This window comes from Crassostrea angulata, unplaced genomic scaffold, assembly GCF_025612915.1.
Source record: "Crassostrea angulata isolate pt1a10 unplaced genomic scaffold, ASM2561291v2 HiC_scaffold_127, whole genome shotgun sequence".
NCBI classification, from domain to species: domain Eukaryota; kingdom Metazoa; phylum Mollusca; class Bivalvia; order Ostreida; family Ostreidae; genus Magallana; species Magallana angulata.
Genome location: NW_026441682.1, coordinates 66,673 through 187,168, shown reverse-complemented (window position 1 = coordinate 187,168; position 120,496 = coordinate 66,673). Strand labels below are relative to the sequence as shown.

General features: G+C 31.7%; 5 protein-coding genes and 1 pseudogene across 5 annotated transcripts; 3 read left to right on the top strand and 3 right to left on the bottom strand.

The window, feature by feature from the left end:
• Positions 1-4,031: 4,031 nt before the first annotated feature.
• LOC128169426 (uncharacterized) lies at positions 4,032-10,150 on the bottom strand. The gene is made up of 6 exons (XM_052835575.1): positions 10,084-10,150; positions 8,890-9,123; positions 8,028-8,279; positions 6,875-7,012; positions 6,503-6,626; positions 4,032-4,931 (listed from the first exon to the last, which is right to left on the bottom strand). Exons 1-6 carry the CDS (start codon positions 10,148-10,150, stop codon positions 4,757-4,759), a joined length of 990 nt encoding a protein of 329 aa, XP_052691535.1. The 3' UTR covers positions 4,032-4,756.
• A 9,627-nt stretch (positions 10,151-19,777) lies between these two features.
• LOC128169410 (uncharacterized) lies at positions 19,778-25,545 on the bottom strand. Its single transcript, XM_052835565.1, has 6 exons — positions 25,452-25,545; positions 23,903-24,136; positions 23,107-23,358; positions 22,558-22,734; positions 22,256-22,373; positions 19,778-19,956 (listed from the first exon to the last, which is right to left on the bottom strand). The coding sequence occupies exons 1-6, from the start codon at positions 25,510-25,512 to the stop codon at positions 19,785-19,787; spliced, it is 1,014 nt and encodes a 337-aa protein (XP_052691525.1). The 5' UTR covers positions 25,513-25,545; the 3' UTR covers positions 19,778-19,784.
• Positions 25,546-36,335: 10,790 nt separating this feature from the next.
• Positions 36,336-40,435, top strand: LOC128169411 (kappaPI-actitoxin-Avd3e-like). Its single transcript, XM_052835566.1, has 5 exons — positions 36,336-36,436; positions 36,831-36,879; positions 38,663-38,830; positions 39,866-39,941; positions 40,284-40,435. Exons 1-5 carry the CDS (start codon positions 36,392-36,394, stop codon positions 40,348-40,350), a joined length of 405 nt encoding a protein of 134 aa, XP_052691526.1. The 5' UTR covers positions 36,336-36,391; the 3' UTR covers positions 40,351-40,435.
• A 1,907-nt stretch (positions 40,436-42,342) lies between these two features.
• LOC128169417 (uncharacterized) lies at positions 42,343-51,451 on the top strand. The gene is made up of 8 exons (XM_052835568.1): positions 42,343-42,703; positions 46,310-46,433; positions 47,196-47,612; positions 47,759-48,032; positions 49,365-49,563; positions 49,695-49,756; positions 50,607-50,682; positions 50,776-51,451. The coding sequence occupies exons 1-8, from the start codon at positions 42,670-42,672 to the stop codon at positions 51,051-51,053; spliced, it is 1,464 nt and encodes a 487-aa protein (XP_052691528.1). The 5' UTR covers positions 42,343-42,669; the 3' UTR covers positions 51,054-51,451.
• Positions 51,452-65,190: 13,739 nt separating this feature from the next.
• On the top strand, positions 65,191-84,033 carry LOC128169405 (plancitoxin-1-like). The gene is made up of 8 exons (XM_052835555.1): positions 65,191-65,336; positions 73,352-73,523; positions 73,773-73,859; positions 75,066-75,225; positions 79,043-79,198; positions 82,502-82,587; positions 82,759-82,806; positions 83,056-84,033. The coding sequence occupies exons 1-8, from the start codon at positions 65,239-65,241 to the stop codon at positions 83,215-83,217; spliced, it is 969 nt and encodes a 322-aa protein (XP_052691515.1). The 5' UTR covers positions 65,191-65,238; the 3' UTR covers positions 83,218-84,033.
• A 3,072-nt stretch (positions 84,034-87,105) lies between these two features.
• Positions 87,106-105,912, bottom strand: LOC128169416 (mitofusin-1-like; annotated as a pseudogene).
• Positions 105,913-120,496: the final 14,584 nt, after the last annotated feature.

Genomic DNA, 120,496 nt, shown 5'->3' with positions numbered 1-120,496 from the left:
TTTACAAACATCATACATTGTACGTGTTCAATATTATACAATATTTCGTTAAATTATATTTAAAGAAACGCAAATTACACAATTACCAGTTTAAGATAGTCTTAATTTAATTATCTCACACAGCATCATTAATTTGTTTCTGAATTTTATAGGGAAAATCGGGGATATATAGGAAAATAGTTACAGAAGTATGTAATAAAAAGTTGGATATTTGAGTATTTGAACCACTTTAAATTTAAGAAATCCTATTAAAATTATGTTCTACAGGTATCGTAGTATACGTTACATTGAATTAATTTTAGATAAACGTGGTCTTTTTACTGAAAATTGGATGAATATTTCCATTAGTGTCTTTTCTAATACATACATGTATATAACCACATACATTAATATTGACAATACTTTGAAGAAGTGTGTTGTATGCGTGGTAACGCGTAGGTCATTTTGATTTTGTTAACTTAAAGCGTAAGTTAGAATAAAAAGTTTAAACTATATGTATTTCATCTGCTGAATCTTTTTCGCAAAGCTTGCTTAATTCTAAGTATGCGCACAATCAATATAAACAGCTCTAATAACACAATATACTCTATTTACACTTACATTCAGTGCATTATTCTGAACGGTTATCACGGTTCAAAATATTAACTGACTTTATACCCAGAGCTCTATATATTCATTTCGCGATGCAGGTTTCCTGAATTTATGAAAAATCAGTTTTTTTTAGTGACAGGTACTTTCCGTTCAAACATGGGTGTTGCCAAAATTCTAGTGCATGGATAAAGGCGCTATACTTCTTCATTTTTACTGAAGGATTTGATATACATGTTTTCTTTGTACTTTGACTGGTAAAATGTAACTTTCAAAACTCAATCAGAGATGTGTACGAGTTGGGGAGAAATAATCCCATCTTACAATCTTGAAAACTCACACGTGCACGAAACACAACGCTTTAAATATATATAGGAAACAGGCGATGTTCCCCAGTTTTAGATAATTTTCCTTGATAAATTATTTCTTGTTTATTTGCATTTAAACCTGTTGATGCCCAAAAAATCAGGATACATTACCAGACTATCTTTGAAATTAGGATAATTTGAATTTTTCTCTTAATATACAGTGTAGCATGCAAAATACAATTGAATGGTTATTGATAGTCATAGCATATATTTTCAAATTGAAACTATCAAAACGTATCCAAATCGAAACAATATCATATTGTAGAATGCTACTATGTAGCAGGTTTTCCGGGGAGAAAAGCTACCATGGGGGTGGGGGGGGGGGGGATTGCTATACAATACCGATACGCATGTATGAATGTTAGTATAATTACTTTGACACGCATTTTTCATTTAACTAGGACAATACAAATGACAACGAGTGTGTTTGTGCGGGATATACTAGTATTCTTTGTTTGCAGTTATTCATAGCTAGGTATTCCTTACGGAATCTTTGGAAACAGTCGGCAAATGATCATCAAATATTCATTTTCATAATTGTAAGTAAAAGAAATTTTTGTGTAAGTGAACTTGTATAAGCGTTTCGTTTTTATTTTAGGTCACCTTAACTAAAATGATTATTTATCATCAGCAATAAAAATACATGTATGTGAGCCTTCATCAATGGATTTGCCATTTGTTTCTATGATGGATAATATATCTTCACAATAGCGCCCATTGGCACGCCAAATGTAATAGGTGGTGAAAAGTAAAGTCTCGACCGGAACTTGAACCAAGGGCCTCTGGTGTACCGTACCAGCGCTTTATCCACTGATCTATTAAGATCCATCTTCGCTAGCCAAGGGTTTTCGGTTCACTTTGCTCCCCGTTTATTGGGAGCAAAGTGGACCGAAAACCCTTGGCTAGCGAAGGTGATTAAGATCTCATACACATATATGTATGTAATGTTCATCCACCGTACATTATCACTATTGTTGTTAAATGTACTTTTATATCTTTGTTAACGTTCTACTCTACAAAAATGTATTTTGTGCTACATTTGTGTCATTTTACCCAAATTTTATTTATATCTTTTATTTATTTTCAACTTTGGGTAAAAACAATTGTTTACTTATTTACCTGTATTAACTGTATAAAACAGAACTGCGCCAAATTTTTGTCGAGAAAGTTGCCACAGAATTGGTCTTCTTCCTTCATTTCATGGAAAAAGGATATCCAAAACTGAGCGTGGTGGCTTCTAAGGTATGACCACCAAGCCTCTATCCTCTGATTATGGTTACTGGAGCCATAAAGAAAACATCTTTGTGCAAATTCATCAACGTCTTCGTATCTTAAAAATTTGTGCATATTTTCTACGTGACCATTTTCTGTCCCCATATCAGCTCTGATTCTCTTAGGACACCCCACTCTAGATTCAACGGCAGACATGAAATAGCTTGCTATTACCGCTGGATCACTATTTGTCGAATATGCCTCTAGCCAAATGATATGCCTAGAAAACCCATCGATACAGCCATTGATACAGATACCATAAGGTTTAAGTTTGTCATAAGAATCAATGTGCCACATGAAGTCCGGACCAGGATTAGAATATATCCGCCGTCTTAATCTACCTCGACGCCGTAGTTGCACCCCCTGTGGATCGATAATCTGGAGCAGAAGTCTAACAGTTTCTTGGGTCACAGTGTAACCAGACTGTATACATTGAAGACGCATTAACTTGTACCCGTGAAGCTTGTCTGCTGTTTCAAGTTTTCCTTCGAGGAATAAAGCCACTTCTAACAAATCGCTGTAGTGTTTTCTTCTGTACAAATGGGCGGAAGAAAGAACTCTTTTAAGTGTCCTTTTGCTTATAACAACATTATTAAGCTCTGATAAGTATTGTAGAATTTCATCTTGATTAAATCCAAGAGAATGGTAAAATTGCACCTTCTCATGCAGAGCCATCTTTTTGAGTTTTCAAAAGAAAAGAGTTCTAATTTTATATTTGTCCGAACAAATAACACCCACATAAAGCCAATTCGTCCGAACAAATAACTAATTCGTCCGAACAAATCCTAATTCGTCCGAACAAATAACTAATTCGTCCGAACAAATCCTAATTCGTCCGAACAAATCCTAATTCGTCCGAACAAATCCTAATTCGTCCGAACAAATAACTTATTTGTCCGAACAAATAGCTATTTCGTCCGAACAAATAACTTATTTGTCCGAACAAATAGCTGAACAAATCCTAATTCGTCCGAACAAATCCTAGTTCGTCCGAACAAATACCTTATTTGTCCGAACAAATCCTAGTTCGTCCGAACAAATCCTAAACCGTCCGAACAAATCCTAATTCGTCCGAACAAATAGCTAATTCGTCCGAACAAATAAATCATTCGTCCGAACAAATCTCAATTCGTCCGAACAAATAACTTATTTGTCCGAACAAATCCTAGTTCGTCCGAACAAATCCTAAACCGTCCGAACAAATCCTAATTCGTCCGAACAAATAGCTAATTCGTCCGAACAAATAACTCATTCGTCCGAACAAATCCTAATTCGTCCGAACAAATAGCTTATTTGTCCAAACAAATCCTAATTCGTCCGAACAAATAACTTATTTGTCCGAACAAATCCTAGTTCGTCCGAACAAATCCTAAACCGTCCGAACAAATCCTAATTCGTCCGAACAAATAGCTAATTCGTCCGAACAAATAGCTTATTTGTCCGAACAAATCCTAATTCGTCCGAACAAATAGCTAATTCGTCCGAACAAATAACTAATTCGTCCGAACAAATCCGAATTCGTCCGAACAAATAACTTATTTGTCCAAACAAATCCTACTTCGTCCGAACAAATAGCTTATTTGTCCGAACGAAAAAGATTAATTTTTTTTTTCATCTGGCCCTTCCACGCCGCCGTAATAAACAAATTTGAAATAATAACAATTCAGAACATTTATTTTGTCCAATATCTATTTTCTAAATACAGGATGTGCAAATTAAAAAAAAACCAATTGTTTCAGCTCAAATTGTAAAGAGTATAGGTATATATTCAAAATTAATCGACACATTTTTTCAAGTCGCATTAAAAAAAGCATAGCAAGCAAACAATTTTCCCTCAAGTAAAGAAAAAGCCATAAAATTGTTAAATGCTGAATGAAACAAAAGGCCCGTGTAAAATAACCACTATTAGTTGCTTTTAAAAAAAAGTAGGAGGCCAAAAGTAGTGTCTACAACATACAATAAAACATCTGTTTGGTTAAGAAATTATATTTAGGATTATCACCAACTTACCAATTTAGAATGCATCATCTGGTATGCATATTTTCATAATTGTTGCCACATTGCTATATTTTCAAATGAACCTAATTTTAATGCATGGAAAACCATAGGACAAGTTCAAATTAGTATGCAATGTGCTGTAATATTTCTTTAAATGTTTTAAATTCTATTATTTTTTTGGTTAGGGGGTGTTTAAGTGCAATAAAAGTGTGAGTTGCAATATGTCATTCTTTCAAAAAAAAAAACAAAACAAGAAGCACATATTAATCTTGCGCAGCGCAGCACTTAATACTATCAATACTTTGATTCATCATAAGTATGGAATTTGCAAAGCTTCCGGGTTGCGTAATAAATTTGTTTATATGATATAAACGTTCAGCGGATACACTATATCCGCTGTAAAAATTGCAAAAAAAAAAAAAAAGAACAATACGTTATGTCACAGTCCAATACTACAACATGCTGTGTTATTGTCACTAAGCATAACATTTCAACATAAATTTATCCACTTCCTCAACATCTAACTAGAGTTATAACTTGATCTCATCATAGATGGAATTGTCGGTATTTTTCACTTCTGTGAGCTCCTGGTATTCTGTATTTGCATCCACGTTTTCATGAATATCAATGTCGGGAGTCACGCGTTGTTGATTCCTTGCCTTTGATTTGTTCTGGTTCTTTAAACGTAGTTTGTTTCTGCATTCTCTGGCAGCAAACATAAGTCAATACATAATTGCATATTGTAAATGCTGATATTTTAACATGAGAGCTTTAATCCAAATGTTATTAAATGCATATTTTTGTCAATATTTTTATTGCAAAAACATTTTTTAACATTTTTTTAATTTTTTTTATGGCAAAAACATTCCTGTATAAAGCATGCATGTCCTTCAAAAAACGTATTGCAAACATAAAGTTAGTTTGCACAGCAACGTGTAACATCTACATTGTATGTATTTTTAAATAGAACATTTTCATATCATGAATTTTCTGACATTGTCTGACGAAATTGTCATTAAAACACCACGATACATGTAATTTGTACGGCGAAAATGCTTTTTGTACATTTAATAACCATTTGGATTGAAGAAACACTACCGTTGATCCGGGGAAAAAACTTGATTGTAAAAATGAAAAAAAAAAGTGATAGATTGATATGTGACCTTTGGTCAATAATGGAACTTATTGCATCACAGATAAACTGGTCAGGATAGTGAAGATATTATAGGAAACATTTCAATATGCAGTACTTGGATATGGTGAATAACTGATTGGTTCCAGGTAACAACAGGAGTAAAAGAGCACTGCAATATCTCTGAATTTTTTTTTTTGTTAAAAATTTCATAATGACCAGAACCACAAAAACAGAACCAACAGGGATAAGATGGAATATCACTACAAAACTTGAAGATTGCAAACGACCTCCTATACTTTCATCAGAAATTCATGACATAGAACAAAATACAAACAAACCTAACTGAAAGACAAGCAGGCCTTGGAAGTACTAAAAAGAAAACTAAAGTATTGAGACTCAATACAGATGTAAAAAAGCAGTCAAGACCAGGGGGACATGAAAAAAAACAAAAGGAAAAGCTGATGAGGATATTAACAACAGTCTTGGAAAGCCAAATCAAATTAAAATTTGAGCTTGTCAAAGTTTTCCATTCACACTAAAACAAAATTAGTTAACAGTCTTATCTAGTATCTAGTATCTCACTTGGCTGTGGAAAGTGGAAAGCAACATAGAGGGACAAGTAAACAGATTAGAACCTTGCAGTATAGATCTTAAAGAAAAATCCTAATTGTAAGATATCCAGATCAAATTCTAAAGAAAAACGGCTATATGGGAACAAAAAACAACACAAGTAACCTATTTATACTTATTAGGAAATGGAAATTGCTTGGCCATGACATAGGAATGCAAAACGCAAGAGTTTGTACAACTGCATTGACATGGCACCCAGATTTTGTATATTACGAACAAATAACACACGGACGAAGTTTTAAAAAAGAATAAACATATTTTTGGCTTTTCTTAACAAGAAATCAAAATATCAAGCGAAATTTATCAAATGGTTTTTCTTACGCATGTTTGGTATAACAGAATAAACAACAGTTTATTTGACCAACCTATGAGTATTGTAAATGTACGAATATTTTTGAAAAAATAGCCCATAAAAACCAAACAAACAAACAAAACAAAAACAGTAAAACACAAGGATGAGTATGTTGACTATAACTTCACAAAACAAATGGGACAACTGTTATTCACTTACCTGATTGTGAAGATAATGTTGATTACAAAGGAAATGGCAAATAAAGTAGCAAATAAAGGAGCAAAACTGTGCAATATCGATGAAAGGTCATCTGGATCACCAAGCGGTATATCCAACAGGTGCGCTGCAAGTCATTATATTTTTGTGTAATGATAATGATAATAATAATAATATATATATATATATATATATAGAGAGAGAGAGAGAGAGAGAGAGAGAGAGAGAAAGAGAAAGAGAGAGTGTTTATTGAAAGCGATAGAGTTTCATAGGTAGATAAATATATGTGTATGTATCAACACACAGAATATTCATGCTGTCTCCATTATACTTCACTATTAGAAAGTTTATGCCACTTAAAGTTCGCTTTATTACTTTTATTGCATTGTTGACCTTCAAATCCATCAACATTACTTAGGCGTGTTCCAGATTCGATATCACTGAGACCAGGTTGACTATGGTCATAACATGGCATGGAACAGTTTTCTCCATAATAACCAAATTTTGAGCAACCTTAAAAAAGCAAAATCTCCTAATTAACTATATTTTAAGTGTTATCGTTGAATTCATTCATAAATTTATACGTGTACTGCATTACATGTATTGTATATACATGAAGTATAACCTGAAATGTAAGTTTATGCAAAAAATACATTCATTGAACTATTAGTATATTTTGTTCAACATTCATATTAACCACCAACAATCAAGTTATAACATCCAGGGTATATTCCCTAAATTTTAAACCATAGATGCGTCGGGGTTTGAGTAATCGAAAAATTACCACTCCTAATCAATGTGACGTCATAAATAAAACACAGTCAGTACGTATATACACCTGTTGAATGTCTGTTATGATAGTTAAGAAAAGGTTTGCGGCTTACATTTTTTGGAACTGTACAAAAGTTACATATCCTTTTGTTCACTAAGTCATTTTTTTCTCTCATCAAATTCAACTGATTTTATCGAAACCATTTTATAGCTACGAAAACCCCAAATCTATTAATTTATTATCAAAACCGCTTTGGTGTACTTTTCTGATAGCGTCAAAAGCAATTCTGTCAGCCACGTAACTTCGTTGTGGACTGCGGAAATTGATAAAAACGTTTGTTTCCTGTTTTTTTTTTTTCAAGGTAAACATCAAAAACACCTCGAAATAAAAAGAATGACATTAATTATTACGTCATATAAAGTTTAACGTCATATCTAAAATCAATTAGAGTTTGAATTGCGTCACATTGAAAATTTATGAGTAATCTCCCTTTAACCGCAAACCTTTCCTTAATTATTGTAAATAAAATGAACAAGAAAGAAAGTAATTATTTCCCGTTAATCTTGGTGTATTAACATAGATCTAGGCAGCATATCAAGTGATTTTTTTTTCAAATAAAGAGTAAATGCGGATCTGACATTTAAGTATTACCTAAAGTGAGAAAAAGACGGAGATTATTTTTTGGCGGGAGGGGGAAGGGTTGAGTTAAGGTAACAGTAAAGAATGATTAGTTTTCTTTTTCTCTAAAAATCTTACCAAAAACTTCCAGTTCACATAGTTCGTTGTATGCGTATTTCGAATACCCTGCAGGGAATGGGCGATTAGTCCTATTGTTGTAGAAGATGACGTATCGAGCAAAAATAGGACACGTTATGTTAATAGAGTTAGGTATTGTCTCTAAGGTGAAGTTCTTGTCCTTAAAACACAATACTCCATCATTTTTTTCAGTTGTGTTCGATACGATAACCGAAAATCCAAGAAACCTTGATGCATGGTCGTTTTTAGCACCTACGAATAAGAGTAAAAATATTCAATCATTATTTGTTCACTCAATCCTGTGATTTATGCTGTGGAATTTATCGCTTGATTTGCTGACAAATAGATTCTTTGAAAAATATTAATGAGCATCATGTTTAACAAAGATGTTGATTAATTAATTGATTGTATTCTTCAAATTATAATTCCAAAAGGTTCATATTATCAATATTCCAAAAGAAAAAAACAAAAAACAAAACAACATAAAAAACAGATGCCATTTACACAAAGAAATACCCATTGAAGTGTCTGTAGATTATATAAATAGCAGCGACAATGTCATCTAAACGTATAATTATATAATCGCGTTATAAAAAAGCCACAGAAAGAAAGACGCGAGATCTATAGTTCTGTAATTTTATCGGTGTTACTCATAATTCGATTTACCTGTATTTTGTTGTTAGGTAAATCGAAGATTTACAACGTTCAGTGCTTTAAATAAGTCACTGACCACAATTATTTATCTATAGATCTGTGATTTTTAATAAACCCTAGAAATCAATTACTACTAAAAGATTAATGAAACCAAATACATGTCTTGAATAAATGTTTCAATGCTTCAGTAGTCCATATGACAACCTACCCCAGGGAAGTTCATCCGTTCTGTGCTGGATAAATATTCGATTTATGTTCAGTATTTCTCCAAGGTCAACTCTCCATTCTGCTGTTGCTTTATAGTTGGCTGATATTGTACACTCTCCACCATTGGCAGAGAGGTTAGATTTTCGGCCATCCACGGCCCTTTGCGCTCCCACGTTGCGCATTTTATTTGGCCAGGGATACCTCTCCCATGCTTGTTTATTCAAAGCAATGTTTTCTGTCGCAGATGAAAAAAACAAATAATAAAACTTACAACCAAATAGAATAGTGGTATATGTACTTTAAAACAACATAAATTAGATGACAGATTATTGGCTCGTTTATGTTGTATACAGGAAGTAGTTTTATCAAGGTCATAACATTTAACTATGGTAATTTATAGTAAATTATTGTATTTTTGCCTTTTTTAAATTTGTGTTTAATATTGAGAATTAAGATAAATTAATTAAAATATAATACAAAAATTGCCTTAAGCCAGATCAAAAGATAAATATTGAGAATTAAGATAAATCAATTAAAACATAATACAACATAGAATATTCGTGTTTAAGAGATTATAAGTCGGTGCATGATGAGTGTTTTAATCCAAATTGATTCTAAAACTAAAAGAAAACGTAGAATTTCTTAGACTTTTTGAATACTTCCATTCGATTGTTTTATTTTGTTTTACTATGAGTAGAGAACAAAAATTATTTTCGTTTCAAATATCATTCTATATATATATATATATATATATATATATATATATATATATATATATATATATATATATATCTATATATATATATATATATATATATATATATATATATATATATATATATATATATAGTCTATGATTTTCTCTCTCTCTCTCTCTCTCTCTCTCTCTCTCTCTCTCTCTCTCTCTCTCTCTCTCTGGGAGTAATGTTTCCAAAAAACTGTCTTGTTAAGAGTATGACTTAATACATACAGTTAGTACCTGGACAAAAGTTAATAAATTACGTTCACTCTCTCTCTCTCTCTCTCTCTCTCTCTCTCTCTCTCTCTCTCTCTCTCTCTCTCAGTAATGTTTCAACGTTTTTCCTAACAATACTGTCTTGTTAAGAGTGGAACTGCTTTATTATAATATGTTTGCAGAAATATACAGTTAGTGCCAGGAAAAAGTTGATCATGATTGTAATCTAAAAATACGTACCATAAGCTATTGCCAGATGTAGGAACATCTGAAGAAATAAAGCTTTCCAAGTAATTCCCATTAGCATAATCGTTGATGCAATAAAGAAAACTACAAGGAGGAGAACAAAATGGGTTATATAAACAAGAAAGGTTAACGCATGTTTCTTGACTGCTACAAATACATGCCTTAACGGGGACAATGGGTCATTCACTCTTCCTTACCACACGTCCTGTTTCAATTATTTGCACCACTTCAAAGACTTTGACAAATTGGTTTATTCAAGAAAAGTATGAATACAATACGGCAGTTATTTCTGAACACTAGACACTTGATAAAAAAACGTGTGTGTTACTGAATTACATAACTCTGCTATTTTAGTTATACATGTATTTAGGTTGATTTCTTTTAATTGACTAAGTCATCTTTAAGAAATAATACAGTTCATTGAAAATCCAGATCAAATGTTCATTTTGCGTTTAAAAAACAGTTAGCTTACAGAAAAAAAGAATTAACGCTGTGTAGTCGAATTGTTTTATATTTTATGTCATTTTCCCTCCACCGAAACATTGTCTACTTAGACAGACATTTAAATGGGCACCTCGCAGTTTCCTGCATGGATTCTTACAGAGAGCTAAAATTCGACATAAAATACATATAATGATTGTGTGAATCGGTCAACGTTATATAATATTGCAAATGTCTATATGGATAATTTCAGAAATATTAATTTAATATTTCAGTGAATGTTCAATCTCTATGCAAATCATCTTTAACACGCGGTGGGTACACACATGCAATGATGGATCTGTACACTAAGCTCGGTCATATGCAAATACAGTGTACATTGTAGTTTCATAGAATGTGTACACGCAATTTACGGACTTATTTATTCATTTCTTAACTCGGTTCGAAGAATTTTTTTTTACACAGAATCCACTTTAAAAAAAATCCACTGCAACGGCCTGTAATTACACGTGTAAGCGCGATAGGTTGAATGTGATCTCTTTTAAAATGTAAATCAAGCCAAATCCATGTTAATATCAAGTAAAATCTTTTTAAAAAATCAAAACATATATAATATAGTGATTCTATTGTATGTGACATAAGGTTCTTTTGTATTACATTGCCGCAGTTCGCTTGCTGATTCATGCTCAATGACCGCATTATCTCCGCTTCATGCATGTGATGGGTTACGTAATCACATACACAGAAGTTACGGAAAAGGGTGGATTTAGAATGCTATCGCAGTTAAAATCATGTGCTAATTAGTTTTCCCTAAATTATTTTGCTTAATTTTTGAAAGGATGAGAACAAAAAGATTAAACTTATTTTCATTTCTTGCTTTTCAAGGTATGTTTTTATATAAAGCAGCTAGATGAAAATCACTAGCATCCATGAAGTAGTTTATTAAAAAAGACACATTAAAAGCTGTATTCGGGTGACTGCTACCCACAAATAACACGAAAATTGAGCCCTCGTGAATACTTATAATTCTACAGAATAAACCGGAAGTATTTAAGAAATGTTTATGTGTCTGATAAAGCAAAGGTCCACCACACATGTAGTACATACATGTGACATACTTATGAGATAAATGTCCATACTTAAATAACATGATAAATGTATATTAGTATCTTCAGTACCTTATATATTGTTCAAAATATAGCTGCGATGTATTTAACCCCCTACCAATCTTAAATTCCCTTTGGAGAGGGGGTTCAAAATATCATTGCTGCAATATTTTGACCCCTCCCTTCTAATTTTTAGTGCTGTTTGAGAAAAAGGTTAAAATATCATGGCTGCAATATATTGAAACCTCCTCGTATTTCCAATTCCCATTGGAGAAGGGGTTCAAAATATTATTGCCGCTATATTTTGAACCCTCCTCCTACATCCCTGCTATTGGAGAGGGGGTTTAAAATAGTATGACCGCGATATATTGAACCACATTCGTATTTCTTATTCCCTTTGGAGAGGGTGTTCAAAATAATATGACCGCTATATGTTGAACCTTATATTTTCTAACACAAATAACTGAGCGTAATTATCATTATTCGAGCGATTCGTTCGGCGATAAATGTAAACACGATCTGGAAATAAATAATTCCTTTAGGAAGTTCTTATCGTTTATAGTTAAACTCGGAGTTACTTTTAAAGTATAAATCCTTAAGCATGTATAGCTAGCTAACATTTATTAATTCAATATGTTCAGGTTAATATCGGACAGAAATATGCGTCCCTGTTATTGCGCATCGAAAAATTATATGAAGCGTGAAACAATGTCTGTTTCTTGTATACATGTTTATCTTTTAAAATGCCGAATTTGTCGTTTATAAATTCAAGCTTTTATTACTTTGCAGACTTTAAATGAAGTAAATACAGAAATCTATTTCTGACGTTGTGAAATGTTGCATTGAATTCTCGCAGTTACTCCGCACTTGCGTCGGAATTGACAAAGATGTAGCGCCAGCATTTTAGTGCGCATCAATGTTATGCACTGCGTTCTTGATATACTTATTATTCTTAAATGGTTTAACTTGTAAAACGTATCAAATGGACATTAAAAATACATTTTTTTTTGCTTTAAATGAGCTTTTGTATACGTGGCAGGAGGTATCGCATCCGTTGCATACGTTTAATGGCTCGCATAAAGTCTCCTCAAAATAGTGGACGTGCATAATATTCAGACGCGACCGAATGCGGTCCAAATCATTGCATGTCAACGCACGATTAATAGTACGAACGTTTTACAACGTTGTGTGTACTCGCAAGACTGATGCACAATTTTTAAAGGTCGTAAAATTATTTGCTGCTGTTTTTGCGTGTGTTTTGCGACCATGAGACTGCTGCTCAACATGTCTCATGTATGCAGCAATGTTAAGGTTGAATATGCTTATATTACTTAGAAATATGTCATAAAAAACGACCTACAAATGTGATGGTCGTATAAATTAAAACTCACATACAATTTTCCCAAAATTTTATTATCTTAACTCTAGTGTTACATGTGTTACGACACACATGTGCATTTAGTGTCATCACATGCCTATCACGTGGCATCGATATTTATAAACATTTTACTATGTCACACATATTTTTCAATATCGCAAAGGCATACCCCCGTTGGACAGTTATTTGTTTTGCATGTATAATTTAAGTGTGATCTTCTTCACCCAAAAATACTGCTGCTTTATTGGAATCGAGTTAATTATAACGTTATATCCAAAAATACACTCGACAATCCATCATTTACTGGGGTATCACGTCATTTTTCATCAACGAATAAGACAAATCCGGAGAATAAAAAAAAGCGGTAGCATTTTTTCAGTTACCTCAAAACCTTCTTTATCACTGTGTAAAATATCAAAAGTATCCATGCAGGTAATGCCCTTGCGAAAGTGCGTTGAAGATGATATACATGTATTTTCCTTAACTTAACCCCCTTTTCAAACGCAATGCCGATCTAGATTTAGGCTTAGGGAAATAGATCTGTAGATATAGTGTTGCGGGAAATTTGAATTACATTACGAGCATTTTGCGACATTTTCCCTGGGTTGTATTGCTGGAAGCAAAATTGTAACCTAAGTATAACTAAATATCATACATTTATAAATTTCAAGTGCCAGCGTGGGTCAGTAATTCATGAACAGAAAAAAAAAACATGAGAGATAACTACGACATGCAATATCTCTTTTTATTCCATGGGCGGATCCAGAAAGTTTTTCGGGGGGGGGGGGGGGAGGGGGGGGGGGGGGGGCGACAGTTATTTGAGTTTGCCATGAAGGGTAGTCTAAGGTGTAATTTTGGTAAATTTGTAATGTAAATTAAATAAATTTGAATTTTGCTAGGGGAGGGGGGTATGGACGCCCCTAGCTGACCCCACCCCGCCCCTCCTAGATCCGTGCATGTATTAAGCGACAATCAACAAGCCATGCATCGTTTCATTTTATTTTTTACCATCTTTGACAATTAAATAAATAACTAGTGAATGAAATATATTTTAAATCACACTCTTCCTCAAAATCGCTGTTTATTTTTTTGAAAGCATTCCTCAACATTGCTGTTTATTTTTTAAGAAAGTACAAGCACAAAACTCCCTCCCCCTTTCTAATAAACAAATACTCAAACAACAATACATGAACAATGTAAATTCCTAGATTTTAAGTGATGATCACAACAACAAATACATAGATTTTCAAACATTTATTATTTATGTTTCAAGGGAATATTGAAGAAATAACTCATAGTCAGGAATTTTTTAACAAATAAATCATGGTTTAAATAAATTATATTTGCATATTAAGATAAATGTTGACTGTTTAAGTTTTAAATATCATTGTTAATAATAAAAAAAACAAGAGCTGCAAAAAGATTCAACATATAAATACTAAGATTAGGTTCGTATACTTATAACTAACATATATAATCATGTAAATATTTCTGTTTGGAGGTTATAAATGCACATAATTGTTTTCCTCATACAAAATCATGCCGGTGGTCTCCACATAGGAAAACCTGGCTAACAGGCAGGAACATAGGAAGGTAGAACCAGCCAATTCACCAATTGAACCTACAAAGTTTAACATAACATTATATATTTGAGCACTTGCACTTTAGAACAGTATAAACTAAACAATGTCAAATGAGGAAAAATGAACGTTCACCCTGGGAAATCTGTTTTGATAAAAGACAACCCTATAAGCAAAGAATTAGCCTCGGATGTTTATTCAAAGTTCTTGTAAACAATAGTGAACTCAAAAGATGCCGCACAGTTACATAGAAGAATAATTGGAAATGCCACTTGGGCATTTACATGTACATGTATGTTATGTTCTTTCTTCCTGAATTGTGATTTCTTTTTATAGATATAAATATATTACAGATTTCCTTGAAACAATTAACAAATGTTCCCAATATACTGAAGAAAATCAAGAGTTAACTTAATACTTCAAGATGACGTGGGTATAAATGTTTACAAAAGCAGAAAGAACCCCCCCCCCCCCCAATAAAAATATCAAGGGATAATGCTAAGCAATCAATGTTTGTGATATAGTGTATACTCTCAGGGCAAGTTTAATTACATTTCAGGCACAATGAAAACACACAAATACATGCAGGGTAGTCTCCACCCACAGAATATATATGTAAGGCACTGTATCTTTTAATTTTACCAAAAAACATGTTAAATGCATTTGGATTAATTCAACTTAGGGGCTGAAGCAGTTGATTGTAATGAGACACTGGAGCATACAGAATATGAAATCAAATACCATGACACGGGTACCCTGCACCTTTCATCTCTTCTACATAACACAAGTAGTAGAGGAGTCTACAAATGAAGTACATGTATAAGCTATGGAGTAAATGAAATCATCAAATTTCCAGTTAATTAGACTTGAACTTAACTTTTATGCACTGATACAAGTAATAGTTGACCAGTATGCAGTCTTTGAGGCTGGCGATCAGCTAATAAAGGTGTGAAAGACAAAAATAGCACCTCCTATTTTGAAACCTCAAAGCTATCACCCTTTTTCTTTCTAGATTATCAAAATTTTACAGTGCACTACATAAAAGCTTTGAATCGGCATAGCCGCGTTAACTTCAGATAAGTTTCAACGAAATGTTTTGACTGACCCCTGTCATTGAAAGCAAAGTGTATGGTAATAGCATGATGCTGTTGAATGAAGGTGATGACAATCTAGATGTAGCTATTAACAATGTAATGCTACCTAAGAAGGATAATTGTATTGCTTTTAAAAATGTTTTAATTGTCTGCAAGGACAGTCAACGCGCCTGGCATGTTGATAGTTAAGACAGGTCAGCAAAACAGTACAATATTAGAGACTCAGAGATAATAATTCTCACAGCAATTAACCTATTGTATCTTTTTTTTTTAATTCTAGACCATAATTTTACATATACTGGTAATATAATTATGACAAACTGTTATATTGAAATTAATTAATTCTAAATAAATATTAAGACTATTCAATTTCAACGTCAACACGCTGAGCAATGACATTTTTATTTAAAGCCACATGTATCAGTAGTCAGAAGTGATACTTTAGAACAATTTGTCAGAGTAAAAATGATTTCTTTTAAAGCTGCTTGGTCCGATTTTATATAAAATTTTATGCACGCTTTTAAACGATGGCTATGCTTAGTATATGTATAATAATAGACATTGCAGTAGTTTTACCCGTCCAATACATATGGGATAAAAGTGTGAAAATACGTACAAAATTTGCTAACAAAACAAACGACATTAAAAGGTACCGCGTTATTTCGCCTCGTGTTAAATTTCACCCCTGACGACGAGACGGATATGGTTGTATTACGACTTTGACATCGCTTTAAATAAAGGTCGAAATGATCAGACAAATTACAAATAAACATGTGTACGTTTTGTTCGTTAATATTTCCAAAGTCTGCTATCTTTACCATCGATGCATAGCATGCGGGTTGAATAACCCCAATCATTCGGGGGACGAAACCAAGCGGTTTCCTTTTGTAAACATTCCCGTGATGCATTTTGGTTTGTTTTTTCGTTTGCCCAAAGAGAAATTATTTTTATTTACTTTGAATATTTCTAACTTTGAAAGGAGACTGATTTTGCTGGTGTAAATAGGAGAAAGCCCATAACTTTCTAAGATAAATGATTTGTATGGAAAAAATTTTGATAATGTAATTACAGAAAAATCGGACCAAGCAGCTTTAATTAATTGGTACACATGCAAAAAAAAATATATATATATATATTGATCATATACAAGTCCATGTAAGTATACCAACGCAGTCTAACACAGTGGTACTACTTATCATCTACATTGATATATGTATGGTGTCGCTGATAAATAATCAATGTGGATCTGGAAAGTTGCGCATTCAGGTAAAATCTAATGTCTGATGGGGAGAAGCTGATAAATCGTCATCGACATTTTTTTTGTCCAAGACGTTTTCAACAAGTGGGATTTAAATACTCTTAAAATATTCTTTAAAATAATTAGTTATATGCAATTAAAGTATTGATTTATAATCTTTTGTGTAACAAAATGATATGCTAGTTCGTTGATAAGTAATAAAACTTCATATTTTTATTAGAACAAGTGGTCACAGGGGCTCGTCACGAATTATACACCCTTGTGTATTTTATTGTATAGAGGTGGTAGATATAAAAGGTTGAACAAACTTCATGACGAGCCCCTGTGATGTGGTCGTAGGAAAACACTTCTCGATCCGTTACATCACTTTGTTGTTTCAGCACACACTAAGTACTGCGTTTAAATTCTTTATCATACTGTTTGCGTTAGTTTATGGAATGATTTGTCAAACACTTACCATATCCCCTGCATAGTTCGACATCTACACGCAAAGTATCAATCCACAACATCTCGGCGCACATGTTTCAGCCATGCCTGCTATTTTGCTAGCAGCTAAAAATAGTCGACGCGTCACGGATCGATACAAGCGTCGGAAGGGGGCGGATCGGAACCAAACGACAATTAATGTTTTCATTGAAAATAAGTAAATAATGATCATTATTGCACAATGAGGGATTTGATATTTAATTTAACTCTAAGACTTTTAGAAATTAAATCCAAAAACTAATCAACTACCATTAATAGATGTTATTTACGTTAAATTACACATCTAATGAATATTCATGAGTTCAAAGTTGATCAAAATAAGCCCCGCCTCCAAATTTACGTAATCTTGCAACGTTTTATTACCATTGCAAGACTTAAATACCCTGTATTATCATCTCTGTTTCAGACCACAATTGAAATATACATTTATTGCATGATGGTGAGGGAAATATGAAGATTTATTACTCCAAGAAAAATCATATACACCGGGGGTTTCTCCGTATAAACATTAATGCAATAAACGTTTTCTTATATCGAACAACATATGATTTAACAAAAATAGTTGATTCCTAAAAATTACCTGACTTTTCAATAGCAATAACGTCGTGATTGTTTGATTTCCTATGTTGCTGTCTCACTTTTCTTTCATAATTTCGAATCATAGATAGTTAAGTTGGTTTTGTGATATAAGAGAATCATAAATATTTTTGATTTTATCGTGTTTTTCTGCATTGTATGCTCATATCGGCATTTTATTCTTATGAAATCGCTCTGTCTCGTGACTTTCTAGAACAATCAGATAAAATAAAATATTGAGGTATAATAATAAATGCTGCTGCATCCCTGTTTTTTCTTTGACGGCATTTTCTCTCGCCTTCAACTATGTCTACTAAAATGCGTCGGAAATGGGCGGTATATACCCCCTCTGATTCGCACGAGCATTCGTACCATGGAACGCATGATTGCACGTCCAACCGTATTGTTGAACGTTCAATCGCCCGATCATCTGGGTTCTCGCGTGATCCTATTGCATTATCTCTCAACAGTCGCCTTTATTGTACTGCTGTCGCATATGGACGCAAAATATATCGCAAGATTTAATGCATTTACATCGCACAACGCTCGCTTAGATCGTGCGAAAGGGGCTTAAGTACCGTTCTTCCGTACGATCGCAAAACTTTATGTGTTCCAAAATAAAAAAAAATTCCAAAGGAAAAAATATAAAACAGGTGCAAAGCAAACAGGGACATCCACCGTGCATGTTTAAGGAAAGCTTACGTATCTTAAATATTATAGGATAGGTAGCGTGTCTCGCGAGATTCTCATTTAAATCTGCCCGTAGACAACCTGTAGAATTTAGATCGACATGTTTTTTTGTTTTTTTTTCTAAAAAGAGTATCTTGATTATTTTGTTACACAAACTATTAAGCACAGTTATCTGAGTAAGAAACAAAATAAAAGAAAAAAAAATTCACAGCAATTAATGGAATAATATAAAGAAAATATTAACATTTTTGTGTAATACGAGTCAACACTTTCATTTTTTACATCAATTTGTTTTACTTTTACTCCATAAACAAATTTAAAATAATAACAATTCAAAACATTTATTTAGTCCAATATCTACTAAATACATGATGTGCAAATTAAAAAAAAACCAATTGTTTGAGCTCAAATTGTATAGCGTATAGGTATATATTCAAAATCAATCGACACATTGCATCATCTGGTATGCATATTTTCATAACAGAATCAATGTTGCCACATTGCTATATGTTCACATGAACCTAATTTTAATGCATTGAAAACGACAGGGCACGTTCAAATTGTTACGCAATGTACTGCAATATTTCTTTTCTTTAAATATTTTTAATTCTATTATTTTTTTTGGGAGGGGGTGTTTAAGTGTTGCAAATCCAGCAAATTAGTTAATTGTTGTCTTTAGATATGTCTTTCATTGCTAAGCTTTCGATAAAAACTCAGTAAAATGTTTGCCTCTTTAAAAAATACAATTGCTATATTAGTTCAAATAGATATAATATGTCATTCTTTAAAAAAAAGAAAAAAAGTAGCACATATTAATCTTGCGCAGCGCAGCACTTAATACTCTCAATTCTTTGATTCATCATAAGTAAGGAATTTGCGAAGCTTCCGGGTTGCGTAATAGATTTTGTTATATGATATAAACGTTTAGCACTATATCCGCTGTAAAAATTGCAAGAAAAAAAAAGAACAAGACGTTCTGTCACAGTCCAATACTACAGCATGCTGTGTTATTGTCACTAAGCATAACATTTCTGCATATATATTTCCACCACCCCCCCCCCCCCCCCCCCAATATCTAACTAGAGTTCACCTGATCTTATCATAGATATAATTTTCAGTAGTTTTCACTTCTGTGAGTTCTTGGTATTCTGTATTTTCATAAATATTTTCATGAATATCAGTGTCGGCAGTCATGCGTTGTTGATTCTTCGCCTTTGATTTCTTCTGGTCCTTAAAACGTACTTTATTTCTGCATTCTCTGGTAGCAAACATAAGTCAATACATTATTGCATATTGTAAATGCTAATGTTTTAGCATGAGAGCTTTAATCGAAATGTATTTAAATGCACATTTTTTTTCTTAACGCAAAAAAGAAGAATTGTTCATTTTTCTATGGCAAAAACATTCTTGTTTAAAGCATGCATGCCCTTCAAAAAGCATTTTAAACATAAAGTTATTTTACACAGCAACGTTGTATGTATTTTAAAATAAAACCTTTTCATATCATGAATTTGTCTGACTCTGTCTGACAATATTGTCATTGAAATAGCATGATACATGTAGTTTGAACAGCGGAAAATGGGTTTTGTACATTAAATAACCATCTGGATTGAAGAAACACTGCCGTCAATCAGGGAAAAAAAACTTGATTGTAAAGATGAAAAAGAATAGTGATAGATAGATATGTGACCTTTGGTCAATAATGAATTTTTTTGCATCACAGATAAACTTGTCAGGATAGTGAAGATGCTGTAGGAAACATTTCAATATGCAGTACTTGAATATGGTGAATAAACTGATTCGTTCCAGGTAACATCAGGAGTGAAAGAGGACTGCATGATCTCTGAATTTCTTTTTTTTTTGGTTGGTTAAATATTTCATTATTACCAGAACCACAAAAACAGAACCAACAGGAATAAGATTGAATTCTACTACAAAACTTGAAGTAATAAAGATAAAGCTAAAGTATTGAGACTCAACACAGATGTAAGAAAGCAGTCAAGAGCGACGGGAAAGACACAGAAGATGTTGAATCCTTTACCTCTGGTACCGATTAGACCCAACCTAACAGAAAAAAAAAACCCCAACTAAACCCTGAGTTTAATTTCTGGGTTTACTCTAGGTTTAATTTAGGTTTACTAGCGTGGACCAAGAGTAAACCAAGAGTAACCCCAAAAGTAAACCCAGAGTGGACACAGAGAGTAAACCCAGTTAGAAGTATACCCCTGAAAGCAGACGCTAACTGTGTATTCGGAATATAGAAAGGGTAGGAATTACAGGCAGTAGGATGGTAAAATACAATACTAGTCTGCTTCACACTCCAGTGCATTCAGTTGACCTCAAAAGCAATTTCAAAGTAAACCCAAAGTAAATCCCGAGTAAACCCAAAGTAAACCCCGAGTCGACCCAGAATTTTCAAAAAGTAAACCCACAGTAAACCCCAAGTAAACCCAGAAAGTAAACCAAGGATTTAGTTGGGGTTTACTCTGATGTTAGGGTTAGGTCTGATCGGTACTTTACAAAGGGGGCATGCAAAAAACAAAAGGAGAAGCTGATAAGGATATTAACAATAGTCTTGGAAAGCCAAATCAAATTAAAATTTGAGCTTGTCAATGTTGTCCTTATCAAACTAAAACAAGTTTATTTAACAGTCTTATCCAGTCAGTCTTACATTATCTGGCAGTGAAAAGTTGAAAGCAACAGAGAGGGACAGGAAAAAAGATTAACACGTAAAGAAAAATCCTAATGGTAATATAGCCAGATCAAATTCCAAAGAAACAACGCTCCGTGGGAACAAAAACAACAAAAGTAACCTATTTATAATGGTTGGGAAATGAAATTGATTGGACATGACATAAGAATGCAAAACGCAAGAATTTGTACAACCGCATTGACATGGCATCGTGAAGGAAGAAGGAAAAAAAGGCCGGCCTAAAATAACATAATAGGAATACAGATAAAATAGATTACAGCTTCGGTAGAATAGCTGAGCGTCAGCGAGGGCAGCAGCCAAAGTCAGGTACAGGTGAAGGCAGTGTATCAGGGCCTTATGCGCCTGCAGGCACAAAAAGATTAGGTGAGAGGTAAGGTGACATTTAATTGTCTTATTTTTTTGCGATGTATTTATTTGCAAATACAGGATATCATTATCATTCATAATTTTTAACTTTAAAAGTTGCATTGATCAATATTTTTTAAGTTATTTGAATAACACTAGTTTCACTTGCCTGAATTATTGTTTTGAATTGTTTTGTATATTACGAACAAATAACACACTGACAAAGTTTAAGTAAAGAATTAACATATATTTGATTTTTACACGTCAATTTAATTACACGAAATTAAAACGTCATGCGATATTTTTTAATCGATTTTTCTTACACATGGTTGAAGGTATAACAGAATGAACAACAGTTTGAGTATCATAAATGTACGATTATTAAAAAAAATAGCCAAGAAAACCAACCAAATAAACACAATTAAAAGCAGTAAAACACAAGGATGAGTAAGCTGACTATAACTTAACAAAACAAATGGGACAAATGTTATTCACTTACCTGATTGTGAAGATAATGTTGAATACAATGGAGATGACAAATAAAGTAGCAAATAAAGGAGCAAAACTGTAGAACACTGATGAAAGGCCATCTGGATCACCGAGTCGTATCAAGTGTGCTGCAATTTAAATTATTTATTACCCTAATAAAAACAATTTATATATATAGAGAGAGAGGGAGAGAGAATGAGAGAGAGAAAGAGAGAGAGAGAGAGAGAGATTTTCATAGGTAGATACATAAATGAAAACGTAGGTGTATGTATCTAAATACAAAAGATTCATTCTGTCTACATCATGACTCACTATTAGGAATTTTATTCCACGTCAAGTTCGCTTTCTGACTTTTATTGCTTTGTTGACCATCATATTCCTCAACATTACGTAGTCGTGGTCCAGATTCGATATCACAGAGACAAGGTTGACAGTTTTCATACCATGGGATTGAGCAGTTCTCTCCATAATGACCAAATTTTGAGCAGCCTTGAAAAATGCACAATTTCCTTATTAATGATATTATTGTAACCGTTGAATTCATTAATAAATTTATATCTGCGCTGCATTACATTTACTTTACATAAATGCATTTTAACCTGAAATGTAAGTTTGAGCGATATATATATATATATATATATATATATATATATATATATATATATATATATATATATATATATATATATATATATATATATATATATATATATATATATATTAATTATTCAACATTCATATTTACAAGCAACAATCAATTTATAGCATCTAATGGTTTTTTCCTAAATTCGAAATTATAGATTCGTCGACAGTTAAGTAATCGAATCAAATTACCACTCCTAAACAATGTTAAAATCTTACCAAAAACTTCCACTTCACAGAGCTCGTTGTACGCGTAGTCTGAATACCCTGCAGGGAATGGACGATTGGTCCTATTGTTGTAGAAGATGACGTATCGAGCAAAATTTGGACACGTTATGTTAATTGGATTAGGTATTGTCTCTAAGGTGAAGTTTCTGTCCTTAAAACACAACACCCCATCGTTCTTTTTAGTTGTGTTTGATACGATAACCGAAAATCCCAAAAACCTAGGTGCATGTTTGTTTTTAGCACCTACAAAGAAGAGTAAAAATACACAATCAAAATTTGTCCACTCAATCGTGTGATTTATACTTGGTAGGGATTAGTTTCGTTTGATATGTTCAAGTAGATTCTTTCAAAAATATAAAAATGTAATGATCATCATGTTTAACAAAAATGTTGATTAATTCTTTGATTTTAGTTGACAAATTAAAATTCCAAAATGTGCATATTTCCAATTGCCTTAAAAAATATTATATTTATAACCACCCTCCCCTAAAAAAAAACAAAAACAAAAACAAAACAAAAAAAACAAAACAAAACAAAAACAAAACAAAAAACAAACAAATCAAAAAGAAATTTTAAAGAATTAATAATAAAAACAAAACAAATAAAAAAACGAAATAGGTGCCATTTAGTTAAAGGCGTACCGATTGAAGTGTCTGTGGATTATCTATCAAGCAAACATACATGTAATCATGGCCTTTGTTTATTTGTCAGCCTCAATTGCAGCCAAAAATGTAATAAATATCTTGATAAATAGCCCAATACTATAGTAATCCATAAGAAAACCTACCCCAGGGAAAATTATCCGTTCTGTGCTGGATGAATATTCGATTTATATTCAGGATATTTCCCAGGTCAACCCTCCATTCTGCTATTGATTTGCCGTTGTCCGATATTGTACACTCTCCCCCAGAGGCAGCGAGGTTAGATTTCCGTCCATCTACTGCACGTTGCGCTCCCCAGTCGAGCATTTCATTTTTCCAGGGATACCTCTCCCATGCTTGTTTATTCAAAGCAATGTTTTCTGTCACATATTAAAAACAAAAACAATAAAACTCAAAACAAAATGATGATATATGTACTTTAAAGCAACATAGAGTAAATGACAGAACATTGGCACGTATATCGCACGTATATCTCGTATACAAGAAGTTGTTTCCTAAATGGGTTCACTGGATATCTAGTTTAATCTGTAGAGAATGAAAACGATCTCGATCTAAATTGACACCTTGCAGTTTTCTGCACATGTAAGTATGATAGGTGAATATAATCTATATTTGTATGTTTATGCCATAAAGTTTATATTAAGTAGATCCTTATTAAAATATTAAAATATACATAGCGTAGTTATTATTTTGCATGTGACATAATGTACTTGTGTATTACATAGCCGCAATTTGCTAGCTCAATGACTCTCTTCTGCTGCACGCGAGGAAGAGGTTACGTACATGTAATCATTTACTCAAATTTAACGGAAAAGGATAGATTTAGAATGTAATGACAGTTATCATATTTTTTAAAACTATGTTTCCACTTAATAAATTTGCTGAATTAATAAAAGAATGAAAGTTAAAAGATAATTCTTAATTTTTACTAGTCGCTTATTAAAATAGGTTCTTATAATAAATTAAACACAAAAGAAAATCACAAATATCAATTAACAAGTACAAAAAAAACGGGACACATTTAAGGCCGTATTCAAAAATTGTAGGAGCCATGTAATCAAAACTAATTTGTGTGCGCCATTATTTCACTTTAATGCCAACCAGATAGATTTAGTTTTCCTCAAATATATATGGGAGTAGAGTAAAACATTTTCTAAGATTTAATATATATTGTACTATTTGGCCATTTTGGCCCCATCCTTGGGGCCATGAATAGCATAGTTGGTAGAGGGTTCCATGGACACCATTACCAGGCATTTAGTTTTATCTCAAAATGTGTGCACCTACGCGCCAGAAAAGTGCTGATATTCCAATTTTGTCATTTGTTTTAAATAGATTATAAGTCTATATTTGATAAATATCTTAAACCAAAATAAGTATATCATTAATTAATACAAAAAGTAAAATGTTTTCCCATTTGTTTGCTTTTATTCGGTGTTTTGTTTTAAATATGATTTACAATGCCTAAAAACAGGTATTATGTTTTCAAAAATATTATTTTATAGCATATAGTATATAATTTATTTTCCATATTTGGCATGTGTTTCTGTCAATGCGTTGCGTAACAAAACTGCCTTGTTAAGAGTGGAGCTACTTTAATAAAATAGGTTTGCAGAAACATACAGTTAATACCTGAACAAAGTTGATTTATAACTATAATCTAAAAGGACATACCATAAGCTATTGCTAAACATAAGAGCCTCTGGAAAAATAAAGCATTCCAAATGATATCCATAGTATAATCGTCGTTTTAATAAAGGAAAACACAACAAGAAGAAAAAAAGAGGTTATATAAACAGGAAATTTTACGCATGTCTTCATGACAGCTACACAATTCCGGCGTACACGGGGACAATGAGTCATTCACTTTTCTTTACCACATGATTTGAAGACTTAAACAGAGATATTTTTATGTAGAAAAAAAAGAATTATGTAAAGCAATACTACTGCATTCGGAGAGATCAGAAATACACGAAGGCAGATATTTAACACAACAGACACACGAAGGAGAAGCGCATGTGCCAATAAATTGCATAGCTCTGGTATTCTAGTCTTCTTCTAACTTTCAAAACATTTCTAAGACCAAGTAAAAATTATCTAAAGCATTTTGGATATTTTATGACATGTTGCTACCACTTGAACACTGTTTTCTTACGCATACATCTAAATTGACACCTTGCAGTTTTCTGCATGGATTCTTGTAGAGAGTTAGAATTCGACATAAATAAGCACAATGGTTGTGTTAAACATACAACGCTGAATAATGATACAGAGTTATATATGGATAATAATTATCTCAGTGAATCTTAAATCTCACTGTAAATTATCTTTAACATAATTACATATTTGACATGTGCACTGACTCATCTGTGAGCTCGATCAAATACAAATGTAGTGCAGTTCATAGCATATGTGCAAACAATATCAAGAATTATTTATTATTTTTCAACCTGGTTCAAAGAACTTTTTACCACCAAGAAACTAAAACAAAAATTGTCACCACCATCTCCTGTTATTGCGCGTGTTAGCATGATAGGTTAAAGATAAGATGAAGTATAATATATCTTTGTATTTTATGCCACAACGAAGTTTATATTAAGTAGATCCTTATCGAAAAATCAAAATATACATAGCGTTGTTATTATTGTGAATGTGACATAATGTACTTGTGTATTACATGACCGCAATTAGCTAGCTCAATGACTCTCTTCGGCTGCATGCGAGGAATAGGTCACGTAATCATATACATAAAGTTACGGGGAAAGGACGGATTTAGAATGTAATGACAGTATAATGTATTTTTGAAATTATGTTTTCATTTTAAAAATTTGTTAAATTAAAAAAAAATGAAAATTAAAAGATAAATCTTATTTTCTCTTATTGCTTATTAAATTATGGTTTTTTTTTAATAAACACAAAAGAAGATCACAAACATCCAAAGGATGAAGCTATGCCATTCAGTCAATTAAATGATAACTGAATGGTCTGGAAAGGTGACTGAATGAGGATTAGATCGCGAATACTCCCAACAAAGGGGTTCTCCCGATTCTCTATCACACAAATTAAGTAAGTTTACAGTATTCAAGTATCACATACCTCATTGTTATCGACACCCGAGACCATGGAATCCCTTTTACAACCGCAAATAAAATATCAGTTATTTTTTATCATGATTCTTAAAGAAGAATGAACAAAACAATTTGAGCTAGGTGCGTTACGGTCCAAAGTAGGCTTCAAGTATTTAGGATTTAAAGCTAAAGTGTTACAATATAAAACTGCTTTTTTTTCTTCATATTAACTACTCGAACATTTCATAAGTAGGCAAACTTTGGTAAATGACATGTTTTGACGTCATTTGGCAAAAACTATAAATTTTCACTTTTTCTATGAATTATTGTGCATTTCAATTACCTCCGCACTAGTGCACCAACGTAATATTTTTCTCAAATCATTATCATATCATCAAACAATAGATGAAGTTTCGCCCTAGTACACGCATTGTAAAATAACCCCCCCCCCCCGAAAAAAAAAAAACATTTTTAAATCAGTATTGATATTTCATGCTGTTAAATTTATATTTTACATTTTGTACTTAGTCTAGTAAGTCTAATATTGAGTTCTCATATAGTCTTTGTCACAATTGCATTCAAATTGTATACTAGGTTCTTAACACATTTCACCAATCTGGTAAAAGGATGGTCCTTGTAAGTCAAACAAAACAAAATTTACAAAACAAACACAATTTATTTACAAATATACAATAATTAGGAGGTTGTTGACATCAGTTTTATCGGATGGACAAGATGGCATTCGACAAGACGTCTCACATAAGGTAAGTTCCGTAGGACTGGAAAAACATAAGGTTTTGGTTTGGATATTAATTGTCCCACCATAAGTCCTTCCACGGATATAACATGGTCCACCACGTGCATGTGCCCACTCCGTGGTCACCTATTTAAATATCGAACAACGTGGCATAATAAGTTTTCTTATACACATATTTGAAATTAGATACATATACTGACTCATTAAACACACCGCTGCAGTATATTACAATTCTGGGCTACCGTAACATAACAGCTATTTCAATTACAATTTCACATACCTGTAGTCTAACTCTACTCACAATGCAGAATTAATATCAACCATAAAAATAGAAATAATGTAAAACTTACTGGGTTGTATCTCTCTCACACAAATAAGCCTACACAGGGATGCCGTTCCCAAGATCACACAGCATGGGAAACGCCCAAGATATCTCACCAAGAGTACAGACACGTCCACACAGCTTGTCGCCCAGAATACATCTAACCTCACTCTTCAAACCACTGAGCAAGTTTATTTAAAAATAAATAATACCTGTTAAACAGGTTTTCTCCAGTAGTATTACTACACCCAGTGACCACTCATGCAATCAAAAATATATAAATAACTCAAAAGTATGAAAATACATTTCAAACAAAATTTAGATACTAGAACTCAACCAAAAGTATGGGAGTATGGTTGGAACATAATTGTGACAATACCTCCATTCCTAAGAATAAAATTCAATTTTGTAACATTTTATTCTTAAATGAAATGTGCCGTTAGTTAAACAGTTCATGCACTTAAAACTAATCTATTCTGCAACATGTCGACTCAGGAAATCTGCTCCAATATTCTCTGATCCTTTGATGACCACTTGTTCTGGTTTAGAATTACGGAACTTTGAGTGAAATCCTTCCTCTGTCAGTTGGAATCGCTTTAGTAGCGCCTGCTTCAGACATCTGTAATTGAGAGCTTCACCTGCAGGTAATCTAGAATAAACGTCCAGAGTTTTACCTTTTAACAATGTACTGAGATTGATGGCCCAGATGGACTCTTCCCATTTTGCGTTGAATGCAAATCTCTCGAATCTCTATAAATAGGAGTCAATACAGTCATTAGTTTCTTCAAAAACTGGTAGTTTGGGAAGTTTAGCCTGACTTGATACAGAAGCACTTGCAGCAGCTATCTCTGAGTTTTTCTGTCTCTGTAACTCTGTTTCTCTCTTTATTGTTTCTAGCTCAATCTCTTTTTCTATCTTACGAACTTCTCTATCTGTCGCTCTCTCATCTCTTTCAAATTTCTCTGTCTCTTTATTTTTTTCAAATTCTCTCAAATCTTCATCTTTCATTCCTAATCTAGTACCCAACTCAATGAATTCCATGTTCAAAAAGAAAAAAATGAGCAACAAACCGCTCAACGTGCGAAAATTTGTACACATACAATGTAAAAATGTTTGAGTTTTTCTACAAAAAAATTGCTACATTAGAAAAAAAATTCAAAAGTAAGCACAGGTACTAACATATATCACAATGGAAAAATATGCGAGTAGTTCACACAAATAGTACCACAAAAAAATGACTAAACAAAGACCATCCCACCGCTGCCACCAAAATGTCACAATTGCATTCAAATTGTATACTAGGTTCTTAACACATTTCACCAATCTAATAAAAGGATGGTCCTTGTAAGTCAAACAAAACAAAATTTACAAAACAAACACAATTTATTTACAAATATACAATAATTAGGAGGTTGTTGACATCAGTTCTATCGGATGGACTAGATGGCATTCGACAAGACGTCTCACATAAGGTAAGTTCCGTAGGACTGGGAAAACATAAGGTTTTGGTTTGGATATTAATTGTCCCACCATAAGTCCTTCCACGGATATAACATGGTCCACCACGTGCACGTGCCCACTCCGTGGTCACCTATATAAATATCGAACAACGTGGCATAATAAGTTTTCTTATACACATATTTGAAATTAGATACATATACTGACTCATTAAACACACCGCTGCAGTATATTACAATTCTGGGCTACCGTAACATAACAGCTATTTAAATTACAATTTCACATACCTGTAGTCTAACTCTACTCACAATGCAGAATTAATATCAACCATAAAAAAAGAAATAATGTAAAACTTACTGGGTTGTATCTCTCTCACACAAATAAGCCTACACAGGGATGCCGTTCCCATGATCACACAGCATGGGAAACGCCCAAGATATCTCACCAAGAGTACAGACACGTCCACACAGCTTGTCGCCCAGAATACATCTAACCTCACTCTTCATACCACTGAGCAAGTTTATTTAAAAATAAATAAAACCTGTTAAACAGGTTTTCTCCAGTAGTATTACTACACCCAGTGACCACTCATGCAATCAAAAATATATAAATAACTCAAAAGTATGGAAATACATTTCAAACACAATTTAGATACTAGAACTCAACCAAAAGTATGGGAGTATGGTTAGAACATAATTGTGACAGTCTTGCAAAATATATGTCACAAAAATTGATTTATAAAACCTACGACTACAATGAATTTTGCTAGCGTGTTTGTGTTACAAACCTATGATTAAAGAAACTGAAATAGAAGTGACATCTATATATTCATATAGTCAATTAACTCATATCAAAATTTAAGAACTGTGTGTTATTTTTTTTAATAAAATAAACATATAATCTTTAAATCTGGCTATGAAATGCAATAATTTCTAGTATCATAATTATTTCATGCTGCTATAATTTTAAACATGATTTACAGAGAGACATAAAGTCGAAAGGAGGAAATGAGAGAGAGAGAGAGAGAGAGAGAGAGAGAGAGAGAGAGAAAGAGAGAGAGAGTTGACGAAACGTCCTAAATCTACGTATGTCTATAGATAAGGGTGTTCACTTAGTCGTAAGCTAGCAATCATTGAAGGAACGTAATTTCAATAGCTGTTTACTTAATAGGTACATGTGCATGTATCAAACAGAAATGTTTTAATAACTATGTAATAGTCATTACCGTTGATGGTTTTCAGCTTTGAACTGCTGACCAATGCCCTCTTTCCGCGCTGCTCTCGTAATAACTATGAAAAACATTCTTAATATTGTAAATATCGTTGATCACTTTTTTTTCTTAACAACAACTTTTTCAGCATTATGTCTATGCAATATCAAATGTGTTAGTATGACACGTTAAACAAAAGGTGTTACTATAATCAAACACATTTATTTCAAGTAGTGTCATTTGAGGTATTTCAAATCACATTACAACTTTGCTTTGAAGAAACAAGCATGGCAGATGTATCCCATTGCATTGGCTTGTATATCTTGTAAATTGGAACCAGTTTCGTTCCTGTTTCCCGGCAGTGCCCACTAGACATCTGGCTTAATCCGGGGAAATGAAGCAAACTTCATCAATTTATTATCATAATACTTTTTTGATTTTGTATTTTTGGATCCCTTAATAAATATTGAATGCAAGATTTGGTTCGTTCTGTTTATAAAAAAGTCAGATTGTATGGTTAATCAATTTTTTGTGTGTGTATGTGTTTTTTTTTTTGTTTTTTTTTTTTTTTTTTTTTTTAAATTCATGTACATTAGTGAATTAGGTAACAAGGGGGAATCACAGGATGTTATACCATGCCTTCCATTAAGTGTACAATACTGTCATCAATATTTGTTGGATATTATTTTTGTGGAATGTTGAGTTTATCCATTCGAAGTCCAATGTTCACACTGTACAGTATACATTTGTTATATCTACGAACTTACGTTACCTTTGAAAGGTTTTTTTTTTTATTGAAATCGACGAACGTAAACGCGCGTTACTCAATTTGAATGCACACACAGCTGCAGTTATGAGACTGTATACTTCAAAAAATCATGATAAATGCTATAATATACCGTTTTGACAGCTTTTTTTGTTGATGTTGAAACTTGGTTAACAGAGATATAGTTTAAATGTTTATAGAAAATTTGGAAATAGAACACAAAAAAAGTATTACCCAGGTACCAGTTATAAGTTGATTGGTTAACAGCGATTAATTTATACATATTAATAAACGATTGACGTTTAAGGTAGATTTGTGCATGTGTGCGGGAATAATTATTAGGAAAAGCAGCATGAAGAACGAGGTAACACGACAGGTTTAAATACAATTGTTTGAATTTATATAAGCAATGTGTATGACCCTTAAACAGAGAAATATCCTCGAAAGTCAGAAAATAAATAAATTAAGATTCATAGTAAATAATTTTAAATGAGTTTGATTTAAAGTCTATAATTTGCAAAAAGTTTATAACTTTTGTAGTCTAACGAAAAAAACAACCATTTCTTAGAATTTTGATTTAAAAGGGCATGGCCACTATTTTAGTTGAGATTTTTTTTTACGATTTTAATGGGTACAATCATGCATTAAGCCATTTTTAATAGACATAAAAAATTTGAGGATCGTTTGTTGAGTTACTAGCGAATTACAAAACTTACAATCTACAAAACCATTTGTTTACATTTTAAAGTTTGAATGTTGAAGTAAAAATGCAAGCTTTAAACCTAAAATGAATGTGTTAAACTTAAGGAACTGTTTATCTATGCATGAGAAGATAGTCAATTTAGCTGGAAAAAGATTTTTACTGGTATATTGAACCTAGCATGAAAAAAAAAAACGGGGTACGAGCCTTGTTTACATTACAAAGCATGGGGAAATCTGCATCTTGTTTATCTTCTTGTTTATAACTCTACGCCTTACTCTTACGTTTCATTTGATTATTAGAAATGCACCCCTGAAGCTTTTAAATAATAAAAACATAATATAACACTTGAACATAATCGTGACCATGCCCCTGGTATATGTATGGTATATATACCGTTAAAATTTGTAATGAAACATGCAATTTAATTTTTAAAGAAATGTATTAATTGTTGATCAGAATAGCCTAAAAAAGCCAGAGGGAAAGAAAAATCCCAAAGTAGCGGTGTATCTAAATAAAAAAAATTAACATAGCATTAAGAGAAACATTTTAATTTCGATAAAAACATTTTTACAGTCCAATATGAACCAAAACATATCTATTTTACGGAGAAAAAAAATAAAGTTTAATATTATCCCTGGCCCAAACAACGAAGCAAACACGTTTCGAAAATTTCACCAGTTGGTGACATTTTACAATAGTTTTTATATATTTCAAAAACAAAATCCCTCAGGAAAAGTACCAAAAAAATGAGAAAAAACATCAAATTCGTGCGTCTTTCCAACACATTATCATTGGGTCCCATAGTGAAAAAGCTAACTTTCGAAACGACCCCCCAAGAAATCGGGGTGGTAAATGATTCAACGTAAGAAAATTATTGATACAGTAGTAAAGCTTTATACAAGAAAATCCACTTAAACACCAAGGATAGAAATAGTTAGACTCAACCTCGTAAAAAAGATTGTAAGCTAATGTTTGATGGATATTCTAAACCAAAATAATCATAGAAATAGTGGACATGTAAATGCTTCCCTTTTTGTTTAATCATATTGTTTCTTGGAAGTATGCCTTAAATTGCATAGATTATCACTTTTAAATATTAAGATGAAAATAAAATGTCTCTAACAACCCCCCCCCTCTCTCTCTCTCTCTCTCTCTCTCTCTCTCTCTCTCTCTCTCTCTCTCTCTCTCTCTCAGTAATGTATCAATGCAGTGCCTTGTTGTGAGCGGAACTTCTTTAATATAAAAAGGTTTGCAGAAACATATGGTTAGCATTTGATAAAAAAAAAGTTGCTACATGTCTATAATCTACAAGACATACCATAAGCTATTGCCAATCCTAAGAGCTTCTTGAGTAATAAAGCATTCCAAATGATATTCATCAGTATGATTGCTGACTGTTAATAGAGGAAGATAAAAGAACGAAAGATATAAAAAAAAAATTGTATAAATAGGAATTGTTTAAGGATGCCTTCCTGATTACTACGTTTACTAATACGAACATGCTCACACGGGGTTAATGAGTTTTTCACTCCTTCTTATCACAACTTCCGTTTTTCTCGAATATTTGCACATCTTTGTGAGGATTTTAGTAAAGAATATTTCATTCAGAATAGTATTATATAAAATCATCACTCTACTGCATTCAGAAAAATCAGAAATACACTGCAGTAGATAGTTGAGAACAGCAGACATATGATTGAAAAGCGTGTGTGTGACTGGATTTCGTATCCCTGCTATAATAGTCATATACATGTAGGACAACATTCAGTAAATTCACGATGTTATCTTCAAAGAAACATTAACTGACTACTAACTTGTGCTTGTTTCAAACAATCATACATATAAATGGTTCATTTGAAACAAAGCTTACAAAAATGACTTTTGTAGATTTATTATATAGTCTAACAAAAAACAATTATTAAACCAAAATTGAAAAAAATAAAATACAAACAAAGAAACGAACAAAAATAATACAATAAAATAAAAACAAACATCTAACTACCGATTCGTTAACCCAATCATAGAAGTCTTTCGATAAACAAGACATTTTAATTATTGATATTGTATGAAAATGAGTAGCATTGAGTGATCTAAAACGTATACTTAAAAAATGGTTAGAGCTCATATTTAACCGACAATCAAACTTTTGACTGAGTGCTTTGTTTACCTGTCAATAAGTGTTGCCTTGCAATTATCTGTTTCGTTTTTCCTTTTTCTTTTAATATGAAAGTTATGGCACTTCCAACACCTAAAGGTTGAACCAGTTTTAGAACGACGCTTAACGTGGAATCATCATAGTTCGTGGCGGAGCAATGTTCAAGGCGATCGTTGGTAACCCGTGCACACATATTTACATCCCCATAAACGTATATACAAGCATTTTTTTAAAAAATTTATTCACGAAATTACGCTTCCACGAACCAGGAAATATTTGACAACAAACAAACACTGACCCCCACGAATAAAAATTTCAACAGTATTCATATAGGGACGGACGAATACTAATCATAATAAAAGATTATAACATTATAACATTATAAAACTACCAAAACTATGCGCCGGAATTCCCAGCCAAACTCAAATATCCGTCAGATACCACCCACCCCCAACCCAAACTCTCCCCTGAAAATGGTTTTGGATCCGCGCATCAAAGTCCCCCGAAAATGGTTTTGGATCTGCGCATGTTCTGCCTTTTATTCAGCATTAGATCAGAGTACCTTTTTTTTACCATGCTCTAATAAAACAAATCACGGTAACAAGTTGATAGGATAACACGATTAGAAAAAACCGTGACGGGTACTTAAATATTACATTTACGCATTACACATTATTTGACCAAAACTGTGTAAAAATGTTAAATGTTTAATTTGTCTGTTGCACTAACACAACTGTTGTGGTTTGCATTTTTTCTGGTAAATCATGAAAATATCGTACAACTTAGAAGGCTAACTATTTACGTTTGCTGCGTTTAAAAGTACACAGAAATCGGTCATTCGGTTTATTTTACTTGTCATTCAAGCACTAATCTGTGTCAGACTGAATTTTATATGTTTTGTCGAGTCATTTTTATTCTCCATCTTTTTACAGCGCACTTGAAGAAGATTGTTAAATATGCGTATAATTTGCTATTTTGCATAAATACATCAATTCCAATGAAACGTAATATCAATTTTAATGTCAGTGCTTGGCCAAATTGTAACAGGTGCTATATAAAATAGCTAAAAGCAAAATATGACCTAAATACATTTTAAAAGATGTTGTTATCATGTTAGGAATTTATTTAAAAAAACCCAAAACATTTGGTTGGTTTTACTGCGATTCGCTATTAAATTAATTAAATAGCAATTGTATAGGCATGTAGTTTTATTAAAATGAGAGAGAGAGAGAGAGAGAGAGAGATGAATAAATGAGAGTAATAGTGAGAGAAAGACAGACAGACACAGACAGACAGAAATTAAAAAGAGAGAGATATATTGATAGAGAGAAGCAGACAGACTGACAGAAAAAGAGAGAGGGAGAGAGAAAGAGAAGCAGAGAGAGGGAGAGAGAGATATGCAAAAAATGAGAGTAATAGTGAGAGATAAGAGATATATTGAGAAAGAGAGAGAATCAGACAGACAGATAAACAGACAAAGAAAGCGAGAGAGAAGCAGAGAGAGAGAGAGAGAGAGAGTGAGAGAGAGAGAGAGAGAGTCTAGCTTTCCTTTTGATCTACACATGTGTTTAAACGTCATAAAAAGACGATATGCATTCTGGTGAAATAGTTTTAATTAAAATGAAATACGGTGAAATAATTGGTTCAAATTATTTTTTTTAAAAGTACATCGTAACTTAATATGAAGTTAACAGAAATAAATAATAACTACGTTTTAGTAGATTTACTCAATAGAGAAAGTGAAGAACGAGTTATCATTATTAAGAAATAATTTATTCTAAACAAAAATATTAGTTAATATCAATTCTTTTAAATACTTTTATGGCCAGTATTTACACTTAAACAAAAAAAACCCAAAAAACCAAACAAACAAACCAATAAAAACAACAAAAATAGGATGAGCTGGGAAAACAAAACAATTTACTAAAAATGAAATGGAAACCCCCTACAACGTAATAAGGCATAAATAAAAGGATGACCAGATTTTCGTTACAGGTAAAGTGTTGCTATATTGTCTACACTGAAATATACGGGCTCGCGGTAACTGCACAACATGGTATTTGCCACGCTTCAGGGGCTGAATATGACGTTTAATAACAACGCTAATGATTGCCTAGGTATAAAAAGGTTGAAATCAAGTGGAAACGAAATAAACTCAGACCAGGATACAGGAACATGTCGCGAGTTCTATCACTTTGTGTGTTACTGTTTATTACAGTGGTGAGATTTTAGTATCTCTTTATTTATTGATGTAAAGGAAATTAATTTTTTTGTCATATGTTAACAACAATCATGCATTTATAAATGAAAATTATAATTGGCTACATGTAAACTATTTTCGTATTTTTTAGGAGGGTGGTGGGTTTGATTTTAAAAAAAATAAATCTTCCGAATTTTTGTTTATTATATAACATTTTTACTTCAATTCATTATGTTTTTGCTCTATGAATTATTTTATTGTGAAAATGTAAATTCATTCAAATGTTTATAATATTTTCTATTAATCATATGTATGTACTGATATTGTGAACACGTCGTTTTATGCACATGTATATTATGTCTTTGGCATCGAAAGCAATTATCAAACAAATGAATTTATATTCTTTTTACGTAGGCCGTTGTGAACGCCAGATGGTACGGACAACCTCCTGCCCCTGTAACAGGTAACATACCTTTCCAGTAACCCAAAAAAATCCTTCGTTTTTGCTGTTATACAAAAAATAAAGAAAATTAATATTCATTATCAGATTCAACACATAAGATAATGTTATTTTTTGAAGAAGAAAAAAAAAGTACTTTTAAATTAGTGGTTTTTTATATTTGTAATATGTAAGGAAAAAGGGATCATTCTTTGAGTATATGAGGGGATAATTTCGGTCGGGGCGTGGTTAAATCTAATAAAGTCTGAAGGGCTTTATGATATATTTGACCACGCTCCGACCGAAATTATCATCTCAAAATATTCAAAACATATTTCCTTATTGCTTTTATTTATATTTAGCAGCGCAGCCTATGCCGACTTTTTGTTATGCCATGAGACACACTCATTTAGTGTCACTCAAATTTCATGAGGTTACTGGGTTTAGGGCACAACATTGTTTCGTAATGTTTTCACAGACAAAAATATTTTAATATGTAAAGATAAATTTATAAATAAAAAAAAAGTGGCAAAATGTTATCCATAATAAGTGTAAGGTAATGAATTCATCCTGCCTCAAACAGCACCTGTTTCGTACATCTGACCTTTGTATCTCAGCCTCTAGCAAACAATCAATATTTATCTTGACTTCACTTACAGCAAGTGCTTTTGCGTAGTTTATCATAAAAACCTGCGTCATTTAATCAGATCTATATTGAAAGTCCTGTTTATCAGCTAAATGACAAACCATGGTTATTAGGCAAGTTTCCTATTGAACATTAACTTAAATTTGAATAACAGATATGAATTATACAGCTACATTGTATCCCCTAAACGTGCTTTGATCCTATGTTTCAAATTTAATAATAATAATAATAGAAATAAAAAATCAATCCGAAGTATTAATAGACTATTGTCACAAGAAAGCTTCCATTTTACATAAAGTAATGCATAACAATAATAATGCCATTTAAAAAGGCTGAATAGTTTTCCTATAAAGTGCGTTTGCTCTGTTAAATAACATTTTTCTCTTTAAAAAAAATGAAACAATAGATAGATAAGAAAACTCTTTAAAATTAATAAAGGCATTGCATAGAGGGAATGTAATATTATGCTTATGGTCTGATTATTATCTACTTAACAAGAAGAAAGATTGCAAGATTATTGTGAATATTTTTTCGCGAAGACTTTATTTCACGACTTGTTATCGATTGACTAGTTTGCCATGATTAATGTTCGCGACAAAGCCTTCTTAAGACCTAAGGTGCTGAAATAATTATGCGACAAGGACTAGTTCGCGGCGATACATATTAGCGACATCTAGGTACTCGCGAACATTGCAAAATTTTCTCGCTTGCAACTAAATGCTACTTTACAGTAATGATATAACTATATAAAAAAATGCTGTGTACCTTTTAACACTTGCAAAACTGCTATTAACTTAATAATTCAATAAAAGCACTTTCAAAAACGTACAAGTGTAATATTTACTATTGTGATGGATATAGTTTGAAAAAAGGACATCAAATGATTGTTCACTTTATACAGAGTTTTTCTTTTGTCCTGTGTTTCTTCAACCATCTACACTTGCAAACAGTTTTTCTCGTATTAAATTCTCCTCGACAATATTATAATAAGATACCTATTCTTATAAACACTGTTATTTAAAAAATAATAATTAAATCACCAAATATTTATTTCACTAGCCAGGTCTATAAAGACGAAAATAAAACGGGACGAATATTTCCCTGATGCAGATTATAACCAATGTTTTGTTATAGCTCATACATCAATTACCTATGTTACAGGTCCATGTAGTCTTTCTGCTGATACCGGACCCTGTAGAGGTGCTTGCCCTCGATTTTATTATGACGCTAGCCGGAACTCCTGTCGTCCGTTCACCTATGGCTGTTGCGGAGGAAACGCAAACAACTTTAAATCAAAGAAGCTCTGTGAACGGTCCTGTCGGCCGCGTCGTAAGTTTAACTATGTATTCTATTTGTTTAATTTGTATCAGTTGAGTGATAATTGATTTTTTTTCTGTGAAAAGGCGTTTTCTTAAACGAATTTAATAAACTGTATCTTGTCTCTGTACAATGTACATGTATTTTGACAATTTTTATAATGAGGTCAACAGAATGCCTAACACGTCATTAACTTAATTTACATGTACAAGACAACCGCATTTACCTTTGTTGAATGCTTACAATATCATAAACATGTTTGTTGGTTACGTGTAACTGTTATTAACTTAATGCTGACTGAATGTCTTGAACTACTAACTAACTTAAGGCATTTTTTTTATTACAGTAAATAGATATTGATTTTGTTAATGTTGATTACTGTTTCATTTACCTGTATTTATGATTTCTACATTTTTTCTAAGAAAGTAAAAATAGAAGTCTGAGCTCTCTACCTCTTATAACATGTCTTCTATTTTTTAAGTTGCGTCGTTTCTAACGGTTTTTAACTTAAATTTGTGGCTCAGTGGATTTGAGATTAGGGCTTTGACATTAGTATTTCCCTTACCCTACAATTATCTCATAACAAATTTTGTCAAGGTTTCTCGGTTGTTTCAGTAAAGAAGTAATGTGAGTAAAACTATTAACGAGCTATATATGTATAGACGTACAACATCGACTAAAAAGAATCCATTAATTGTAAGACAACTGAGTCCTGAGTGAATTGAAATTCGGAAATTAATATTAATGTCATGGAGTTTTATTTACTATATTTTCAGTTTATTAGTTACCTTTACAGCTGTGGTGTTGAAAACCCGAATTATTCAAAACTTTGTCGCTATTAGTTTACTATCTGGTCCACTTTTCTTTGTAGTAACGCCATGGAAAACTGTGGTTGCGAATGCTATTTTGCCATTTTTCTTGAAACAGTCAATACATCTAACCCCTTTAAAACGTTTCTGGGCGCGATATATCTTCAGTAAAATGAACAGAGTTGATGATATGAGACATACTGACAGCATTGATGTAATGTTAACTTTCAAATTTCAGGTTGTCCTAACATTGCCTGCTTGGTAGGCGCTTGTACATTCCAAAAATGCGATAAGTATCCGGAAGCCACTTGCTTGTAAGTACATGTATAACGAATCAAAGAAAGTGTGATTAATATGACATATGCTTGTAAAGTGTGTAGTTATTGGCTTAAAAGTTGTACATGAATACAATTATATGGAAATGCAAATCAAAATGATTACCTAGAGTATAAGCAAAGGAAATCATAATTTATGGGGTCAAGATTTAAATTGTTATACGACTTTATTTTTTAATCTCCAATTAGCTTAGGTGGGATCCATGATGAAAGTGTTTTTTCTTGTTAAATTTGCTTCCAAATTAATGAATAACTTGAAGAAAAAAAGGCTTTCAATTATTAAACAAATTTATGAACTTTCAAAATATATATTTTTTTCAGCGCCGTGTGTCCATGTGATAATTCTCGATGGGTCTATAACGGAGAGGACGTCACAGATAAATGTTAAACAACTTTCTAACGTTAAAGAAATGTCGACTTATCAACTTCTTTCATTGTACACACAATAAACAATAAATATGATAATGAATTCAGCACGTTTTATTTGTCAATAACGCTACTTGGACTTAATACTCATATTCTGATGATATTTATTTTCCGGTATTTTTGTCATTTTTGTGCATTACTCTTGTGTAATGCATTTACCTATCACCTCCTGTTTTCATCTCTATTACACCTATCCCCTGCATTTTTTTTTTGTGTAGTACATCTATGAGATGATTCAGATTATCTTCCAGAGAGAGAGAGAGAGAGAGAGAGAGAGAGTAGTGCCTATTGCCCATAAATATGAGCTCCAATTTAATGAATTTCTCTGTGCTGTGTACATACATGTATTATGCATTTGTAAACGCAGGACAGATAAGGCTACACGTTGTTTTGATATGCTGATGAAGGGATAATGAGATATGAAGTCATAAAATACGCCCCGCCTCTGTATTTCCATATATAAAAAATATACCGAAAACGGCAGTTTAAGCAAAAAATACGGCTGATTTAATACCTCATTATCATTATAAGTTTACAACAATCAGAATATACGAAGAATTTCCATAACGCACCTGTCGTATGAGTGTGAATCTGCGTCCTAAAAGCGCTCGTCAGACGATGTAAACACTTGTAGCTGGTATTCCCGATGATAGCCGGATCTTTTAATGATTTGTCAGGTATGTAGAATTGATATACAGTGTATCTGTAATGTACCAGATAGCTTAATAGCTATTTTATTGTGATTTTTTACAGTTGATTGATTTCTGCTCGACTTAATGTGTTGTTTCCTTCAAAACATAAGGAGAAATACTGTGTTGTTTACATTTAGGTCAATACAATGTACATGTAGCTTTATGTAGCTTTAGTTCGTTAAATTGTTGATCATTTTTATCTGAACCAATCGGCACGAATTAGTTCATAGAACTTGTACTGACAATACTTAGCTTTACACAACTGTTGTTGTTGTTGTTTTTTTTAATTTTTAAGTAAACAATACAAGGGTCCGACAGTACAAGCTGATTTGATTTTCTGAAAATCAGTACAGCACAGGCTAAAAGATTATTATAAACCGCTGATTTCATTTTCTTGAAATTGATGAACAGCTGATTAATAACACCTTTCTACTGTGTTTAAACTTCTTCCATGTCAGTTCATTTATATTTTTTACGCATTCATCCAGTTGATATAAGATGGTCATGCGCATTAATTCTTATTGTAGGTTTGTTTTTTTTTTTTTCAAATCAGTATATGACTATCATAACACTGTTTGAAAATTGTCATCTAGGTTCATTCTTATGATTCTGTACTATTGGTAATAAAAACAAAAACAAATAATAATAAATAAATGACTGCATGCATGTCTCCATCTTCTTTTCTCGAAAAGAGGAATCTATACGCATGGTCATATATGGTATTGTTTGTGTAAAATATGTATGTGTAACTTTCAAATAATATTTGAAGTGTAAGTTATTTTACCCATCCATGCAAAATATATGTAAACTTTTCAAAAAATGTTCAAATTACTGTCGACATGTTCTATGCATGTAAATTAAATTGTATGACTTCGCATAATTATTTTTTTTGTTATTTGCAGAGTAATTTGAAAAGTTTCGCACTTATTTGGAAAAAAAGGCTTGAAGAGAATTTAAGTTAATAACATACATGTATACATGCACAATAATTTATCATTGAAATAATGAAAAATCTGATCATTCTATGAGACAATTCAATTTGAAAAAGCATTTTCATGTTCAAATGGTTCATGTCTTAAAATGATTGATAGAAAACCACGTTATTTATAAATCTACAATTTTGAATAGTTCATGTTTACAAATTGCTCATCAACATATCAACAATACATTGGAATGTTTTACCACTGACTGCACCAACATTATAATAATATCAATCTTGTATAAGATCAGTTATGTGAGAGAGAGAGAGAGAGATAGAGAGCTCCCGAGTTTCCTACATTATGGGGTAATCAATTTGTCTTCAGACCAACACTATGGGGAAAGTTGGAAATTGTGGGGAATTAATAAGTTCCCCACAACAACATTCGACATTTTTGACAACTTTTCAACAGCGAACTAAAGAAATTTCCCCGTCTCTGGCCCCTCTCTTATTATGAAGCCTTGCAGTGATCAGCAAATCAACCTGCGCAGCGTTTGTGACGTGCGTAGATTAGTCCAATCAAAATACCCCACAGTGATCATATGACATTCTCACACTACCGTAACTGAATTTTGATGTTCGGAAGTCCTCATTCGCGGGAAAATGTACAATGGAGAATGAACAAGGGATTTCGTGCAAATTAGGTAAGTGGCATGCTACATTTATATTTATATATATATATATATTTATATATATATTTATATGCGTAATAGATAATTAAAGACTTGAAAAGGACAATATAGCATGTATATTAGTGAAGTTTACAAATAAAAACGTGTTCAAAGGCCGAAGATATCAATGAACTGACTACTGTAAGGAAAAATCGTCAGCTCTGGTTTTACTTGAACATGGAATGTCATCGTAACAAATATTCATTATATATATCGATACTGTATTAAGCGGATTCTATTTAAAGTAGTACATTTCGAGAATTCACATTTTGTATGTCAGTAGTGGAATATGGGGAAAAATCTAGAAAATAGAGAGTGTAACTCGGGTACAGTGTGGGGAAATTGTAGGTCGCTGGATGTTGCATTATGGGACAAAGAAATTGGCAGGAAAGTTGACATGAGACGAGATGGAACTTCCTTCTGCTTTCCTGGCATTTTATGACGATTTTGACTACTCTAGAGCGTGCTGTTTTTGTTCGGATTTTGATTTAGATGTTCTGGAGTTGTTTATTAATGGCGTGAACTTTATAGCATTTTTTGATACTACTGAATTTACTGCTTGCAGTTTTTTTTGCGAAATTAATGACATTGCCATTGGGAAATATGTGTTTTGCATTTAAATTCATGGGAACAATATTCATCAGGTATGTTTTGAAAATAATATCTCAACAAGCTTTCAGCATATATTCTTAAATTGCCTAAATTAGATATGTATCTGTTTACATGTGTATAGCTAGTTTTTAATTCAAAACGGAATCAAGTGAAGTCGTAACGTTACCCAAACCGACTCATGTCCATACAGACTCATAATCCATTTGTTCGATGGTAAACAATGATACTTCAATTGTAAATTTAAAGATAAGCTGTTGAGTTTAAATTTTGACATAATTACAATAATTAAGAAATTATGAGTTAAATGAATGTATATTTTTGATAATATGATGTCATCTCCTATAAGTTTGCCAAAGATCAAGGTTTTTATATCAACATTTGATTGAAAATCTCTGTTTACATTGTACATGCAATCTTAATTTTATTGTCAAATATATCAACTCTTCTCCCTCTCTGAAGGCATGCATAATATTATAATTCAAGTCTTTTTTACTCAGATTATTTGATTACAAGTCTGTCCGGGTACGAGTCGGTTTGGTTAAGAGTCGACTGTAATTTTTAAAGATGAAATCTCAGTGAAAATTTGCTTGATATTTGGACTGACACCTTCACCAAATCTCTGGGCAGCCTTAAAGCAATATGAGTTGCATTTTTCATGATGATTTTTTTTTTTTTTACTAAAATGTTTTTTCTACTAACATGACAAAAATATCATGGTTTTTAAATTTCTGTTAGCCATATTTTTGTGGAAAAGGTTGTTAAGAAGCCTTATTTGGAGCAAAAATGAATTATTGTCGTCCTGTACAAAAATTGATTTTCTATATATTCCTTAGAAGAGAAATACATGTATTTCCTTTGACAAAAATTAATGATTTTTTTCTTCAAATCTTATTTATCATAAAAGTTTAAGTTATATGCAGACTTATCATATTAGCACGTTTTTGCAGCAAAATAAAATTCTAAAAAATACAGCTCATATTGCTTTAATTCACAATTCACTTCTGGAAATTCACCCCAAACTTTGGGTGCTAATTTAGAAAATGTATGAACAATTGGGGGGGGGGGGGGGTTATTCAGTGAGAAAATTTATGATCAGTATGGGGAATATTCATTTTATATCTAACTTTGTTAAATGCTGATGACGTTAAATATATTTCTGTTCAATGAGAGAATAAATATATATGAACAGTATGGGGAATTTTCAGAGAGAGAGAATATAATATAAAAAGTATGTGGAATATTCATATTATTACATATATGATAGTGACGCTTTTACATACTACTAATTTAAAGTTTATTTCTTCAAACGTAACATTGAGGGTTCAGTTAAAATTACTATAAGTTCAATCCTGAAAAGAACGACTACAGGCAAGAATTTTCTCAGTCGCAAATTTGACCATTTTAGTGGCAACTTGGAGCACTGCTTAGTGAGAAAATATATAAAAACAGTATGGGGAATATTCAGTGAGAAAATATATAAACAGTATGGGGAATATTCAGTGAGAAAATATATAAACAGTATGGGGAATATTCAGTGAGAAAATAAACAGTATGGGGAATATTCAGTGAGAAAATATATAAAAAAAGTATGGGGAATATTCAGTGAGAACATAATTATATAAAAACAGTATGGGGAATATTCAGTGAGAAAATATATAAAAACAATATGGGGAATATTCAGTGAGAAAATATATAAAAACAATATGGGGAATGTTCAGTGAGAAAATATATAAAAACAATATGGGGAATGTTCAGTGAGAAAATATATAAAAACAATATGGGGAATGTTCAGAGAGAAAATATATAAAAACAGTATGGGGAATATTCTGTGAGAAAATATATAAAAACAGTATGGGGAATATTCAGTGAGAACATAATTATATAAAAACAGTATGGGGAATATTCAGTGAGAAAATATATAAAAACAATATGGGGAATATTCAGTGAGAAAATATATAAAAACAATATGGGGAATGTTCAGTGAGAAAATATATAAAAACAATATGGGGAATGTTCAGTGAGAAAATATATAAAAACAATATGGGGAATGTTCAGAGAGAAAATATATAAAAACAGTATGGGGAATATTCAGTGAGAAAATATATAAAAACAATATGGAGAATATTCAGTGAGAAAATATATAAAAACAATATGGGGAATGTTCAGAGAGAAAATATATAAAAACAGTATGGGGAATATTCAGTCAGAAAGTATGTAAACAGTATGGGGAATATTCCATGAGAAAAGAAATAAACAATATGGGGAATATTTAGTGAGAAAGTATACAAACAATATGGGGAATACTCAGTGAGAAAATATATAAGAAAGTATGGGGAATATTCAGTCAGAAAATACACAAACCATATGGGGAATATGGGGAATATTCAGTCGGAAAGTATGTAAACAGTATGGGGAATATTCAGTGAGAAAATATATATATATAAAATGGATGGAGAATATTCAGTGAGAAAAAGTATATACAAAAAGAAGTTCATAAGACATAGGTATGTCCAGTTTTTAGCCTCAGCAAGTGATATTGGAAATTTCCAGACTGTGTTTCAAGATCAGTCCAAATATCTAGTTGAGCTGAATCTCCACCAAAGTCATATATTAGAGTAAGGTCATGCAGGTAAAATTAAAATTCTGGTTCTCAGGCCCGCGCGCATCTGTTTCGAGGGAGCTGCATTGCAAATTTCATTGCAATTTTATTTAAATAAAAAGTTGGTAATGCAGCGCCTATCCAGAAAAAAAAATCCCCCTCCACTTTTTCATTATTTGGAACTCCTCATGTCTAACCCTCATCGATCGCATTATCATCAAGTGTATACCAATTAGTTTCACTTTTGCTTTCACTTTTTCTAGTCCTGTCATGTGCAGTAAATACTTAAAATCAGTCTTATGATTAGAAATCATGTTTCAATATAATGGGTTTTAGTCTCGCCCTTGACATGTAAATAAATTTTACAGAGATGCCTGAAGAAAAGCAAGCTGTTTGGGCCAAAGGTTTGCCTGAAGTACCCAAAGCAATGTTTTGGCCTGGTATTTTAGGAGGGTCTGGGGAGAGTGTTTATGTACATTCAGATGAATCTCTGTAAGTATGTTTTTATCACTCATCAGAGGAAATATTGTTTTGATAATATTTTTAAATGTTAGTATTTAGAATCTGAAGGTGACTATGAGCTATATAAAAAGATGTAAATAGAAAGCATAGTCATTCTTCATAACCAGTGGATTGTTTTTCAAGAAATCTCAGTTAACTTGAAGAGATAAGGAATTTAACATTCAATATCTACATTATAGATTTTTTTTGTCAGCAAATGCACCATGCCTTGGTCATGCCATATGTTAAATGTCAAGCATTACTCTTTGAACCTTTTGTTGTAGGCAGATTAAATGGTTGATGGATTTGTATTAAACTGTTTATCTGTTGTCATAGATTTCAATACAAAGAAAAGGTGCCTTTCAGGATTCAGGAAACTGCATTCTATAAAGATCTTTGAATGAGTAATGTTTTAATGTTACAAACACCCCCCCCCCCCCAAAAAAAAAGTGTGTTCAAGGTTTCCAGTTTCCCTAAAATATGATAGGTATTAATAAGGTTGGATTTTTTTTTTTATAAGACAAAACTAGATTTAACTTCAAAAGTTACCTCTCTCAAACATTTTATGTAACGTGGTGTGAAAATTGTCACTTAATGCAGTGCAGCACTGAATTTGTGCTCTAAAGATGTTCACTTGACGCTCTTAATAAGTAATCATGAAAATAGGTTAGGGGGATAAATAAAGGTTGCTATGGAAACCTTAAACATGTGATTTTTTAAATTTATTTTTGTCTTTCTCTTTTGTTATTTTAGAATGGATGATGGGGATGACGAGAGACGAAAAGATGTAGAAAACTTCATTTTATTGCATGACACTGAATGGGCTGACAAAATAAGTAGCCATGCAAGACAAACAATTGCTGAGAGGAAGTACAATGAATCAGACATATTGCCATTAACTTGTGACATAGTAAAACTGAAAGACTTCCTTCTTCATGAAATTGTCAGGCTGAGTGAATTACTGTTGAAAGACATAAATGCTGTCAACTGGAGAAACTTGGCAGTGGTTGTTTTATGTAGAATTACGATATTTAACAAGCGCCGAGGGGGAGAGACCAGTCAGATGAAACTATCGGCTTACGTAAACAGAAAAACTGGAGAATGGAAGGATGCTGAAAATCTGGAAATAATATCCACTTTATCACCAATTGAAAAGAAACTGATGGACAGGTAAATATGATTATTGGGTGTCTCAATATTTTAAAACAGTTTTGGCTTATTTTTGACAACAATCATTGGACAAACATTTCTACAACATAATGTAACATTTAACGCCTATTGTATTTTCATTTGTTTTGTTTTTGGATGGATTTCAGGCTACAGCTTGTAGAAATAGTTGGAAAGAAGAACAGAAAAGTCCCTGTTTTGCTAACTAAAGACATGTGGAATGCATTAGACTTGCTTAACAGCAAAAGGAATGCCATTGGAGTTCCTCTTCAAAACCCTTTCCTGTTTGCTGCACCATCTTCCAAGTCTGGGCACTTGAAATGTTGGGATTCCCTCAAATGGATAACAAACAGAGTGGATTTAAAGAATCCTGAACTTATTACTACAACTAATATGAGAACATACATCGCAACAGTTTCACAGGTACACATGTAAATAGCCTCTTGCTCGTGAGAACTTTTTTTTGCATAATTACTCAAAATACTGTAGTCTGCTTGCAAAATTAAAGGACAGCAGGACTAAGTTTATTAGTCCCCTACCGGTTTCACCGGAGGGGATTATAGCTTTCCTCTGCGTCCGTCTGTCCGTCCGTCCGTCCATCTGTCTGTCCCACTTCAGTTTTCCACTGGTTTTTTTTTCTTTATGCGTTGAACGAATGATATGAAACTTGCTGAGCAGCTTCAAAATATCAAACTACAGATCAAGTTTACACTTTTGTAGCGTCTGGTTGACATATTTTCAAGAAAATTAATTTTTTATATTCTATTTTTTTAATGTTCGGGTTCGTTATCGGGCTCGGCGTGTATCAAATAAACGAAGAAAGTATGTTGTCAGTAATAATAACGTGCATTACTTGGACCATTCCTTTTATTGTTTCTAACAAACAAATAAGTTTAATAACGTGCATTACTTGGACCATTCCTTTTATTGTTTCTAACAAACAAATAAGTTCTGTTAAATAGTATCAAGCATTGTGTTGTAAATTTAATCGACAGGGTTTTTGTATTATTACAATCGGGTTCGTTATCGGGTTGGTCTGTTGAGACGGTAAGAAATGATATTCTGCATAGCAGTGCATTGTTTTCACAAATTTCTACAAACCGGTAGGGGACGTGTATTGCTTATGCAATACTCTCAGAATGCTTGTTCAGATGAGTTTTGTGGCCCATGTGCCTCTTATGTGACCATTCTGACTGAATGTGTATATACTTATGGCATTATCATATGGTTCAGTTTTCTGGTATTTTGATACTATCTGCTTGAAAAGTAGGGGTGTATAGAGATGGGGACGTCTGTCAGTAACACATGAGGGAAGTCAGCTATTACTACAAAATTCTTCCTGTATCACTGAAACATTTAATAGAAGCTCTTTTAAAAAGTGCCATTTGTACCCTCCTGTTTTATGTTTGGATAGGAAAACTATTTGGTGTTTTCAATAGTAAAACATAAATGCAGGGTCTGCCATTTTTTCAATAATGTTGATGGTACCCATTTCTTATCTGCAACTCCTTGATCTTATATCGCTGAATAAAATTATAAAAAAATTTCACAATGTTTATTAATTACTTTGTAACCTAATTTTATTTTCTGACTGGACAAATACTTGTAGTTTACCATTTCCAAAAAAATAAAAATTTATAAACTTTACCATTATACAGGAGAAGATGGCAGGGTATTGTTGTGTGAACTCTGTGTTCATAGTACCTTTAGTGTGTAAGCCTACCAGATGAACCCTTAATGTTATTTTTATTTAAGATAGTTGATCTGGATTCCAAGAACGAGCTAGAATGGCTGGCAAACCATATGGGGCACACCCTTTCCGTACATAGGAAGTACTACAGACTCCAAGAACAAACTCTTGAGCTCGCAAAGGTCAGCAAATTGTTGATTGCTGCAGATTGTGGAATTATCCATAGATATGCTGGAAAAACTCTGGATGATATCACATTGGAAGGTATACAAAATTTGATTTCGTATTGCTCTGAAATCCCCACATGGTTTTAAGAGTGAAGCATAAAATTGACAAGAAGTATTATTTTTATATTTGTCGTGACAAATGTTCAAAATAGGCAATTTGTATTTCAGAAATACAGTTAGATAAGTCTGAAGAGGAGGATTGTGATGAGCAAGACTGTTCTTCATCAGAGGTTTGTACAATTTTCTTTAAAATACTGTAACTTTTTTTCATGCCATCAGTATAATATGTTCAACTGTTACCATCAGGATGTCAAAACACATCTTGTAAAATGCAGATCAAGGCCTCTCTGGGTTATAATAACCCAAAGATATCAAATGATCAATATATCATGAAAATTACTGAGATCCCCACCCTAAATCATATGCATTATTGTTCCTTGTGTAATGGCAAGTCTTAATTGTTACAATTGCAGTTGAAATTATAATTGAGTATACATATCTTTAAAAAATATCCAAAACACTATTTACTCAGTTTTCACAATTAAAAAAAAAAGAAACTTGATTTTTTAGTGTATTTCAGTAATGGTACAAAAAATATTTCCTGACATTTTAAGAAATTTTTTACAGTTTTTCAGATGAAGTTGAATATTGTTGATAAGTATTGCCAGAATGATTTGAAATCCATGCTACAGATCTGATTTTAGTATTGCTTGGTAGTTGATGGTACAAGCACATTACCTGGGTTTTTTTTATTTCAACAGTGTTGTCATGGTTGCAAAAGATTTTTGTTAAAATTTCAAAATGCCAGTAACCCTCTTACAGTTTTTCTCAGATATCATTAAGATTAGATACATAAGTAGATTGTTCAAAATATGTAATCATATCGGGTTTTTGACAAATGATGTTGCCATGGTTATGGAAACAAAAATTTATATTACATTTTTTTTAAAATGTCATTCCTTGTATAGTTTTGGTCTATGTTACATAAGTAGACAATATATAGATGCATCTTTCCTCATTGTAAGTACTGTATACACCTGTAAAGCCACAGTCTCAGCAGATATTTCTTGGTTTTTTAAGGAGTGTCAGGAGAGGACCCCCCCAAAAATAAAGGACAGTAAACAAAAGCAGAAGGAACAAAAGCAAAGCGAGAAAGGTAAATTCGTAGAATTGCCTTGAAGAAAACTTATATTTCAAATGATATCCTAAATCAGAAAATTATAGTTCGTTTCACTCATATTTTTTGCAGATACGGAATATGTTTGCAGTAATGCAAAGAAGTGTACCAGAAGGCCATGGAAAGAGGAAGATAAACAAGCATTAAGAACATCATTTCATCAACATTTCACACTATGTTGTCCTCCAAGTAAGAGTGATGTAATGCTACAGGGAAGGAAGTCGGACAGAGTTAGAAAGTTAATCGAAGAGAGAGGGTGGAAAGCTGTGAAGTATTATGTTTGGAATCTAGTGCAACAACATAAGAAAAGGGGCCAAAATCTGACAAATGCCAAGGAACAAAAAAATTAATTGTGTCTCGGGCCAAATTTTGAAATTCTGGTAAAGCAGGCAAATTTTTTTTTTTACTATCATCTTATGTTTTCAGTCATCAGCAGGTTGTCAAACTGATGCAATATTAAGGGTTTTACTTTTTGCTTGGTTTTAACCATACAGTAAAACAGGCAGCCAAGTAGCTGGAACAGATAATTGCTTTTTTGAGCATAATTCATTTTATTCATCAAGTGTTTAATATATTGAAAAGTCAAGAGAAATGAAATCACTATGCTAAAAGAGTCAAATCATTATTGGAATATTTTACTGTAATTTGACCTCATATACATTTCCATTAGTTTAACTTGCATACTTGGTAATGAAACACCAATTGAACATGTGTTATTAGTATGTTTGAATAAAAAATGTAAATCAAATTTTCAGTTCCATCATTTGATAGGTACGAAAGACATGAACAGTCTAGCGAAGAAAATGAGAGAGGGTAAAGTTTATTTTATAGTCAAAAGATGACTGAAATTGTTGTAAAATTCCCATTATCCATGTTATTAGATTAATTGCACAGAGCAATTATAACTTGGAAGATTTCTGAGCTGCGTTTAACAAAAGAACTTACGACCAAATTAATAAGTGCTAGTTAATCACAAACTAATCAATATTTTATTCTTATGGCTGAAAAACATAATTATGGGAATTAAAATATTTGTAAACAAATGGTTTATGACAATTTTATTCATTACAGATCATTTTATGAGACTGTAATTATTTACAACTTTGTCGTAAGTTCTTTTGTAAAATGCAACCCTGAAGTTCAATATGAGGATAAGAGAATGACAAATTGTAACAGAGAATTGAAAATGCATGAAATGCAAGTATCCAGTCATGGAGAAAGAGAGACAGTATTAAGATTATTTAGTTAATGGACAGAGGGGAGGTGCCATTGATAATAGTTTATAATTAGAGTATGCAGAAACGTCAACACTAGTAGAAATTTTCAGAGAGAAAATATTAAACAGAGGGAATATTTGGTGAGAAAATATACATAAACAATGTGGGGAATATTTAGTGAGAATGGAGAATGTATATGGGGGGATATACATTGAGAGAATAACTAAATAAACAGTTTGGGGAATATTAAGTGAGGAAACATGTCAACAGTATGGGAAGTAATAAATAAGAAATTCAGTAAGAAAACATATAATCAGTATGGGGAATATACAGTGAGAAAATATTGTGGGGAGTATTCAGTGAGAAAATATTGTGGGGAGTATTCAGTGAGAAAATGTATTATAAAACAGTACGGGGAATATTCAGTGAGAAAAAATATATAAACAGTACGGGGAATATTCAGTGAGAAAATATATATAAACAGTATGGGGAATATGCAATTTATACGGGGAATATTCAGTGAGAGAATATATATAAACAGTACGGGGAATATTCAGTGGGAAAATATATATAAACAGTATGGGGAATATTCAGTGAGAAAACAGTATGAGGAATAAACCGGGTAAATCGGCGAGATAGTTTGAAAACGGACTTGGATAATGAGAATATTGTAATAGAAGTCTTAAGCAATTTTGAGGATTTAAAAAGAAAAAATGGATGAGAGTGATGTCCAGAACAGTATGAGGAAAGCTTAGTGAGAATGAACGCCTGGATTGCGAGGACCGTAGTTTTTTCTAAATTAAAATAATTTGCTCCAATGTATCTGTTATACCGGCTATATATTTGTAGGAATTTATATATTTTAAAATAAATGAAAATAACATTACAGTAATATAAATGAAATCAAACTATATAAGACACTGAACACTGTTGTGAAAGGACATATGTATTCTATACATTCAGAGGGGTTCCGAATTTCATTTCCTCTTTATTCTGTGAGAAAAATTATTTCCCCATATACAAAAACTCCCAAAAGACATTGTTAAAGGCAAGCAATCAAGATATGCAAGAGGTGTTTACATTCATAGACCTTTGTTTAATAATGATATATTATAATTATTTTAAACAAAGTGTAGGAAAGAGGTTTCCCCATAGAACTGGTGTATGACCCATTCCTCTTAATACAGGAAAGTCGGGTAAGAGAGAGAGAGAGAGAGAGACATACAGACAGACAGACAGAGAAGTGCACTTTTAAGGTCTGGCCGGGTAAAATAAAGGGGTGCAATTATACTATCATGCACATATCAGGGGTGAGGATGCTCATAATTTTTAATCGATCAAACCGAAAAGTTATTTAAAAGCTGTAATTGCAAAATGTGCAAAATTTAAATGCACATCTAAACATAGTAAAATGTTTATTAAGATAAATAAATTCCACTGTCTATCAAAATGTAGAAAATACTCCATTTCGGTCTTTCACCCATTTTGATTACAAGTTAAACTTCCTGAAATATATATATATATATATATATATATATATATATATATATATATATATATATATATATATATATATATATATATATATATGATTTTCATTTTAGCTGGTACCTGCCTTGTTTTGGGATTTACATAAATGATGTTTTTATTAGTGACAATTTACCTGCACACTTATCCTGGGGTCATATTAAAGATGAAATGATGAAAAGATAAACCTGAACTGTAAGAACAGGAAGACTGTGTTTTTGAAGCGAGAAGAGGAGCAGAACTAAGAAGACATACAGTAAACACATTGACATCATATAAAGAAACTGCAATTTTGAGTTTCCATGCATATGTTAGGTTTAAATGTTGTCATAATTTTTTTTTTATTCAGAAAGTCCTTTTATTTTCTTGAATTAATAAAACAAATGAACCAAATATAATTGTTTTTATATTTTATAATTTTGTTTGAGAAGAAGAAGGGGAAGGACATTTGCAGAAGTTAATACATTAAAATGCTATAAGCTGCATGTATTGATTAAGGATGTAAATGGGTGGGAGAAAGAGTCTCTCACATACACATAGGAGCTTGAATTCAGACTTATTAAAATTCTATATATTTATGTAAACCAAGAATTCCTTTCGATCGCCTTGTCGCATGATTAACACACCATCTTTTCTATCTCGGTAATGAGAAATGAGCAATTAGAATGTATTTTGTGAGTGAATAGATATGCTAACCCTCCCCCTCTCCTTAATCTTAATCATTAAACTGCATGTGTTGAATGAAAATAAAAGTAAAGTTTAATGAGTGTTAAAATTAAAAGTGTAACATGTAATACAAAGGTGAAATCTGTTGATTTCTTATGGGGGATGGGAAAAGGCCTTATACATGGACAGGTATACATGTATAGTCCTTGTGAAAAATTCTAATTTAAAGTTGAAAACCGCTCGTAAATAGGCATACGCCATATTAGTTTTCTATCTCCGATATCCCTCACTAGGGTATACTCTCCGATTTCGTTACGCCTGATTGCTTTCAAGTCACTACTATCGACGTGACAAAACCTCCGTGTTTCAAGGGGCGCCAAAAGGGGTAATGAAATGAAAATGAAAAAAAAAAAAAACACAACTGAAAAAGAAACCCTTTATATCACTCTTCCGTAAAATGCGCACAGCAATAAAATGTTCTCCTGCATTTAAAAGGGTAATATACCTCTCGCGGAACCTTTATTCAACTGTAGTACTGTACGCGTTTGTACGTTGGAATATTCATCCGGCAAAATCCTACGTGCTTACTTCGAAGAACGGCTGCCTGTCGACAAATATCTGCAAAGCTTCCACAATAGGTAAGAAGTTAGGGTATATAAATACCTAAACAGAAAATATTTCTCCAATGCCAATAAAATGTACACAAACTCGCGTTTTCAAAGACACCACGTTTCACTGACATCCATCTCTCCGATATTTGTCATTGGACTTAACTGCGCATGTGTAATAGAAAACGAAAGTCGCACTTTCTTGACCCTGACCATTGTAGTCGAATGGAAGTCGTGTACATGTGTCGGTTATCTTGCATTGCTACTTTGCATGTATTTTTACTGCATTTATGGCATGTTGCTGTATTTGTTGCATAGCACTAACCTGTGCAATTGATGCCATTTTTACTTGAAGTCTTTCTTCACTAATTGCGAAATGGTACGCGAGTACTCGGTCAGCGTGTTCGAGGACTTTATTTACGACGGGAAAGCGTGGGTAGCACCTATACAGGTGAAACCCGAACATCGAAATGCGTTGAACCGTTAACTAACAAAAGGCTTTTATAGGGGTTCTGGAATGAAAGGCGAATTGGAAAGAAATATGGCGGACAATGCCTATTTACGAGCGGTGTTCAGCTTTAATTTACAATTTACATAGTAAAACACCATGTATCTGGCCCCTGGCGAAAAGAATAAAGTTACCATTTGAACCCCCTCCCCAGAATAATATTTACATACCAAAGCAGTGCTGCAGAAAAGACAGTCATTGGGCAAAGGCAGAACATGCATTCATCTGGCATTAAATCATAGTAAAATCAAAGTACTGAGAGTACTGAAAGACGGGGTCTTGAAAGTTTGAATTTGTAATTGTCATGGATTTCCTCGAATTTGCTTCCAAAATTTATGAGTTTAATTTAGTTGTTACAATCTATGTTACTTCGGCTTTTTTGCAATTTTCTGATACTTGATGTCTTAATTTCACTCAACCCCGGCCTTCATAGTTGTAGAAATTTGACACAATGGTATATTATGTAAATTAAAACCCAAAGGAAAAAATTTAAAAATTACTACTAACCGGGAACATCAAATACTATTTCAAAGTAGATAATTTTTATCATTAGATTTATTCAGTTTTGTGATCCAAGGGGAAATCCACAAGTCGGACGGTATCCGTAATAAAAGTTTTATGAAAACCCCGAAAACTCTAAAACTGCTGAATTAACAAAGAAAGTGAACATTTGTATACCGATAACAAACACAGGCACCTGACGTTAGAAATATTTTTTTTTACAATAAGATTCCACTTTGACAATAAAAAGATTTGTCACGGTCGCCATTTTGATTTTTAAGACCGACTTATCTGACACGATTTTCTTCATTTGCGATACATGCAAAATTAATAGGTAAAAATAAATCTGTTCGCCACTAACTACTTTTTTGTGTAAACTCGTGCATCACTAACACGAATTACGAGACAACCGTTCCTTTCATTAAAAATCATACTCCGAAAATCAGAGACATAGATAACAGAGATTGTCAACTCCGCCATTAGCGTGTAAATGTTACGGGACCAACCTTACTTTGACAACTACAATTGCAACAGCAATCTTGTATAAGTCATTTAATTTGAACCTGATAGTGAACATGAACATGAACCTGTAAATATTTCAAGCATGTTTTATTTATGAAATATTAACAAAAACTCTTTATTTAGTTTTTAGATTACTTTTTTAAAACTTATTGACTTTTTACAAAGTAATGGTAATGCATTTCTTTACTCATGTAATGGTAATGTAATGCATTACTTCAAGAAAATTAAGTAATGGTAATGGTAATTTCATGCCCTAATTCATGAAGTAATGGTAATGTCCGGAATTCCGCGTTCCGGATCCGGATGGTCTGTTTTTATCACAAAACACTGATTTACTATTAATCGTTCTTCATTTAACCGGACGGTAAAATTTGATGATACTTTAGTTACTCAGTACAAAAGATTACCACTGTCAATTAAGTTTCACACCTTTTTAACGTGCTAGACCCTCATGAGTTGTATAAACACACTGACTTCCCAAATCACTTTCAAAAATTGGAAAATTGCGAACAACCGTTTATCGCACACATATCATACTTGGACACAAATAATTTAGCTAGATTCGGTTATCATTATTGTCCGGTTAATTTTTCATGACAAAATGATAAAATAAAGCAGAGTTCTTTATATCTAAAAACGTTCATGTTCATATCAACAGACAACTCTAACATGTTTTGTTGTATGGTATGGAAGGCAAAAAATCCTAGTATCAACACTAGGAGCCATTGTATATAAATACATTATCATTCATGTCAACAATAGACACATTTCAGATATCCGGACGCTTCACCTATCCAGACGTTTGGACTTTGGAACGAAAGCGTCCGGATAACTGAGGCTCCACTGTAATGCATTATTTTACAATGGAATTCACCCAAAGCCTGATTCCAACTAAGCCGGAAAACATGAACATTGACATTTAACTTGGTTCTTCAATCGATAAGATTGTATATATTATATGATGTATAAGTTCTCCAAAATGTATAATCTATTATAGATTTTGCTTACAATGCATTGTTTAAAATTTAAATTCAGTTTAAACAACTAAAGAACCAACGATCGAGAAGGCAAATTCAGACTTGTTTTTTATTTTCGTTGTACAAAATTCCTTTAGAGACGAACAGCAGTCATACTGCAAGTAGACTGGAAGACAATGAAACACCTATCTAATTTGTAAAATATCTGTGTATAACCCGTCCCGATTTTAACTTCGGCTTGCGCATGAAGTTTGGTAGTATTAAGGTCAAATATTGTCAAAATAAAATTCACAACTTTTCAAAAATGACACAATGCGTTTTGGAACTTTTATTTCGATTCCACCATCAACCTCTTCTATTGATTAATGGGCTCGTACACCAACTTAATCGTCAACGGCGCTGTGCATTCAGCTACGTAACACATTCCACATTTGAACCCGAGCAAGAATATTTTGATCAATAAAACCATTTGTTTATTTTCTAAATAGAATTTTGTTTATTCACAGAGGACTTTAAAAGATTTAATGCGTGTTTTTATAATACATATTTACTGAAATGCATGAAAACTTTCTGCACTATTTTCTTACGCGTAGACTCAGTTCATGTGTTCTACGCGTGCCTTCCGGCTTGAGACTTCGGCTGACAGTAAACCAATAGACGGGGTCTCGTGACCCCGTCTAAAAATATTCCATTATGAGAACAATTTAGTTATATTAATATCAGGGGCTTAATTGACACCCAACCCCTAAAATAATTGTGAATAATCAGGTCTTATATATTTTTCTCAAATTCCTAAAAAATATCAAGAACTCACTAATTCCGCGAATGCGATTAACCAAGAAAACTGATACACAGCGGTTTTTTGTTTACATCCATGATTCGACATAAAAAATGCGGTAGATTCATCGTAACTTATCTTAAAATTAATTCGGACTAGGTGATAAAATGACATCGCGCCTTTTTCAGAAGAGTTATCACTCAAAGAGTAACCTCCCCTTTTGGGATCACTCGTGCGTTTGAAATGTGTATTGATTTTAGACACTTTCCAGATCGAGAAATTCAATGCAAAAGTTCAAGCGCAAGACGGCTGTAGATATTACAAAACTTGGTATGGTTTTCTTCCCCTTTACGAGCTCTTTATGAAAACTGATGCTCATCTTTTGAAAGATGAAGGTGTATTTTGTAATTTTAATCAAAATATACCAAAATGCATTATTTTAAGAACAAGTAGCTAGTTTTTAAGAAATTTACATAACTAGTAAACTTTACAACTGAATGAGCATTGATTTCTATGATGTATAGATAATTTTGTATATGTTTTGTTAAAACACTAAATTTGGTTCTAGATTTTAGCGTTTTAAGTTAACTTTTTATTTTAAAGTTTTCTTTCAATTTTTACTATGTAAGAAAAACAAGTCCTTAAAAATGCATTTGCCGTCACAAACTACGATGCTGTGTAAAATCTGCTTAAAAATAAAACTTAAAAAGATAAAAAATAATTTTGCTTGAAAAAGCTAGCAGTATTTAAATGGGTATACCTGTATATGTTTTTGCAATTTTATTTTTATCATTGAATTACACTTTCAATGTATCAATTGAAGTATGTGGTAAAAGACTTTGGAATTCTTAACTTAAACTGAAACTGAATAGTAGGCATTTTTTTTTATTCATCACTTATAACAGGTTCCGTATCTCACATTGATTTTTAGAGCATCATTTTATAAAACAGCACGATCAAATAGAAAAGGACCTTAAAAAAAGCACCTTCGCATAAAAATACCTTCACATAAAAACACCTTCACAAAAAAAAAAATACAAAAAAACTCTATCATCTTATTATAAAGCACGTTCTTCGTATAGGAAAGCACCATCTTCACAACAGCCATAATACGGATTCGTTTTTGCCTTTTTGAGATCTATATTTATTTTGAAAAAAAAGAGACAGAAAAACGGGCCAAAGTTTACAACAATTATTTATTTTTCATTGTTTTTCACAAACTTCAGTGTTACTTGGAAAGTCAATTACAAGACAGAAGAGTTTACTGCGGAATCTTTATTTTCTACCGAGTCAATATTCGTGGGTAGCCACGATACATACAAATACAATGCTTGGATATTGGTCCCTGGGTATGTAAATTCGTGTGGGAGGATTATCCACAAATATTGATCCCCCAGGGACAACAAAGATTCCACCGTCTTATCATAACTTATCAACAATTGTTTTTATAACTGTTACATCAATAGGTTACTACGTTTGAATTTGAATTAAAGAACATGCCATTGGAAAAAAAATTAAATGTTCTTACATTTTTTTTTTAGAAAAAATTCGTGGTTCTTGTTTGATGGTGATGTTATGAAATAATACAAGCTAACAACTACTTTTAAATCAATGTGATGTTTATGTAATCACGACAAAAACAATTCTCATTTCTGATTTTGGTCGAGGTTAATTTGAGCTTTTTCTTCAATGTAAGGTATGCGTGATGTATGCATTACAATATTAGTTGTACATTCTATTTAACTTTGTGGGATTTTTTACAGTCACGATAAAAGTAATTTTATATCCCGTCATTGTTGCAGTTATCCTATATGTAGCTTAGAGCGCATATCCTCAAATCAGACGTCTTCTCTTATTTCACGGTTCAAATTTAATAATTCGTCTGGGTAACAGCTTTGTCAAGCATCAAATGACGATTTTTTGGCAAATATTGTTTTCAATGTTTCTATTGATAGCTTCAGATTGCATAGGTTTTTATCAACAATTCAATGTTCACAGCCACGATTTTAAATGGCCATGAAATCTAAAAAAAAAAATGATTGCAGCGTGGATCAGGATTGTTTTGGATGCAGTATCTGTACTGGATTATTGGTGTTATGGCATATTTATCCATCTTTTGATTCAAGTATTTCTTGCATACTCAATTTACCTGAGTTACTCACTTTAGGAATTGATATTTTCATTAAACTGCTAGAAATTAAAATCAATAAAAAACAAACAAAAGAAAAAAAAATACCCAAACAAACATCACTTTAAACATTGAATTGCACCAAATCATTCATATAGAAAAGAAACAAAAAAACTATTTTTGTTTTACTTTTAGTAGATTTTTAAATATGTCGTCATGTTGCGCGTTAAACTTAGATGGCGTTTCCACATTTTGATCACACTTCTGTTAAAAGAAAATGAAAAAGGGTTTTTTTTTCTATGTTTGCTCCAACAGGAAAAAATAGTATATACATTGTTATTTTGAATATTTTAAGATCTATTCTATTGAAGAATCAATTATTTATAAAAGGGTATGGCGACGCATAGTCACCAATTTTCCTTATATTTCATACATGGACACATTTAGGTGTAAAACGCATAAAACCACTAAAACTTCGTTGCTGGGGGTAACCGTTGCCATGGTAATTGAGGCTAAAGATAGGAAAATAGCAAAACTTACCTACTTTGAAGCCTTATTAGAAGGTTTTGCCCACTAATGTAAAATACCAAAGCCATAAAACAGCCTTTGTCCTATTTTCAGTTATTTAATTATATAAGAAAATTGTTTGAGAAACCAATACTTTTAAAATGTTACCATGGAAACCGTTACAAATTTTCTGCGCTTTTTTAAGAAGCCGAAATGGGAAACTGTTAAATTGCTATTGCAACAAGGCTAAATATTAAGAAAAACTGAGAAATTGAAGATTATTTTAATATACTTTCATTCCTGATTTTAGAATTTATCTACAATTGTTTTAGTGGGAACTTGTAAAAATATATCTAAATTTTCATTATACACCACAAAAACCTTTGTTATGCAACATAGAAGTATTGTTGCTATGGAAAATTGAGTTGCGCAAAAAATCACACAGAAATTCTTACTTTTGGAAAAGTCCATAGCAACGGCAGTTATTTTTAGAATATTTCAGATTTTTTTCAAGTGTCATTTAAGTTAAGGACATACTTTATTTTTTCTCACCATTTGATTTTTATATATTTATTCATTATATCTGAATAATATTCATTTAAAGATGCCTAAAATTATTATAATTTTCCTTTTTTTAAGCTTGTTACCATAGCAACGGTTCTCAATTTTCATATTTAAATTTTTAATTGTACAATCATAATAGTATTTACCAAAAAATCCAAGATTTGCACTTTTTATTCAAATTAGATGAAGAAAACAGATTTTAAAATTTCTGTTTAGTAACCATGGAAGCGCTCTATAAATATGCGTTTCTCAATGAATTTTTTCTTTCTTTTGAAAAATGACAACTATTTTTAACAATATATTCTACCCTGGAAACCCAAAGTTCTGCACATTATTGCTCACATAATATGTGCTCAAATTAGCATTAAAATGCCATTTTTACATCTTTATCCTCGGTTTCCATGACAACGGGACCACATAGCAACAGACAAATGGTGTTAGGCATTTTTACTCATCAAAGTCTATCAAATTGTCAAGTATGAAGAAAATCCGTGACTATGCGTGGCCACCGAATGTTACATATAATTGGTTTTAAACAACAAAAATAAATAACAACTAAAATGTACTTATATTAGGGCACACACAAACTATAAAACACACATACAAACACGTTAATGTAGTAATATCTTACATGTACGCATTTTTTGTAGCAATTTTCATTGAATCTTGTTACGACTCGTTGAGGTGGTGATGGTATACTTTTTGGAGACTGAAGATCAAATATAGGTTAAGTTTTAGCACAATTTCAAATACGAAGGAAGTGTGCAAAAACTATGTTGATCTTATTTTTCATAACGTTTACAGCTTAAGATATTTAGATAGATAGAGGAACGATAACCCACGGTACACAAACTATTTAACACGGTTGTTGGTCAACAATAACGTTCTTACCACTGTATAAGTAGAGATTTTCGTTATTGTTGACAAGCCAGTTGTGTTAAATAGTTTGTGTACCGTGGGTGATCGTTCGTGTAACGTTCGGGATCGTGTGTGTATTATGGAAATTAGTTTGTGGGTTTTTTTTGTGCGTAGTTGTACGTGATCGTGCGTTTTTTTTATGTTTTAAATTTTGTTTGTTTGTTTTTTTTTTCCTTTTGTCACTTTTTTTCAGAATGTCCGGTCTTTGTAATCAGTTAATGTCAAGCATCCGTACTATCTTGACACATAATTCTAATCACCCTAGCAAGTGAGACACTATGAATGAAAGCCGCCAATCTTACCCATTCCTTGTTCAGACATTACCAATTGATCGTCCGTGTATCGTGCGTAATCGTTCTTGTATCATGGGTGATCGTAAGTGTATCGCGCGTGATCGTTCGTGTATCAGAAGTGTGCGTGATGTTTGTCAACAATAACGTTGCTAATACTGTACGTTATTGTGAAGTTTTATGTTAACAAACAGTGTAAGAACACAGTGTTACGTATGACATAACTGTATGAATGCATTGATAATAGCCGAAAGGTTATTTAATTATCAAATGTGTGATTCAGTCGCATTTAAAGGCCATTCAGTAAACATTTAGTTGACTTAATTGCTGAAATTTATCCCGTATTGTGTAGATCGAAATAGCTGGCACCGATTGTAAGCTCTTGTAGATATACTTTATCATTTTCTCGTAACGATCAACCAAATCCATCGACTCGTTAAAGGTATCACAATTGGGATTACCTGAAACCACTATTTATTGCAAATATTGAAATGCATCCCTTTAGGTATTAATAATTTTAAGTGTTTTTTATCTTTAGCCACGGTTTACACGACAACAAATTATCTTGCAAACACTTAAATGTACGTGGTGTTTACACCTTGGTATATCAGATCGTTGTCTGCATCACGCCGAATGTTCACGACGTCTTTTCTTCTGCCACAGGTACCAAACATATTTGTACTGCATAATATACAGACAAACGGTAGGACTATGTTCTTCTTCTGAAAAATAATAAACTAAGTGAACTGAGTCTGTTTTTGGGGTGTTTTTTTTTTGTATCTGAAATAAATGCATCGATTATTTAACATATGTTCTTGATTCCCCTAGATCTGAGAACGATAAAAGTGTCACTCATTGCGATTGTGGACATGAGCCACTCTAATGTTAAGACCAGTGTTAATTAAATACACACTTAAGCTTTAACGTATTTAAACGTCATCATTTTCTCAAAATGTCAATAAAGAAGATCATCATAATGTTTGCATTTCTTTACTTTTCTCCTCTGGTTTTTTTTTCAGTGTGTCTTTTTTTCCCGGAGAATATATGTGTAAGGTATTTTCTTATCTTAATTGAATTAAAAAAAAATAGATATTGATAACATGTTATACAGCTTTAAATAGTTTTCATTTTGTAATTATGTCAATTTAGATATACATTAATAAATTAAGAACCGTATTTTGAAATGAAAACATTAAAATAATATAGATACCATATTCCTACCTTGTACGTTCGTATTTTTCAGAAAGAATCTCTGGATCTTTATAGATGGGAAAATTTCCACATATAGACAAATAAGTAAGTAACCGCTTTTTATATCAATTCAATCAAACGTTAATTTCACCTTAATCACGGATTAATCCACGCTATTTCCGATATAGTTCAAGGTTATTCCAATTATAGCTTAGGTTTGGCTATTTATTATAGAATTAAAATAACACTTGTCTCTTATTTCATGTTCCCAGCTTGTATGTAAATTCAATCTATTGTGTAACAGCTTTGAGTATCATATTCCCGAGGAAAGTATCAAATTTTAAAGGCATTCTCTTCATATGTCTTATCAAACATTACATTTCTGATATACATTTTTCCAAATGTACTTTTTTATCTCTGATAACATTACAACGATTATATTTTATAATTTTTTTCAAACATTGTCCCCTTAAGATCATTTAATGTTTTAGTCATTGTCTTTCAATTATTTGTGCACGTCTTTGTATTGCTAAGATAAAGTCTTTTAAAATATTAAAATTCACCATCATCAAAAAATTGTATTTGGTTAAAAACGGATTCAAAAAAGGTGTGTTTTACTGAATAGTACACAGTTTTCGTTTGTTACTTCAATTTAAAAATTGATGCATAATTTACTAGAAATTCATTTGAATACATAATATTCATCCTGTGTTTAAATAAAGACAAGACAGAGTTGTTTTCAAAATTATGGATTCATTAACTTCAAATAAAACACATAGTTGTATTTATTAAGCAAAGTTCAAACAAAGTTAAAATTATGATAACGACTTTTCTAACACATTTTTTTATGAACCATAGACAAAGGTGGGTCCATCAACAAAAAACAAAATAATGAGTTTAATAAAGAGTATGTCATTAAAAAACATGTAAAAATGATGCAAACTGTTTCTTACCTTTGACGCTCTTTTCTATTTTCAAGACGAAATTTGTTGTTCTCGTTAGACAGTTAAGTCATAACAAATAAACTAGTGCATGCTTACATTGTACATCACTTTTATAACAATATGATGTTTATAAAGTCACGACCTAAACTTTTTTTGTTAATTTGTCTTTAATCGAGGTTAAGCTATTTTTACTATATTCATGTACGTAGCTTGTCCAATATATGTAATTTAATAATGGTCTAACATTTGATTGAAGTTCGTATATACCACATTTATAGTAATGTGATTTTTATAAAAGCATGACAAATTTTAGTTTCCCTCTTTTGTCTAATCGAGAATAGTTTATTTGTGTCATACACAAGTCCATTGTTTTTTTTCAATATATGTAATATAATAATGGTCCTACATTTAATTGAACTACGTGGTATAGTTTCTCAGTCACGACAATAGCTATTATATTTCCTTCAATTGTCGTAGTTATTCTAAATGCAGCATATATGTGGCACTCGTGTTCCCTCATAGCGTTTATAATTAATCTGAGCAACAGGTGTTTTCGTGTACAAACGATCTTTATTTATTTTGATGAATAATCAAAAACTGATATTTTATTGATGACAGTTATTGACTGATGCGGAAGATAAACTGACCCTGTGTAGCAGCTTCACTCATTATACAGATAACAGTCAAATATGAAACAGCTCCTTTTGCTTATATGTTTTCTTGGATATCCCCGCTCCACTCATGGCGCTATAAACTGCAAGAACCCTTCTGGCAGAGCTGTTGACTGGTAAGAAAAAATATTTTGAATGCTGTAGGCATGAATGATAGTAGTTGCAATTTCATAATGAATGTAGGCTTAAATTTAAAGACAGCAACAACGTTTTGTTTTTGTTCTGTTATTGTTTTGTTTTGTTAGGTGTTTTTGTTTTGTTTTATTTTGTTTTGTTTTTTTGTTTTTTTTTTGTTTTGTTTTGTTTTGTTTTGTTTTTGTTTTTTGTTTTTTTTTTTTTTTTTTGGGGGGGGGGGGGTTATGCGATATCCAGTTAATGTTAAAAACAAATCTATTACATGTATAACAAAAATGCATTTTATCATTTCATAAAATGATCCGTTCTTAAGCTTAATAATTTTATTAATTGTCAAACAAGAACCAAACACTATCTAGAGTTGAAGGTTTTTAATAACAAATTGGGGCCACATCGCTTACCTGAGCAACAATGGCTATAACTGATCAGAAAGGCAATAAACCCTGGTTAGAGTATCAAGTACAAATATTTTAAACAATTAAGTAAAGCAGATGTTGTTTAAATAGAGCTCGTTTCAAAATACCGTCGATTTTCCCATTCGGTGAGAGTCAAAGTTTACGTCAGCAGCTCGCTAGACTCAGTCGGTCGGTCGCTTCGCCAGCATCAAGGACATGCCGCCGCCACAACAACGCATGCGGTGGAAACAGTGCAATTGCATTACAAATAGTGTGCGGCAGATCGAAAAACAACTATTTTCCATATATATACTGATATTTGAAATTAATCTTATGTTTGGAATAAATTTTTCAAATAATTGTAGAGAGAGAGAGAGAGAGAGAGAGAGAGAGAGAGAGAGAGAGAGAGAGAGAGAGAGGGTAGAGAGAGAGAGATAACTTACATTTAGCTGGCTAAGCGAAATAGGGCTTAGGGCTTCATCAGGCCCCGTCGTCACAAACTTTTCTGAAGTAAATACTAAGCCTCAAGTCTGAGTATTGACCTCACATTTATGCACCTTTTGTTTTTTTTTTTAAAAAGGGGGGATGAGTTGAGTGATTTTAAGAGTTTGGTGATGGTGGAGCCAGAGTAACAAAAAAAAATTGTTTTCTTCTTTTAATAGCACGTTGAATATTTGATGTTGTAAAAACAAAACTGTCACCAAGTGGAAAAATCGACGGTATTTTGAAACGAGTTCTTATATTTTTTTTCTCCACAAATCCAAAAGATAAACATTGAGCTACTTTTGCTGTTTGAGTTTTTGAAAAGAAGATTTTAGATTTTCTTTTTCTATATTTACCCCCTTGTAAACATTTACCCACCACCACATTATTGCACCACCCTAAGGTCTTCTGTACAATTCTGAAATGAGATACAATCTAAAAAATAATACCACTTTTCCAACATCTTAATATCCAAAAATCATTGAAAACAAGACGACTGGAAGTAACGGCTCAACCATATGTATTCATAACTGTTTTATACCATAAAAGAACCTGGTTTAAGATTCTTTCTCTTATATACTGTATCAAATTAGCAAAACTTCATTGTGGGAATAAAATGTAAAATAAATTGTGTTATTTTTGCTTGCTCCGGCATTGGCAGGATTTTAACAACCAAATTTTGCCTTTTAATTTTGAAGCACTTATTGTTTAGGTATTCCGTACAGGCATATTGCTTGCTTAATCAGTAGAGGTTTTCAGATTTCGTAGGAATCATCATCCGCGGGTAGGTTAAAGTAACTCCGAATTTAATTATCGTATAAATTATGGACGTTTGATTATTTGTTTATTTTAATGAACACAATGTTGAATATTAATATCAAGTGAATGTGTTCACTAAGTCATTATATTTGTACTTCGGAATCGAGTAGCTCTTTGAAGCTCTCGTGTCGTGTTATCCCGTGACAGTTAAAAATACATCGCTATTTTAACTTAACAAAAAATGTAACACTACCCCGAAGTTCATTTGTAGGTACAGTGTATGATACAATAATCCGATCGACAATTAGTTCATGTTTATTAGCATTTCTGCTAGAATCCCATAATTGTTAATAGCATAATATAAATATTGTCACCTTTTACAGCGAACCCTCTCAACTTATTTAATTTCATCGAAAATACTACGTTATTTTCATTTACAACAACGAAGCAAATGATTCTAGCAGCACTCTATTTAGGATTCTAGGTCATATGCTTTTGATATTTGCCAAATTCATCTTTCATAGTATTTTGGATAGTGTTACACTTTTGCCTTTTTTGTACACAATGACAGAGGAAATGCCGGTCAAGCAATTTAACGTCTATCTGATTACTTTATAACACTTGCTGATAAAACAAAATATCCAAGCCCGTATTATCCTTATTATATCCTAACTGACAATAATCTAAATTGGATTATCTGTATTAAATGAGTCTTATTTCGGCATTGTTAACACTGCATTTCGATGATTTGTCTCCCGACAGTGATCTTATCTATTGAACTTGCTAGTGACGTCATCAATACATGTGATACGTAATACAGAGAAATTGAGGATATATTTATTTTGAAGAGTTTCTAGTGACATTTCACGCCTATAGTTTTTATGATTTGGACAAAAGATAAAGTTAAAAATGACAGGTTTCTTGAGTAAAATATGACATCATGCTGCTTATTGTGACATCATATTGATCAGATGAATTTTTACTCAATCGGTCCTCGAGAGTTGCCTCATCATACCCGAGGAAAAAAGAAACTTAGTGAGATATCCAATGTAAATCAACAAAATAAGAAGTTACATAGTTCCCTGATAATGTTAAGAAGTTTTTTCCAATTGGATTGATGCTATTCAACACACTTGTATATATTATGCTCTGCGTGTACTTGAATGAAATTATACAAAAATTAAATTAAATATTAGTAAAGTTGATTTTATATATATTTTAATTGGAATAAACCTGTGCGAATTAAGTTTGATATAGTAGTATGGCAATACATCTGTATATTTGAGCATTATCTTTCGAATGGAATCGAATCAATATAGAGTTATACTTGATATTAAACCCTAGCCTCAGAAACTTTACTTTAATTGAATTTGTAAAAATTATGAAGTAGTGAATTTCATTTAAAAATTAACGTAGTTTTATTTTTTAGAACTTATAATAGCTATTCTAGTTAAAACACATTATTTAAAGGCAAATTTCCTTTTTTTTAACTTGACAAAGTTTGACCTATAAACTTATGATTTTATTCGTCTTTATCACTTTTAATTGATGTTTCATTATTATATTTATATTGTATCTAAGTGCTCTGAACATGTGTAGTAGAGTAAAATTTTATAGGTTTTAATATTTCAATTTCAGAATATTGATTTATTCATCATTTTTCATCATTTTTGACATGTTCTAATCAATTTGTTACTTTTTCAGGAATTTTACTATTGCAGACTTTGATTTATTTAATTACATTATAGAAAATGTTTTATCAGTGGTGAATGAATAAATTATTTAGTTGAATTAATTGAAATCAATATTTTGTGTTTGTTTTTTATTTACATTGGTTACTCCTCTTTGGAGTACACCTGTAGACTCTATCTGTAGCATTAATTTGAGTGGTCACTTAGATCTGGTCATGTGATTGGTTAATAGGGGTATATGTATGGTTCATTCTGATTCCTGAATTTCATGCTAAGAGCCCTCCATGCTGTTCTAACTGCTATTTTGGTTTTTTGAAGTTGTTCTCCATATTTTATTATTTTCCACATAGAATGTTAGTTTTTTAGTGTACTACAGTGTAATTGGGGTTACAATTTGTTTAGTTATTTATTTATCTATTTTCACTTCTTTTCCCTCTTTGAATAAATGTTAGAATGTTTGAGATAAAATAAGAACAGAGTGAATGAACTAAGTGAGTTTGTATTTGTATGAATGCAGTCAATAATTTAAGTAATAAATAATCTTCAAATAAAGTTTATTATGTGTAAATAATTGTGTGTTTCTTAATAAGTCTAAAAGCTAGGAGAAAGAGTGTGAGTGCACTATAATTATAAATTTTACAATTTTATAATGCTAAAAAATAAATAAAATATCTATACATTTCAAAATCATATTTCTTTCACATTTACTTTTGACATATTCACGTTCCACAACCTATACAGGCTATAGAGGTAGAAGCTTAAGTTTCCATGACTTTCACACCTCATGGGAGGTATGATATGATATATTATATATATATATATATATATATATATATATATATATATATATATATATATATATATATATATATATATATATATATATATATATATATATATATATATATATATATATATATATATATATATATATATATATATATATATATATATATATATATATATATATATATATTATGTTTGTTTATATGAATATATTTTTTCCATTGTTGGAAAAAAGGAACTATCTGAACAGATTTGTTGTTGCATTTGAAATAATGTTGATAAATGAATTTGAGTTTGTATACTTAGCTTGTTTATATGGTTTGTTCACGTAGTTCAATTGATTTGCATGAGTTATGTGTTATTTAAAATTTATTCAGTTTGTGTTAAACATAACCTTTATTTGAGTTAAGCATATTTAAAATTAACTAATCATAAAGTTAATGGTTATTACAATTTGTGTTTAAGCTTTGGAATTTTTTTTTCAAATGTTATTATAAATTCAATACAAGGTCATGCATGCAGAATTTGCATTAAAAGTTATATCTTTTTTCCTATGAAAAAGTTAAACAACATACTTAGTACATGTTTCACAGGAGAAATGAAACTATTTGTGACTGTATCAGTGTTTTTACATTTAGTTTTAGTAAGTCATCATTAGATCAAGATTATCTTATTAAATTCAAAAAAAAAGAAGAGTAATTTTATCCACAGCCTATATTGATAATAATGATTGTAAAAATAATCCATCTCGCAAATACACCTGTATCCAACACAGTTTACCTTAGTGAGTTGTAACACATTCAAATCCCCATTAGAGAACCATTTTTAGATTTTGTCATTTTCATATTGAAATGTCTCTACGATCAGAAGATAAGAAAATGTAAATGTGTTCAACAATGTGTTGTTGGAGAAATTTGTGGGGAAATGATGGAACAAGCTTTGCATTACAAATTAATTTATAATTAAGAAGAAACATGACAGTTCAGGTTTGATCTGTCTTGAAAAACAAAGCTTTTAGTGGTAAATAATGAAAATCTAGGCATATTTTTACAAAATCCAATAAAAAAAAATGGCTAAAATTTTCTAAAATCAGGAATTACAACATATCAAAATCACATTCAATTTTTAAGTTTTTCTTATTTCTTAGTCTTGTTACCATAGCAACGGGTGTCAATTTTTACATATAAGATGTATATTGCATGGACATTGATAGGGATGTAAACATTTAATATTTTCTCCTTTCGACTTATTAAAAAAGCGTAAAAAAAATGATTTCAATACTTGTTAACGGTTTCCATCTCATTTTAAAAGTATTGGTTTCTCCATCAATTTTCTTCTATGAAATAAAAGTTGACAATAGGGCTTAGGTTGTTTTATGTCTTTCATAGTTTATATTAGTGGGCATATCCTTCTAATATAGATTCAAAGTAGGTAAGTTTTGCTAGTTTTCCATATTTAGCTCCGATTACCATGGCAGCGGTTACCTCCAGCAACAAACTTTTAGTGACTTTTTGCGTTTTACATCAAGGTGTGTCCATGTATAAAATATAAAGAAAATCGGTGACTATGTGCGGCCAGACCCTAATATAAATCTTTGATTCTTACATAGAATTGATCAGGCTTGGAGTAATGCTAAATGTAATGGTAATGCATTGCAATGCATTACATGTTTTCAAAGTAGTGCTAGTAATGTGTAATACCACAAAATGAGCATTACAAGTAATGGTAATGTAATTCATTACTTTCCAAAATTTAGTGTAATGCTGGCATTACAAGGCATTACCTTGCTTTACTATGCTTATCTATGCATGTTCACTTAAAAAAATGTGATGAATAAATGAATAGCTGAAATTGAATTTGAATAATTTTATTCTAAAGATAAAAGAAATTATTCTTGAAATTAAATGTTTTAAATGTATTATTGAATAAGATTTATAAAAATTCATTTTAAATTGTTCATATTACTAGATATAACAACACAGTTTCATAACATTTTTATGAGTGTTGTTATTTAGAGTTTTAAATCATTTAAACAATTTACTCAAATTAGTTTGCACTTTGATAAAGATGTGTCAACAACACACTATGCCCCCAGGATAACCTAAGTATCAAAACAATCTATTGTTATAAGAAGTGCTAAACACCCCAATCCCCTTCCCTACGCCATGTCCTAATAGAATAGAGGACAGATATGCACCTTTAAGGGCAAATGAATGCACTGTCCATCCATAATGAAAATCAAAATCACTTCCAATATTATAACCCATTTGAAAATTATTTTACTCTCTCTCTCTCTCTCTCTCTCTCTCTCTCTCTCTCTCTCTCTTTCTCTCTATTGTTATTAAGTACACTAGTTTGGACCGATACAAAATACAAAATAAATGTTGTTTTTTTCTATTTTTGCACTAAATATATACTAAGATAAAGATTGTCCAACAACCTTTCAGTCCCAGCTTCCACTGCTCCTGTAGAACGTTTATTTAATATAGCTGGGAAGATTTTCAAACTAATAAGATGCAGTTAAAATAAATGAAACCTTTGAAACTTTTATCATATAGTGCAACAGCAATCTTTTGTCTTAAAGTGTCCTTAGCATAAAGAAATCCGATTAAAATATATTAAGAAATATAACTGGGAAAACCCCCCTGTTTACAACTTAATACAATTAAGTGTCCAAAATTTTAAAGAATTGTGTAATCTGGGGAAATATCTCTATTTAGCTTTTTAATAACGGCAACATTATTCCATAAATTGTTTTCTATTATGCATGAATTCTGTGTCATATCTGACATTGTATCATGCCAAATGTCTTTAAATATATTTTTACTTAATATGTAATATGTTGTTCATAATGCAATAGATGATATACATTGTATATTGAGCAAATAAAGAATGACTCTTGTATATATAAACATTGAAATGGAACCTGATACCAAACATGAACCTGTGGATATATGTTAAAGACTGTTTTATATTTGAAACATTTGCAAAAAACTCTTTATCAGCTTTAATTTTTTAAAACAAAGTAATGGTAATGGTAATGCATTACTTTACTCATGTAATGGTAATGTAATGCATTACTTCAAGAAAATCAAGTAATGGTAATGGTTTTATAATGCCCAAATTCATGAAGTAATGGTTATGTAATGCATTACTTTACAATGTAATTCGCAACAAGCCTGGAATTGATATTAAACAGCCATCAATTGGTTTTTTTCTTTAATCTCAAGACTGGGCAATTATTGGTCAATTGTCAATCATTGCCAATTATGACTGAAATGTATGGGCAAAATCTCATTGTTTATGGTGTGAGACAAGTACTAATTTTTCGATGAGTTTTATTGAAATAAAGAAATGAACCTTTGAATTTTGCAGGATAAATACCAAAGACGAGAAACGTTGTTATATGTGGAAATATGATAGCAGATACTTTTATTTTTCAAATATTTTGAGAACAAGAATATATTCCAGCTACATTAATGACAATGCAGCTTTATCTCTATGACGCAAACACGTATGTAATTATACTAAAACAACCTCAGAAGATTAAATTGTTTGCTATTAGCAAGAGTAACCTATGTACTCGAATATGTCATGAATTGTATATACTGTACATTATTGCATGTCAATAGTTTTAAGCTTTGTTTATATAATCAATGATAAACCAGAGACGACATATTAAATGAAGTCAATATAATGCAGTAGCAACTAATGCCAATTTTCTCCAGATATCATAGAGGCATGACATATTACATAATCCTACTGATAAAAGTCTATAATCTGTATCCATGTTTATAACATTTCATCATATTATTTGATAGCAAAAAAGATCGATATCATTCAAATTAAGAAACCTAATGTCTTTTCCATTTTTTTAAATAGGTTTATCCTTTTCAAACTTCCAAAGTTAAACACTGGTAAAGTGCACACAGTTGGGACCGAATTTTTCTATATGGATGCAGACAATCAAAATTTTAAGATAACAACGATGCAAAACGTTATCAGACCAAACAGGAATCCTTTGTTTCAGACATTGAAACCATTATACTCCAATGTAGGTATTCAATAGCACCGCCATCTTCTCTATTCTGTTTTGCAAATTTTAAATATTATATACCTTAATACTGGTCAAGAGGACAAATGCGAGCTTATTGTTTTCCGATATACCCAACTTTTTTTTCAAGTAAAATATTTAGTTGATATCAAAATAAATTAAGCTTTGTTAAATTCATCATGCATGAAATGCTTTCATGTAAGAGTATGTTTGCTTAATCATAACATATTTTTACTTTTATTAATTTAGTCTCCATTTATTCAATCATACGCGATGTATAATGACCAAGAGCCATCCGGGAAAAAAGCAGCGCAAACAAAAGCACATTCGAAAGGTTGGTATTAGTTCTATGTATGTTTAAAAGGAGTTTGTATTGTCTGATCCGCTGGTTACACATATTTAAGGTGGTGTGGGACACCTCAATAATTTTGACTTACTTTCTATCGAAATTTTTGATAAAATCAACTATAATGTCATAATTGTTTTCTCACTCAATATTGTCACCTAACAGCGTATATCATGAGTTCGAATTCCGCTGGGGCTTTTATAATATTTTAAAACATGTTCTTTGGACAATTGTTGCAAAATTTGAAAGAAGATGGGGGAATAAGATTGCGCAAATGCCCATTCGGTTAAGTAGTGAAATACAATTTTGAATTTATTTTTCCCCAATTAAATCTATGGAAATAAATTATAATAAAACTTTGCAAAAGCAAAATTTCTAACTTAGTCAGTTTTTAATATATTTAACAAAAAATAAGAAAAAAAAATATTATAGGAAATTTTGGTGGTATTGAACCCGTAAAATAAAAACCCTAGATATATAAGGTTAGCGTATGCTAGGTGCTCTAACCACTGAGCCATTTCAGACACAACGTAATGGGTTTTTTTAAATAATATGTGTGACTAAGGCCACGAACTACCGGACTTGTATTATTTTTTGAAAACGTTCAATTGTTGGAATATAAAATGATATTTTTAATGTATAGTGGGTCATCTCTCCACATTTTTGTTGATTGAAATCGGTTTGTTTTCCAATATACATTAATTAGACTATGAGAAAAATATGGAGCACAGACCCACTCTATAAAAGAAAATGCCATTAAGTTCTAAAAGATGACAGTATTTGCAGGTTTTGATACGTACACGCCTATTTGAGTCAACATATTTCAAGTATTGAACATACAATGTACCTATAGGTTAAAAATCAATGATTCGTTAAATATATATTGTTTTCAATGATTAAAAAAAAAACCCCATCAGATTTATTGATACTTTAATTTTTCAATAGCCTGTCCGACCGCGTATGGGCATTTTACACGCCTTATCCACCCATCTTCTTCTAAACCGCTGAAAGTATTCTTATTATAATTTAGTTTTATACACATTAATATCGACAGGTGACCCATACAACTTTAATTTTGTGTTACATCTTTAGAATTTCTTTTCAAAAGACTATAAAACATATTTCAAACAAAATTTTCACTTCTATTCTTCACTAAAGCGACGACAGAATTTTATCTTTTTTGAATTGTTTAAAGTGCACTAGCTTTTGACAAAAGCAATGGATTTTGGATGATTTCGGGTATACCCCGTTTTCCGGCTGAAGTATCAGAAGGATATCATTTTTCAGATGAGCAAAAACCGTTTGGACAAACAGTTCTCTGTGTAACAGTTCCAAATAAAGTCAAAGAATTAATAGGTACAATTATGTAAAAGATGATTTTTAAAAATATTTTATGCAATCTCTTGTTAGCTCACTTGAGCTGAAAGCTCAAGTGGGCTATTCTGATCACATTTTGTCCGTCGTCCGTCTGTCCGTCCGTCTGACCGTCTGTAAACTTTTAACATTTTGATCTTCTTCTCTAAAACTGCTTGGGAAATTCAATTTAATTTGGCACAAAGCATCCTTATGGAAAGGCTAATATAAATTTCAGAAATGAAAGACCGATCCTCATGTTAAGCGGAGAAAACCTCGAAACTGTAGAAAAAGTTGGGTGCATTTTTAAAAATCTTCTTCTCAAGAACTACTGGGTCAAATTCTTAGCATAAATAATCCTTATGGAAAGGAAAAGATGAATTGCAAAAATTATGAGCTAATTTTGTTTCAAGTCTGAGTTATTACGAAAATTATAATAAAGGAAAGATGTGTTTCAATCAGTTTATAGCTTTGGGTTCGGTATTCCATACGAGTCTTCGTAAAATGGGTAGGCAATCCCGGGCCGGGACATAAAATAAAAGCCGAATCAGATCGAAATTTTTCAATTTACGTCGATTAAAATAAATTAACCGATGTCATTGAAATTTTTAAGATACAGTCGGTTCAAGCATATCTTTTACAACATACACCATAGCATTGCATAGCATTGAAATCTCATATCATAGCATTGAAATTTCATAGCATAGCATTGGAATCTCATACCATAGCATACAATCTCATAGAATCGCATTCGTCATATCATACCATAGCATAGCATACAACATTCTTTTAACTCGGTTTTAAATGTTTTTATTTGAAAAAAAATAAATGTTTACATTATAGATTTGTGGCAAACTTTGGCTTTTTATTATTTTACTTCGAAATGTGTTGAACTCTTTTGTGTATGGATGCGTTTTTGTTCAAATCTCATAGCATACCATACCATAGCATAGCATACCATATCATTAAGCACTTAATTTCAATTTCTCATAGCATAGCATACAAATCTCATAGCATAGCATACAAATCTCATAGCATATCATTAAAATCGCATACCATAGCATAGCATACATTTGTAAAATATATGCATGAAATGACTGTACGTTACAGACCGGTATATTTGTATTCGCTGTAAATATTGATAGACAACAATCCGTATTTTGGAATTTATTGACAATTGTTGATTTCCAAGTTGGTAAAATGGGTAGGCAATCCAGGGTCGACATTTTACGGGTTTGTGGACTTATTTAAGAAGAAACATAATAATTCATGTTTAATTCCATGCTTCTATAACGAGGTTCTTTGTTTAAAGCAGCCATGACGTATGATAAACGGGTCGATCTGACAAAGAAAAATTTGTTGCGCAACAGTTCGCATGCGAAGGGAATTTTTGAAACATGCAAAATACATTGGTGCCGATTTTGTGAAGTAAAATGAAGTTAAATATCTCAATGCGTTGACAGTTTTCACATATGACGGTGGTGTTAGGTTGTTTTGATTTTCGTTTCGTGTTCATTATTTATGCTTTGTAATCTGGGAACTATTGCCTGTATTTTGTAACTTTAACGTTTCCAATCAAACAGAGACTTCGGTAAATCAGACATTTGACTGTTTACCTGCGCAAATTAAGTAAAATCTGATGTATTTACAAAGTACTAAAATACAATTCATTCTATCGGTAATTCGGTATGATATTTTGAGTAATGGTTGATTAATGCAATGTGTTTTATTGGGATACTCAGCATTTTCTCGATCGAGTTTATTCAGTTTAAAAAGAGTTTAATATCGCTGACGGAAATATGTAGGTATATATATATGAATCATTTAGAAAAATAAATTGTGCTCTTTATTTGTTATAATGCATGTTTCTTATGTGTGTTTACAATTACTATTTACTAACCATATTTGAGTGTAAAGCTTCGAATTATAAGCAAGTGTGACGGTCAGAGGTTCGAATACCCGCGCCAGATAGCTCAGTTGGTAGAGCACCTGACTAGAGAAATCAGGGGGTCCGGGTTCGGCTCCCGGTCTGGTCCGTCATTATTCCTCCCACCCCGTTACATTTGCTCCCGTGCCAACCCCTGGAACTGACAGGTTAACTCCTGTCAGGGGAAGAGCCTGGGGTGATCTTCGAGGGCGAAGATCATTTACGGGGGAGGAATGTGACGGTAAGACCGGTTCGAATACCCGCGCCAGATAGTTCAGTTGGTAGAGCACCTGACTAGCGAATTCAGGGGGTCCGGGTTCGAATCCCGGTCTGATCCGTCATTATTTCTCCCATCCCGTTACACAAGATACAGAGCATTGCTCACAATTCTATGTTTGTACACAGATCTGACGCCATTTTCCCCCCATTTTAAATGCTGAATAGGAAATACCAAGTCAAAAATCTTAAGCTGAATGTAATTAACTCATGTGGACAAAATATGACTCAAACCTAGCAGAATTGTGAGCTATGTATTCTACGATTGACGTTGTAATTTTGGTTGATCATTAGGAATGTCTCGTTAAACGTTAAATACTTGTACAAAAAAAATTAAAGGACGATATACTGTAACTACTCTCTAGGGGCCCCTCTTTATACAATGAATAATATGAAATCTACATCTATCAATTTGATAGTTTTTCAGACACGAGTGAATAAAAACGACACCGTTAAAACAGTTTCCATAGTTCAGACACAATTCTGTTGCGGGGATTTAGACATTATCGCTATTCCTAAGATACTATTACAGCGGAAAATTATCCTGGTTTGTAGCCATTTGTTGTTGTTGTTTTTTTTTAATATGGATGAAAATAATGGGTAGGACTTAGTAAAATAGAGTGATATGCCTGAGAATACATTGGGTTTTATAGCTCTTTATCATGTCACCTAACAACATTTTTCATTAATGGGGAAGACAAATTAAATTTTTGAATGTTTTTAATTTAAGAAATTGAGCGCAAGGGGGAAGGGGGGCTGGAGGGGGAAGGGGGCGATCGAAAATAAAGGGAATTGGAAGTTAACAGTGTACGCCTACCAAATGTTTAGTTTTCTATCTTGCGTAGGATTTTCTTATTCTCGGAAAAAAATAGTATTCCATAAAGGTTACATGTATGAAAAAAAAAATGTAAAATTCGCATACTCAATTTACAATATTTTTTGTTATTCTACCGAGGGGCCATATGGCACAATATCTTTTGCACGCCCATTGTAATATTATGAACTGTTTCTTTGTATCGAAACAGCCAATTCATTTCCGTTCCTTTACTTTATCAAATGTAGGAAAAGATTGACTACAATAAAAAGTAAAATTACGAAACTTACTATGAAGTACACGTATAAATCTGACAGAACAATTAGCCATGATAATAATAATGCCTGACCTGATGATATTTTATACAATAAACAAACAATGTACGAAAGTATTAGCGTAGAAAATTTTGACTTGACCGATGTTCCATACCCTTTTTGTTTACATATCGAAACTTGTTTAAACGACAAAAACACACTTTAGGGGGAAACGCAAAAAGTTATTACTGTGTATAACAACAATGTAAATGGTAATTACCGTTATTATTTTCTGATTCATCTATTATTATTCAATAAACAGTTCAAACTTCACTACGCCGTAGTCTACGGTTCTTGCAGGTATGGCGGCCTTGCATCACATAACGAAAAAAATATGTCCTGACAAAATTGGAAACAAAAACTGTTCTGATAAATTTCGAAATCATAAAATTAATTCTTTACCCATTGTTGCTCAAGTGAGCGATGTGGGCCCCATGGGCCTCTTCTTAGCTTTATTTTTTTCATGTTGTTTTTTAAAATTTTTTTTAGAAAAAATATTCAAGACAACAAATCCTAATATATATGATCAGAGAAATTTTACAGTGTGGGAAGGAAAACCGGCAAGTAAAATTAATTTGGATTTCAGAACATCTGGAAATAATTTGGTAAAAGTATTTGCGAAATCTGCCAAAATTGGGAAGAAAGGTAATTTGTTTAAATAGTGCAAATGTTACAAAAGGTGTTAACCTTAATTATTAGATATTGTTTTTGTTGACAACTCTTATAGTTGGGTAGGTCATATTTAAGTAAAACTAAATGATATCCCGCGCAAGCGCGGGAATTAACACTTTACACATTAATGACACTATGCTAAAATGTTGAACCATATATAGTTTTTTTCATTTTCGTATATACTGTGTCCGAATTTTTCTTAATTGCTCTCTTAACCTATTCATTAAAATTTAATTGAAATTAAAATTAAAAAAAAACCGAACTGGATAGCTGAGGGATGAACAATTTAAACTGAATTGGATGATATATACATGTACATGGCCTTAATTCTTTCTATTGCAGCTGAGTGGAAAATGATAACAATGATTTTTTTTAAAACAACAGTGAGTGGGTATTTAGGACGTCATATCTCTAAATTTTGTGCTTTAGGTCAAATTTCACTACAATTTTTATCACTGTCCAAAACGAGAATTTCATATAAAAGACTGATCTGAAAAAAAAAACCACAATTGGGGAAGGTGGTCCCCTCCCCCAATCTAACTTTCCCGTTTAATGAATACATCATTTATTCCTACAGTTTCAAATTAATGGCTAGGGTTTCCTACCAATCTGTCGTGGTATAACAATTTATGAAATTAAAAAAAACGCTAATGTATGCATATTAATTTGCATTTTCTTAACCAAAGTTGTCATATCTAAAGTGTATGCCCGATAGTTTACTCGCCCTACACTTTCCGCCATGGGGTAAAATAGTCAAACCGAGTTCCTTGGCTGACCCCGTTGTGGAACATTAATTATTTCGATCAAAACTAAAATCGGATCAAATTGTTCCATTCTATTTATTAACTTTTTTGTATTAGCCAAAGATGTCCCATCCAAAGTATGAATATCTGCCCGCGATACATGATTAACTCGTCCTACACGTTTCGCCATGACGTTAATTAGTCAAACTGCGCTCTTGGTTACCCCGTTCTGGAAAGTTCTATTCCATTCTCTCACCAGAGGTCGCGCTTCGCTAGCTTCTATCAATCAAAACTAAAATCGCGCATTCAAGAAACGAATTGCATTATTTCATTTATTCAGCATTTGTCAAATCTTAACTTCTATGTATAATCCAAGTACTAAGTAAGTTCTAAATAAATATATTTACTGTTACGTAATCATTTAATATTATTTCATTGCAAGGATATATTTAAATGCTAACTCCCATTGACTTGGATCCGCCAAAGCGATTACACCATCTTAATCTCATTTTTGCAATTTCGAGCTGGTTTATCAAAAGTGAAAGTAGGTTTTTAATTAATTTTTCAATAATTACTTATTAGGTAAAATTCAACTATAGCATACGGACATCATGTAACACGTGTTGCAATACCAAAGTTGTAAGCAGTTACGCTGGTGTAGGCATTTTTTAGTTTATTGGCAAAAAGTCTTAATGTATAAATACGGCTTTTCGTATTCCTTTCGACTGAAAGTATAACTAAAAATACTTTGTAGTATGTTTCTTATAAAAACATGTCTTTTGAATACAAATCACTTTAGAACACAATTTAATTAGTAAACAATTAGCAACATATTCTGGCAAATGATTCAGACACATCTTTTTTTTAATCTTAATAGATTTCACGGCATTAAGCTCTGCCATTCAATCAACTGAAATGTGAGTGAAATAAAAATGAAAGTTGACTGAATGGTATATTTTTTAGCTGGTACATATATGTTAAGGCTTCCAGGTGGATTTCCCAACGATGTCTACAAAGCCACGTGCATGCGTGCATGTATTAATACGATGACGTCGTAATAAATTTGCGTCACGATCTGCATTCCAGTCGAAAGTTTTCTGAAAATGTATTTCGTTGGGTTGAATGTAAATTTCATTAAAATAGTTTTAAAACCAATTGTTTCATGAATTCAATAGCATCAACATAGTGTGTCTAATATTTAGCAGCATGAAAGCTTCATATAGATTATATTAATATTTGTAAACTTAAAGTTTGAATACTCTTTCTGCTACGTGTAAACAATTGTATGAATATGTTGTGATGCCAATAAAAAAAAGATCAAGATTACTTTGATCATACAGGGTGTCCCATAATATCTGATACCATTTACTCTTTGAATAAATTTTGTTTAAATTTGTTTAACAAAAAAATCAAATGCATTTATATAAATGTATATGATGTAAATTTTCACTCAACCAATTTCACAAACATTTATAAGTTTTTGACAAATTGGGCCTTGTTTATAAAAACACAATAAATCTAAAGAGAGTACTCCAAATGACGTCTTTTTTAAACAATGACGACGTTAAGTCGATGAGTAAAATTCTTCACAACAGCCACTGTACGGATCCCATTTCTTTAAATCTTCTCACAATTTAAATAATCTGTTGGTTGTTGAGTCGCTTTTCCCCAGGGTATTCTGTTTTTATAACTTGTACAACTATATATGGAGTCTGTGTTTGATAATACAGTTTAAAAACGGAAGATGCCTGCTCTCTTGTCTGATTTATCTTGATTAAAATTCAATTCAACCAATGATATATGATGCAACTTTGTGACATCATAATTTGAATAAAAGCAACCATACTTTTTTGTGGAAATAATTAAATAAAAGATTTTACTCTTTATTTGAGTCACAATTTACAGGTTTTCCCCAAATATTATTTTATTTATACGAATTTCAAATGGTATCAAATATTCTGGGACATCCTGTAGTTTGCATATATCTGGTAAAGAAAATAAGAACACATGCGACTCCTGTTTGGGAAACCTTCGAATTTACCCCAATTTCATGTAAGATGCGTCTGGTTAGTACAAATGTGTCGTATATTAAGGGTGAGCAAACCGTTTTAACAATATCATTAATAAATGGAACATATATTTGAAACCTTAGCAAGAACTTAAAAATGTATGCATTGGGATTTATTTTTTTAGAATATTTATAATCAAATGTTAATAATCATCTGCATCGAAGAAAATACGTCACGTTATTTAAATATACAAATGACGTAACAAATAATGTTGAACATCGGTGAAAGAATAATTTCGTTGATTTTAACAATACCATCCGGTAAAATTCCAATAGCTTTGGGTCCCCTCAACATTGCTACGTTTCTTTTTTTCACCTTTTCGAGTCTTTCATTCACATTCCAGTTAACTGAATGGCAGAGCTTTATTCTGGTGTTTTTCTACATTCTATATAATTGTTTTAGACGTGAACACAATATTGCAAGAAAAATTACATGATTGTATCTATATTTTTTTTTTCCCTCAGACACATATACCCAGTTGATAAGCCCGGGACTTAAAAGCAAGCTTAACGTTGACACTTGGAGACCAAACCTTAGAAACGGCAAGAAGGTTATAATACGATATTTTATTACATGTATAATGAAGCAATATGAAATTTTATATATATTTTTTTCTGAAAATATAAACTTTGTAATTTAATCTTATGTGTATCTGACGAAAGCGTATAAATAGCAAACAAAAGAAAAACCTTCCTCACGTCTTCCAAAATTTAATATACAGGTGGCTGAAAATGAACCTTTTACTTGCGTAGGAGACTTAAACAGACAAGTATCCTTTATATTATATGACGATTTTTAAACCATAAATAACAAATTTAACTGAATGGAAAAAGTCATTAAGATTCTAAAGTTTTAACTATGGATTTTAAAGATTAAATATGCTTTATTTAAGTGATAATATGTAAAATTACTATTTTTATTCTGCATAAACTACAATTGTACTGGTTTAAACGAACACTTATTCCAAGTGCATATCAAATTAATTATATTTTAATTTAATATTTTATTTTATTTTTAGGAAACTCAGTTTAAAAGAGGAGGTCTTTCGCTTTGCTTGAAGAATAAGAAAGTTGCAGAAACATTTCGAGAACTCTATACGAAGCCTGGACAGATACCGACATGCACTATGTCTTCAAGGAAAAACAGGAAAATTTGTCAACATCGCCAAAAACTGTTGTAACAAAATAGTCCTTGTTACCTATCATTATATAATCGAACACTGGTGATTGGACTTTATATTTTACGTATCCTTTAACTTTGACTATACTGATTGGGCAATACATACTATTCTTTGAACTATTGTGATTTGACTTTATCATTTAATTTCAGAATCAGTATAGAATGCTTTCGTAAAGTAAATACCTTTATTCAATGTATATTCCATGTTAATTGAATCACGAATAGTATGTGTCCATCAAAGACTATATTGCTTTAAAGAAAGGTCAGAGAGAGAGCCAATAGCTACCATGTTTACATATTTATGGGGTATATTGTTTTGAGGTGATGATCCTTTAATGACCGTAATTAAATCCTTGCTGGTCAGTTTGTCTCCAATTTGGACATTATGTTCCCGATTAGTACACAAATATCCTGAGGGGGTAAAGTTTGATGTAAACCAAACAATTACCAACATCAATCTGCTAATTGAAGTCAATTAGTCGTTTGATCGGTTCATGTAGATGACTTTAATTGGTCACGATACAGTGACCCTCCCCCCTAGTAAATATCTGTCGTAACCTTGGTTGACCCTAAGTACACTGATTAAAGGCGGGTTCCTGACTGACCAGCTTGACGCCATCTTGGAGCATCATAGTAACAAGGTGGTGGCGCCCTCTTACAGGGCTTTTCAACAACCAATGAACACTTGTTTTACTTTGATAGTTGTTTTCCCCAAATAGTATAAAACTACCAAATTCTCGCAAGTTAGGTTAATTCCGATGCTCTCTCGAACGCTTAACATCTCTCTGACTTCCCCGAATTGGGACTGTGTATTTAGTTTGCTTTTTGTAGAATAAAACTTCTATACGATCACTTAAGACTTTTATTTAACGTGTACACTACTTACGTAAGATACGCGTGGTTGTGTTATACGGGCTGATTGGCGCCAGCGACCAGGATTCGTACCTTCTTTTAGACTTTTGATTTTTGGATTTATCTAACCAGTTCCGGTAAGACAGCTTTATTATTCTTTACTGTCCTGTTTTGTAAGTCCGAGTCTCATCTACTCAAACGATTCGCACGATTATGATACACGAACGATCACCCACGATACATGAACGATCACGCACGATACACGGACGATCAGTACCTTACTGATAAATTTCAAGTTATTATTGGCAGCCGGAAAGCGGTTCGGTATTTGATATATATTTATATATTGTATCTGCGTTTCGGCGGGATATTTTTTTTAATAGAAAACTAATATTATGCTTATTTTAATAAATAAATAATTAAATTAATAAATAAAAAAATAGCATGTAGAAATATGTTTTATGTCTTTAAAAAGTATTACACAATTTTTGTTTTACTTGTAAATGTAAAAAAGTAATAGACTGTCGTGTTTGGAGGTTTTTATCGACGGTGTTTTTATTCTTTTTAAAACAATGCATCAGAATCGGTATAATAATAATCATAAAGACATGAAATACTAAAGAACTAAATGACATGGTATCTTATGTAAATGATATTGTTTTTCGTGAATTAAAATGACTTTGTGTGTGTACTTATTATATTTCCATGTGAAATGTGGTTGAACTTATCATGAAATAACATTCATATCATTTTATTACGCAAAAACATGAAAGACCTGAAAATTTGAGCTGACTTGACTTATTTTAAATACTTTTGAGAACCTTGTGCAATTAAATAACCATTATTATCTACAATAACTGAAATGTAGATGAGATTTACAATTCCATTAAAGAGAAAAAAAATCAGGCTTATTTTTTACCGTTAAAATTGTGCAGTTTCTACTAGATGAGCATATGATCTTACATGTACCTTTCAAATAATCCATTTCTATTTTATAGTGTGGTCCTTTGAAATCATATAAACTAATGCATTTAGTTTTAATGCAATACGATGCAACACAATATAAGAATGGTTTGAAAAACATAATCTTTAAGAGAATGATGATGAGTTGAACTTTGTATCAGAATAATGTACAAATCAATGTATTCTCCATTACTTCATACAATGGCATACAATTGTTAGAAATGCTTAGAGCAGTGAACGCGATTCTTTATAATAATTATTATTATAGTATATTGTTATACTTTCATGTTAAATACTGAAATCTGATTGGTTAAGACGCAGTTCATATCCGTTCTATTACCCTCAGCGTTAGCAACGCACTTAGCAACGGGTAACATTACAAAATGTTACATGCACAAAAATTATGTGCGTACGGTTCGCTGTAAAATTTACGTTATTCCTATATAAAAGCAGTAAAATGTTCTTTAAAATTAAGACATTCAGTATAACAAAATAAATCGTGCCTGTTTGGGAGGATAACAGTTGAAATTGACACCCCTCGAAAACCATTGTCAACCTCCGCTTCGCGTCGGTTGACAATGGTTTTCTCGGGGTGTCAATTTCAACTGTTACCCTCCATAACAGGCACTATTTATATAATGTTAAACGTCAGAATTTGTTGCTGAAAATACATTAAAATTTATCATAAATTAGTTAAACCAACTCGTTATTTTCTTCTCTGTTGTGTTTTTTAATGTAAACAATCAATGATAATTCATACAACAAATACATTTTTTTGCGGCTTTTTGACGCTTGCGTCAATATGTTTTCTTGAATCTATAAAAAAACGACTGAATCTACATGTATCAACCTATAGATTAAACACCTATTTTCGATAATAATTTATGCACTAGTCTCTTTAATAAGGATTAAAATTACACTCATTAATATTGAACAGTTGATAAAAGTTAAACATATTTTCTTTTAATATCAATTTCCCCGTGCGGAGCTTCCTGGTATTTTCTACAGAAGTGGGATGTTTTTCTTGTTTTCCGACGTGATCATATACATGTATAAATGCCCTTATACACAGTGATTAAAGAATTTATCGTGTAAAGGGTATGGGTATCATTCACATTATTATATGCGGATTAATTCGTTATAATTGGTAGTGAAAACGTAGTCGTGAATTAATAGAGAATGATGCATGTAATTTGTTTTGCATACCATATCAACCCGAGACTCCAATATCGAAGGTTAGAGGGCTAATATTGTTTGAGGGTTGATATGGAATGTGATACAGATTTGGCAATATTTTTTTTATCATATATTTGAATTCAGGAAGATAGTTTTCTTTTTGATTGGAAAAACTAATTGAAGTTGTTTCCCCTTATCTCAAAACTGCGCATTTTTTTAACTTCAATTATACTGTAACAAATTCAATACTAAAACGTTCCAATCAAAAGGTCATGCATGTAATAAAGTCAAAGAAAAAGAGAATAAAAACAGAGGTAATCTGAATAAGAATGTACACGTGTTCCAGAAAAAAGAAATAAAGGGAGATGATATAGGGGAGGGAGTGGGGGGGGGTGATGATAGCAAGTGCCTCTGTTCATATCAGAGGTGCAAAAAACCTATATTTTATATAAAGTATATAATTAAATTGTTTCTCATTAACCAGTAATTCAAAAACTAATATATATTCAAAACGTTTGATATCAGATTCAGTACTACACGGGGAATCCATTCTAGATTATTCTTCCAATGCAAGTTTTTTTTTTTAGAATTCTATTTTGTTTGTATCAAACAGGCACGGAATATATATTCAATTCTGAGTTATAAATTAAAAAAAAAAAAAAAAAAAAAAAAAAATATATATATATATAATTATATATATATATATATATATATATATATATATATATATATATATATATATATATATATATATATATATATATATATATATATATATATATATATATATATTCATTTTATTTATCATAACAGATACTGCAGTATGGGGCATTGCTATTAAACACGTTTCAGAATTAAAAGACGTGTTCATAAACAAAGTAACAAAATTACTGCGCTGCTTTTTTGTACTATCAGACAAGTTTTTTTTTTCTTTTACATAACGTCATTTCTTAATCGCGTTATTTCTCTGTTTTATAAAAAAAATGGCATAAGAGTCCTTTCATCATGGGTGCAATCATTTTTTAAAGTTAAGTGTTTGTTATTATCGTAATTATTGTAATTATCAAACAGTTACATTTCACAAATTAAGATTTTGTTTATCTATTCGGGATATGCAAACATATCTTCAATATCCTCCAAACGTTGTTTGCATTTGAACAGCATATCATTTATTGACATAAAAATACGCATGTTTGTATTGTTAACGGTATTTTCTGTTTCCTTTGCCTTTTGTTCTTCCGTGAGTTTGTTTATTTCCAAGTTCATTTTTTCCAAAGCATCATTCACATTTTTTTTCATGGCTGTTTCGTATCTCGCTCTCAGTTTTTGTTTTAAATAAGGTTTGGTAAGTTTGTTGATCCTCACATCAACTGCTTTTTCGCAAACAGTTTCAAAGTTGTTGATGAACCCGTAGCTCAGTAATCCAGTGAATATGACCCCTCCAACAGCAACAGCTACAGCTACAGGTGGTTCAACTATAGCCCCTCTAAATGCTAACCCGCCACCAATGGACACTGCAGTTTGAATGATTCCAAGCAAAATTCTGTTTTCTGGATCATAAGGCATTTCAAATCCTCTCATCAGATTTTCTGCTAATCTACCGCAGACGGTTTTCAACTTCTCATTAAGATTTTTTAGAAAAATATCAGTATATACATGATTCACGTGCGTTTCTTCCCACCTTTGGGTTTCTGCTTGTATTTGAGCATTTACATCAGAACCTATTCTAAGTCTCGAGGATGTTGCCACTTTCTGTAGAATTTTCCTTTTAAAGTCGGGATGATGAACATATTCATGTAACTGGTCAATGACTGCCTCAAGGAAACGGTTTATATTTTCGTTCAGTTTCAAAGTTTCCTGAAAGAAAAAATAATAGGTTAACCATGCCTTTTATGAGTCATCATGCGTATTATATAATGACAGGTGTTATCGAAATAAAGTACGAGTTTTCTTGTTGCAGAATAACCTTATTTCAATACTACTAACCGATCAGTATCTATACTGCTTGTTCCTCCTATGGAGAGACGTATTATATCATTTGAACAGCTGATCTGTTCCTCTTTCTAATCACATTATTCGACGTCATCCAAACTTTTGAAATTATAATTTACTCTCACCCAACAAACAGTTTTAACAAATACATCAATTTAGCAATCAGAGCAAATTGAAGCCGTTTGTTCATAATCGTGTACGTATGAGTTTCATTATATCTATATGCTATATCAGACTGGTTTCCGTGTGATATCTTCGTCTTTAGGAATCTACGCTTTCCTACAAATCGTTATGAATGGCTTCTTCTAAGAGACGTAAGGCGCCCTTCAGGCTGCTTGCTGTTTTTTTTTGTTTTGTTTTGTTTTGTTTTTTTGTGCTTATTTAATTACATTTTAATTGACAGTTTGATTTAGAAAACTTGTTATCATGAGGTAAACGTGTGGTCCATTAGTACTTAATACCTTCATGTTCCATTTGTGTGGCATCCATGGTCTTTATTGCCAATAAAATCAATTTCATAAATGGCGTGTATTGTGTCTCAACCGAGATTTAAATTTCGGGTTCAATACTAACCATTAATAACCTATAATGAGTTTTTCACAAAATATATTTATATGTAAGTCCTTAAACTCTTATATTTAATTTGATAGCGACATTTGTGTTTTATTCAGCGGTATTCAGAAGTTGCATGATAACATATATCACTCATTTATAATAGCATACCGGTTATTTTTTCAATTTTGTTCATTATTTCAGTTTATGGTTTATGATTTTTATAATATAATTTTTATTGATTAACATGATATACAATGTACAAATATATGTATGCAGTTCTTCTTGAAATGCATAATTTATTCACGCTTCTAGTTTTTGTTTTATCATTGAAGTTTCTGCCATATGATTATAAATATGTAAATATTTGTCATCAAGTAATTGGATATAAATAGCAAATACAAAAAAAAAAACCACAAAAAACCAAACATCGATGAAAAGATGATTAAAATGATTGGCTAGATATTACCTTATGAAATACCAATACTGTTGGATCTCTGAGTAGTTTTTTTTAAACAACAGTCTAACGGTAACAAGTTTTAAAAAATCGTGTTTTTAAACTACAATGATAAATGCGAAACAAATATAGCTTAAGCATGTTCAACAATATCATGTCGATAATATTCGTCAAGTAATCTAGTTTTCTAAATTAAACGTATGCAGACTTACAGTGAACGCAAAGGGAACAGATAACAGTGCATATATGTAAATTCAAATCATATTTTGAGCAAGACCTGATGAAGAAAGTAGTTCGTTAATTGTAAGAGAATGCAAAACGCAATCAGAGAGCAACAAAAAACTCTGATTATTAGAAAGAAAACAAGGGAGAGAATGGGATCACCTGTTTTAGCGTTAACGTAAATGCATGATGTTTTGATAGTGCATAAAAAGAGTACGAAACGATAATAAATTGTTCTTAACTGTACCTTTTTTTTTATCACAACATTACCACAAATGTACATCATTGAATCGATGCTAAATGACTATACACTTTTCTACTATGTGTTTACCTCTTGCCATATTTCCTTCAAATCGGAAACCTTTGTTATTGCCCTTTGAACATTTTCTTCACTGGATTTTGCTATTTCCCTTGCTTTTTCATATTTTGGGGACACGACGTTCTCACAGTCATTAATAAACTTTTCTAAAAACCTGAAATGTAATATAGTATGTATTAAAAATGGGTATAACAAATGTGAACTGTCTCAAAAATCCATACAGCGAAACAAATTTTCAAAGCAGAGCAAACACGGACTTCTATTAATTGTACATAAATAATTACCTTTTATGTACTTCCAATCTTTTTTCCTTATTTTTTTTCAATGACGTCGTTTAACTCTCGTATAAAGCATTTAAACAGGTTCCTATGCTCCTCAAATGCCTGTATTGAGAATAATTTTTTTTCAGTAAGCATTAGTATGTATTTCCTAGAAAAAATAAACATTTGTAGGTCACTTGAGTCACTCAAGTGGGCTTTTGACATTGGTCTTTCTACGTCATCGTGAGTCATATGTTAACGATTTTATATTTTAATTTTTTTTTTTAAACTTCAAGCCCATTTTTTGTTTAAAGCATCTCTAGAGTAATAGTAATTTCAACTGTGACTTATCATATTTTGAGCATTATGGGTGGAGCTAAATATGCAAAATACGTCAACTTAAAAGAAAAACTTCTCAACACCCACATATGTGAGGGTATAACTGGATATATGGTAATGATGTTCGTAAAGCTTTTAACCAAATTTGCATAAGGTCTTCTTTACTCAAAAACATGTGAAAAACAAAAAAAATGAAACAATATTCACGACCTCCAAAAATTAATTTAGTCCGTAGGGCGGGCCAACATGAGTATTACGTTTCCATGCATATACTGTTTGAAAATCTTCTTTTCTGCTCCCGCACATTTGCAAGAAAAATTGAATCCAAACTACGACAGAACAGGAAGCCATGTACTAGAATTGTAGATTTCATGTCCCTCCGGATATTGGTTTTGACTTTGGGGCAGGGCCAAAATGGACTCATAGTGTGAATGGAGATTATATTTTCTCTACGCTTACAAATCTTAAAGGAGAACTAAGTTCATAGTCACGTTGATCATAAAGCCGTTTATTAAAATTGTAAATTTTAAGTCCCCAGGGTATTGGATTTTACTCTTGAGAGGGGTGTTTGATGTATAGTGTTAATACATTAAGTTTTAAAAATCGTCTTCTCTACTCCCACACACATGTAAGGGACACTGAACTCATAAGCTGGTAAATTAGGAAGCATCTGTCTAAAATTTGATATTTCTTGTCCACCGAGGTAAGGGTTCTTGAATATAGGGCGGGACCGAAATGGTATGTTGCATCAATGCATTTAATGTTTATAAACGTTTTTTTTTTCTTTACTTCGGCCGACACTGACCTCATTTTAAGAGAAAAAATAAAGCCATCTACCGGATATATATATTTCATGCCCCCAAGGTAGAAAGTTCGAATCTGTTGCGGGACCAAAGCAGTCTAATAGTGCAAAGGATTGGGGGTTTTACTGCAGGGTGTGCCAACATTATCATATGTAATTTATATACTGTTGAAAGAATGTCTGCTGACCCTGAAGAGAAACTGACTACATATTTTAAAAAAAGACGTTGTTTACTTAGGGTTTTAGTTCTTAAATTCGGATTGTTATTGAGTTGAACGGCAAAAGTAAAACATGTTCTAAGGACAAATTATTATCGAGATAAATTTTTGATGACATGTTATTTGATATGTTAACTATATTATGTAATTAGGTTTAAACAAAATTGGACTTTAAGCATAACAGACAAAGTTCGAACTATTTTTTTTCTCAAGTTTTATTGTTCACTGAAATATTTCTTTTTGTTAGTCGACATAATTTTGCATATTTTCTGTTGGTTTTATTTTACTTTTTCAATTAGATAATTGTATGGCACAAACTACAAAAATATTGAAAAATGATTAATAATGACAAAAGAAATCTCAAAATTTTGATCTTCCACCTGATGTAAAATCTATGCAATCAGAAAACGGTTGATAAATTAAGTTCAATACTGTAAATGTTCTACTATTATCATCATTTTTTTTTTGGTAATATTGATTAAAAAATGGGTAACAAAATTGAGAACTGATAGAGAAATTTCGGACTGGAATATTTATTAAATTGTCAATGAAAACTTAATGCTTTGCACATATTTATGCTACTGCCTTTCTTAAACTGTATTGCATTTTTATAAGAGCTTAGACATTTGGTTTTTTTTTCACCATTAAGATAATCTCAATCATAATGTAAAATCTTTTATGGTTTTTCTTAAATTTTTGAAAATATTCAATGACCATTAAAGCAATATGAGCTTCAATATTCACGGTGATTTTTTTTTTTACGAAAATGTCATTTTCTACATAAATGAAAAAAATAATAATGTTTTCAAATTTTTGTTAGATATATTTTTAGGGAGAAAGCCATTAAAAGGCCTTAATTGAAGCAACATTGAATTATTGTCGTCCTGTACAATAACTGACTTTCTATATATTCCTTATAAGAGAAGTCTTTCTTCTGACAAAAATTAATGATTTTTACAAACCTTATTCACCATAAAAGTTTAAGGTGCATGCAGACTTATCATGTTAGCTGGTTTAAGCAACAGAATACAATTATTAAAAGGACTTAGACACAATTTGACTTTATATTAATGATTATACCGATTATTATATAAGTTTATAATACTATGTTAAAATTTGAAACTTAAATATCAAATTATAAGCAAGATACAGAGTTCTTAATTCTTTGTTTTGTAAACGAAGCTAGAATATTGTCATTTTTTCATATGTGTTGTATTGGTGTAAGTTTCAATCGAATGTGACTTTCTTTTGATGATAATAGTTTTTAAGAAGATATTGAATAAGTATAAATTGTTTTTAACATTTCATTTTTCTCACAAATGGTAAAATTCTACATTACATTTTTTGTATTTAACTATGAGACTCGAGCTTTGTTTACATAACTATCAACTCTTACCTCTGTATTTCGCTTGTAACTTGACTTTAACATGTAATATTTTGGTCAATTATTTAAAATGCACCAGTACATCATTTTATACATAAAAAATAAAAACAAAACTTTTGATCTCAAATCGTGCCCAAGTCCCTTTAAAAATACAGCTCATATTGCTTTAAATTAAAAGTAGGTCGTTGACCTACTTTTTTAATTGAAAATTAACATTACAATGAAAGGTTTGTAACCCATTATAAATTGTTTTCATCATCATCAGTGGGTTTTTTTTTCATTCGGAGTAATCGTAATTATAAACCGGCCATCTTCAATTTTAGTTAATGTCACCGCTATGAAAGGCAAGGGTTATGGTTAGTGGTGTAAAAGTCTTATCATTTTATTTTGCTTAATAATTTCATTGAAAACAAGAATTAATTTACATATTTAGAAAAAGAGAAAGAATATTCAAAGGGATGAAAAGGGGGTTACAGGTAATGGAGTTATCTTTCTTTGCCTCTTCATAATGAAGTTACCTTCCTTTGCATGTTTATATTTAGTAAAACAAAATCATTTACACAATGTATTTGGTTGTATGATTTACATTATTAGAAAAAGATAAATAATAATGCGGTCTATCAAACTAATGATGCAAGAATTTTTCAAGGGGATGAGAGGGGGCTGTAACATTTAATGGAGTTATCTTTCTTTGCCTCTTCATAATGAAGTTATCTTCCTTTTTATGTTGATATTTTGAAGAAAAAAAAACCGAAAAAAAATATACTTTGTTGTATGATTAAACGAGTAAAACATTTTTTTTAATATTTTTATTTAAAACTAAACAACCAAAAGAGTTCTTTTAACTTTCTATATTAACAAATAGACTTGTGTTTAGTAATTAAATAATTAGCTCACCAAGATAGCTAATTTGTGAAACATGTAAAAGGATTTGGTAATGAATGCCACATGGTGAAACATATGGTGAAACATTTAAATTTCCAAAGGGATAGTTTCTGTCTCGACCCTGGAAACGGTGGGTCAAGAGGTTACTTTAAATACAAACATATAGCCATACACGTATTTTTAAAGTTATAACGAATATGGGAAATTATATCCTATTAGATTTACACAACTTTTCTCAGTCAGGTAATACACTCTATTATACTTTTAAAGTTTATCGCCAAAATTATAGTTGTACTATTTTTTGAAAGATTTCAAGCAAAGAAATTATCGTCATTTGATTTTTTTTTTATCAAGAATGAAACTTATTTAAATATAAATGGAAAAGTCCTCCACAGTTCTTTGTATAGAGCATGGTACTCTGGTGACCGTGAAGGCCAGTTGGCCTCTTGTATGAATGTGTAAGTTTTATTTTTATTTTTCTAAGAAAAAAAAAACAAAAACAACTAAGAGCATTATCAAGATATATCATCACTTTCAAATTTCCAAACGCAGTTGCGCTACTTGCACAGAAATGAATGAGCAATTCACAAAAGTCTTTAAATGTAACGTTGAATTTTTTTTTTAATCATAATCAGTAAGCTTTTATATCACACGCACTCGTGTTAAAACAAGTAAATGCATAAAGACAAATCGATTGTAAGTACCTTGTGCATAGAAAGTTTCAGAATACGCTGAGGTTTTACAGCTTCCCAAATCCTACTTATGTTCTTTTTTGCACTTTTGAAAAACTCGTCTTTTTTCTCTTCTTCTATGATGCTGTCCCATTTATTCAACAGGAAAATTACATCATCACGATCAAAGCTAACCATTCCTTTCAGTGAATTTTTCACATGTTCCAAAATACGAATAAGCTAAAAGAAAAATATCCTGTTTTAAAATTCACGTTATGTAAATATATAAAATATGATACATGTACCATAAAGAATCGGACAGAAACACATAAATACTTTGACCATTTCTTTTTATCCAAAACTATTTCTCTTAATATTTTTTTTTCTTTACTTCAGATGATATTACTACTTTAGATATTTTTTTAAAACACCATTTTTTTTTTAAATATTTTAAACATGATATGCATATACTTAATATGCTTTTACTATTAGTATTACCATCATCGGTGACAAAATAGACTTGAAGGGACACCTAACTATTCTCAAAAATCATAATATGTCATTTGCTTGTTTACAGTAACAAATTAAAACATGCAACAATGATTTGAAAGACAAATGTAGGATTCAACAATTAAAATGTTAATGCCAAGCATTAACTTGTACGATTGATATAATGTGTCCCCCTGCTCCAAAAATAAAATATCGTTATACAAACGTTAAGTAGCAAGTTTATAATGATGTTAGACACGCTGAACGCGTTTAAAGCGCAGAGTCACAATTTACATCAATGTGCAGGCTAATGGCTTTATTTTTTTTTGGGGGGGGGGGGGGGAGGAGAGGTTGAACGATAAAATTTCATTGCTACAGTAAATGATAACAGATTAAAACTCATAAATATTCTACTCAATTTTATGAACACACCGTTGCAGTCACTTGATATATATTTCAAACAAGAGACCCATGGATCAAATCGCTCATCCAAACAACAATATGCATGATAAAATCAGTTAAATGGAATCATATTACAAAATATCTTGACAATGTGGCATTATACATGTAGATCTTGTATAAATAACAAAGTCCCCCCCCCCCCCCATATCCTTAAGTTTATAATCAAGTCCCATTTCATATTAAGACTTACTTCATAGTAAAATCACATGTTGAGAATTGCAAGATTTCTCGAGGAGATCCTATACCATTCTTTTATACGTGATATAATACTAAATCAAACTATGAACCCTTTGTGAGAATCGTCCAGGGTCCAAAGTCACAACATTTTTTTTAAAGAATCAGCAATATGTAAAAATGCTTGCATAGAAGTAAAAACCATATATGATAACATTTCAGTTTATGTGAATAATTAGAATGTTTTCTTTGTACAAACATATTTGAATCTACACTTTCTGCTTTTACTACATGTAACAACCCAGCGGACATTTCAACATTGAAACAACGTTGTTTCAACGTCAGACATCAACGTTGAATCAACATTGAAATAAGGTTGCATATGAAAGTTGAGGCAACGTTAAAAATGTAACGTTGTTTCAAAATTCAACGTTAATTCAACGTAGATGGAATGTTGAAATCTGGTTGACAATATGTAGATATGACTTTGAAAATAAGTTAATAAAGGGACCTTTTTCGTAAATATTTGCTTAAAAACATGTTTTTTGATTATGTTTTGCTGTTTTATGTGTTTTGACACTTAAATTAAAAAAAATGGGATCCAAATATAAAACTGAAGTCGCTTTTCATGTACATCCTAGTAGTATACGAGTACATCATTTGCTCAACAACTTGAGTATAAAGTACGTGTTAAAAAGCTGAACTTGGCATTTTATAATGTTTTCCATAAGGAAAATGAACACAATACCACGCGTACTTTCTGCCAAATGGTAGCCATGATTGTTTTCCATGATATGGATCAAAAGATGTCAACACAACAACGTAGAATTTTCAATAGTTAGTTCATCATTTGCACTCTGCAGACTGTTCTAAAAATAACTAACAGAATATTCCAATGTAAAAAAGAATAGTAACAGTTGTTCGAAAGCTAAAATCGCGGCATTTTACTTTACATAAAATCCGTGTAGTGACTGCACTAGGTGTAACTAAGAACTGAATTTCTTTGTTTACCACTAGCGTCTTTAGCGGTCAAGCTGACATAAAGCAGCCTGGTAAAATGCATAACTCCCAAGATCAGCAGTGCTTGCTGTAGTAATAGGCCCGCACTCCCTTCACACTGACCTAGAAAATATGCCATTAGCCACTTGCTATACGCAGAAGTAAATATAGATAGATAGATAGATAGATAGATAGATAGATAGATAGATAGATAGATAGATATATAGATATATATATATATACTCCAAAAATAAATAGTATAAATCCACACACGTAGTATTATATGAAAAAAAATCACAACACCGAAATAAACTCAACTAGTTTCATTTTAAATCATCAGGAGTTCTCCTGATGATTTAAAATGAAACTAGTTGAGTTTATTTCGGTGTTGTGATTTTTTTTCATATATATATATATATATATATATATATATATATATATATATATATATATATATATATATATATATATATATATATATATTGATATTAAATATAAAAAATGTAATAAATCAAACAAGATAAAAACATATTCAAACTAAAAATAATATTTGTTAAACATGATTTGTGCAAGCTTCCACAATTCACAAAATATAAGTAAAAGCTAAATTCATTTGAAAATAAAATTTGAAAATATGTGTTCAGTGTCTTTGTGTAACGTTGTTTCAGCGTAAAAAAACTGGTTGATGTCTTTAACGTTGAAAATAGGATGGGTCTTCAACGTGGAATCAACTTTAAGAAATAGTTTGGGTTTCAACGTTGAATCCTCAATGTTGAATACATGGGAATAATGGTTGATAAACGTTGCAATTTGATTTCAACCTTTCCTCAACGTTGAAACAACGTAGCGTGCCCACTTAATAAAACGTTTAGATTTCCAATGCTAACGGTTCTTTTGAAGAAAAGTTTAAAGATTGTCCTATATATATATATATATATATATATATATATATATATATATATATATATATATATATATATATATATATTCCCAGGTAAAATTTGCCCCCCCCCCGCCTGTTGTGACCCAATCCTACCCCCCACCCCCCGAGAATCATAATTTGAACCAAATTGACTCTACACTATCTGACAATGCTTTCTAAAAACTCTCCGCTTCCCTGGCTGATTGGTTTCCAACAAGAAGATTTTGAAAGACTTTCCTTTTTATATTCTAATGTAAAAACTCGACTCCCCATTATGGTCTTATCCTACACCCAAAGGCCACGATTTTCACAACTTTGAATCTACAGTACATTAGGATGCTTTCACATTAGTTTCAGCCAACCTGTCTAACTGGTACCTGACAAGATGTTTTTAAATTATTTAATCTACTCATTCCTATGTAAAAATTCGAAAACCCCTCCCCAATTGTGGGTCCACCCTACTCTCGCGGGTCACAATGTTCACAACTTTAATGCTACACTCCCTGAGGATGATTCCACATAATTTTTAGTTTTCCTGATCAAATTGCTTTTCATCAGAAGATTTTACAAAATGTACATGTGATCTATATCTTTACTTATACATTAAGGCTTTTGCAAAGAAACTACAAAATGCATGCACCTGAGTACTTGCTTAGACCTGGCATTTCAACACATGTTTAATGATGTCCGTACGGTACATTAGAATTTTAACTGATAAATTATTTCTGTAAAATTAATTAAAAACCTACTCTCATTTTCGATAAACAAGCCGGAAATAGCAAAAATGAGAGTAAGGTGGTGGCACGCTTTGGCGGATCCGAATTATGGTTAGTCTTGATCAAAATATATACTTGCAATAAAATAATATCAAATAATATCGTAAAAAGTGAATATATTTACCGAGGCCTATTTAGAGAAGACATAGAAGTTAAGATTTGACAAATGTTGAATATATAAAATGAGTCAATTCGTTTCTTTAGTCGGCGATTTTAGTTTTGATACTCATTCGCTTGCGAAGCACGACCTTTGGTTAAATATTCCAGAAAGTACAAAGTGAATTTCTTATTTTGACCAATGATGTGCCATATTTTATTGTCTTAAGCCATATAATTTTGAAGAGAATACCAAGATCGTGATGTGGAAAGCTTGCAGACCGATGGAAAGTTAAAAGTTAAAAATATTTTTTGAATATAAAAGCATTAAATACTAAACACGCAAAACTTGTGATTTAACACATTTTGGTGACTGATCTATAAACTTTTAAACATTTGGCATTGGCTGAATATATTGAATAGAATTACGTTGGTGAATTTTGTCCATTTAATTGCAACTTGACTCCTACCCACTTACATACAAGTATGAATTGTCCGTAAATTAATTGAGGATTTTAAATACATAACTTTAGTTGTTTTTGTTTTAAGAAATTTTAATTTGCATGTAGTGAACACGTGCTGAAATGTGGTACTAGTTATTTATTTGGTAAACGTTTTACATTGATAAACAAAATGTAACGATAAATATAACTGGTTTAAATCGTTTCAGTTACATTCAGAAGGTGTAGGTTTCATTAACAATGATTTGGGAAAATGCTTGTTTGAGTTATTAATACATATAGTCGTTCTGGTTGGATAAAAGAAACACCCTACAGAGCGCGGTGTCAAGTCCGCCAGTTGACGTGGAATCTTCTCTAAGGTTCGAGTCAACTTACTTTCCCGGGTAGATAGGCGGACCCTGGCTCAATTTCAAGTCTCACTCGTTGCCTCGCCAAGTGTTTTGTTTTGTTTCGTATTGTTCCCGTATATTTTCATAGTGTAGCACGATTGTTCAAGACTATATAGAGCTATTTGTAAAACAATGGAAATGCTAGGCGTTTAAACCGTGCTTAAATGGATGGCATTAGGTTTGAATTATTTGGAATTTTATAACTTGGAATTCTAGTTACATTTAAGCAGGATTACATTTACGTTATAACTTGCAAAGGATGGTAAAGGGATTTTACTGTACATTTTTGTATAGAACGTTTTCATGCACCATAATGAATCTATAAAATTCATAACACGTTTTTTTTTTCATTTAGCTGGAACATGGAGTAGGGTTAGTGTGACTTTAAAATACCCGTAAATATTTGGTAACGTGTGAATATTGGTGAAACATTAAAATATTATAAATTTTTAAAATGTTTCAATAATAACTGAGAATGTGACCTAAATGTAGACCGACGAAACTGACTGTTGACGACTGACAATATAATACTACGTTGTTGTATAGAGAATATAAAAACAATACGCATACAAGTAAATGAAGCTTTCAAGTCGTGTTTATTTATTGTTATACTTTCATGTTAAATACTGAAATCTGATTGGTTTAGACGCAGTTCATATTTTTTTCTATTACCCTCAGCGTTAGCAACGCACTTACCAACGGGTAACATTAAAAATTGTTACATGCGCGAAAATTATGCGCATACGGTTCGCCGTTGAATTCACGTTATTTCTATGTAAAAGCAGTTATGTTTTCTTTAGAATTGAGACATTCAGTATAACAAAATCAATAGTGCCTGTTTGGGAGGATAACAGTTGAAATTGACACCCTCGAAAACCATTGTCAACCTCCGCTTCGCGTCGGTTGACAATGGTTTTCTCGGGGTGTCAATTTGAACTGTTACCCTCCCAAACAGACACTATTTATATACTATTACACCTGTAATGCGACCACACACTGTCCAACTTTAATGTTAGCTATGACGAATAGATATGATGTAAAATAATATAAAACAGCTTGTATTTTTTACCCTGTCTTTTTGTAACCCTCCAGCTGCAGCAACATTTATGACAAAGACAAAACCCAGTGCATTTGGAAGATATTTCATCATCCTGTTTGCCACTTCATTCTGATCGATATCCCCAATCCCTGGCGTATCTACGATTGTTATGTTACCCTTGAAATACATAAAAGAAACAATAATCATCCTGATCAGCATTAGTTCTTATATGCATTAAGTATTACACGTACCACTTCAATGTGTCCATTACTGTTAGATTTGTAAATCTTACTTAGTGTACATATATTATTTTTATTTAGAAAATATACTTCGAGAAAAAGATTTAATACATATGTAATATAAACACATTCAGAAAAGAAAGAATAAATTAATTAAATACAAGTTACATTCATTTGGTAGACTTCCTATCAATAATAATGCATTTATTCATTTAATTTTAATGAAAAAAAACCCCCACTAATTCCAAAACAAACAAATATAAATGTGACAACGTACTTTGAAAAAAAGTCCAAGCAACTTAACCTAGAAATTAAATTACAAGAGGTCCTTCGGCCACATCGCTCACCTGAGGAACAATAGGTATGATAAAATCAGCCTAATGGAGTCATAATTCAAACTATCTGGACAATTTATAATAATATATGTAGATCCTGTATAAATAAAATCCATTTTTCCCCTGGATATTCTTATGTTTATTATCATTAGTCCCTTTTTTAACCGGATGATTTATAGTCATATCACACGTTGAGTATTGCAGTTCTCAAAAAGATCCTTAACAATTGTTTATATATGGGATATAAATCTACATCAAACTTTAAACCTTCTTTTGCGGCCGAAGAATTGTTCTGATGCCAAAGTCCTAACAATTATATAGAAACATCTGGCTGATTAGTTTCTCAGAAGATTTACTCTACATATTCCTATGTAAAACTTTGACCCCCCCCCTTCCACTGTGGCCCCAACCTACTCCCGGGATATCATTATTTTCACAACTTTGAATCTACACTACCTGAGGATGCTCCACACAAGTTTCAGCTTTCCTGGCCGATTAGTGTCTGAGAAGAAGATTTTTAAAGATTTACTCTATATATTCCAATGTTAAACTTTGACCCCCCATTGTGGCCCCATCTTACCTCTGGGGATCATGGTTTTCACAACTTTAAATTTATACTACCTGAGGATACTTCCATATAAGTTTTAACTTTCCTAGCTGATTCGTTTCTGAGAATGAGATTTTTAAAGATCAACTTTAAATATTCCTTTGTTTGACTTTGACCCACCCCCTCCCCCCCCCATTGTGGCTCTACCCTACACCCGGGGATAATGATTTTCACTAATTTGAATCTACACTACCTGAGGATGATCCCACACAAGTTTCAGCTTTCCTGGCCGATTAGTTTTTGAGAAGAAGATTTTTAAAGATTTACTCTATATTCCGATGTAAAACTTCGACCCCTCCCCCATTGTGGCCCCACCCTTCCCCCGGGGGTCATGATTTTCACAAGTTTGAATCTACACTATCTAAGTATGCTTCCACACAAATTTTAGCTTTCCTGGTCTTATGGTTCGTGAGAAGAAGATTTTTGAAAATTTCTCGAAAATTTAAAAAAAAAATACCTAATTTAATTATCTCCCTTTGAACAAAAGGCGGGATCTTTTATTTTCACAACCTTGAATCACCTTAAGTTAAAGATGCTTTGTGTCAAGTTTAAATGAAATTGGCCCGGTGGTTCTTGAGAAGTTGTTCAAAAAGTGAAAAGGTTACAGACATACAGACAGACGGACGGACGGACAGACGGACGGACGAGAGACAAAATGTGATCAGAATAGCTCACTTGAGCTTTCAGTGAAGGTTAAGTTTGAGACTTATTTAGTCCTATTTAAAACTTTGATTTAGGCATGGGAATTCCCAGCTTTCCATTAGCTTAAGTGCAAAAAAAGTCAAAGCTTCCGCAATACAAAACACATGTAGTTACACAGAGAATTATGACTTGTCAAATCTATAGTTTTCTTTCGTTTGCAAAAAAATTTAAAAGATGTTTTTGTTTGGTAGTTGATAAAATGCTATAACACCATCTTTATGCATTTTGGACACATACAAAATACTAATGAAAATCCATGAACTCATTCACAAAGTATTAGTTCGGCTGCATATACAACGAATTATAGATAATGCTTATTTCAAAAGTCAATGGACCGTTGATTTTTTCCCACTAGACAAATAAAACCTTTGTTGATATATAAACTGTTTAAAAAAATCACTCTCTGGAGCTTTGCCGACATTAAAAGCGTCATATCCTTTGGTATATAAATATTCTGCAATTATATCGAACAAGGGGAGCTGGCAAAACAATTGCTTTTTCAATGATATGGCGTAAAATCTGTGATTTTCCAATTAAAAACCACCTTACAAATATAATTTAATTTTAAGTATTTATTGTTCAAACTACGTTAGAGCCCTGTTGTCTGATAAAAAAAACCGCACAAACAAAAAACAAACAATTACGATATACCTTAAAAAATGGATTTATTATTTGGACTTTGAAAAAGGTGAATAATTTTCAAACACTTACATATTTTTGCACACAAAAGGAGAAACCATTGCTTTGCCAGCTCGTTGCATTCCATTATGTTAAGAAAAGGTTTTCAAAGATTTTTATCTATATATTTCCTGAGAAAGAAACAACTAACAGATCATCAATCAAACAAACTCAGTCTACAATACCTGTAAATGCTTTCACACAAGTTAAAGCTTTTCTAGCCATATGTGAGAAGAATATATAAGAAAAGTCCTTTGAAACATTGTACACTCTGTATAAGAAAGGGAAACCTTTCCCCTTTTTGGCCAATTCTTTCACCGGGGAACATTATTTGAAGATCTTTAATTTTCCTAAGGATGCTTCCTTACAAGGTACTTTTAATCTTGCCGAATTAAGTGTGTGAAGATTATTATTCAAAAGTTGCATATATTTCCAGAAAAAAAAATGACGCCTGTTCAGATCTCCGCCTCTACTTCTAAGGACCATGATCTAATCAAACTTGAATTTACACCCCAGCAAGATGATTCGTCACAGGTTAAAGCTTTATCGTATTTGTAAAAATAGGTTTTATCTACATGTTTGTATGAAACAATTGAACCACAGATGTGAAACCTGCCCATCTCGGGGGTCATGACTTATGACTTGAATCTACACCACCTATTGATGCTTAAGTTACACCTTTTCTATCAAATTGGTCTTTGAAAAACAAGATATTAAAAAAAATACATTCTTGTTTTTGTTTTTCGATAATCCTTAATTAACAACCCATGAAACAAGGCGTGGCTATTCATATTACAAAACAATATTTTTTTTAGCCAATAGCGTGTTGTGCCAGGTTTCTTGTAAATTGACACTAATCTTCTTTAAACGCCGGTCAAAAAATGATCAGGTTAGCTAAAAAAAAATCAGAGCTTCCAGATGAGCTTGAACATTTTCAAAATTCATTCGCATTATACATTGGAAATCTCTTGTATGTTTTGTCATATTGGTGTCATATTTCAGTCCGCTCGTTGAAAACATCCCCCCTCCCCTCGCCCCTTGCTTTAACAAATATTTCGTATTCTGTTGAAAGCTAATACATAAACATTCCCTGGACGTCGATATCAACAGTCAATTTTTCAATTGTATAAAAATGTAACTTATATGTATGTAGCATGGTTAAAACACATTGATATTATTTTAAAAATAGCAGTACCTCTAGCAAAGGGATCGGCATAAAAATATCAACATAAGTACGACTGTCATTCGTTCTATCGGTCTCTTTTAGTTTTTCAGCCAGTTGTATTGTGTTATCAAAAGGAATCCAATCTTTGTAATCTTCGTCGTCTTCGTCCCATGTTGCGAATATCAGCTCTTCAGAGTGCCTGACTCTGCACACTTTTGTTGTTGTTGCCTCGATACCGGTAGGGAGTATCTTTTCTCCGATAACTGCATTGACAATGCTTGACTTTCCGCTGCTAGTTTCTCCTATATACACATGTGAAAGACAACAAATGATCAAACTAAAGCATACATTTATTTGATTGCTTTTTCGTTGTGACTGAATAAAATCACAATTTTATAATGCAATTTTAATGTTATATTTGACCCAGAAAATTTAGTATTCAATACGAACATAGACAAAAGAACATGAACAACAATAATGTAATATTAACAAAAAATGTCGTAGCAAAATGTTCAGTTAGTTTAAAGAAATATGAAATGAACATGATTGTGAAATATTATATACACACTTAAGCTTAACATTCAATTTCATTTCATATACAGCAAGAATATTTTATTTGACTTAACGTGAAAAAGTATTTACTTTTTCATACGATAAGTATATTTAAACAATAAAATGTTTTATTTGGTGATTCTTCCGGGATATGAAGGTCGCAACTTTGCAGAAATAAATACAGATATGTACAATGCACATTTGGAATATGTAAAGTTTGTTCAGTCTGCAATGGTTGCTGCCCTCAAAATCCGTATTAGTTACAAAAGGAGGATTTTTTTCATCTTTAAATCTTTCATTTAAGAAATTTATGAATTTATTGTACATGTAAAAAGTAAATAAAAATCTGAATTGTTGTTAATGAACATTAGTACGTTAGCTTAAAGAAGAAGCCAAATCGTTTTGAATATAACATCATCATGATTCAATTATCTCGTCCAGTCTCGATTCTTCTTCCGTCATTGTATGTTTCAAGCAATGGATAAACGAGGCGTGTATATTTCAGTCTTGTCAGTTTCTATTGAGTTGAACATGGACTTTGGGTTTCCGTAAGAAATGGAGGGAATTATACTCGTTAGGTGTAAGAAGGCACGCATTTAATCTTAAGACCAATCAGAAACAAAATTAATGACAAACTTACCAGCAAAAACAATGGCACCATCCGTCCTCTTCAAATCAACTAAATGCTGATCCAGTTTTTCCTCTATATCGTTCAGCTCAGTTGAATGATTTTTGACATGACTTACAAAGTTTTCATCGTTTATAAAAGTCTTAATAAAATCGAAACAGTCACTTATTTCTTTTTGAATAAAAACACAGCTACCAATATCACTACAATAATAAAACAAATGTTTAATTAAGAGGAGTTGACTTAGTAAACCGATAAGTATATTTCATCCATTCTCGCTATTTAAAATCAAGTGAATAAAGTTGAACCTTTTTTTGTTTATAATTAACATTGAAGTAGTTATAAACAAATATGATAAAGTCAATTCATATTTACGATGTTTTTAAGAAATTCTGCAACCAATATACATGTACACGTTTAACTTAGAAAGAAATATTGGTCGAAGCATCATACCCCTTGTGGTTATTACTGTTATCTAAATAACATAGTTTTAATCTACATTTTATTTTACAAATGAAAACTTCATACTGAAACAATAATCGATGTTCTTTTAAAAAAGCATTTTAGTATTTTACAAGTTTAAAAGTCTTACTGTAACAAGGAACCGCTATTCAATTCATCACTTGAAGTGCAAATATCGTCTGTGTCTTGTTGAGATGCTCGATCAGTTGTGGATTGTTGCATATTTTCTCGTGTGTGCTCCGAATTTTATATATATATATATATATATATATATATATATATATATATATATATATATATATATATATATATATATATATATATATATATAAACAAATTTAGCTACTTTACTTAAGTAAAAAAAATGGGACTTTTTAGAGATAAACCAAGATTCCTTACAACATAATTTGTATTCTGATTAGTGAGCATATAGGTTGTGCACGTTAAATAAATATGACAAAAGTAAATGAATTCAATTTATAGATATTCAAGTAGTTTGGCACATTGCAATGAGATGAAACAAATAGATTGATATGTGCAACATTACTACATTATTTGCAATATACTGTATACTTTGCATTTAAACAGAATTACATTTATTTTTGTAATAGAAAACATGATTTTGTTTTATAAAAAAAAAACGCTACAATGATGATAATAATTTTTTTTTAACAAAAATAGATAAATCATAAATATTTGTATACAGATATTGAAGTCTTAAATCCAATAACCGATTAAAGAAGATTATGTAACTGTAATTCAAAAATACCTCATGGTTTTTCTTTAAATTTCTCTCTACACGTATTTTATTTGTTTGATGGCGAGTTCGCCAAATTTTGATGAAAAACATTGGTGAAATCACCAATATTTTGACTGTTATTGTAGAATATTAAGGTTTAACGATACTGTAAAATGTGTTTTTGTGCAAAAAAAGGGGGGTTGGGTTCACCAATTTATGTTGTGTTCAACGACCAAATGAATAAAACTCTTTTTTTATTTACGTTATTGCATTGTGTTCATTTTTCATTTTGTACTGAAAAAGAGGACACGAATAGAAAACCCTTTGTCTTAATAGAAAAAGATGATTGTTTAAAGATATTTTCTATAAAGTCCAACATAAAAAAAAAACAATGTATCCCCTCCCCGTGGCTGATGTTTTAAAAATGCAATGATTCGACCCTTATTTATTTGGGGTCCTGCGTTTCCTACGTGATAATGATATTAATAAACTTAGCTTTACACTACTTTGGGATGCTTCCAATAGTTTAAAGCGATTTTGGTAACAAAACATGAACCTCAACTACACACAGCGAGACAATGACTTTTACGAAATGAAAACTAAACAGAAATCACAAAACAGTACATTTAACCTGGTGATGCAATCGAAAATATCAGCTTCTTCTTAAGATATTTCTTTTTGAATTATCATGTTATTTTAAAGAGGGTTTTTGTAAGGTTATAACAACGATTTAAATTTCTTAGCTCCTAGCTTCTGTATCCATTCCGTTGGATATGATTTGATCCTATATTTTAATATACTTGAATCCCTTTTGCCTTATAATTATTTTTACAAAGTTAAATTGTTACTGGTTAAGGACAAGAGACTGAAAACTAAGGGGGAAATTGATTAAAAAACAACAACAACAAACGGACAAGCTTCGGACAAAAAGCGATTAGAAAAGTGTAAATGGTGTCATCTGCATGAAAGAGCATGGGGATAGTTATACTCTTCTCATTAAAATAAATTGCTGCTTTTTCGGTTTTCTTTAAAAGATCGTGCTTTTTAATAAAAGCTTTTAATATTGACTAATACAAAAGATACATGTACATTGGTATAATGCAAAGAATTGTCAAATATCGACGTTTGTTCTGTTCTTGACGGTTTAATTGATTGCAAAGTGCAATGTATTCAACAGTTTTATTAAATTGTCAAATCAAGCACGGTCGGCCAATGCGGATTTAATCTATTTTATCTGAATACTCTTTTTATATTTGTCAGATGAAAGATTTCTCTTTTGAGGAATATATAGTTGTTCAAGTTATGTACAGGGCGAACTTTTGCTTCAATAAAGGCTTCTTAACGGCTCTTCTCACAAAAATAATACAGTAATTAAAAAAACCGATATTTTTTTTCTGGTCATTTTAGTAGAAAATAAATTTTATATCGGCTATTACATAAAACATAACGTGTAAGAATGGCCGTCTATTTAAAAAAAAATCCGTTGTAATCGTACACCATTTCTCAAACATCTATGTACAAGATATGAAAAAAGACTTCAAAAATAACATGCAATTAATATATGCCCCTAAAATGAATGAAAACTAGATAACTCTAAATAATTGATTTACTTGCGACTTAAGCATTCAAAGTTGCAATATATACCTTGAAAAATGTTGGTTAGCTGAGCGTAGTACGGAAAACCTTTCCATACTTATAAATTACTACATTATTACTAATTATCAGCTGAATATAATAAGATGGAGTAAAACAATGCAAAAAATAAAAACGTCTTTAAAAAACATAATTTACCATCAACGTTCTCCAGATGAAACGGTGATCCAACAATTTTTTTCAACTTTCGATTTGAACAATCCGGGTATTTCGGTTTTCCAAGGCTTTTGCTTGTATGGCTGTCAATTTTTGTCTTTATATTTCTAACCGTGTAATGTTTTATTTAGTAGTCCACAACTAAATGCATTTATAAAAAAAAATCAACGGACCATTTTTTTTAAAATTCATAATCTAGATATTTGGAAGTGTTTTCTACGAAAGCCCAGAAGGGTCATTCGAAATTCGATATTCAAAATACGAAACTTGAATCCTTGCAAAATCAAACCGTTCTGAATAAAAATCATCAGAGCATGCTCTTATATACAAAACGATGCTATGTTCTCCAAAGCTAAATGATTATTTTTATACATTATATATGATTAGAGTAGTAATAATGCAGTGTGTTTCGCATCATTTCAATCTGATGATTTGGAACCCTGGGATTTTGACAATCAGTAGTTTAAACCCGTGGTTTATTCACCCCTACTGTATTAGAAAAAGGGTTATGGTAAAGAACTGAAATAAGCGGATTCATTTTTGTCCGCGGTTAAAAAAAGGGAGTGTGTTCGGGGGGGGGGGGGGGGGGGGGTCCTGGGCTTATTTTCAATAATCATACCCGCACTTTCTAAAGAAAGTTCGGGTATATTGTTGTTACCCTGTTCCTTCCGTCCGTCCGTCTGTCACGTTTTACTTTCTCAAACTGCTCTTACATCTTATCAACCAGCAAACTGAACTCTTAAGAGTTTGATCTGGGGTATCATGTTGTTTTGTAAAAAGGTTTCAAATATTCTCTGATAGTCCTGGAGGCAAACACTTGGTAAAAAAAATAGCGGTTTTTCACCAAAAACCGTCTTCCTCGAACTCCTCCTACATTTTCAAAAGTAGAGAAATCATATCTTTGAATATGTTTCAGGGTATCATATAGATGCGCGATAAGGTTTCAGAAATTTCAATTTTGTCCCGGGGGTCATTAAATGGCGGAAAAATGACTTCGAGAATATGATTGGGGGGTGTCGTTTTAAAGTGTGATCAGGTTCCTATTTGTTTTTTATTAAGGAATCATTGGGCAACAAAAAAAAACTTTTTCCCCCCCAAAAGTCTGGTTCCCAGAACTTCTCTAACATCTTTTGCAGTAGCTACGTCATCTCTTGGGATATAATTGGGGCTATCCTATAGATGTGCAATAAGGTTTTAAAAATTCAAATTTCATCCGGAAACATGATTTTATGAATAGACACATCATGTCTTGGAATATAAAAAAAAACAACAACAAGCAAACAAACTAGATGCTGTCATTAGAGAGTAATACCCGCACCAAGTGTTTGCCCCTAAATAACACTGTTTTGTACCAAATTAATTAAAAATAAAGGCCACATGCAAGCTCTGGTAATACATTTAAAAATTATAATTTTCATAACTGAAGGATGAGATCTCTTCCCATATGATAATACATGACCAGCATTTTATGTGCAATTTGGGGTTCAACTGTTTGCAGTGAATTTTAAGTTAATCAATAATCTTAACATTTCATGTCATAGAAAGTATAATGGTCTATATAATAATTAAAAACAAAATTAAAAAATAAATTATGCCCCCTCCCCGTGGCGGGTGCCGTTTTTAGGTTTGCTTCTGTGTGCATACATGTACATCATCGTGTGCACAGATTTAGGGAAGGGGTGAAAATGCCATGAAAATTTATTTATATCAATAGTAAAATTACCAAAAATACACATTTGACCCCGATGCTCTTACAGACATGTAAACGCTCTAACCCATTGCGCTTCAATGTTAGGTAACATTATTTTAGGTGTAAATATTTCATTAATATCTATACTTCATTGTTTATCTCAATAGGAAGTAGATATCACAATATGTAGGTGACCTGCACCACCTTAAAGCTTGTATTAACCTAATAAAATAGTGCAAGGGGTTTTGAAGAAAACGTCATAAAAATACATGCATGTTACAAATAACTGATCTTTGTCTGAAGTTATGTATACAACACGAGTCTGCAGGTCTCATTAGCGGGTACTAGTTATACCCAGCTCTTTAAATAGATGGTTTTACGTGTATACATACATGTATGTGTTTTCCTTATGCAAAAAAGGATTAGTTAAGATCAGCTAAAGGAATTAGTTATTGTGCTTTAATTGGATTATCATTATATGTTGACCAATATAGGTAAGCATAATACATGTAGTAGCAGTAGCACAATACAATGAGATGCCAGCACACATAAGTTCTACTTTCACTTTCTAAATGTGATCTCCCTTGGAGAGCATACTGTATCATTATCTTTTAATATTTAAATAAGCTTGGCATCGTTACCTTTCCTATCCCATTTGTAAATTTTCTGTCGTTTTAATTGCAAAAGTTATTTTCTTTTTCATTTGTCAGACTTACACTATTGAGTTGACCCCATATTGACCCTGTATAAACAATTCCGTATTAAATTTGTGCATTACATGTTAGGTAATGTAGACACTTATCATTTTAATATGAGTAATAATAGGACGCAAGGAGTATATCTTTTTAAATGTATTATAATGCATTAAATACAACGTAGTTTATGACCTTATTGGACTGTTCTGACCCCACGAAACAGGAAAATACAAAATAGCTTCTAATGTCATTATGATGCATCAAATGGTGTAAAGTACATTAATGACCCCCAGGTGTTGTCATTACCCCCCCCCCCCCCTCCCCCTTATGAAATAGGAAATGATGATACACTGTATAATTTGTTAACTTCTGAGATACTCATCCCTAAACAATATAATTTATTCTTGCTCTTTGTGTCATTGCGCATCAAATTGTATATATGTTATGCCCCCTTGGAGACACTCTGACATTCTAGAACTAGAAATTATAAAGAAGTTTATCTTATTCATATGTAGTGTTTGATCCATGTAGGTAATTCCTAGCCTAATGATGACACTGCTTTCTTTCGAAGACTTTACAATTGCCCCAAATAGGCGATTACACATGCATATAACATTTTGTTTATAAATCTTAGAAGTTAAATTAAGCAACTTTCAAAATGTTAATGTGCATCAGGAGAGATAAAGCAATCAAGAAATGATTTAAAATGTGCTATTGTACACATATAAAAATGTATTAAGAAGACTGAATCTTTAGAACCAGGTTAGATTGGGGGGGGGGGGTAGATGTGGCGTATAGACATTTATAATTTGAATCATTTATTTATATTATTTCTAACTTGTCAATAAATATTAGTTATTGATCCCAATGTAGAGTTATGATCTGATCATATCTCAATACTCAATAGATCATTTGTCAATTATGCAAGGTGTAATGTTATTTTTTTTAAGAATAACATTTTTTACCAGTTTATTAAAGTTTTTAGACACCCAAATTATATTTTGATTTTAATAGATCATTCGACAATTAAGGGGGGAGAACAGTTTATATTTGAGTTTGTTTGGAGGTGGGGGTTCCAAGTCATATATTTGACAATTTTTTAATGTAATTTAAAATAAGACTAAGCCATGCTACAGTCATGAACATGAATAGTATAGAACAAAACACAAACTAATACATGTATATATACATAAGAAGTATTACAAAACATAGATTATTGATCTATATCTGGGTTCTTAAATTGAATCATATATAATGTACATATTATATTATTGTTTCTTTCTTCAAGGCATTTCAGATGGTATGTAGGTCATGATCCCAAGTGCTCTTTAAATTATCAAATATCATAAAAAAAACTATTGAGATCCCCACCTTAATCCAAAGATATTATTCCTTCTTAGGTCATGGCGCATCAGGTCATTATGGTATGTAAGTCATGATTATAAGGGGTCATCCTTAGAATCAGAATTTGTCAATTATCTTTAAATTATTAATGTTTGATGATCCTATCTCAATTTAATCTTTAATGTTAACTCTCCCGAATGAAATTTGGAGACTTAATATATGTATAATTATTTTTCGTCTTCTTTTTCTTCTTCCCGCTCTGAACTTGTTTCTCAGAGACGGCTGAATAGAACTGTATAAAACTCTAGGATATGATAGGCGTGCATATCTTGTTATGCACCCTGGTTTGATTGTTCTCATTTTGAGATAGACAACAACTATTCGGGGGGGAGGGGGGTCAATAGGGTGTGGGGTCTAACATTGAACCTTGTAGGAAGAATCGTAGACTCTATTATTAATGGCAACTTGAAAACGGACACAGATAATAATATAGGGTTCACATAATCATATATTGACTGTAACTGGCAATATAGGGTTTATTAGATCTGACCCCCTGGTCATCCCCTTCCCCCCCCCCCCCCGCCCCCGGAATTTGAAAGTATCATTTTCCTCAGAAACTGTTATAATCATGACCCCTAAACCATATATATCCATGTTTCTGATGTCAAGGGGCATCAAATGTTATGTAGGTCATGGGCCATGTGGGTGGTCCTGACCCCCTCGAACAGCAAGTCCCTTAATATCTTTAAAACAGTTGAGATCCCCACCCTTAAACCATATATATCCTTGTTCCCTTTGTCGAGGGGCATCAAACGGTATGTAGGTCATGGGCCCCGGGGGTGGTCTTGACCCCACTCAACCGGGACGTGCACGAATATCTCAAAAACAGTTAAAATCCCCACCTCCTAACCATATATATAGTCTTGATCCTTAAAGGGCATCAGAAGGTATATATGTATATAGTCTTGATCCTTAAAGGGCATCAGAAGGTATCTATCTATCTAACTATCTATCTGTCTGTCTGTCTGTCTGTCTGTCTGTCTATCTATCTATCTATTTATCTATCTATCTATCTATCTATCTATCTATCTATCTATCTATCTATCTATCTATCTATCTATCTATCTATCTATCTATCTATCCTATTTTCATTTATAATCGCTAACATATCATTATTTGACAAATTTCTTTGAACAGATTTTGTATGAATTTGGTTGTTAGATATTGGCGAGTGATGTAACAATGTGCACCTGTAAATATTGAAATACATCTAAAAAAATATTTCTCAAAACTAGGAACAAAATCAATAACACATTGTGAATTTTAAATGCTGATTTAAGCCTTTACAAAACGTTTACTGTAAAAAAAAAGTATATTGACTAAAACGGACTCCTATCAACTAGTACTTAAAAGTAAACACCAGTACTCAAAAGGATTTATCGATGTATTGTAAAGCGTTGTCAAAGGTCACTTTGTATTGAATTTTGCATTTACGTTAAGATCTACTACAAAGGAAAATGCAAGAACTTTACCGATTTAAATAGATCTTAATTTATTTGCAAACATTCCCGGTCAATGCAAGTCTAATTGGTTTTATCTGAATGACAACTTATCTTTGTGGGGTTTTTTTCTTCTTTCTAAGGTGGCAGGGGACAGTTTTTTTTTATAAATTCATTGTAGCCAAGGGATGCATGTCTTCGGAACTCTGTAACTAGAATTTCATCAGTTCCCATTCAGCACAAACACCTTTAATTCACTCTTTATAAGGCCAATCACCAATTTCTGAAGAAAATTACTAATCAAAACCTGTAAAATTCTCTACATACTGGTTTTTATGACATTTTGACCCTTTCATATTTTGCAAATTTTTCATGATTTTTCAGCTTTTTAGACCTCCCCAGCTAATTCCCTGCAGAGGGTTGACCTTCCGTACCGCGTGCATGTTGCACTATCACATGTCAGAAACTTACCGTTGTATAGTTTACAATGTCCCATCCACCTACTTTTCGTGTTATTTTACCTCCCGTCTGTAACTTGCAATTTCACTGTGTAAAGTCAGCACAACAGTCATAGCCGCAGGTTTTGCATTTTACTTCTGATTCTCATGTACCTAACATAAGGGGCCTACATATTGCATATCAATTTCAACAAGAGACACCCCTCTTACTAATGATAATCATTAAAAAGCATTTCATGAATTTTAACAACACTCATAAGCCTTCAAGTACAGCAACTCTCAATTTTACAAAAATATTGACGGGTACTTTATTCGAAACTGTCCCTTGCTACCTAAAACACATTGACATTTGGAAGAGACATTGGATAGAGCAAAATTGATACAAGCAAGTATAGTTTGTACTCTCTCTCTCTCTCTCTCTCTCTCTCTCTCTCTCTCTCTCTGGTACTTAATACTGTGCAGTACTGTGTTCAGTCATTCATTAAGGTGCCTATTAATGCATATTATTCTTGCAATAGAAATATAATCATATGTGTTGTTGCTGATTTTTTTTAAAATGAATTGTACTTTACATTTATTCAGTATTAATTAAATATATATTTTTTTGAGAAAATATTCTAACACTTAATAATTAAAATATCAAGTATGTTTTTAAAAAGAAAAACTGGTACAATCGTACACACTACCCCTAACGATCAACATTAAAATAACAAACGAAAAGGAATTTAATGTAACTAATCCATATTTCTTATTCAATATGTTACATTATTTAATTGCAAATTATTGATTAATTCGAAACTAGATAAAAAAAAAAAAAGTTAAAAAAAATAAATAAAAATACATAGATTGAATGTTATTGTAATATTGATATTACCACCATTCTTATTGTCATGAGGATTTAACAACTTAAAAACCAGAACTTGCAACATGAAAAATAATATATAATTTACCTTTCAATGTTCTCTGGGTGTTTTTTTAAAAAATAGGGAAAAAACCATTCAAACAGGGTTTTTTAAAACTTTCCTTTCTAACGATCCTTGTATATAACGCACGGCTTTCAATTATTGAACACACGGTCAAGGCACGTAATATTTACGTAACGTGTTTACAAATTGCTCATGGTCTATGCGCAGTATCTCCACAGTGTCAGTGGAAATAATAAACGAAGAATATAATATTGATTAGAATATCCTCTAAACAAAAGAAGTATTGACATCCTAACCATTCATCAGTAATACAACGAAACGAAGCTTTATAAGCTATTTTATTTGATTTTACATCTTGTTTTATCATTCTAAAACAATTAGCAAACTACACGTATGTATGTCCGCCACCATTTCTTAGCTAACATTGTTGTTTTGATTAGGTCATGATAGCTATTAATTAGTATCATAAATCCTAATTACAAACTGCTATTAGCTGGAGTAATCCAGTAAAACAATAAAAACTGGCTGTTACTTTACCTGCTATGGTATTTTTGGGGGTATTCGAGTTGTCTTATTATATCTGTCAATTTCTTAATTATTGTAGCAAACATCAGTTATAAACTCCTGAAGATCCAAAGATGGAATTTAAATTTTTGCATAAGCATAGTACAATCCCAAGTGATTTAGCTACCGGCCAAAGTAAAATCATCAAGATATTTAATATTATCATTGCCTTTTTTATATACTTGATTATTCCACCCTAATAACGAACAGAAATCCTTAGGAGCGGCCCGTAGATGTAGATCACATAATTAGTAGGCATTTATTCGCGAATATCATTATTAAAATCATTCATTTCAATAAATCGACATTATACTTCTCGAACGGCACCGATTCTAATACATTTATTTTGTTTAATATCTAAACATGAACCTAAATCAAAATGCATGTACTGTTTTACAAAAAAAAATACCTGATGGACTTGTATATTTTATCCATAAAAAATCTAACTGTCTGCAGCAAGGAAGTAAACGCTGAATTAATCTTTAAAAACATATTTATCTTCCTTAGCACCGAATTATTTGTTCTAGTAACGATGAGCAGACAAACATATGCAAACATTCTGTAAACGTATAATATTTAGTGTAATATTTGCACAGGATTTTAACTTTTAGCAAGTAAGCAAAACATTTTAATTGATATATTTCTTTATACGTTTAAAAAATAGAAAACATGTATATATATTTTCGATCAACATTTGTATGCATACGCTACCTTTCAACAAGAAAACTATTTTGAGTAATACATAATTATCTTATTAAACATTGATCAACGATTTCAATATTAATAATGGATATTTGTTTGTATACAAGTCAAATGCACTTACTTGTAAAATAAAATCATAAAATATAATCGAGTTTTAATTATTTTGACAGTCAAGCGACATTTATAATTCAGCAAATGTAATTTATTCTGGAAAAAAAAATGATCAGCTTTCAAAAATCTTTGAAATATTTTTGCCTTTAATGGGAGATTAACATAATCATTCGTAAACATTTTCAAACAGACTGAATAAAGTTCATTTTCAAAAACATCACCACATTTTTTAGTTATGAATATTGCTGTATTTTTATGAATACCTTTTAACACAGAAACCTCATCTTCATAAAAATTAATTTACCGCAACTGTTTTATGTATTTTTGCAGAAACATTGAATACCAAATCAGTGTTATAAAATTACAATGTAGAACATAAATACATAATAGCATTTGTTAGTGCAACAAGAAAAGTTAAAATTTAAAGTTTGATGTAGACGAAGGCTTAAAAAAGGTAATGATCTAAAATAAACTATAAATGAGTTTAAACTTAGCCAAATCTCGTATTCAGAAATAAATTTTTGTTGCTTTTGTACATCAACATTGCAAGACTTGGTCAACATTAAAATTGAGTGCATACAAACCTCAAAATGATTATAGTATTTTTGTATTTACTTTAAAGAACAAGCCGGTAAGAAGTGTTTCTTTTCCCACGATTTTATCTGCTCCGTATTGTAACTGGTTTAGTCATCAACCCAGTTTCTCATAGTATTTTAAAAGTAGCACACAAGTCTTTGCTAATGAATTGTCGATTTGAAGAAGCACAAAACTTTCTTTTCTTAAAAGAAAATTCATCAAATAACAGGATTAGAGACAAGTACCTTTTGATGTTTGTTTTTCACCTGGTAAAATAACAAAAGCCAGCTGTTATGAGATTGGGCAACCTTGAAAAAAAAATTGTTACACATTGAAGTCTATAAACGTAGACACTGGAATCATGAGATTAGAGAACACGCATAATTTAAATTCATTGCATTGTCTTTGTATTAATGTAGTCAATCCGAAGCTACAAATAGAAAAACTATCAAACCTATCATGGAAATAAAAAGGCATGTGTCGTGACTGTACAATTAGTTGCATCCGATCAAAAAGATATGAAAGCACTTGACAATGGTCACTTTTGATTGTCTATATGTGAAAAAATGTTCATTCCCAGTAGATCCGTACATTGACAAAAATACTCTTCCAGTTGGTAATATGGTATTTTGTTCATTTTCAAAATTTCATTTCGAAATATAATCAACCATTTTGTTCTACATTTTCGTTACAAATTCCTTCCCTCTTTAATTGAAAATTACGACAGAAGTAGGCCCCGGTACATCCTATCAGACAAAAGAATTGGTATGAACCATCACTAAAAAAAGATATCTTGAATTAAATTAACCTGAATGCACCTTTAATTTACTACATCTTGACCTTAAGGCATAAACTACTAAAAATGGCAGTGGGGTATTTCGGACCTTACTGTCAAAATCATATGATAACACAAAGTATAGTGTAACACATTACCTTCGTAAATTCATGATAATCAAGACAACTGAAAACTTTAAAAAATCAGAGATATAGAAATATGTACATGTAGCTGGGGTAGCATTGGTTTCAAAATCTGAGTGACAAATATCCATAGTCTGACTCAATAATGACACTATCGTCCTTATCTGTTGTAGAGGACCAACATATCATGTATAAATAATGATGCATATATTTTAGATTGCTTGTTTACATCAGCAGTTGGACAACGTATAGTTTCTTGCAGTGCATCTTACTGGATCTATTGGCAATAGTTTACCACAAACACTTAAAAAGAATAATCATATTTAACACATCAGAGATATTTACCGATTCGACTGCTGCGAAAAAAAAACTTAATTAATAGTTGGTTTACAGTAGTATGATCGATAAAGTTTTATTTCTATAACTGTTATTATAGTACAATTTATCTAATATTTCATTTTCAGTTGTTGAAATTGAAGAAGTAATTATAGTATAAAGTGGAACCAGAGGATATAGGCATGAAAACTGGTTATGAAAAAAGACAATGTACATGTAATATATAAAGACCTACCTTTGATATATATTTCCACTTAGTTCTGCAGTGTTATTCTGTCACTGTGGATTAATAATACACGTCAAATCTAATTACGTCGGCGTATGTATACGATTAAAAGTCATCATGCGTCTTGAATGGTTGCTTTTTTGAGATTAAATAATTCGTTCGAACTTAAATAAACAGTTTGATATTTACTTTTGAAAAATATATCAAATCGTGAACAGTCGATCTTAAATACAAAAGTTGTCTTTGAAAATTCTTTAGCACTATATTTGAAGCCGCGGAAGCGCAAAAGATAACATGATTTATGACTGTATCATTTATTATTCATATTCCTTGCGACAACTGCATGCACGTACAATGACTTTAAAGCGACAACACAAAAACATTTCAATAATTATATTGTCTACATCTGTCTGCAATCATGAACGCTGAAATATTGCTGTATATTTTTAAGAAGACATTAGCCTGTATTTTACTACTTCTGTGAATAGCTGTCTTGTGATTTGTTTAGCATTCAAGAAAACAATAAAGGATATACTTACAGAGCGGTTAGGTACCAAAAAATAAAATGAAATATTTGAACACGCTACATGAAGCAAAATTGAATATTTATTAGCCTACGAGAAAGGAAGAGAGAGAGAGAGAGATAGAGAGAGAGAGAGATTTAAAGCTTTAAAAAGCAGGATAGATTTATATGTAATTTAAACTACGTAACCTTATTGAAAAGACATAAGCATAAAAATATGAAAATATTGCTACATCTAATGATTAAATTAGGTAGCATTATAAGAAATGTCAGCAATGTTTCGTGTTGAGGAAAAAAAATGCCAGACATTTTTAAAGATAAAATTGCTAAAATCAAAATATATGACACAAAATAAAAATGTTGGTATATTATTTTTCACATGCATATTTTATAATATTAGAACCATTTTCGCATTGTCCCAAGGAAGCATGTCAACCCATTTCTTTGTTACAGTTATTAAAACATCCTTTCGTTCAGTACTTAGCTAATGAATTGACATCTAAAGAACCAGACATCTAATGTACGAAACATTATTATTTATCCCTTGAATATTTTAAATGAACAACCAACGGGTAAAAGGCCAGATACATTTTGATGCCTCTGTTTTCATCGGGCAATTTACATAAAAATAATAATTCGAGAAGGGGTAATCTTAACAAAAAGGAGCAGTTGCTCAGGTTAATTATAAACGCTATGAGAGAACACGCGTGCCACACATAAACTGCATTTAGAATACCTACGACAACTGAGGGACATATAATATTTATAGTCGTGACTGAGAAAATTTACCACGTAGTTCAATTAAATGTAGGACCATTATTATATTACATATATTGAAAAAAACAATGGACATGTGTATGACACAAATAAACTATTCTCGATTAGACAAAAGAGGGGGAAACAATTCTGGTCACGATTTTATAAAAATCACATTGATATAAATGTGCTATATACGAAGTTCAATAAAATGTTAGACCTTATTTGATTATTAAATTACATATATTGGACAAGCTACGAACATGTATATAGTAAAAATAACTTAACTTCGATTAAAAAACAAATTTAAAAAAGTTTAGGTCTTGACTTTATAAACATCATATTGTTATAAAAGTGATGTAAGTATGCACTTGTTTATATGTTATGACTTAACTGTCTAACGAGAAAAGCTCATTTCGTCTTGAAAATAGAAAAAAAAAGCGTCAAAGATAAGACAATGTTTACATCATTTTTAAGTGTTGTTAATGACATAATCTTTATCAAACTCATTGTTTTGTTTCTTGTTGATGGACCTACTTTTGACTATGGTTCATTAAAATAACCAATTTGTTAGTCAATTCTTTATCATAATTTACACTAGTACGTTTGTTTAGTTTAAAAACTATACCTTTTTTGACGTGACATTATATTTCAATATATTTTTTTATGTTAAAGTTGTCTTTACATCACGAAAACGTTATGGTACGTTGAATGATAATGCATAGTATTAATTGTTATAGTAAAGTATTCCTGTCAAATAAGATAATCAATAAACAGCACGTAGGCATGTTTTGATGTGTTTTTTTTAAATGAACATAACTGATAAAAAGATTTATTATGTGTAAATATTTTATAAATATTTGTTCTTTTTTTTTGTTTATGCGTGTGCATTGTTTATTTAATATTGTTTGGGCATTTTTAGCTTTAAAAAGTTTGTATTACGTTAACAACAGTACAGATAATAAAAAAAAAGAAAACGTATCTAGCATGTTTGATTTATATATTTGACACTTCGAATAATGGATTTTTGCTGACATCAAATGACTTTGTACACAAATACATAAAGTTCAAGTTTCATAGTTTTAATGTCATCATGATGGTATTCCTTTGTTTGAGTAAATGCTAAATCATAAATCTGTGT

Coding starts and splice junctions, on each gene's coding strand:
- LOC128169426 (XM_052835575.1), bottom strand. CDS start 10,150: ATGCTAATGGGAATTACTTGGAAAGCTTTATTTCTTCAGATGTTCCTA. Junction 9,124..10,083: donor ACATCTGGCAATAGCTTATG/GTACGTATTTTT, acceptor CATCTGCGACAG/AAAACATTGCTTTGAATAAA. Junction 4,932..6,502: donor AACATTATCTTCACAATCAG/GTAAGTGAATAA, acceptor GTTTGCTGCCAG/AGAATGCAGAAACAAACTAC.
- LOC128169410 (XM_052835565.1), bottom strand. CDS start 25,512: ATGGATATCATTTGGAATGCTTTATTTTTCCAGAGGCTCTTATGTTTA. Junction 23,359..23,902: donor AACGGATAATTTTCCCTGGG/GTAGGTTTTCTT, acceptor TCTTCTTTGTAG/GTGCTAAAAACAAACATGCA. Junction 22,374..22,557: donor GTGGAATAAAATTCCTAATA/GTGAGTCATGAT, acceptor TTTAAATTGCAG/CACACTTGATACGACTCGGT.
- LOC128169411 (XM_052835566.1), top strand. CDS start 36,392: ATGTCGCGAGTTCTATCACTTTGTGTGTTACTGTTTATTACAGTG. Junction 36,437..36,830: donor TGTTACTGTTTATTACAGTG/GTGAGATTTTAG, acceptor CTTTTTACGTAG/GCCGTTGTGAACGCCAGATG. Junction 39,942..40,283: donor TATCCGGAAGCCACTTGCTT/GTAAGTACATGT, acceptor TATTTTTTTCAG/CGCCGTGTGTCCATGTGATA.
- LOC128169417 (XM_052835568.1), top strand. CDS start 42,670: ATGGAGAATGAACAAGGGATTTCGTGCAAATTAG. Junction 48,033..49,364: donor ACATCGCAACAGTTTCACAG/GTACACATGTAA, acceptor TTTTTATTTAAG/ATAGTTGATCTGGATTCCAA. Junction 49,564..49,694: donor GGATGATATCACATTGGAAG/GTATACAAAATT, acceptor TTTGTATTTCAG/AAATACAGTTAGATAAGTCT.
- LOC128169405 (XM_052835555.1), top strand. CDS start 65,239: ATGAAACAGCTCCTTTTGCTTATATGTTTTCTTGGATATCCCCGCTCC. Junction 73,860..75,065: donor CAAAAGCACATTCGAAAGGT/TGGTATTAGTTC, acceptor ATTGTTTAAAGT/GCACTAGCTTTTGACAAAAG. Junction 82,807..83,055: donor TAGGAGACTTAAACAGACAA/GTATCCTTTATA, acceptor TTTTATTTTTAG/GAAACTCAGTTTAAAAGAGG.